The following is a 144,179-nucleotide window of genomic DNA, read 5'->3' as shown; positions in this document are numbered from 1 at the left end:
CAGGAAGACTGGGCCTGGTTAGGAATAGAAGACAGGAAAGAGAGACAGAGAGACAGAGAAAGAGAACATAAAAGAGGGAGCCAATATTGGTTTGAAGATAAAAACACAAAGAAAGGTCTAGAGAACTACAAGACTGCTGCCAACTAACAATTTGAGCTTCCGTGAAAAGGCTATCATAAATGCCTTTCCTGGAGTGTGAGATCAACAACTAAGTTATCCATGGAGCCCTCAACTAATTTCTGTTGGAAACAGGAGCCAACACCCATACATAAACACTGAGTCAAAGTAGAACTCAGATGCAGATGGGGAGGACAAGACCAGGTGGCAGAAACACATAGAGACAGCTTACCTGAACAAGGAGGAGCTAAAGGGCCACCAGACTGATAGCTGAGAAGCCAGCATGTGACTGACTCAGGCCCTCCTGAATATGGGTCTCAGCCAGAAGGACTGAGCAGTCTAAGGGACCTCAGACAGTGGAGCCATGATGCATCCCTGGTGCACAAAAGGACTTTGTGAACACATCCCCCATGGAGGGATAACTGTAGTGAGATAGTCCTTCTGAAGCACTGACTATGCCCATTTGGGGGTGGAGCCATGGGCAGAAGTGACCTGTGGAAGGAGATTGAAGAGAGTGCTGGGAAAAACTCTTGCTGGGGTGACTCGGACAGGAGAGCATCGGGTTGAATTTCCTGGTGTTCATCTGTCTAGGCTGTAAGTTATTTCTCCCTGAATAAACATCTATTCGGCCTATTTGTTTATCCTGATCCTTATTTAACCGCAATATCTGGTGTCAGATGTAGGATACAAACCCATGCCTCATGGAACCATAAACGACCTCATGATTGTGGAAAAATATTATAAAGTACTATACAAGACAGATACCAAATATCCAGGCTGTACAAAAACAGAAAACAAGTGCTGAACAAACAGAGGAACCAAAAGCCATACCTTTAAAATGGGTAACAGAGGAACCTGTCTGGGTAGGACAATGGCCTATGACCTCTGAGAAGTTAGAAGCTTTAGAAAGCCTGGTTCAGGAACAACTAAATGCTGAACATATCGAGGAATCAACCAGCCCTTGGAATTCTCCTGTATTTGTGATCAAAAAGAAATCTGGTAAATGGAGAATGCTTACAGACCTGAGAGACATCAATAAAGTTATCCAGCCAATGGGCTCTCTACAGCCTGGAATGCCCTTGGCTTCTTTGATACCCAAAGAATGGCCTATTATAGTTATTGATTTAAAGGATTGCTTCTTCACTATACCTTTACAAGAACAAGGTAAAGAGAAATTTGCCTTCATGGTACCTAATTACAATAATTATCAACCAGTTAAGAGATATCAATGGAAGGTTTTGCCACAGGGAATGTTAAATAGCCCCACCCTGTGCCAATATTTCATACATAAACTGTTAGAAATAATTCGTAAACAGTTTCCACAATCCATAATCTATCATTACATGGATGATATATTGTTAGCTGACCCTAAAGGAGAAATATTAGAAAAAATGTTTGAGAAAGTAAAGGAAGTTTTACCTCACTGGGGAGTACAAATTGCGCCTGAAAAAATACAAAAAGGAGAGTCTATCAACTACTTAGGATATAAAATAGGTCTCCAGAAAATTAGACCACAAAAAGTACAGATCAGAAGAGATCGCTACCAGACTCTTAATGATCTTCAAAAATTACTAGGAAAGATTTCTCAACTACAAACCATTAGTAGAGTAGAAGGGCATGATTTGAAAAACCGGAAAATGGCCCCAAAATGAGATAAGGACTTGAATAGTCCATGAATACTATCAGCTGAAGCTGAGAAGGAATTAGAATGGGTAGAAAAGAGGATACTAGAAGCACATGTGGACTGTGTGGATCCAAACCTAGACTGCATTCTGTTTATATTAACATCTAGAGAATATCCTTCAGGGATTTTGAAGCAGAGAGAAGATATCATATTAGAATGGATATTCCTACCATATAAACAGAATAAAAAAACTAAAGACATATATAGAAAAGATCTCTGACTTGATTATAAAAGGTAAATTAAGACTTCGTCAGCTAATAGGAAGGGACCCAGCAGAAATTATTGTACCTTTAACTAATGAGGAAATTTCCTCCTTATGGAAAGATAATGAATATTGGCAAAGAGCTTGCAGTAATTTTTTGGGAATGATTAGCAACAACTATCCCAAAACTGAGAGAATCAAATTCATAAAGAAAATGATTTGGATCCTTCCACACATTGTAAGAAAAACACCTATTTCTGGAGTTCATACATTTTACACTGATGCAAACAAATAAGGTAAGGCAGGATATAAATCAGGAAAAATTAGCAAAGTGGTTCCAAGCCCTTACAAATCTGTACAAAAGGCAGAATTGTATGCCATTCTCATGGTACTTATGGATTTTAAAGAACCCCTCAATATAGTTACTGACTCTCAATACGCAGAGAGAGTCGTTTTACACATTGAGACTGCAGAATTTTTTCCTGACAATACAGAATTAACTTCATTGTTTATACAGTTACAAGATACTATCAGAAAGAGGATTCATCCTATATATATATAACACACATCAGATCCCATACCGGTCTGCCAGGTCCTCTAGCACAAGGCAAAGATGAAATTGATCGTTTATTGATAGGAAGTATGCTAGAAGCCTCAGAGTTTCATAAGAAACACCACGTGAACAGCAAAGGTTTAAAAAAGGATTTTTCTATCACTTGGGAACAAGCCAAGGAAATAGTAAGGAAATGTCCTACTTGCTCATTGTATAGCCAAATTCTTTTACCATCAGGCAGTAACCCTAAAGGTATAAATAAGAATGAAATATGGCAAATGGATGTGTTTCATTTTGCAGAATTTGGAAAATTAAAATATGTACATCACACTATAGATACATTTTCAGGGTTCCAATGGACTACTGCTCTGAGCTCTGAAAAGGCTGATTTATATTTATATTTATATTATATTTATATTATATTTATATTTTGTTATATTGTGTGAAATCTTTCCACTTACGATGTTTTATGCACATTATTTTTACCATATTCTATGTATGTATACTTTTCTTGTATTCAAGACATTTGTATATGGATATAATTTGGGATATTTATCATGCTGCCCTTTATAGTTCTACCTCTTGCCTTGACATTTCTATTCTACCTCTATTTTAGGGATTTATATGTATGTATATGTATATAGTTATATTGTCTAAGTATTTGTTCCTGCTTTACTCAGGGAAGTTTTAATCATTTTTTTAGCTAAGTTCCTGAGTATTACAGATTATTTTAACTCATGTTTCCTGCACCTATGAAATTAGTCAGATATAGATGCTTAATCTTCAATCACTTCATAGACATGCAGAACATGGCATTTAAATGTTTTAATATTACTACTCCATTGACATGAGACACTGTTGCTCCTGACAGCACCGTGCACTTTCCCGAAAATATGTTGGACACTGTTGTTGCTCCTGCTGGAGTTCATTCTCGCCTCAGCTAATGGCCTGTTGGGCAAAGAATTGCCCCCACCTTGACCACTGATTTGGACATGCAGTCCTATGTGCTTGCAGGAGACAAATATAGTAGACTGCTGGACCATGACAAGTCAGGGTCATTCTACCTCCCTGCTGTTGTTGTGGTCTGTCAAGTTCGTTTGGCCTTAGCCAAAACTGGGTGTACCAACATTGCTGTGAGACCTAGGGTGACTGTCCAGGTGGCTTGCTGTTTCTGTCCTTGCTGCACCTTTTGGAAGTTGTCCATCCGCACTTCCTGTCTACTCTAGTATCGTTATTTTCCTTCTCAGGTCTTGATGAGGTTGAAGATTAAGCTATCACAACTATTAGTCTCTCTTCCTAGTTAGATATATTAGGTACTAGACTTATGTTTTCCAGCTTAGGACAACTCTATTGTAAACTCCATTATGCCTTCACTCTAGGACTAGATATGTAGGTCATTTTGTTCTCAATTTTCCTTTTCTTAGAGCACACTTCTTATTCACTGTTTTGTATATAGTTTGTTATTAAGCCTAAATCTTTTCTTTAGACTGAAAGGGGAATTGTAGTGAGATAGTCCTTCTGTGGCACTGACCACGCCCATTGGGGGTGGAGCCATGGGGGAAGTGACCTGTGGAAGGAGGTCCTCTTGCTTGAGTGACTTGGACAGGAGAGCATCAGGTGGAATTTCCTGGTGTTCATCTGTCTAGGCTGTAAGTTATTTCTCCCTGAATAAACATCTATTCGGCCTATTTGTTTATCCTGATCCTTATTTAATTGCGATAGATAACTGCCTTAATCTAGAAACAGGAGAGAAGCCCCAGTCCCTACTTCACATGACCTGTCATATCTAAATGACCCCAACTGGATGGCATTTCCTACATATGGAATTGGGGTGGGGGGATGGGAGGGGAGGGTGGTTAGAGTGCATGTGAGAGGGCAGAGAGGGTAAAAAGGGAGGAAAGAAGGGAGGGAGGAACAGACAGAGGGAGGGAGGAAGGGACTGGGATTAACATGTAAAATATTATATTAAATTAAAAAAATGCTTTGACTCCAAAATTTAAGTTCAAGGACAAGTTACTGGGGAAAAGGATTTCTATTTTTGTTTCCACAGAAAACAAAAAGATGTGGATTCCTTCCAGACAAATGTGGTTTGATCAAGCCAGACCACCTGAAACAGAGTACCAGGTGATCCTACATTCAAAATAGCTGGACAAAGCAGCCTTACATATTACAGGCAGAATTTCTGAATCTTCTTAGACTCCCCCATGACAGCGCCCCTTACCAGCAGGAAGGAGTTTGGAAAGAACAATGGCCAAATTCCCAAATGTTGTCTATAAATGTTTGTTTTCATTTAAATGGACTTGGTTATATAAAATAAAAAAATAAAAATATAAAGGGTAGATATCAAACAACTAGAGTAATTTCAATCCTAAAAAGTTTGCAAACTATTGACAATGATTGTCTCACTTACTCTTCTATTGCTGTGAATATACACCATGATCAACAAGGCAATTCACAGAAGAAAGCATTTAAATGGAGACATGTTTGCAGTTTCAGAGGGTTAGTTCATGACCACAGTGATGATGAACATGGCAGCAGGCAAGCAGGCAGGCAGTGCTCTGAAGTAATAACTGAAAATTTAAATCTGATGCCTTAGCCAGTGATATAATGAGAAAGAGATTCTAGGCCTGGAATGTGGTTTTGAAACTTCAAAGTCCATCCCCAGTGACACACATCCTCCAACAAAGCATTACCTTCTAATTCCAACAACTGACAACTAATCATTCAAATATATGAGCCATTTTGAATTTTCATTCAAGCCACCAAAATGCCATTACATATTATGAATGTTTTAGTATAGTAGTAACAATGCTTGTGCATTCTTTCCCTGACACAATTTTTTTTTTCTGACAAGAATTTTGTTAGTGTGATGCAAAGTCTCTCTAACACAGAAATAAAGGCAACATAATCATAAATACACACAAACATAGAGAAGAACCACCCATATATATGAAGCAGATCTTTACTGAACTGAAGTGATAAATTAATCATGCAATAAATAGAATTAGAGATTTTGATGCCTCTAACTGAGTATTCATGAGACAACCTAGACAGAATATATTAAGTGTAGAAAAAGAACTTTTAAAATAATTACCTAACAAAATCTAACAAGCTTATAGAGAATGTACTCACCAACAAAGCACCCCATGCCTTTGCAAATTCACAGGAGACATTTTCCCATGCTGATAACACAGGCCTTACTCTCAGTCTCCAGGGACTCATGAAGATCAGTAATACAGACTGTGTTATCTAATCAAAAGGCATCTAGGGGGAAATCAACTCAAGTACACTTTACAAAGCTGTAGAAATTATTTAGCACAATTGTCAGAAACTAATAGATCAGGAAGAAATGACAGTAACTATCATGGGTTTAGAGAAGACATTCTAAAGCACCAAAATTGTGTGATATAATGCAGCAAGGTTAAGAGAAGAATTTATAGTGATTGCCCCATTTTCACAAGGTAAATATGTTCATAAGGACTTTGACACTCAAACTAACAATATAGCATAAGGAACATATGATAGACAGGCAAATGAAACTTAATACAACCAGAGCAATAAAAATAATGACAATTAATATAGGAATAAGCGAGATAGGTGACAGAAAAACTTGAAAACTCAGTGATATCAAAACTTAGGCCTTTGTACAGACCAATGGAATTAACAAACCTTTATCCGGGCTTCCACTAACAAAAGAGGAGACAGTAATGTAATTACTAAAGGGTGAATAGGCCATTTATATTATTATAAATATTTATATATTTTAACACCAAATTTTGACAATATATGGTATGAAAAAAATTCTTAAAGCAGTATTACTGTCTGCATCATGAAGATATTAAAATAATAAGTTGTATGGAGATTAAATTACTATTCAGTCTTCTGACAAAATAAAAACAAACATAGGACAACAAGGCCCTGTGGTAAATCCAGTGATAATGAACTAATATCTATTTTTTCAATTATGTTCCTTAAATGTCAAGAATAATAACTCACATATGATTTCAAATACACCCAAGATTAAATGTTGAGATCTGGGTTAGTCTGAAGTAGAGAGTTAGACAAAGCCTTAAAAAAAAAAAAAGAAGGAAAAGGAAAGATAGTTCCCTAAATATAATCAATAGGTAAGGATCTCCAAAAACATTATAAAGCCAAAAGCAAAAGAAAGCCATAGTCTATTTTCACCTTTGTGATAAATGAAAAATTTCAAAAAATTATTAGAAAATGAGTGCAGAACCATAGGAAAAAATTATACACCCTGACAAATCCACATGTATGTCTTTCATGCAAGATTGTTCAGAGTACAAATACTACTCACTGCTACACACCAGACCGACAAAAGAAAAACATCAAAACACTATCTCAATTAAGACAGAAACACATTTAACAGAATTTAATACACATTCCTGATTTTACAAACCTCAAAAACAAACACTGAATTGAAACTACTTCAATCTATGAATACTAATATCCACTTATTGAAAGACCAGAATAAGTGTCAAAAGGGCTGAAAGCATTTTTGCTAAGGTTAGACATATGGCAAAGATGCCTACATTTTCTAATTCTAATCAGTTTGTATTTGAGTAGAAGTCCGAGATTTTACAAAAATAATGTGTTTCTGCCTTGTGAAGGACAATTACAGACTCATGTAATATGATCTTATGTATATAACATTCTTTAGCATAAAAATTCAATAAATATTATTTTAAAACTTATAAATTACACTATCAAAATAAAAGCCTACAATGTCAGTGTGAAAATGTTAAAATATATATGCTAAATATAGTCATTAAAATATTATGTAAATTATTATTTTTGCAATAGCATTGATATAAATAAAATTCTCATAACTAAAATACATTGAGTCAAAGAAGTTACTATGAAGTTGTATTAACTATTTGGTGTGCTCATAACTTAAAGACAGACATAGTTGAGTACAATAAAGAGCAAAGAGGAAATGCACATGTTTGGTTGAAAGTTTATTTACTGAAGAAGGTCTTAGGAGTATACAGTAGGTGACAACTAGTGATCAGCAGATGTACTATTCCCTGTTTAGTGAGTCCTACTTGATGAATCCCTGGGGTTACTGACTGGATGGTGAATGACTGGTTGTTCCTGTCTGCATGTTTCTCAAGTATCACTGCTTGCCTTTCTAATAACAACAGCTGTGTGGTTCTTTGCATTTTGGTGGTGTGTTTTATACTTGTTTGTCTCACCTATAGCTGTGGATGGGCAGGAAGATGATTTCTGTTTAAGCTTTATAATTTTGATGAAGAGAAATAATACTAAGATATTTTACATTACTCAGACAGGCATAGGATTCTTAGTCACACAAACATATAGCTTGAGACTTCAGAGCACATTCAAAGCAGTCTGTTTGCCCCTAGACACAAATATCTGGTTGTCCCTATAGACTAAGAAAGGAGGTCATTTTCCAGGGTGCTTACTGTTGATTCAAGGTCAGAGCAGGAAGCAACTTTAGTCTGAACATAGTCCCTATCACTCAAAATCCAGCTATTTGTCTTGATTTCCAAAGTCATTTGGAGCTATGTGCATAGCTCAATATGATAAACTGTGTGACTAATCTTGTGTTATCAAAATGGATAGAGCCCTGTAAATAGAACTTATAATTGCCCAGAGTTCAGCTGTATGAAGAGGCAATGGAGATGCAAAGAGAAAGAGAGGAGCAATGGGAAAGCAGAGAATGAAAAAGCAGCAGAGAAGGTGTGGAAAGAGACAGCTGTGTGGAGCTATGTGAGAACTGCTGCAGAATGTAGTGTGTGTGCGTGTGTGTGTGTGTGTGTGTGTGTGTGTGCACGCACATGTGTGTAGTAAGAAATGAAGAGGAAGAATCATGAGAGAAGAGTGAGCAAGTGAAAGAGGGAGTAAATGATGTAGATGTAGTATGTGTGAGAGTGAATGAGTGTGAAAATGAAAGGTGTGCCAATGTAAAGAGATATGTAACAGTAAAGTAAAGAGGTGTTGTAACTAAATATAGAACTATGTAACTGTGCAGGAGATAGATGTATGTATATAAAGAGATATATGTATGTAAAGAATGTAGTTGTGTGAAGATGAGAGATTATCAAGAGTGATTATTTAAGATAATGTAAAGGAGAAGGCTACCATCAGGAAAAGTGCATGCTTCTTGCCTTTTTCTTAGGCTACCAACAGAAAAAAACGTGTTTCCTTATTTTTTCCCATCAGACAAAATAGTCTAGATCCTGTTAAATTCTCTGACTTTTTTGCACACCCTGATGCTGACTGAGGGCTGGTGCCCCCAACTCAGTAACAATTGACAAGGATAGCAAGACCAACACTTTGTAAGAAAATGGATATTGATGAGCAGAAGATGGTGACCCAAAGCTTCATCTGCCACTGTACATGAAAAATTAACCAAAAAAAATCAAAGACTTAAATATCAGTCTTTTAGCTTGACTAGAAACACACTTCAGTGTAGGACAATTGCCTAACTTAACCAAGATACCAAATTCACTGTGTAACACCAAAAATATAACACTTAAAAATATATGAAAACCAAGTATATGAGTTAGAAAATGTTACAGTATACTGCTGTTAGCCTTTGACACTGTACTAAGTACATCCTCATTGCTGGGAAAAAATGTGTGACAACACAACTGAAGAAAGAGTTTATTTGGACACACAAGTAGAAGCTACAGACTACCCTGGTAAGGAAGTTATAGTGGCAAAAGTAAGATGACTGCATCATCTTACATCTGAACCCAGTGATTAGTGTTGCTTACATGTAGGGTGAATCTCTCCAACTTGGTTAGAATATAGACATTCTATTACATCAAATCCCAGAAGTCTGTCTTCTAAGTCACTCTAGATACTGTCATGTTGGCAATCAATATTAGTCACCATAGTTGCCAATCTTAATCACTGTTCTATTGCTACACAGAGATACCATGACCAAGGTAATTCTTAAAAAAGAAAACATTTATTTAATGACTTGCTAACAGTTTTGGAGAGTTAGTCCATTATTATCGGTATGGAGCAGTAAATGACATGCATGGCTCTGGAGTAGTAGCTAAGTGCATCATATTTTGATCAGTAGTCAGCAGGTAGAGCAGGGAATGGAAGGGAGTGGTGGAGACTAGGCTTGGTGTATGCTTTTGAAACTTTGAATCCCATGCCCATTGATACAACTTCTGTAATCAGGCTATACCTCTTCCAACACAGCCATACCTTGTTAAACATCTATTCCCATTTAAACAATTTACCAACCAGAGACTAAGCATGAAAATACATGAGCTTTTGGTGGTTTGGTCATTCACATTAAACTGCCACACCACCTAAACAGGAACCTGCTCTATTTGTACAGATTATTTTGAAGAACTTTATGTTGCAACATCAACAGGGAGCATAATGCATGACGGAGTCCTCTCATCTGACATGAGAGCATAGTGAATGGCTTGACTCTACAGGCAGGTGAAGTGTAACTTGAAAATGTAGTCACATCACTTCTAATTTAAGAAAATCAATGACAGCCACTTCACAGACCTGATCAAAAGTCTTCTGCTGAGTGATCAGGGGAAGAAGCCTAGTGCTTTATGTCAATGTTGAGCCTTCTCTTCTAAACTGAGTGAAAATAGCTGTACTTTGATTAGGGTCATAAAAATACAACAAAGCATATGTTGCCCAGAGAAAAGTCTTTCAAAGGCATTGCAGTTGATATGGTACAAGTGTGGCAAGGCCTTCAGAATCAGAAGTTGTGACAATCAGCCAAAACTGGAATAATCTTTGCAGCTGAAATGTAGTTTTCTCAAGGTGCAGGTTACCATAGTGACAGTCTGGATAGTCATCAAAACTTTCTGGTCTGTTCCATTGACATCTCTCTGCTCACAACTAGACATAAAGGATTGACAGCTTTCAATCAAAGGATCAGATCAGGCCAGTCCCTAACAGCTTAGCTGGCATATCATCAACACCATCACACTGTCTACTAACTTGCCAGTGCTGAACTCTTAACAAAATGTCAATTGGAAGGATAGGACCCTCAAACATGTCTCATTTTCATTTATATGAAAGACTGGAAATCATCACAATCTTAAAATCCAGAAAGTACATGGTAATTCCCAGAGGCATGGAGGAAGAAGAATGAGGCTTGTTGTTTAATGCATGTAGAACTTTGGTTCCTTAGGATGAAAGATGATATGGAAATGGTGGATAATATTGTTGTTTTCAGGAGCATAAATGTATTTGACACCCCCATCCTCCAAACTTAAAATTGTTAGGCATAACACTTAATATTGTGAATATTATATCACATTAAAAAATTGTGAGAGCATATAAGTTGCTTCCAGGTGCTGGCTATTACAAATAATGCTGCTATGAACATAGTTGAACAGATGCCCTTGTTGTATGAATGTGCATCTTTTGGGTATATGCCTAAGAGTGGAATTGCTGGATCTTGAGGTAAACTGATTCTCATTTTCCTGAGTAACTGTCATACTGGTTTCCAAAGCTGCTGTACAATTTTGCACTACCACTACGTGTGAAGGAGTATACCCTTTTCTCCACATCCTCTCCAGCATAAGATTTTATTGGTGTTTTTTTTATTTTAGCCATTCTGACAGGAGTAAGATGTATCTCAGAGTTGTTTTGATTTGCATTTCCTTGATGGCTAAGGATGTTGAGCAGTTTCTTAAGTGTCTTTCAGCCATTTTGGATTCCTCTATTGAGAATTCTCTATTTAGTTCTGTACCCCACTTTTTATTTAGTATTTTGGTAACTAGCTCATTGAGTTCTTTGTATATTTTGGAAATCAGCCTTCTGTCAGATGTGGGGTTGGTGAATTTCTTTTCCCAGTCTGTGGGCTGCCATTTTGTTCTGTAGACTGTGTCTTTTGCCTTATAGAAGCTTTTCAATTCAAGGAGGTCCCATTTATTAATTGTTGATCTCAGTGTCTGTACTACTGGTGTTATATTCAGGAAGCAGTCTCCTATACCAATTCATTCAAGGGTACCTCCATTTTCTATTATAAAGAGGTTCATTGTGCTGGGATTAATGTTGAGGTCTTTGATCCATTTGGACTTGAGTTTTTTTTTTGTGGCAATAGATAAGGATCTATCTTCAGTTTTGTACAGGTTAGTGAGATCAACAACTAACTTATCCACCATCATGGAGCCCTCATCTAGTACCGGTTGGAAACAGAAGCAAACACCCATTACTAAACACTTAGTCAAACTAGAATCCAGATGCAGAGGGAGAGGACAAGACCAGGTTGCAGAAACACATAGAGACAGCTGACCTGAACAAGGAGGAGCTAACAGGCCCCCAGTCTGATAGTTGGGAATCCAGCATGGGACTGACTCAGATGCCCTGAATATGGGTCTCAGCTAGAAGGACTGAGCAGTCTAAGGGACCTCAGAAAGGATGTATTCCTGTTTCACAAAGGACCTTGTGGACACATCCCCCATGGAGAGATACTACCTTAACTTAGAGACAGGAGAGAAGTCCTAGTCCCTACTTCAAATTACTTGACAGATTTACATGTCCCCACCTGGATGGCATTGAACTACTTGTGGAATTGGAGTGGGGGAATGGAAGGGGAGGGTGGTCATGGTGCATGTGAGCAGGAAGAGGGTGAGAGGGAGGGTGGGAGGGAGTGATGGAGGGAGGGAGAGAAAACTAGGATTGACATGTAGAATAATAATAATAATAATAATAATAATATAATAATAATAATAATAATAATAATAAAGAATATTTTATCTCGTTTCCACAGAGGCTAGACAAGAGTGTCATATCCTCTGAAACTAGATTCACAGGTATTTATAAGACACTAGGTGAAACTGAACATGGATCCTCCAAAAGAACAGCCAATGCTCTTAACTACTTAGCCATCTCTTCAACCCCCTCTAAGTACCCTTTAGAACAATGGAAGCATAGGAAGGCCTCCTACAGTAAGAAAAATCATCTAAAAAAAAAAGTTGGGAAAAGATTTCCAATCAAATGTACCTAACAAGAAATATCTAACAAACTAGACTTCTAACCAAAGTTAATTTTAAAAAATGGGGAATTTAATTTCATATTCTTCAAAAGAAAAAATCTACCAAGATGATGTCTCAATTCTGAATATCTATGTCCTAAATATAAAGGGACCCATGTTTGTAAAAGAAACAATACTGAAGTTTTACTCACATGTAAAACCTCACATAATAGTAGTAGGGGGCTTTAATACCTTACTCTCACCAATGGACAGGCCATCCAGACAGAAATTAAACCAATTTTAAGACAAAATGGATAATGGATAACACACACACACACACACACACACACACACACACACACACACACACATATATATAATTTCATCCAAACTCAAAAGAATGTATCTTTTTCTCATTGCATTGGACCTTTTCCAAAATTGACCATATACTTTGTCACAAAGCAAGACTCATCATATTAAAAAAAAATTTAACTAATTCCCTGTATCTTACCAGAGCGTCATGCATTAAAGTTGGATTTCAATAGCAACAGAAACTACAGGACATCTAAAAACTCAGGGATACTGAACAAATCTCAACTGAGCTACCACTGGGTCAAGGAAGAAATAAAGAAAGATGTTCTAGAATTCAAAAAAAGGAAAAAATAGCAGACTTGTGTGATAGGAAATAATCAAACTGAGGACTGAGATCAACAAACAAGACACAAATAGAACAATACAAAGAGTCAATGAAACAGAATTGGTTCTTTGAGGTAATCAACAAATAGATAAGCCTTTATCCAAACCAACTAAAACACAGAGAAAAACAAAACCAGTAAGAAAAGGGATGACATAGCTGACTACAATAAAATCCAGAAAATCCTTAAGTTGTACTACAAAAGCCTGAAAAATTTAAAAGGAATGGAAAAGTTTCTTCATAGAAAGCTCTTACCTATGTTGAATCAAGGTCATATGAGTAATTTATGTAACATCTCAGAAAATAGAAACAGTCATTAAAATCTCCAACCAGATCTCCTGAGTAAACATGGGAGGCAGGGGGAGGTGGAGGGGCAGATGAGAGGAGGGAAGAGGAATGGGGAAATTGTGTAGCTCAATGATTTTTTTTTTTTAATTTAAAACAAAAATTCTCCAACCAAAAATAACCCTGGGCCACACTTTCAAAGAAGAGCTAATACCAAAAGCTGTTCAAATTAATACACAAAATAGAATCAGAAGGAACTTTGTCAAATTAATTCTATAAGGCCACAGTCACCCTGATACACAAACCACACAAAGACTTGACAAGGAAAGTGAACCACAATGAATATCCTTCATGAACATTGATTTAAAAAGACTCAATAATCCAGAACACATCAAAAAGATCAGCCACCATGACCAAGTAGGATTTATCCCAGAGATTCGGAGATGAAGGACAGCTAACACCCAGTTTAGCTAAAACAACCCTGTTCAACAAAAGAACTTTGAGACGTATTACTATCCCTGATTTTAAGCTCCACTATAAAGATATAGCAATAAAAACCACATGGTATTAGCATAAAAATAAGCAATTTTCTGGAAGCCTGCATGGTCCTAGGGACCACAAGGATGGCATTGCCCCCTGCCCACTAAACCCCTTTAAGCCTATCCAATTACTCCTAACTGCACGCTGACTCCATGGGCTCCATACCTCTGACCACTATTTTGGAAAAAGTCTTGGGCTTTACCAGAGGCTAGGCAGAATCTTGGCATCCCAGTCCTACAACTCCAGAAACAGACTTCTTCAGCTTTACTGCAGAACCATGACATATATCCCCCCTCCTAGGAACACCTGATTTTGAACAAGAAGACAAAATTGAACTACTTAAAAAGAAAGCATCTTTTACCAATGGCACTGATCTAACTGGATGTTAGCAGATAGAAGAATACACATAGATCCATATCTGTCATCCTGTACAAAATTCAAGTCCAAATGGACTAAATACTTCAACATAAATCCGGCTATAGTGAACCTGATAGAAGAGAAAGTGAGGGATGATTTTGAATGCATTGACACAGGAGACAACTTCCTGAACATAACACTAATAACACAGGCAATAAGACTGACAATTTTAATAAATGGGACCTCATGAAACTGGAAGCTTTCTGTTAGGCAAAGAACACCATCAACTAGAATAAAACAGCACCCACAGAATGGGAAATTATCCTCATCAACCCACATCTGACAGAGGACTGGTTTCTAAACCATATGAAGAACTCAAGAAACTAGATATCAACAAACCAAATAATCCCATTAAAAGTGGAGTATAAAGCTGAATAGAAATCTCAAATGGCAAAGAAACACTTTAGGAGATATTCAAAATCCATTGCCATGAGGAAAAGGCAAGTAAAGATTCCATCTCACACTTGTCAGAATGGCTAAGATCAAAGTACAAGTGACAGCTCATGGCAAAGAAGATGTGGAGAAGACATACACTCCTCTTTTGCAGGTGGGAGTGCAAATATGTACAGCCACTTTGGAAATCCATGTGGCTGTTACTCAGAAAACTGGGAACCAATCTACCGCAAGACCCAATTATACCAATCTTGGCCATATACCCAAAGGATTCTCTATCATATCACAAGGACTTTTGCTCAACAATATTCACACAGCATTAGTCATAAGAGCCAGAACCTAGATACAACCTAGATGCCCTTCAACTGAAGAATGGAAAAGGAACTGTGGTACATTTACACAATGGAGTATTTTACTCAGCTGTTAAAATCATGGACACCAGGAAATTTGAAAGGAAATAGATGGAACTGGGAAAAAAGACATCCTGAGTAAATTAATCCAAATCAAGAAAGAAAAGAATGGTATGCACTCACTCACATGTGGATATTATCTGTAAAATGAAGGATAGCTATGCTATAATCCACAAACCCAGAGAGAATAGATTACAAGGAAGGCTCATGGGGGACACCGAGATTTCCCTGGTAAAGGGAAATAAAGGAGATTTTGTGAGTGGACTGAGGGCAGATGAGGATAGGAACATGAGTGATCAGGTTGGAGAGGGCTACGGGGAAGAGTACTGAAAAAAATTCAGAGATTCCTGGAAAAAAAGGAGGGAGCATTTCAGGGACAGGTAAAAACCTGGCCAAAGGAATCTCTCAGGAATCTACAAAGATGACCCCAGCTAAGACTCCTAGTAATAATGGATATATAGCCTGAACCGCCCATCCTCTGTGACCACATTGGTGCGTAGCCCAATTGTCACTAAAGAGGCATGATCCAGGAATTAATAGAAACAGATGCAGTCCCACAACAAGCATTAGGTGGAGTTTGAGGAAATCTGCAGAAGAGGACGAGAAAGGATTGTACGGGAGAGAGTGGTCAAAGACACCACAAGAAAACTAACAAAACAACTAACAAGAACTCATAGCAGCTCCCACAGATTTAATTGACAATCAGAGAGCCTGCATGGGACTGACCTATGCACTCTGCATATATGTTATAATTGTATAGCTTGGTCATATTGTGGGAATCCTAAAAGAGGGAACAGGGGCTATCTCCAACTCTTATACTGGCTTTTGGGACTCTACTCCCCATACAGAGTTGCCTTGCCCAACCTTAGTAGATAAGGAGGTCCTTAGTCTTACAGCAGTTATGTATGGCATGTTTTGAATATAGACATGAAACACCTGTCCTTTCCTAAACAGAAACGAAAGAGTGGATTGTGGGGTGAGAATAGAGCAGATTGGAGAATGAATGAGAGAAGAGGGAACAGAAACTGCAGCTGGGAGGTAAAATAAATAAACAAGAATTTATTTATTTTAAAAAGAAAGTAAAAAATGAAAATAGGATGAAGTGAAAGAAGAGCAAAAGGAAGACGAATATGAAGAGGAGGGGGAATGGGTGAAGGTGGAAGATGGAGGGTTATTATACTTCAGTGGCATCATCAAGTAATCAGCTGGAATTCCAGTAGCATTTTCCTTAATATAATCTATGCTACTGGAACTCATATATCTTTTAGGTAGGAAAGACTCCTTTCAAAAGTGAAGCTCTAGTCAATGGCAGGAACTAGGCAGAGCACGAAAGAGTTAACTGGTAATTATTTAACTGAAAAACAAACCATGCCCTCCCATCCTCCCCCACTCCACTTATGTATTGAAAGATGAATATGTGCTATCTCACATAAAGTTGTAATAAGACAGAGGTAAACCTACTTCCTGAAGGAGAGGGGGACACAGTCCTGATTCTCCTGCAATTCAGTAAAGAAAGACATCAGGAGAGTTTTCTGTTTGATGTTTTTATCTATTCATTAGTACCTAATAATGTTTTTCTTTCCCCTCTCCCCTTATTTTATGAAATGTCATTTTGAGTCATATGAAGGTTTGAAAAATTAGAAAACAAAATGATGGGGTTTGCGGTAAAATTGAAAAGAGTCTAAAAGTTGTTAAAGATTGGCTCTGGAAGTTTTCTGCATGCAAATAGTTGACACTTTTACACAATGTGGATGTGTAAAGTTCAATTGGGTTTAATTTTTAATTATGCACATATCTGCAAACATTTCCCTCCACTCAAAATTATAAATATATTTTTCATCTTTCATAATGGTTCCTTTCTAATCATCCCTGGGAATCCAGTGATCTGTTCCTTTCTAAATGAGCTAACATTTTAGAAGCATATTCAAAATGCCATGTAATTTGACCTTTGCTCATGTATGCAACTACAGCTCCTTGCATTTGATCAATGGATTTTTAATGCATAATTTATTCTGTCCATATAATTTTATTTACTATTGATTTGTTTGTACATTTTCTCCAAATTTTCTCATTTACCAGATTTTGTCTGTTATAAATAGAGATACTTGACCAACACAGTTCTCTGTGGAAACAGGTGATTCTACTGTCTAAATATAAATAAGTGAATGAACAATTAGGGAGTATGGTTCAGTTGCCAGTACCCATGTCAGGTAGATGGAAAATGGCAATAACTTTAGCTTAAGGTGATCCAAAACCCCATAATTGTACAAGCAGATATAAATACCTAATTAAAAACATAACTAATTTCTTAAAGAAATCTTTGCTAATACCCAGATACCACAATGGACTTCACCTTCCTCCCCACCTTGTTGCCCATGATATGAGACTCCTGTATGTTTGATTTATATATATATATATATATACATATATATATATATATATATATAAAGTATATTCCTACTTTCTTTATCCATTCCCAGTTTTATGTAACTGCCACCAGTATTTAATATACATATATGCTGTGATTTCCATGGTTCAAGGGCTTATGTTTACTTGAATAGCAACTATCCTTTTAAAAAAACTTGTACTGAAGTGCCATTCTCTCTCTCTGTCTCTCTCTCTCTGTCTTTCTGTGTGTCTCTGTGTATATTCCTATTTTTCTATGACTTCAAGGTACTTTTTGTAGATTCATCTTTCTGTCTGCTATTATTTTTGGATTATGTGAAGAACGTTCTAAAGTGCTTTTAGTGTAGAGTATTTAGACTGATAAATTCCATGAGCTTTCTCTTGTTTTGGAAAATTTTCATGCTTCTTGTTGAGTTTTGAAATATGCATTCTGTTTACAGCCTCTGGCCACTTTCAAGTTTTCAACACTAGGTTTGAACAATTTGATTACAAAGTGCCTCAGTGGTATCCTTCAGAACTTTCTTTTTCTTCTTGAGGCTCACAGAGGCTGTGAGTTTCTGGCATTATGGAATTTGTCAAGTTTAGAACAACATTGGCCATAACTTCTTGATAATTTATTCTCATCTTTTATATTTCATTGGAAAAACTGGTAGAGATAAGTATTTTAATTGTGGGAGTTTCCCAAGACATTTACCAGAAGTTCTCTGGTCAGAAACTCCCAGAATTCTAAAGAAGTTAAAAAAAAAAATCCCATCTTCTCCCTAAAATGTAAGTGGAAAAATCTATTGTGCTATTAAGTGTCTGACAAATTGTACATTTTAGAATAAAGCTTGTCATCTTTTAATTTGTAGCTTCTGATAGGTGCATAAGTATAGGCATTGTCCTATGTCTGGGACAGAAACTGAAGTCTAAAACAAATATTAGAGGAATTTCCTTGAAAACAGTTTGGGTAAAAGGATGAAAACCTGGCTGAAACTACAGAAGAAAAGTAAGCTAACCTGTTAATAAAATCACTGTTTGAGTAACAAAGGAAATTAAGCTCATAGAACATGGGGATATCTTCATGCAACACTTATGTATGCCCTGACCTATAGCCTATGAACCAAGTTCTAAACATTTACAACTTCCTCCTACATTCCAAATATTGATATTTCATTGTGGAGTTACAACATGCACATCAAGGCTATGTTGAAACAGGTAGATTTGCTGTGATAATCAGTGTGTATTTTTTTCTATCAAACTTCTAATAAATTATTGAAATCGTTGAAAGGAAGTGATAAAAATTAGGAAGCACAGCTTGAGGTAAGCCTTTAGATATTCAGATATGTATCATTAAGTACATAGTGTATCTTTCTATTTTATCATTTTGACACTTTCTCAGTTTTTTAAGCAAAGTCAACATACAGTTGTTACTTCATTCATATAAATATTGCTATTTTCTTACTCATAGAATTTCTTGGGTTGAAAATCTGATCACCAAATTATCAGTATTAAGAGATAGAGCCTTTTGAGAGATGTAGCATAGGATAGAATTAATGCACTTAAAGAGGTTATAGGGCTGTGGACACATGAATGGAGCTAGTGTCTTAAAGATAAAACATTTTACTTACTTCTCTGTTTCTTTTTTTAATAGAAAGTTCAAAAGAAACATAAGAAATAAAGACATTATTTGGTTTATGTTTTGAGAGTGACAAAGAAAGATGTCATGAAGGATAAGCAGAAGCAAGAAGCTGAGAGAACATATTTCAACCCCATGTGGACAGCAGAGACACAGAGTAGAAAGTAAGGCAAGTACATAGCCCCCAAATCCACCCCAGTGGCGTATTTCTTCCAACAGAAATGCAACTTATTAAGGTTCAATATCCTTCCCAACAACACCAATTGCTGGGGGAGGGGACAAATGTTAATATGCATATGTTGGGGGCCCATTTTTTTCTCACTCAAATTACCACAGAAAGGTTCTTCTACAATAGAAGACTACTATGCAGTATATGACTATTCTGTTCAGAAGTCTAATTTCCTGCCACTTAGATCTTCAACTTCTCAATTCCCAAACCTTAAAATAAGAAGTATCTTAGTTTACATCTTTTCAACATCTGATATTTTATCTCAGCAGCCTCCAGTGATGGAGGCTTACCCATTCATTTTTATTAGGAGAGTGGTCTATAAACACAGAGAAAATTCTGTAAGTAAATGAATGTCATTGAATAGATGGCTAGATAATTATGAATGCTTGCTGCCCTTAAAGATGAGTTGAATTTGGTTCCCAGCACTCATGTCAGGTGGCTCACAAGTTTTTACTTTAGTTCTGGGAATCTCATGCCCTCTTCTGTTTTCTGTGAGCCCCTGCATTAATTTGTACATACTCCCATACAGACAATAATAAACATAATTTTTAAAAATCATTAAAAAGTACAACAGTGCTAAAATAAGTACATTTCTCGGGTAATAATTATTGCAGCCATAGTATGGCAGAGTGGGACAATGTACATAGAGTTCCATTATGTTCACATATATGTGAATCAATTACCATTGTTCCTGTACATGTTCCTGCATTGTTACAGTTGTATCATATTATAATATGAACCCATTACCATTGTTCATGTGCATGGCCCTGCATGGTTATGTTTGTATCAAATAACATGGGTCTGGCTAGCCTTCAAGTCTCAACTGTACAGCTGCCTTCATCAAGTTTTTTATGCTAGACTGGAGCATAAAACATTTTCCATTCAGTGGATCCAGTTAAGCTTAGGATCATATGTAGTCAAAAAGAAACACCTCCTTTGGCTGTGTGTTTTGTAAAAAGTGCAAAGCTATTGAAAATATACCCTGCTTTTTACTTCTTTTGTAGAATGGCTCTGGGCTTCTGTTGGAGCAAATTCGATTCACTTTCTGAATGGAGTATATGCCTGTGCAGAGTTATAAAACCTGATTCTCATTTCAATTCTTCTACTAAATAACTGTGTGATCTTGGGTAACTTCTATTCAGACCTTTCTACAAAATGAGCTCATTAAATCAGATTATTTCCAAGGCCTCTTTTAGCTTTGCAATGGTATACATTTTACTGTAAATATTAGGTAGTAACAGAAAGCTAGAATAATACAATGCTCTCCGTATACAAAATGCCTCTTTTTCTGAAATCCTCAAAGATTATCCATCAATGTATTCAAAGCTGGAAACCCAGCGTTTTTTGTTTTTTCATGTTGAATATTTAAAAGTTTATTATAGATAAATAGCCCCAAACTTGTAAGCTTATTTGAAGCTCTGGAAAGACTAGCAGCTAAACCTCATGGGTTAGGAAAATTGGGCAGTAAATTGTATGACACAAAGTTCTCCCCTGAGATTTGCTGTTTGCTGCTTATGGCAGGCTGTGTAAGAAAAGTCAGATTTGCAGTTGCATTGCTGCTACAGATCCCACGTGAGTTCAGGAGTGTAGGAACAATGACGAAGGTGATTAGAGCAGCTGGACACCAAAGGAAGAACGCAACCACATTCCGTGGGCTCTCTAGCAGCCAGAAGGTTTCTTATATTTATTTGAGTACTGCATTCATGAAATGAAGGTTTTCCTTTGGGAGGAGGAGAGATTACACAATTACACATTGGAAATGACCGCATTTGTACTCAGAAAGCAAGATATGAACTTAGGTTTTAAGTCTGTTCAGAATATGATATTAAGAGGGGCATATCCTCAATCACTTTTTAAATTGGAAGTCTGAATATGTAATGCCCAAATTACCTACAATCCTTACTTATCACTTAGCCATGCTCACTGTCAATTTCACTGGTTTCCCCTGGTTCGGTTTTTTTCAGGTACTTCAGCTCTTTCCAAATGGTTATCTGGCCATAGAAAATATGAATTAAAAAGGTTCTCATGTGCCTGTTTTTATAGCAGGCCTTTAACAACTCTGATTTCCTAGATGTTGCTAGATCTGTATTAATGCCAGCAAAGATCAGCAATGAATATTGTACTATGTCTATTATTTCATATAAATATGATCAAAACATAAAAGACAAAACTATAGAAAGTCCAGTGACAGATCTATTGATCATCAAGCATGAGTCTCTTTATTTGTTCATAGGCATTGGATAAATGTCCAACAAGTCTTCTCAATCTTGCTTTCAGCTCATTACCTTAAAGTTCACTGTCCTTTTGTAATGCACTGTGCCTTCCTAGGATACTTAGCTTTTTACACATATACAGCTCCTTCTAACTTGAACCCTCTTCTGTCATGTCCTAGCTCATGTCTAATTTTCCTGAGTAAAGTGTTTGGGGCTAGCACTTAACACGCACACTCCATCCCTTTGTGGATCAGGGTTCTCATGTCCTAGGTGGTTTTGATCCAGAAAAAAATGGGATTATTCACATTTTCATCTATAGTGCCCATATTATGGCCTGTGGTCATGGAGAATTAATTTCCTGTGATTATAATCACCTCAGTTACCATATTTTTTGAGTATTCAGTTTAGCTCTTTTTATTACTATATATTCAATACTCTGGCACATGTACAAATTTAGAGTTTTTTTTTTTTCAATCAAATTCACAACCTCTTCAAAGTTCAGATTTTATCTCCACCCTCACTGTCATCTAATGCATCTAACATGTCATTACAGCTTTATGAAAAGCCCCAATGTGACTTTTGGACATGAAACATGAGAATGATTTAATGTGAGTTATAGGTTTGTATTTATAATATATAGTGCAATGTATTTATATTCAGTTCAGTTCAACAAATATTTATTGAGCAACAGTGTAGTGTTTTACTCATAGTACACTTTCAAAAAACATTTAGACACAGAATGTTAGCAATTCATCTAAACAGTGCAAGGAACCCAGCAGAAAAGGAGGGATAAATACTTCCTAAACCATTTTCTGGTTTATTAACCCCAGTTGCCCATATTTCACTTTTAAAGTAGATTATATCAGAATAGTACAGACCTCATTTAAGGAGCTGGTTCTCAACTCTATTGCCAGAATTGGCACTCCATTGAACTTGAAATCATCAGAGACGCTAGGGAGTAAGGCACAAGGCTCTTGATTCATGCTTCATTATTATTATTATTTAAATCTGCTTTACCCAAGGATGGGACATTTCTTCTTCTTCTTCTTCTTCTTCTTCTTCTTCTTCTTCTTCTTCTTCTTCTTCTTCTTCTTCTTCTTCTTCTTCTTCTTCTTCTTCTTCAATTTTCTCTTCCTCTTCCTCCTTCCCCCTTCTTCTTCTTGTTTTTCTTCTTCTCCTCTTCCTCCTCCTTCTCGTTCTCTCGTTCTTCTTCCTCTTCTTCTTTAATTATAAACTTTTTAGCTGATGGCTTAGGCTTATTAATGCCTAGCTCTCTCTTAATTACTAACCCACAACTATTAATGTATATATTTCTACATGGCTTTACCTTATTGGAGAATTCCTGGAATCCTATTTTCCCAGTAGCTACATGGCGTCTTACTGGTGGCTTCTCTCTGAGTCCTCTCCCCAGAATTCTCCTTGTCTGGTAGCCCTGCCTATACATCCTATCTGGCTATTGGCCAATCAGTGTTTTATTCATCAATCAAGAAGAGAAACATATATTAACAGCGTACAAAATGTCATCCTTTTTTCTATATGAGTTATTTCTTAAGTTCAACTTCAGAGACATGTTGTGCAAACTACTGGTGTACTGGGCATTAAGAATAAACTAGCTATTTCATTGTGAATAAAACAAGGGTGTACACATCATAAAGCAAACTATAAAAACTAAAGACAATCCCCTGAGTACCACATACAGAGCCTGGCTAAGAAAGAATTCATTCACTGAGAATACACACAGAACCAGGGAGTTTCTTTGCTGGCTACAAAACTGGCATGGGATTAATATCCAAAATATATAAAGAATTTTAAAAAGAAAATATTAAAAAAAATCAATTAACAACCCACTTTGAAAAATGGACCAAGAATCTGAACAGAGCTCTCAAAAGAGGAAATAAAAGGAGACAAGAAATATGTAAAGGAATGTATGTGCCAAGATCTTTGAGGTTTCATTTTACTTCCATCAAACTGGTGAAGTTCAAAGAAATTAAATAATAATAAATTTGGATATGAATGTGATGAAGCAGAAACCTCATTCATTGTTAGAGGGATTGAAAATTTCCAGAACTATTGGAATCAATGTAGTAAATCCCCAAGAATCTAAAAATGAATCTGCTATATGACTTACTATTTCATTCCTTGGCATATACCCAAAGAACTGAATATACTATTGAACAGATATTTTCTCAGCCATGTTCATTGATCATCTATTCACAGTAGTTAAGAGGTGGCAACATTCTTAATGCTCTTAAACTGATGAATGGATAATTCAAAAACTGTACATATGTACTACATCATACCCTTCAACTGTAAAGGAAAATGAAATCATGAACTCTGTAAGTAAATGGATGAAACTTAAAAAGACCATATTGTGTGAGGTAACATAGATTCAAAAAGGCAAAACGTGCATAGTATATCTCATTGGTAACCAACAATTCCAAATCTGCAGATGTTAGCATGAAACCAAGAATAACCACTGAAATAAGGAAAATAAAATCATGGCATGGGAAGTGGGACAGCAATAAGAAGAGGGATGACAGAACACACATAATTTGATGGTATAAATGGAAAAAGTGGTGTGGGTGCACTCAGAGAAAAGGAGGGAGGAGAATAATCTAACAGTGAGGATGTCTTAAAAAAAACATAAAGAATCTTGTTAGTTATTTACTTAAAATTCTATAGACTACAGGTAAATCCATGTCCATACAAGTACATATGTAGTTTAAGTGAAATTTTCCTACCTAGGTTAACAATGTTCCCTATAAAATCCATAGACTATCTGAGGAAAATTCTAATACCCTATATGAGAAGCCCTGTTTTCAGTTGTTGGTTGGGGTATCCAAAAGAGTCCCAAAATATTATAGGATATTGTGTTGTACTTGATTATATCTTATAGATGCTAAACTCATATCTTTATAATTGTAAACACAGTGCACTTTGGACGTGAGACCCAGCGTGTCCCAGATGGATCTGGCATGAAATCCTCCACTTTAGGAATCACTATCATGATACCAGATTGTGATATGCAAACTTCCAAGGACGAGAAGCACACAATAGTTATAGCCAATTTTGACACCTGTGAACTGAAAACAAAAACAAAAACAAAAACAGCATGACATGATAACCCTGAAGGTGCGATAATGACACTAATAGGTTGGCAATAACCAATAGCATTCTATTCATTCTATTTGAATTTAAGGACTGCTCAGCAAGAGGAAATCATGCCTGGTACCAGAAACATTGCCAACTACCCAAGGCTAGTGAGGTCATAGATCTGTGACCATTTTACTAAATCATCATAACTCCTAACTGCATTCAAAATGTTTATCTTTATAGACATAGATAAATGTAGCTCTCACCCCCTCATTAAAGAAACATCTTTTTGAAACAGATAGAGAGCATTATAAAGAACCCAAACCACCAAAATGTAGAGAACAAATGACCTTGTGCTGCTCAACTCCAACTTAAACATCTACAATAAAGCATCTTTACCTAAGTAAGGATCAGTGAGCATCATGGAAGAGCAGGAAGATTGTAAAACCCAGGGGAACAGAAAGTTTGCTGAGAAATTAGGTCTTCTAAATTTGAAAGGAAGTTAAACCTAGGAATCTTATTCCTAGGTAGCTGCTTACAAGAAATAATCTGAATAAAGATGATACCCACAGGCATTCTAATAGGAAAGAGGATAATCTTAGTCCCCCCCCCACGAAGACTAAGAACTACAGTAAATTACGGAGTGAATGTTCACAGTGGGAGAAATAAACTTGCTTAAGAGGGACTCTCCTAGCTTGTTATCCATTTCCAAGTGGCCAGCCTAAAAAGTCTATTTATTTATTTTTATTTATTTATGTGTCATAGCACAGATGATAGAGTTGTGGTAAAATATTTAAGAATACGGAGGTCCCATCTGCATGACTGGGAGAACAGATGAATGATTTGCTGGCTGGGCAGCCATACTCTTTAGGTCTTAACGCCCAGGGGCATATCCTGTTCTGCTCCCAGATCATTACAGCCCCACTGGGAAGGAACATTCTTCCACTGCCAGTTATCCCCCACTGCATTAGTGACCACCTGGGCCCAAGGCCACACCTGCACCAACTGGAGGAAGAGTCCCTGAAATAAGGCAGGTACACCCTGACCCATTCTAAAAAACTGCCTTTTTAATCTGCTTAGGGTGTTAAGCAGAATCGGGTAGAAGGAGTCGTAGATGTGTTTGTTGCATGTTATAGAACCTATAGCTTTGATGGGATTATGCAATCTTCTGGTTCACTGAAGTAAGTGGCTGTTTGCTTGGGAGTCTGGTGAGTACAAAGTTTTAGAGTTTGGTTTTGCTTAGAAATCTGTAGAAAGATAAGCCTCCAACCTGTTTTGTAAGTGTGCATATAAAAGAGATCGACCTCAACCTGCATTTTGGAGATTGAATCTGGTATCCCATTTTCAGAACCAGGCAGATTTGGAAGAGGTTTCCTGTTTTGTTGGATCTCTAAAGTATGGGTTTGATGCCCAGTAATCTGTGTTGACACCTGTATGTTTTGAGGTTGTTGGAGGCTGAACATTGGATGGGGTGGGGTATATTTCTCAGTGGTATAGTGGGGTTGCACTTGGGAAAATTTTAAAAAGTTACAGAGTTACTATGCAATTGTTAAGAAGCTTCTAGCCACATAGCAAGGATGATTGTGAATTTAAAGATCAATCCTAGGCTGGTCAATTCATCTTGGGGGTAAAAAGTTGGCAGTATGACTTTTTTGTTTACAGTCTTGTTTAGTACCTGGGGTTATTTTTCCCCTGGTAAATTAGTGGAAGTTGTTGATATTTCACAAAGACATGCTACCACATTGTTCTTGTTTGTGAGTGTGTCTGTGGTCTTGGACTATAGTTTCCCACGGTATGCTTGACTATTGGAGAAATAGACAGTATTGCCCTTATCACAAACCTGAGCTTGTAGGCCTGATAAGAAAAATCTAATTGAAGCTTTTGAACTGAATTTTTCCTCTCTTCAGATTTTACACTGGACTCAATCTTGAGATTTAGAATTCTTTTCTATTTGGCCAAAGAAATCAATGTGGATAGAAATTGTTCAACTAAAGTAATAAATGTCTATTAAACAAAAATAAAAAATATTAAGAGCTGCGAAGAAAAAGGGCCAAGTAACATATAAAAGCAGACTTACCTACCAGAATTACACCTGAGCATATAAAGACAGACCTACCTACCAGAATTACACCTGACTCATCAATGGAAACTCTGAGAGCCAGAAGGTCCTACATACACATTCTATAGACAACTGGAGACGAAAGATGCCAGGCCAGAGAACTATACCAGCAAAGCTTTAAATCACCATAGGTGGAGAAAACAATGTATTCCATGACAATATCAGATTTAAACAATGCCTATCCACAAATATACCCCTACAAAAAAGTACTAAAAGGAAAACTCAAACCTAAGGATGCACCCATGAAAACACAGGCAATATGTAACTTTATACCAGCAAACTACAAAGAATGGAAACACACACACTACCAACAACAACAACAAAAATAGCAGGAATTAACAATCACTGGTTATTAATACCACTTAATCTCAATGGAATCAAATTACCTCTCAACAGACTTGGGCTAAGAGAATGGATACAAAAACAGGACCTATCTTTCTGCTGCATACAAGAAACGTGCTCCAACCTCAAAGACAGACATTACATCAGATTAAATGATTGGGAAAAGACTTTTCAAGCAAATGGACCTAAAAAACAAGATGGCATAAGCTATCCTAATATCTAACTAAATAAACTTCAAATTAAAATTAATCAAAAAGAGTTGCAGAAGGACATGTTGTGTTCATCACAGGAAAAATTCATCAAGATGAAGTCTCAATTCTGAACTTCTATGCCCCAAATACAAGGGCATCCTCCTTTTTTTTTAAAAAAAAAAAAAATGTTACTAAAGCTTAAATCACACTAATAGGACAATACTTAAACTCCCTACTCTTAACAATGGACAGGTCTGCCAGACAGAAACTGAACAGAGAAATAAAGGAACTAACAGTTTTATGACTTAAAAATACTTAAAAGACATCTACAGATCATTCCTCCCAAACAAATAAAAGAATGTACCTTCTCAGCACCTCAAGGTACCTTCACTGAAATTGAACACATACTCAGTAACAAAGCAAACCTCAACAGACCCAAATTTATGGAACACTATGAAAGCAGTGCTAAAAGGAAAGTTCATAGCAATAAACACATATACAAATAATTTGGAGAAATCTCATGCTTTTGACTTAACAACACATCTGAATGCTCTAGAACAGCAATAAACAAATTCACCCAGGAGGAGTAGAGGACAGGAAATAATCAAATTGAGGACTAAACTTAATAAAATAGAAACAAAGAGAACAATACCAAAAAATCAATGAAGCAGAGTTTGTTCTTTGAGAAAATCAACAAGATAGACAAACACCTATTCAAAATAACAAAAAGGGCATAAAGATAATATCCAAATTGAAACAATCAGCAGCCATCAATTATCAATAGCTCTTCAATGAGGAGTAGATGCTTGTGAATTGTTCGCCTATCTAGGCTGGAATTTTGTCTGGGTTGATCTTGTGGGTCTTGTGCATGTAGTTACATAATCTATGAGTTCATGGGTGTGGCAGCCCTGTCACATCTGTTTCACAGTACTCTTCCATGGCCTCTGATTCCTAGGATATTTCTGCCTCCTCTTCTGTGTTGAGCACTACACCTTGAATCTAAGGGTTGTGGTATACATGCTAATTTTGGCCATACACACTACAGTTTCTTATTCTTTGAATAGTAATTGGTTGTGGTTTTCTTTTAGTGACGTCCATATACTTCCAAAGAAGCATCTCTGATGAGGAGTGGTCACAAAATCATTTAAATTAATTTTTCTCAAATACATCTTCCTTCCAAAAATATTTATAAGCTCCAGGACATAGTAGATGCATATCCTCTCTGATTCATACTTATTAGAAGGTTGGTTTCACAATAGTAACAAAATTTTAGGGAAGTTAATACTACCCTGTATTTTGAAGAGAAGAAATTAATTCTTAGATAAATTTAGTGACTTTTTTAAATGATATATTTATAAAAATGATAAATTAAAAAAACTAAGCAATAATTTTCTCATTTTAAATTTCTGAATCCAATGAATTAGATCAAATTATTGAACTTATCACTTCTCATATTAAATCATTGATACAGTATAAGTATATTGCCATGATGTTATTTTCTTTGTATAATTTGATTTCTATTCTCCTAATTAATTTATTAAAATATTTTCCATATTGTAAAACATATTTATTTAGGTTTTGTTATACATAAAGTATTAAAATATTTTCATATTGCTATAGTTTAGTATTAATAGCCTGCAATACAATAAAAGTCAATAGTACAGAGATAAAAGGCAGAGTTCTTTTTTATTTATTTCTATTTTTATTGTTTCTTTTTATGAATTTTTATTTAAATTAAAAACAATCTTATTTTACATACCAAATCCTCCCATCCTCCCATGACCCACAACAATCCCTATCCTACCACCTATCAACTCCCCACGGAGTGTGAGGCCTCCCATGGGGGATCATCAAACTCTATTACATCATTTGGGGTAGGACCTAACCCCCACCCCTATTGTATCTAGGCTAAGAGATTATCTCTCCATATGGAATGGGTTCCTAAACCCCATTCATTGACTAGGGATAAATACTGGTTCCATTGCCAGAGGCAGCATAGCGTACCCAGGCCTCCCAGCTGACACCTATCTTCAGGGGGTCTGGTTTGGTCCTACACTGGTTTCCCAGCTGTCAGACTTGGGGCCATGAGCTCTCACTTGCTCAGGTCAGCTGTTTCTGTGGGTTTTCCCAGCATGGTTTTAACTCTTGCTCATCACTCCTCCCTCTCTACAACTGGATTCCAAGAGTTTGGCTCAGTGCTTAGCTGTCAATCTCTGCTTCTGCTTCCATCAGCTAGTGGATGAAGGTTCTGGGATGACATTTAAGGTAGTCATCTATCTCATTATAAGTGCAAGGCACTTAAGATAACCTCTCCACTACTGCTTAGTTGGGGCCATCCCTGTGGCACCCTGGACATTTCCCTAGTGCCATATTTTTTTTTAAACCTATAAAGGCTCCCTCCACTAAGGTATCTCTTTTCTTGCTCTCCTTCTCTATTTTCCAACACCTCTATATTTATGATCCCTCATGTTCTCCTCCCCAGCTTCTCCCCTATTTATCCTACCTCCCTCCCCACTAACCTCTCAACACCAATTTGCTCTGGATATCTTGTCCATTTCCCCTTCTCCCAAGGACCATGTATTTCCCTCTTAGGGTCCTTGTTTTCTAGTTTCTCTGGGGTGGAAAAAACAAACTTCTTATGATCTAGTGAGGGAAATCCTGAAGTTGCATACATGATATAATGGGAAGTTCATCATGATGGATGGATTTTGGGTATATTATGATACATTTTTTGAACAATGAATACATACATTCAGCAGTGTTTATATTTGGGCTTCCAAAATAAGCACTTTGAAAAGAATACTGAAAAAGTGATTGTAAAAGTAGAATAATAGAACTCTAGTCTTAAATGTTTTATACAATTTAATCCCTCTGATAGTCCTTTTATTAGAAGTAACTTATAACCAATTTTAATCGCTATAAATAATGTTGCAATAAGTATTTCTGTCCATATAGTTTTTATTTTACTGCAACTTATCTCCTTAGAATATATTCCCAAGTGTAGCATTACTGGGAGCACTATGTATATATTTATTTCATGCTTTTCTTATATAATCCCAAATTGCTTTTTAAAATGCTTATACCTATTTATAGTGTCAGTAGCAATATATGAGTGTACTAGTTTGGCTAATATCCTTTCATTATATTTAATTACTTTAATATTTGGAAATCTAATCATTCTAAAGGAATGAAAACAATTTCTTAGAAGTTGAAATATTTAGCCAAAATGAACCAAGAAAGGAACACAGCACAACTGGATCACACTGATGACCACTGAAAGGAAAAATTGATAAAAAAAAAATGAAGCCTTTTAATCATAAGGATCATAAAATTATTGAGTATCATTTTGTGATTTGAATGAAGTACACTGATACAAATTAATGTTGTCTAATGGTATTTCTGAAAAGATACTTTGGTTTGTGACAAGATCCAACCTTCAGGAGAAATTCACCCCCATTCTGTTTTATTTTCTGAGATATTTATAAAATTATACAGCAACCTTAGACAGACCCAACTGTCTGTTGTTCTACTTTCATTCATCTCTTGGAAATATGGGCAGGTCTTTCTGATGAGTCATAGACCTAATGGGAGAACTTGGAATGAGATTTTTGTTTTCTTAAAGTGAGTTCCACCAAGTCTTCAGTCACTTATAAGTGTCAAGAAGAAGGGATGCTGACAGGCAGCTCTGTCAATGTGAGCAGAGAGTTTTAGATCAAACCCAGGAACATTACTGTCAAAAATTACAACCTCGGTGTTGACATAAATGTTGACAGCACCATTTTCACTGATAGTGGTATCACAGAGGATTATGATTCACAAAGGACTGTCCAACAAGGGATGATTCAGATGAAACACCCCTAAATAAGTAAAGAGAGAGGAAAGAAGAATAGAAACGTGAACAGTGCAGACTGAAGAATTCTATCAAGATGATGTCACACACATTTCTTCTTCCAGATAATGAGCTTATCTGCAAGCACCTGTGAAGAGAATATGAAGAGAAACATAAAGGTAGATCCAAGCCCTTTTTCAGCCTTGTATACCTCCTGTTTAACCTTGTGACACTCAAGATTTTGTAATAATCTTCAACCGGAAAGAGTATATCAATGGGTTATCTAATCCCAAATGGTAAGCCCTGAAAACATGCATAAAAGTAACATATAACACACTGAGTATGTTGTATTTATGATATATATGAACATATATTCACACATACATGTAGCATTATAATAAAAATTACTCAAAAAAGAGGCCATAGGCATTTCACACTCTGTGACCAACTAGAAGAGTACGGAATTGTTAACAGTCTGTCTTACTTTATCTCTCAAATTTTGGCATAATAACTATTTAGTGAGTAAATAAAAAAGCAGTTTATTAATATCTTTGCACAAATGACAGTCAATTATTTTGAGCAGGGTGTGTTTTAGTGATCAAATTCTAACCACAAAATCTGAATTACTTCTTGGAATTTATCTACAAGGAACATTTATTAATCTTTCACCAAAAGAAACTAGCTCAACTGTATTACAACACCATGCTATATGTTATGCTTGTTCTCTTTAACAAAATTACCTCTTTTCTAAGCAAACACTATTTGAAATAAAGGAAAATAGAGTATGACAAATTAAAAGGTATCAAAGAACTCTTCAAAAATATGAGTACTCCCAAAACATTGCCACATGTAAAGTCATTCCACCATTTGTGCAATGAAGATAAAAATGAAATATTTGAGAATTTACAGTAAGACAAGAGAAACATACAAGTACTTATTCTATCAACTTTTCCCTCTATATTGATATTTCTTTGGCAATTTAATTATCTTATATTTGTCTCTATAGAGAATTCTCTAGATAATGATATTTCAATAATCAGATTGTGTGAGTTCCCTTGGAGAAAATCACAGGAAGAAAGATTTGGGGAAAAAGAGTGTACACAGAAATGGTCATGGTTAACAAAGAATGTAGCACAGAATTATGAAGTATACAATTACTACAACATGAACACTTTCTATTGTTACAATATGTATGCTAGTGTTTGAAAGTGAATATATGTGTGCACTTATATATATGCATGTGTACATATTCTTGTGTGTTTGTGTTTATTTTTTTCTGAAAACACTGATTCCCACAAATTCTATCTGCTAGATAAAAATTGCAAGCCAAATATTACAGCTGAAAAAGACACAGTTGAAGCTTTCAGGAATTTTGGGCAAAGTCAAAAGTACTAATTCAGAAATTCAAGAAGTTGGTTTAGATGCAAAAGTATCTATGCATATAACATATGAATACCATGTTATAGCAGTGTCATTTGGGTGTTTTGATGAGAATTAATGCACATCAGAGCAAATCAGCATGACAGATTAAATTTGGAATTTCTGATCACCTAAAAGTAATTTCTAAGGCTATGACACTGAATTATAAATGAAGACCAGGGTAGGCTCACATTGCTTTTATGAATTCACTTTACAAAAGTTAAAAACAGTAAGGTGTCTTCATCTGTGATTAAGATGGGTGGTTGTACTGGGCATCCTTCAATTTTCTTGAAAAGGGAGACATTTGAATTTCTGGGATACAGAAAGACCTACATGGGCTGAGCTCACGAAGTAATAAGATGTAATAACCTTCTGCTCTAGACTTTAAAAGGAGGCAATGTGGGACTGGTAGTTTTATTAAGCAGCATCTTTAATAATCCATGCTATTCTATAGTACTATTTTATAGTGTACACACACACACACACACACACACACACACACACACACACACACACACACAAAATGGCTCCTCCTCCCTTCATGCTACCATAAACAATCACGTTCTTTACACAGAATTCCCACTTCCACTCCGAACTTAGTACTCTGTCCCTGTCCTGAGCAAAGTTCTTTTACTTGGTGACATATTGCTAGAGATCTTCATCCAAAGATCTCAAGAACACCAGATAGCTCTTAAAATTGAGATACTTAGTGGAACTGCTGTGTTCCCTCTCTGGTCACAGAAGGCGCTCTCAGCTATGGAGAGGGTTAAAGGCAGAAACTGAGCAGGATGGAAATTTAGCCTCTGCAGGTTAAAGCTTAATTGGGGGATCAGGTGCTCATGAAGAATGTGCACAGAGGGTGAGTAAGTCAACTGGCTTCAAGAATAGAGCCACAGGGAGACCATATGACCATACTCAGAAACCCAATAAACTTACTTTAGTAGTTTTGTTCTGGCCCAAATATACATAATGAGGTGCTGCATAATTCTGTTCTGTGCATTCCAAAATGTACTAGCAGTTTCCATCATCTGAAATTGTTTTCTTTGACATATATTACTATTAACACTGTAGACAGTATTGATATCTCTTATACAGAATAATTGCTGTCAGTATTTTTGGAAGCTCACTGGATTACAATGTGATGGCAAGAAAGCAGATGTCTGAAGATGTTAGATATTCTTGAGGAATTCCATAATACTTTTGTCTTTGAACATTTTTATGAAGAGAAGTTTTGATGAGAGAGAACAAGGAGAGAAGCGAGAGTAAGTTCAAAGACCGTACCCATATGGCTGGTCTCCTTTTGTAAAAATGTATTTTTGTCTAGTTCTCTTAAAATACCATTGCCAGCGCATGGGAGTTTGGCTTCTTTTGATTCAAGATAAAAAGGAAAGTTGGACAAACAAATTATCAATGAAATAATTAGTAAATTCTTACTTCCACCTTCTATTTGGGTATTTATTATGAGTATTATTACCCTGTATTTCCCTTTTGTGTTTTAAACTTGTCAAAATAAAATTAAAAATAGAATAGCAGAATATAGAACAGAGAAGGGAGGAATATTTAAATCAATTTTTTCCTGTACGTTATATCTACACATTTCTCTGATACTTGTTGTTCATCAGTTTAATCTTCAGTATGACCATGAAGATAACTATATTGTACTTATCCTGGTAATCACATACTATGTGCATCTCTCAGTAAGCAGGAATGTTCTTGATCACTGACACTATGGGATTTGTGATCCAAAATGACATGTTTAAACTACGATTTAGTATGTGTCCCTCTATTTCTCACTGACTTTTCTGTTTCCTTTTTTTTTTTTTTTTTGCTTTTTTTATCCCCCACCCTCATGTTGAAAGAAATCTAGCTTGGGGCAATTACATGTAAATCTGTATTATTCCTTTCAACATTCTAAACGGAAACTGGTTTTCACATTCACAAATAGACAAGTACTCTAATGAAACACTCTCACTGGGTTTCCTCATTGTGACTATCATTTGAATAACTCCTGTTACTAGTGTAATTGAGTATCTTTGGCTGATTGGCTACACTTTTGTAAAATATATGTGTAGTGAGGTAGTCCTTCTGGCCCATTGGGGGGTGGAGCGATGGGCGGAGTGACCTGAGGAAGGAGGTCGGAGGGGGCCAGGAAGGCGCTCCTTTCTGGCGTGACTCGGACAGGAGAGGATCGGGTTGAATTTCCTGGTGTTCATCTGTCCAGGTTGTAAGTTATTTCTCCCTGAATAAACATCTATTCGGCCTATTTGTTTATCCTGATCCTTATTTACCGCAATATATATGTTTAATCATTTTGCCTATTTTTCCTTTGCTTGATCTGTCTCTATTAACATGTGGGAGAACATTTTATGTTCACATACAAGTCTTTTTGTATTTAGTTGAAGTAAATCTGTGAGTCAGCCTTGCCCATTGTCCCATTCCTTTTTGGATTTCTTATTGTGTCTCTCTTCTCTGTAAGTGTGAGTGCTTTATATCAATTTGATGGTATGGCGGGTGTTTGGGGCAGGCTAGAACTTCTTGTTTCTGTTTATGATGAATTTCCTACCATGGTTTGTGCACTCTGTCTTTGTATGCTCTTCCCTGGACGCTTGTGTCTGGTTTCTTTGTTTGTTAAAAACAGTGTCTAGTTATAATACAAAATAAGGAGCTACAATATGGTGATTTATGCATGTAAGACATTATGCTTTGTTCACATTTATCCCCATTACCTTCACTTGTCTCCCACTTTCCTCTCCTTTTTCTAACACCTCTTCTACTTCACAGTTTTTTTTTAAACTTCAATATCAATATAGATATATGTTCTGTATATACATGTTTAAATTTAGATTGAAAATATGAGAGAAGTGACTTGAGGGGTGGCTCAGCAGGGAAGACTCAGCTTTGTGCATTACACATGTTGATTTCCACATGGACCCACCAGTTTTCACTCCCACTGTGAGTGAATAAGCATTTGCTTTGCCCTGAATCCTTGCCAGCATTTGTTTTCTTGGATAAGTTGCTCTTGCTGAGATAGACGTGTGCTGATAGTTAACAGTGTTGGGTATTTTCCCATGTGTTTATTTGCCACTTGTACTTCTTTTGAGTACTGGCTTCCTATTATTTCCATACTGATGAATTAGATGATTTATAAAATGTGAATCCATTTGCATGAGTCCTGACTCTGGCTATCCCACTCAGCACTGACACCTGGACAGCAGGGGCACTGGCAATGAGGTCTTCTTTGCATTAAATGAGATGAGGAATTACAGTAAGTCTAGGTATGGATGACAGTAATGACTTCCTCAATACATAAAGGCATTTGTCACTTATGTGTTGGAATGTGACTCTAAATGAAATTATTAATTTTTTGGATTTTGGAAAATAGGAAAACCTTAAAGGTGCTTTATACAATTCAAATAACCTTTCTTGATTTTTTTTCTTATCATGGTAGCACTATCTGCTTTCAAATATAGCACGTTTCAGCAATGGTGTCAGTACACATCCCAGAATTTTCACAACATCAGTGAATCCCCTACAGTTTTCCAGACCCTACTCTGGCTGACAAGTGTCCTTTATGACTGATGACTATCTCGAGTTTTGTCTTCCTCCATTTGTGTCTTGCAATAAAATGTTATATGTCCAGTTCCTAGAAACATCTTGGTGATTTTTTGTAGTGCTGTTTCCTAAGACACTTTCCACAGTTTTCACTTAATTTTAGAAATTGATCAAACTGTGTTTTAATGTGATAAAAGTTACCATCATAAATTAACAAATATCATACAATTTCCAACTACTGCCAATTGTTGGTTTTGTCCTTCATCAGATGTGAGCTAATCAAGTTTAATTGTGAAGTTTTAGTCCTATGCCTTTACTATGGATTCAGAGCCAATGTCTGTCAGATAAGTTACTCATCAATCTCATTATGAGGAAAGGGCATTTAAGGTGGCCTTTCCATTGTTGCTCAGATTCTTAGTTGGGGTCATCCTTGTAGGTCTCTGTAGTCAGTTTTCTCTTCAAATCTATAATGGCTCCCTCTATTATGAGGTATCTCTCTCTCACTCACTCTCTCTTTCTCCCTCACTCTCTCTTTCTCTCTGGTTCTTGTCTATTCCTTCCCTGACTCAATATTCCAAGTCCCACAAGATCTCCTCTTTCTGTTTCTCCTACCTCCCTCTCCACTTACTGCCCACCCCCTACCGCCAGAGAAACTAGGATGCAAGGAGGAACCTAAGAGATTCATACAAGGTCAGACACACAATTGGGAAAGGAACAAGATCTTTTAAGTTATTTCTAATTTAAGATTATACTGTTTTTTTCCTCTAGAAAAAAAATCTTTTATTCTGGCATTTATGTTATACAAGCAGCTTCCAGCTAAGCTAATTCAATCTCATAAATTGAGGGAATTAACAAATGTCAGTGATATACTACTGTTTAGGAGAATATTTATTTATTCATGAATTATTTGCTTTATTTTCTTCCTAATATTAACATGTGATTTATGTATTGTTTTACTTTCATGTGGTTTCCTACTAGATCTCTTTTTCCTCTGGAAAAGTTATAATGGGGCATGGAGTGAGGCACTAACTGTGGTTAATTAGCTGAAAACCAGCCTTCCTCAACCTCCAGGTGCAAGTTGGTTTTCTGTTAGCATCCTCCATTACTGAACACATCCCATGCCTTGACAGCAAGAACAACAAATGAGATTGATGACTAACTTATATGCCATCATAGAACCCTCATCTAGTAGCAGATGGAAACAGAAACAGACAGCCACAACTAAACACTGAGCCAAACTCCTGGAATCCAGTAGCAGAGAGGGAGGAGTGATAAGAAAAGGTGTCAAAGCAAGGCTACAGAAACCCACAGAGACAGCTGACCTGAACAAGGGGGAGCTCATGGACCCCAGACTGATAGCTGGGAAACTAGCATTATATTGACTCAGACCCCCTGTGGTGGGTCTCAGTCATAAGGCCTGAGCAGTCTAAGGGACCTCTGACAGTGGAACCAGGATGTATCCCTTGTGTACAAAAGGAGGGATACTCCCTTAGCCTAGAATCAGGAGGGAGGGTGTAGTCCCTACCTCAAATGACTTGACAGATTTTGATTATCCCTCCTGGAAGGTATCACCCTCCCTTTGGAGAATAATGGGATGGGGCAGGGGAGTCATAGGCATGAACTGGGATAGATATGTAAAATTATATATATATATATGTATATATATATATATATCTTGACAAATCACCTTTTAATATGTTTTCATATCTACTTTATTTTGATATATTTATATTGTTTCATTATGTACCTAAATGTGCAATTATAAGAAAAGTATTGTAAATTTAAAGAGTAAAAATAAAATGGAATGTTATGGGAGGGTGGACAAGGGAATGGGAAAGTGGGAGAGAGGGAGAAGGAACTGGAATAGATATGTAAAATAAGAAAATAAATAAATAAAATGAATCAACTACTAGAAGTTGACAAAAAGTCGTACTATATAGTAATAACCATAGGACAGTGCTAGAGTCTGAATTACTATAAGACATGATGTAATTTGTGTCATATAATGCAGAGAAGTATGGATGTATCATAGAATGGTAGAGTGTTTGCTGAGCATGTATGAGTCCTAGCATTGGGAAATCAATATTTACATTTTAATGATACCTAGCCCTAGCCAATATTGGATGCTTGTTTCTAATGTCTACTTGATGACAAAGCATGAACAGTTGTCAGGAACTTCTGGAACACTCTTGACATTTTTAGATGAGATTCTGCCACTAATCAAACCTCAGAAAATGTAAGAAGATTGCAATCATACAACAACAAAACATTTCATTTTTAAAAAATCAGAGATAAGAGATACGGGGAAATTCTAAATATTTGATATTAAAAAACATAAATAATCCAAGAGTCAAAGAAAAAATTATAAATAACATATCAATTTTGCTGCTTTAAACAAGTATAAAAATTGATTGAAACTCAAGCCAAGTAAAGACACATGGAAATAAGTTTAACTGCAGTGAAACACATGTACAGTATAAACCATAAGCCGTACCAAAAAGAATGAAACAGAACCTATGAATCTTCCTTGAAATGGAAGGCACAGCATTATAAGAATATTTATTCTCAAATTATTCAGTGATTTTTTATTACAAGGAACACAAAGCTTTTCTTATAGAAAAAATCAGTCATTAAAGATAGTATATAAAAACAAAGAACACAGAATATGCAAAAATATTTTGAGCTGTACATCATGACATATTCATGCTTCCCAGCACTTGGATTACTGAAGCAGGAAGATCCCAAAGTTGAGGCCATCTAGATAGTTAGATACTCTCCCAATGCATATGTATGCCTACATACACACACACACACACACACACAGAGAGAGAGAGAGAGAGAAAGAGAGAGAGACACACACACACAAAACAAAACATACACACATGAGCACAAACATATATATATATATATATATATATATATATATATATGTTCACAAACACATACACATGCACATATGCAAACACATCCATACACACCCACACAAGCAAGGTAATAAAATGTGCACTCTAATCAGAGAACTTACTATAAAGCATAACTAAGGACACAGTGCTACTGACTTGAGGACAGATGCCATGAACAAAAATGAGATAGGAGACTAAAAATAAAGTATGAATTAAAATTGATTTTTTTAAAACATGTACATATAACCTTTTTTTTTTTTAAAGATTGGACATGTAAAGTGATTACTGTAGGCTCGTCTCCCATTGATAAAAATAATTCAAGTTGAGCAGCACACCTAAGTGAATGAATTAAGCAATATGTTTGCAGAAAAGCAAAGCAAAATTGTTGAGGAATGTAAAATTTGCAAGACTTTTTTGTTATAGTTTCAAGAGTTAAATCCAAACATGAAAAACGTAATAAAATTCATTTTGTATAAAGGTACATCATTAAATATTACAAGATACAAATCAGGAAAAATATTTACAAATTTTGTAACTGCTAACAGAGTCACTTAAAAATACATAAAGATATTTTATTTAACATTAGAATATAACTATGCATAAAATGGTCAAGCACTTACATAGACATTTCACCATTGAAATTATGGGAATGACAATCACTAAATCATATTAAAATATGCTCCTATCCCTAGGAAAAGCAAACTAAAAACACAGCAAGCTGTACAGTTCTTTTCACAAGAATGGCTATACTACAATGACAGAGCCTACCAACAAACACTGAGTATAGCTGTATTCACTGTTATATAATATTCATATAAACGAAAGAAACATATTTCTTTTTCATTTGTATTTATAAAAACAGTGTGATATATAATATGTATATATGAGAGAGAGAGAGAGAGTAGTTGAGAGAGAGGAATGGAGGGAGAGAATATTTTCTGTTATTAAGAAAGGAGTCAGAGATTAACTGCAAATAAATTCTAGGAGGCTAGTATTTTATAAGCCACGTTCATTTGAGTTGAGAAGTGACAGAATATGCTTTGGCTTTGTCCCACTTTTTTCCTACAGATAGTGTGAATCAATTGAAATACATGTCTTTTTGTTTTTAATTTCAAGAATTGAGTACTCTGTTTGTAGAACAGGGTTTTTATATTTTTCAGGTCAGGAATCATAGGAACGTTTTTGTGTGTGACTTATTGTTATTCTATTACCTTTGAGATCTCTCTTATCATGCTGAAATTATTATAAAAGATGCAAAGGTACATTCCTGACAACACATAACAGTATGAGGTCATTTGCATTTTTTCAAAAGCATCTTACTCCTGGAGTGGATTTCTTTGAACATATCAAAATTGTATCCTCTCACTGGGACCATCTCAACCCATTCAGAACTGTCCTTCTAAGTGAAATACTTTCATTAAAAACCCAAACATTTTCATACCCAAGTTAACTTTTCTGTTGTGGCAAAGCCTTAGAAGATACAAACTCAAGTGGGAAATATAGTGAGAATAGTGAGGGAAAGTCAGGAAGATGAAATGAGAGCACTTTCTCTCAGATATGGAGTCTGACATTTGATGTTCCTGCCCATAGCTGAGGGGAGATGCTAATGCTTTTGTAAAAGAAAAAATAGTGAAGGATTTCATTTATTATAAATTATAAATTTTTCTTATAAACATTTGTTTTTTAATTGATCTAAAATAAACACATTTGATTATATTTCTAGGAGGAAAATTGCAGTTTTTCTCACATTCTCTCTCTCCTGTTTTAATCTTGGCCCTGTTTATAGCATGTTATTAAGAATGTCCCACCCTCTAATGTTTATATCATCTGTGTTGTTAGATTTCATTTTTAAACTCTGCAAACATTCCTTCAAGTATTTCATGCAGAGACAAAGAAAATCAGTCATGTCAGAGGTGACATTACCTTTTAAAATAAGACTGGCTAAAGTTAAATGCTAAGAATAAACAAGGTTGAAGGAATAGATCTCAGGGCTGAGGTAGTATGGTGGTGAAGTTCACAACATATATATATATATATATATATATATATATATATATATATATATATATATATATATATATATATATATATGCCAATCAGAACCAAGTATGTTCAGAGTTTATATACTTTTCACAACTATTGAGATTTATCCTCTCTGTGATGGACTTCGAATGTAGAATCCTTATTCTCTCATATCCACAAAGCGTGGCAACTTCCAGAGCCCAAGAAAATTGTGTAGATCACAATCACCTAAAATGGGATGTGGACACATAGAACAATGTTCTCCCTTCTTGGAGCCTTATCACTCAGCTTGGCATTAATGATAGTATGAAACTTTTGAGTCATACCAATCTGGTTGTATCTTGGTGAATAAGAATATAGCCAAACTTTTCATTTTTTCTATGTCAGTTTTAAATCCTGTCATGTCCTGATACAATTTTAGATGTTGATTCTTCTTGGAGGCAATAAAAAAAATCTCATTTATTGTGCTAACAATATTCTTCAGCCCTTCACATTGTAGATACACCATAAAATCTCTCCAAAAATGTAGACCAGAGGATATGGACATAGTTCTGGGGGTCTAATGTAGAAAATTAGTGATAGCTCTAGGGTTTGAGCTAATTCATAGTGAATATAAGATCTTGGGAAAAAACTCACCATTTTTGTTCAGTTTTATTTTTAGGTTTGACAGATTTGTAAAAATGTGCAACTCTGTATCATATAACAATAGCACAGCTCATAGCATAGTAAAACCCTCAACATGAAGAATAGTACAGGACTCTTAACCATCATAGTCTTTATTTGTATGTCATCATTGTCTTGTTTTTGTTCCAGCATCAAAACTAGGACACTGTGCACTATCTAGTTGGTGTGATTTCAATGTGTTCTTCAAGATGTTACAACTTCTCCATCTTTTGTCATCCTTCATAATCATGATATGGGTGTTGGCTGATTTTTGTATTCAGTGGTTTCTTGGCATGCCTCATAAAAAAGACAGAGACATATAGAGGGTAGTAGAAACAAGGGCAGTGGTTTGTTTGTATGTTTTGTTTGTTTATTTTTGTTTTGTTGTTATTTTTACATCAGCGAGTAGAAAGATAAGGAGAAGACAACAAATGCTGACATGATCATATATTAACTTGTGTTTTTGGTAACAATCTACCTCATTTTCTTATATGTGAATGGGTATGAGAAATATTTTTCAATGGATCTTTCACTTTCAAAAATATTCCATTGTTTAATATCACATACACATTCCATTGAAATTCTCAAGAGAGTATTTGATAGAAGATGGTCTTACTTTACCTTTAGATCACAGATCATTCCTGTGTTCTACCATAAATATAGAATGGTATGGGACTTCTGAGAACATTACCTTATTTCAGAATCCAAAGCCAGGAACAGAAATCAAGAGAACATGTCCAGCTGAGCAAGTTTGTATGTCAAGGCTTCTTTTGCTCATAGTGGGGACATCACTGACTTCTGAGATATCCCCAGTTGAAAACACAGTTCCATTACTCTGATTATGAGTATCGTAAAATCTTGTTGTGAAGTCTTAAGACAGAAGTCATAGCTGTATTTTGTGCTACTTCTATCTAAACTATAAAAAACAAAACAAAACAAAAAACATATAGCTGAATGATGTAGGAACATCCTGTGTCTGTGAAATATGTTTTAACATGCTATTTGCTTCTTTGGGGCATTCTTTGCCTGTTGGAGATATGAACTGTTTATATTATTTTGAAAAACTAATTTCAAATGGGTGCTGAGAGAAAACCTAGATTGAAGCAGCACTGGAGATACTGAAATGAAACTATGTGTTTGGAGGCCTACAGTAAATAGTGTAATTCAAAGCAGAGAGGATATGTGTAGTGCTTTAGCAACATCAAGGGGAATACTGACCCTACTGAGTCTATCAGTAGTTCAGTCACATCCCTTAGATGATAACTGAATTGTTCATAGCTTATCTCTAGAAATGTGATTTCATCCCATTCATTGCCCGACCACCCTTTGCATCACTTTAGTTTCATCTCCCTAGACAACATGGGAAAAAAGGAGAGAAGGTAGGATGGGAACAAACAGAGCAGAACATGAATCAACATGATGGATTTCATTAATTAGAAATTGAAATTAAAAACACCAACTTGTGAAAAATTGTGCCTCAAGGTAATTCTAGGACAATGTCTATGTTCTAATTTTGGTAGTCAATTTGACATAAATGTTTAAAGTATGAAACACTATGTAAGAGAAATATGGTGACCCAAAATAAAAACCACAGTGGGAGGGAAAGAGGCTTTGCATCATTTCTCTTTCTTGGGGATGCTTTGATTAGACAGAATGCAGAAAGCCATTTTTGGGGTGGGACTGTATTTCTTTATATAAAAAGTTTTTTTTTTTAAAGAAGGCTTTGTCCATTGTTCAACCTAACACGTATCTGGATTGATGTTGAACCAATTTTTAATGATTGGAATCGCCTTTTGAAGTAGATTATCTGCCTTCCAAACCATAGGTAAGAATGATGGATTAAAGGGATGGAAAAATGGAGAACCAAGAGAAATTTGGTGTTCACTAGATTCTGAATGCTTTAAAATAATACGTGTTTTGATTCTGCTAGAACATCCTCCATAAACCAAAGTTCCTTTTTGTAGTAGCTCAAACTGAAAATATTGTTTCTTTTGTAAAAGGAGCAAATGAGGAGATAAATGATGAAAATATGCATGAAAGTAGTAATCCAACTGAACAGCAATAACTGATAATAATAAACTCTTCCAATGCCCTCCTCTGCACTTCCCATTCCTTTCTACAGTTTCTTCTCTAAGATGTGGATCAGAAGGCTGTCATCCTTGTAGGTCTCTGGACATTTCTCTAGAGGCAGTTTTCTACTCAAACCTATAATGGCTCCCTCTATTATGGTATCTCTTTTTTGCACTTGTCTATTTATCCCCCGACTTTATCTTCCTGGACCCACATGTTCTTTTCTCCTCCCTTTCTCTTTCTCCAAACTCTTACTCCACTCCCTGTCCCCACTCCCAATATGCTCAGGAGATCTTGTACATTTTGCCTTCTGCGAGGAACCTTGACTGAATCTCTTAGGTTCCTCCTTGCATCTGCAAATAGTGAAAGTTTGACTACTTCCTTTCCAGTGTGTATTCCCTTGATCTCCTTTTGTTGTCTTATTGCTTTAGCTAGAAATACAAGTACAATATGAAGAGATATGGACAGAGAGGGCAGCCTTGTCTTGTTCCTGATTTCAGAGGAATCTCCCTAAGCTTCTCTCCATTCAGTTTGATGTTGGCTGTTGGTTTACTATATATATTGGTTTTATTATGTTTAGGTATGTTCGTGTTATCCCTGATCTCTCCAAGACCTTTACCATGAAAGGGTGTTGAACTTTTTCCAAAGCTTTTTCAGACACTAGGGAGATGATCATGTGGTTTTTCTTTTTAAGTTTGTTTATATGGTGGATCACATTAATATATTTTCATATATTGAACCATCCCTTCAACCGTCTCTGTCTCTCTGTCTCTCTCTGTCTCTATCTCTGTCTCTCTCTCTTTCCTGTCTTCTATTCCTAACCAGGCTAAATCTTCCTGGTCGCACATGTTTTCCTTTCCTCCCCCTTGTTTTTTCCTACTTCTCTCTCCATTTGCTGCCCCCACCACTTCCCCTGAGCTCTGGGGGACTTGTCCATTACCAGTTCTGTGAGGGACTTTATATGAATCTCTTAGAATACACCTTGTATCCTAGTTACTCTAGTGGTGTGAATTATAGGCTGGTGATCCTTTGATCTAGGTCTAAAATCCATATATGAGTGAGTACATACTGTGTTCCTATTTTTGTGACTGGGTTACCTCATTCAGGATGTTTTCTACAAGTGCAATCCACTTGCCTGCAAATTTCAAGGTACCATTATTTTTTTCTGCAGAGTAGTATTCCATTGTGTAGATGTGCAACATCTTCATTAACTATTTTTTCAATTGAGGGGCATCTAGGTTTCTTCCAGGATCTTGCTATTACAAATAGTGCTGCTATGAACATAGTTGAACAGATGTCTTTGTTGCATGGATGTGAATCCTTTGGGTATATGCCTAAGAGGGGGATTGCCGTGTCCTGTGGTAAACTAATTCCCATTTTCCTGAGGAACTGCCATACTGATCTCCAAAATGGCTGTATGAGTTTGCACTCCCACCAACAGTGGAGAGTGTTCCCCTTTCTCCACATCCTCTCCAACATGAGTCATTATTGGTGTTTCTAATTTTAGCCATCCTGGCAGGAGTAAGATGGTATCTCAAAGATGTTTTGATTTGCATTTCCCTGATAGCTAAGGATGTGGAACATTTTCTTAAGTGTCTTTCAGCCTTTTTGATTTCCTCTATTGAGAATTCTTTCTTCAGTTCTGTACCCCATTTTTTAATAGGGTTATTGAGTGTTGTGTTGAGTAGTTTCTTGAGTTCTTTGTATATTTTGGAGATCAGTACTTTGTTGGATATAGGATTGGTGAAAATCTTTTCCCAGTCTATGGGCTGCCATTTGGTCTTGTGTGTCCTTTGCCTTACAGAAGCTTCTAATTTTGAAGAGGCCCCATTTATTAATTGTTTCTCTCAGTGTCTGTGCCCCTGGAGTTATGTTCAAGAAGCAGTCTCCTATACCAATTTGTTCAAGGGTACATCCTACTTTCTCTTCTAAGAGGTTCAGTGTGGCTGGATTGATGTTGAGGTCTTTGATCCATTTGGACTTGAGTTTTGTGCATGGCGACAGACATGGGTCTATCTGCAGTCTTCTACACACCCTTATGCAATTGTGCCAGCACCATTTGTTGAAGATGCTGTCCTCCCCCCATTTTATAATTTTACCTGTTTTGTCGAAAATCAGGTGTTCATAGGTATGTGGGTTAATATCAGGATTTTCAATTCGAATCCCTTGGTCTACCTGTCTATTTTTATGCCAATACCAGGCTGTTTTCAGAACTATAGCTCTGTAGTAGAGCTTAAAGTCAGGAATGGTGATGCATCCAGAAGTTATTTTATTGTATAGGGTTGTTTTGGCTATCCTGGGTCTTTTGTTTTTCCATATAAAGTTGATTATTATCCTTTCACGGTCGCTGAAGAATTGTGGTGGGATTTTAATGTGAATTGCACTGAATCTGTAGATTGTTTTTGGCAAGATTGACATTGTTACTATGTTTATCCTACCTATCCAAGAGCATGGGAGATCTTTCCATTTTCTGGTATCTTCTTTAATTTCTTTCTTTAGAGCCACAAAGTTCTTATTATATAGGTCTTTTACTTGTTTGGTAAGCGTTACACCAAGATACTTTATGTTGCTTCTGGCTATTGTAAAGGGTAATGTTTCTCTGATTTCTTTCTCAGTCTCTTTGTCGTCTGAAAAAAGGTAGGGCTACTGATTTTCTTGGGTTTATCTTGTATCCTGCTAGTTTGCTGAAGGTGTTTATCAGCTATAGGAGTTCCCTGGTAGAGTCTATTGGGTCGCTTATGTAAACTATCATATCATCTGCAAATAGAGACAGTTTGACTTCTTCCTTCCCAATTTGGATCCCCTAGATCTCATTTTGTTGTCTTATATCATTAGCTAGAACTTCTAGTATGATATTGAAGACATATGGAGAGAGAGGGCAGACTTGTCTTGTTCTTGATTTTAGAGGAATTGGCTTAAGTTTCTCTCCATTCAGTTTGATGTTGGCAGTCTATATTGCTCTAATTATGTTTAGGTACTTTCCTGTAATCCCTGACCTCTCCAAACCCTTTATCATGAAAGGTTGTTGAATTTTGTTATGTTACCTAGTATGTGGTCAATTTTAGGGAAGGTTCCATGTGGAGCAGATAAGAAGATATATTTTTTTGTGTTTGGATGGAATGTTCTATAGGTGTCTGTTAACCCTAGTCAAGACATAACTTCTGTTAGTTCTTTTGTTTCTTTGTTGCGTTTCTGATTTGTGGTTCTGTCTAGTGTTGAGAGTGGTGTTTTGAAGTCTCCCACTATATGTGTGTGAGGTTTTATATGAGCTTTGAGTTTTAGTAGTGTTTCTTTTACAAATGTGGGTGACTTTGTATTAGAGGCATAGATGTTCAGAACTGAGACTTTGTGTTGATTGATGTCTCCTGCAATGAATATGAAATGACCATCTTCATCTCTTTTGACTAATTTTGGTTTGTAGTCTAACTTGTTAGATATTAGGATAGCTATGCCTGCTTGCTTCTTATTTCCATTTGATTGGAAAATCTTTTCCCAACCCTTTACCCTGAGGTAAAGTCTATCTTTGAAGCTTAGATGTGATTCTTGTATGTAGCAGAAGGATGGATTCTGTCTTCGTATCCATCCTGTTAGCCTGTGTCTTTTTATAGGTGAGTTAAGACCATTAATGTTGAGAGTGAGTAAGGACAATTGATTGTTGATGCTTGTTTGATTTAGGTTTGTTATTGGCAGTGGTATTGTGAATATATTAGTTCTCCTTTGCCCTTGGTTTCTGGTGTAGTTAGATTATCTGTTGCCTACCTTTTTGTGGGCATAGATACTTTCCTTGGGTTCGAGTTTTCCTTTCAATACTTTCTGTAGTGCTGGATTTGTAGATACGTATTGGGAAAATCTGGTTTTGTCATTAAATATCTTGTTTTCTCCATCTATAGTGTTTGAGAGTTTTGCTGGATATAGTAGCCTAGGCTAGCATCCGTGTTCTCTTAATACTTGTCGAACATCTATCCAGGACCTTCTGGCCTTGAGGGTTTTCATGGAGAAGTCAGGTGTAATTTTGATATGTCTGCCTTTATATGTTTCCTGTCCTTTTTCTTTCGCTGCTCTTAATATTCTTTCTTTATTCTGTATGCTAGATGTTTTGATTATTATATGTCGAGGGGTCTTTTTTCTTTGGTCCAGCCTATTTGGGGTTCGGTTTGCTTCTTGTACTTTCATGGGCATATCCTTCTTCAGATTTGGAAAGTTTTCTCCAATGATTTTGTTGAATATGTTTTCAGCACCTTTGAGCTGGGCTTCCTCACCTTCCTCTATGCCTATTATTCTTAGCTTTGGCCTTTTCATGGTGTCCCTCATTTCCTGGATGTTTTGTGTTAAGGATTTGTTGGATTTATGATTTTCTTTGGTCGATGAATCTATTTCTTCTATTTTATCTTCTGTGCCTGAGATTCTCTCTTCCATCTCTTGAATTCTTTTGGTTATGCTTGTGTCTGTAGTTCCCGATTTTTTGCCCAGTTTTTCTATTTCCAGCATTCCTTCGGTTTCTGTTGCCTTTGTTTTCTCTATTTCAGTTTTGAAGTCTTGAACTGTTTCCTTCACCTGCTTAACTGTTTTTTCTTGGCTTTCTGTACTTTCCTTAAGGAATTTGTTCATTTCTTCCACTTTTTTGTTTGTTTTTTCCTCCATTTCTTTAAGGTATTTTCTCACATCTTCTTTGAGGGCCTCTATCATTTTTATGATGGTAATTTTCAAGTCATTCCCTTCTGCTTCCTCTGCTTTGTTGTTGTGTTCTGTTCTAGTTTTTGTAGATTCCCTAGTTTCTGGTGGTGTCATGCTTGTCTTTCTGTTGTTTTCTTGTATTGCCTTCTTCCCATAGCTTTTTCCAGTAGGTGTTGGTTGGGTCTCCCCCTCTCTCTATGGTACTTCCCCGGTGGGCTTATGTGGGTCTGAGATTCAATATCTGTAGCTCTGTGTGGTCCAAGCTCTCTAGGAGGTTTCTCCCCAGACAGGGACTCAGGGATGGGGTCAAGGATGAGGATCCAGTAGAAGATGTCAGCAGGTACTCACAGTGGTCCTGCAGAGATAGGCACATCTCTGGGAGGGCCCCGGGACTCCAGCAGAGGACTGGAGGTGGGGTCAGAGACCAAGCAGGTGGAAAATGCGGGTGGTCCCGTGTGGATAGGCAGGTCTCCTTTGTTCAGAATTGCTCTGAGAAGTCTCTGAAGTAGGGTGGACTGTTGGCTCCACCCTCTGTCCCAGTGCTCAACCAGAGTGGCAGGACCGTGGGTAGGGTAATGCACAGGGTTGGGGGGGCAGGCTCACGGTGGGGATGGGTGGGGGTTCTCCAAGCTTGCTCTTGATGGGGACAGGCGACAGGAGCAGCAGGATCAGGGGCCAACCCAGGGAGTTTGGGCAGGGGGAGGGCCAGGTTGTAGGGGACAGGCATCCCTGATTGGCCCCAGACTCACCTCTGGCCAATAGCTGGTGGAAGAGGACAAGGGCTGAGCTGAAACTTGGGAAGGTTTTGCAGGACAGTCAGATCTCACTGGAAACTGGAACTCTCTAGCTGAGGCCTCTTTCTTTAGCAGAGGCCCGGATTTGAGGCGAGTACAGGTTTTCAAAGTATGACCTGAAAATGGTCTGGATTTCCTCAGTGTCCATTGTTATGTCCCCTTTTTCAGTTCTGATATTGTTAATTTGTATGTTCTCCCTCTGCTTTTTGGTTAGTTTGGATAAAGGTTTGTTTATCTTGTTTATTTTCTCATAAAACGAACTATTTGCTGCAATGATGTTTTGTATTGTTTTCCTTGTTTCTACTTTATTGATTTCAGCCCTCAAATTGACTATTTCCTGGCATCTACTCCTCTGGAGTGAGTTTGCTTCTTTTTGTTCTAAGGCTTTCATTTGTGCTGTTAATTCTCTTATGTGACTACCTCCATTTTCTTCATATGGGCATTAGTTTCAATCAACTTCCCTAGTAGCACTGCTTTCAAGATGTCCCATAAGTTTGGGTATTTTGTGTCCTCATTCTCATTGAATTTAAGAAGTCCTTAAGTTCTTTATTTATTTCTTCTTTGACTCAGGTATGGTGCAATTGTGCATTGTTCAGTCTCCATGAGTTTGTAGGGTTTCTGTAGTTTGTGTTGTTGAATTCCAACTTTAAAGCAAGGTAGTCTGATAAGATACAGGGGACTATTTCAACTTTTTTGTATCAATTGAATTTTTTATGCCGCCCAGTATGTGGTTGATTTTAGAGAAGGAAACCATATGGAGCAGAGAAGCAATTATATTCTTTTGTGTTTGGGTGGAATGTTCTATAGATGTCTATTAATCCCAATTGAGACATAACTTTTGTTAGTTCTTTTGTTTCTTTGTGAAGTTTCTGTTTTGTGGTCCTGTCTAATGGTAGGAGTGGAGTGTTGATGCCTCCCACTATGAATGTGTGAGGTTTTATGTGAGCTTTGAGTTTTAGTAGCGTTTCTTTTACAAATGTGGGTGCATTTGTATTTGGGGCACAGATATTCAGAACTGAGTCTTTGTGTTGATGGACTTTTCCTGTAATGAATACGAAATGACCATCTTCATCTCTTTTGATTGATTTTGGTTTGAAGTCTAACTTGTTTGATATTAGGATAGCTACACCTGCTTGCTTCTTGGGGCATTTGACTGTAAGATCTTTTCCCAAACCTTTACCCTGAGGTAATGTCTGTCTTGAAAGCTTGGATGTGTTTCTTGTATTCAGCAGAAGGATGGGTTCTGTCTTTGTACCCATTCTGGTAGCCTGAAGCACGGAAATTTTTGATAATGTATTTTTATTTTATTCAAATTTAAATTGATTTTATGTATTGAAATTTTAGATTAAATTCATCTGTTTGTGTGTGAAATAAACTTAATTAAAATTACAATCCAGCTATATAAATATTTTATTATCATTATGCAGAGTTTATTTTTATTTGGAATTGCATGTTTGAAATAGTTATAAGAAGACCATAATTATATAGCTGAAAGTTGAGAAATTTGAAAACACTATTATCCTTATGTAACAAATAATATTTGCAAGAAGTTTGTCTTAGTGACTGTATCATTAGTACATAGGGACTTTTAAACTATCTATGAAGTCAACATTAAATGTGTTGTTTCTTGTTGACAAAAACTTCACATAGATTTCAAAACTATAGGAATGTCACAAAGCCATAACTATACAGTTTGCCTTCTGTCTCCATATTCCCTCTCTACATCTTTCTACAAGAAAAACTGCCTTTTGTATTTGTAAGCAATTTAAAATATGGTCCATGTGCTGCACAAATTCACTCAGTTTAATGTTCTTCACAACCTAGTTGTGAAGTTCTACCCTATGCTTATGTTTTTATCATTGATATTTCACTGTTTATTCAGTGTTCTTAGAGACTCCTGAGTTTTAATCAGCGTCTAAATATTAACTCATTCACTTTTCTACCAGTCTAAAACTGTGGTTTTAATAAAGACTAGTCTCTGTAACTTGATATAATCAAAATAAGAATCTATGGAGAAGATACTTGGGGATTTTCCCATACCTGTTACTTACTTTCATACTCAGAGTTCAGAAAATAACTTAGAAAATTCAAGCCTTTTGTACCTACTAGATAGGTTGGGTCAACTATTACACATTTTCTTTTTCATTTAAAATTGAAGGTTTTATTGGCCTTGATAATTTCATATGTAAGTTTTAAGCTTTTAATTTGGAAATTTCTTAAAAGAAATTTTTAAATAATTTATTGAAATCATTCATATTACCTATTGTGTGCTAAATGCATGTGTGCTTGTGTAAGATAAAAAGCATTTCAAAACCATCAGGACAGCTACTATAAGAAATTAATAATGAATGGGCCCATCATCCTGTTTCTGGTGTGATGTTACTCTCATCAGATACTTTCTCCTGGTTCCTCCTTGCTTTATAATTTGAAACTCAACTTTTTTTTCTTCCTGTTATTGAGCAACATTCCACCACATCAAGTCCTTTCTATCTCAGCCACCACAGGGGCCTTAGGACATGTCATACAACCTAGGAGTAGAGGCCAGGAGATTGCCAGAACTAGTCTTAGTTTCTAACTCAAATCAAAAGGTTTGTAACTTACAAGGAGTTGTATGGTGGTTATTTCAAAAATTAAGCAGTGTTACTCACTGATAAAACATCCTTTATCTTCAAATAATGGCAGATGGTTTAATACAAAGACAAATGGATACTCAGGTAGATGAGTGGATTAACCCACAAATAACTTCTCTGAAATGCAAAGTTAACACTTCTGAATCAAAAATATCCTTGACTTTTTATCATGTTCCACATCCCCTGCTTCTAAGCAACCATTCTTTACAGTGTGTTTGTCATTATGACTGGCAGGTGACAATAATTTCAGGTTAAAGGGCAAACACAATTGATTTCCTGTCACTGAGCCTGAGAAACTGACCATACTCTGACCTGACACATACAATTTCTTGATACTTTATGAAGTCTCATAATTGACTGAAAATGAGGAAAGTAATAGATGATGAGTGGTCCTGGAAGAAAGTATGAGGAGACGTTATCCCATGGGGTAAGAAGGGAAAGAGTGCTGGTACAGATGTATTCTAAGAGTCCCTCCCAAAATTATAAATAGTGTGTGTGTGTGTGTGTGTGTGTGTGTGTGTGTGTGTGTGTGTGTGATCTGTATTTTCCTTAGGATATTTTGATAACTTTTTGAGAACAGAAAACATGTGTGGCTAGGGGAAGACAGGAATAGACAAATTGCACAGTTTGACAGGGGATCCTAATCCTTTTGGCTCAAATATGGTAGTATACACTACAGATGTGATTGAGTACCCTTTTTTATGTTCTCATTCCACTCAAGTTGGATGAAATCTGACATAATCAGGATCATGGCATTATAATACTAGGACAAACACCAGAAGATGAGGTAGGTTTTATTGGAGTGATATATGTATGGAGATATTTGATATGACCTAATTGAGGTGTTTATTCCACAAAGTTTGACTAAACATTCTCTTTGTATAACATGCCACCATGATCATCACAGTCACAGAATTTTTGAAGGGGTGGTATTTTTATTTTTTTTCAAGATTCTCATTCTGAATGCTTGCACCCAACTTCAGGAGGAGCAGAAGATACATTGACAACCTCCTGAAGGTATTCCAAAAGAAAAGAAATATTTGGGTTTTCTACAACTTGTCTCTCCTCTTCTAGTGCCTAAACTCTTCTTTAGTCTAAATAAATGCACAGAAAGACTTTTTTTTTCAACAGAAAGAATTGCCTTGCACTGAAGAGCAATCAACATACAAATTTCTAGAAGAGCCTATGAACCCCATATCTATGAACTAAATCTACTTTTAAAATCATCTTCTCTACGATATTGTTTCTGATTCCAATGAACTAAAAATAAAGCCTGTTTTGAATATGACGCATTTGGAGCCAATATTCTAAAGACATGTGAATTGCATGCTGTTGAGTGATCTAATGGGAATATGCAGAACAAGCATTTCCCACCCTCATTGCAGACCGAGCACACAATGCTCCCTCTGCCCAAGTAAACTGTCCTAATCAAACACGTACAGAATGCATCAGACCATTAGCCACGGGCTGCTTTTTATATATCGCAAACAAACCCAATTACATGGGGAGGAATATTCAAGCGCGGCATGAAAAGTTATCAGAGGGCCTGCAGAGACTCCCCTGGAGCTGCCAAGCACAGACACAGTCGCCAGTGATTTTCACTTTCTTAGATAATGTGCAAGGACCATGGTGCTGATTAGCCTTTAAATCACACTAGCTCAGGCAAAGTCAAGCCTTTAATTCCCTTAATGGGCAAAGACATGTCTTGGCTTTCCTCCTTTTTCACCTTCAGCACTTCCCCCGGGCTGTGGGAAGACATAGTGTTTACACCTAAATATGAAGATATGTGTGTCCATCTAGGCAAGGAAACAGCCCTGAAGTGTCTGGTCTTGATCTGCATTGAGAAGCCTTATATAGACTTGCTTATTTTTTGTTTTGTTTTATCTTCATCCAAAACTAATCTCCCAAGCCCTATTTGAATTTGAATTCTCTGCTGCCTAAATGGCCAAGAACACAAGAGAGAAATGGTTGGTGAGGTATCTGTGACCTATTTTTACTGAAATAACTACAACCTCTTTTAAAAGTCACCTGACTTAGTCATCCTTTTGTAACCAAGATTTCTTGGTGGCCTGGGCTGGCAAGAGACTGAGAACTGCATCTTCATTGTTCTCTGTTTGGAAGCAAAGGGAAGTGTATAGATCATAAAAGTGAATGAAGAAATAAAAATGAAGACAAGAGATAGTTTAACTACCTAACATTGACAAATTATGTATGTGAGACTTGTATATCAAAATCAAAGATAACAGAAAGCTAGAGAAATAATGACATCAAGAAACATATAATTTGATCCTCTCGATATATAATGAGCTCACATAACTTACTGAGACATCAATGACATGAGCAAATAGTCCATGCGGGTTGTTTTTTTCAAAACTATGAAAGCATCATCTTTATTACCAATAAAATGTCATTTTCCCTTGTCTGCTTACATTGGCCATCTGCTAGGATAGCACCTAGAGTGACAATGGTCAAGTGACAATTAAACAAGTGACAAATAAACAAGTAAGGATGAATATGAGAAAAAGAATATGATACTTATCTATAACTAGCCAATAAAAGCAAGTACCATAGATACGTAACAATGATTGTTAACAGCCACACATTAATGCAGGGAATATTTTTCTTTTCTCTTAGTACAACCCCCTGATGAATTAAAAAATTAATACATCCATTTATTCTACTGTGGATGAAAGCAGTTCTCATGGGCAGAGAGACTCCCTCTGCCTTCTCTCTCATGCTCATATTTATCATATTGTACATACATATGATATATGCTTAACAGAGGCATCTACTTTTCTTCCTTCACAGTGAACATGGTCCAGTTACCTGCATTTACACAAAGCATTAGTGAATACTCAGCTCAGGGAAAATGATAGAAGCAAAAACATCTATCAAGCCAGCCCTCTGGAGCTTTCATGGTCTACTTCTTTGCTAGAAGCAAAGATGGATAAAAGTATTTACCTCTTAAATGTTTACCTAATACTGTATGAAGCAGTGACCTTAAGTGGTCTTTACAGCTCATAGACCACACACACAAAATTATGAATGAGCCATTTTTATTCTACTGAAACTAATGGCTCCAGCACACTCTCGTCCTCTTCTGGAGAATTACAGGCAATATGTTTTGGTGAAATTACTATTATTCATAGATGGCAGTGACCAGTTTTCTGAATCTTGACTTAGGGCTGTAGGAGTAAGGAGAGGGAGAAAAAAATTGTAAGAATAGAAGGGCATGGATAACTCCAAGGAAACACATATATGAACTCACAGAGACTGTGGAAGCATATACAGGGTCTGTACATGTTTAAATGGCATGCAGTTTTAGCAATAGGAGGGCAAAGTGGACACAAGCTTTTACCCCAACCAAGAAACTATCTGCCATTAACATCTGGTAACATTGGCTTACAACGAAAAAAATAGTTTTCACCAATGTAGTTTACTAGATATATTAACCAGACGTAAGGGTAGGCTCCATGCCTAGCAGTACAAGGCCAGTACAAAATTAACTCAATGATATTTTTGGAGTCTTTTGTCTCATATTGCTTTGTTGGGACACTTTTTGTCTTACTAGTCATTTGCTTTTTATTTTATAGTATGGATTCCATTTTCGTGGTTTATCTGATTTGTTTGTTTTTTGTTTGTCTGTTTGTTTTCTAGGGCCAACGTAATGGAGCTGGGTGGGTTGGGAGGTAGGTAAGACTGTGGAGATGAAACCACAATACACTGTATGTGAAATAAATAAGATCCACTCAAGGTAATACGTTGAGAAAAATTTGGAAGAATGATTGAAGCAAGATGATGAAATAAAGTGTTTATCAATCCCCATCTAGCAAACTTAACTATCATAAAGATGAAGGAAAATGGGAAGGGACAGGAAGAGAACAGAATCAAAGGAAAACAGAACATGGAATGCTTTATGGCAGAAAACTGATTGATAACTGATAAAAACAATTTTGTAAGCATTATACTTAAATTGCCATGTAAAATTTTATTTAAAATATTATATTTCCACCATCTCAGGGTATCTTGTTATAGCAACAAAGCAAAACTGCATAATATATTAACCCATCTTTATTATATAAGAAATGTTTATGTCTGGAGGGGGTATAACATATGGAAGAGCCCTTTCTTAACATGAGAAAAGATCTAGGTTTAATACCCAGCATTGTAGTGATAATAATAATAATAATAATAATAATAATAATAATAATAATAATATAAAATTTAGCTCAGTCATAGAGGCCTTACCTAGTCTGTGCAAGGCAGTGGGTTAATGAAAAATGTAACATTTGGGAAATATGACATGGCATTGCCAAATAAAGAGATTGATTACATAAGTCAAATCAAAAAGAAATATTGCATTGATGCTTTAGGAACGTGGAGTAATGTCAACAGTCATTATTTGTTATTCTTCAGTTTGAGTAAGCATGTGAGTGTTTTTGGTTGCTATTCTCTTCAAACATTTCAGGTTCTGGATTAATGGTCATTTTCATGACGTTTATTTCCACATCAGATTCACTACTGATAGATTCCGTCAAATGTCTTACTTCATACAAGGTCCCTTTTCCAGGTCAGGTAATCACAGGTAGGAATTGATCTCATTTCCTGTCCAAAGTGATAGATGTCCTTCATCCTTTCCTGCCTACTCTTACCCACATGTGCTTAGTGGCCATGATTTCCTTTACCCTGACTCCTGTGTAGGTGGGGTACTGTTCTCTTTCACACAACTCCAGAGTTTTCTCTTTGTTTACACTTTTTCCACACTGACATGTTTTCTTCATTTCCCTCAGGTACCTATCTGAGAAATGCAAAGTTCAAGCTAGCAGCTACTGCTGAAAGCTTCATTGATACATACCCATGGTTCCTGCACACTCTGGTAGCTAAATCTGTCTCAGAAATGTTTTACACACTCATTTCTGGCACTTTTAACTTCTCTTTTCCAACTTCAGAATCGTTTTTTTTTTCTTTTTCTCTTCTCTCTCCCTCTGTCTTTTTCTCTCACTGTGTGTGTGTGTGTGTGTGTGTGTGTGTGTGTGTGTGTGTGTGTGTGTGTTTGTATACAGTGCAGTTGACAGTGCCAGTACGTGTGTGTGAGCTATATGGGAAAGAGTATTAGAGATTGGCCTGAGGATATCCTCCAGTGTCCCCCTTCACCCTTTCCACTGTATTTACTGAGATCAATTATTTCACTGAACCAGAAACTTATCTATTTTGAAATATACTGGAAAACTAGCCAGTCCCAGTGACCTTTGTGTCTTTACCATCAGGGACAGAATTATAGACACCTGTATTTTTTGAGGGCAGTTACCATATGTATATTTGTATGTGGGTGACTTTCCTGGGTCCTAAGGATCTAAGAACTTTATGCTTGAGCACCAAGAAATTTATCCACTGAGCCATATCCCTACCCCTATCCCATGTCATTTCCAAAAGACCTTCTTCTGCAATACCCATAGACTAAATGGTAGTCTCTGATGTACAATTCAATAAAACTTCCCTCAATTTTTGTTGTACTTTCTTCTCTCCCTCCTGAAACTGCTTTTTTAAAGCTTTTTCGTGAAGCTTTTTTGTGTTTCTTCTTTCTTTTAATTCACTTTTGAGATAGGTTCTTCATGTAGTACAGGCTAGCCTCAAGTTTTGTTTGAAGTTGAGGATTACTTTGAACTTCTGATCATTGTGTCCACTTCTCAAGTTTTGGAATTATAGGAAAATCCATATATGCTTTGATGGAGTACTGGACAAGAACCCCAGGGCCTGTACACAATGGGTATATGATCTACTAACTGATCTACATTCCCAGCCCTGACTATATCAAGGATAAAGGTTATATTGCAATGGTTAATATACACTATAATTTTCCATTATTTTCAGGATAGACCTGGCTGTAGGCTGGGTATCAGTTACAAGGACCAATGAGTAGGTTGGAGCAGAGCTCATCACCTGGATAGAGGATGCTCAGAAAGCAAACTGCTCCCTCTGTACAGCAGTGTTCTCTGGACAGCCTGCATAGTGCTTAAGTAGCAATTTTCAAGAAAGCCATTTTCTCTTCTCTATGAATGTCTTTTATGCATCTTTAGAGTCTGAGAATTCCCTCAACTCTCTAATAAAAATGAAAAATGTTCCCATTCTGAGCAAACACAAAACACATATGATATGGCAAAATCTTTAAGTTCCATAAAAGGCTGCATTCTCCAAGGGGATACACCAGCCCCCTGCAAAGCTTCTTCATGAGTCTTAGCCCAGAGCCAATAGCATCTTAGCATGCAGGTTTAATTACAGATTGTCCCACATAGCTATTTCACATATTTTTCAGTAGACCTTTGCTCCTATGCTATTCCTAGTCAACCTGAAAAGGACAAGCCAAACTCTATCCTTTTCCCTTGTCAAAAAATATTATCTTTTTTTCTGTGGTTCCCTCTAACTTTACTCTCCTTCTAGCTGACTCTAATTTCAAATTTATTCTTGTACCCATGACTGACCAGTAATTCCATAACATAAATACTGCATTGCAAAAGCATTCATGAAATTGATTCATGAGATGTAAAATTTTTATCAAGAATAATATCATGTAAATAAAATTTAACATTTTGATGTATTCCTTTGACTCATTAACTTTTAATAGAATGAACTATTCAGTGGTCACTGTTATCTGCTTTTAGCGAAATCCAGATACTAAAATAAATCTCTAAGATTTTAATAGCTTCATTCCACTTCTGTATTTCCTAACCTAGGAAGCTACTGTTGGCTTTTTGTATCAATATTTGTTTTCATTCTTAACTTTTTGTACAAAGGAAAGAGCATAACACATGGCACTGTTATCTAGTGTCTTCTCCTAATCATATTTTTTGGGTTCATTTGTGAAATAGGTTGTATCAGTACTTCTTTTGTTCTTTAAATGGTCACATATTGGCCCATTTTATATATAGCATTTTGCTTATTCACTAATCATTTGACTTCTTTTCATATCATGAACATTCCCATGAACAATTTTATGTTCACAACCATTTAAATGTCTTTACTGAGTCCTCGATATCTTTTTATCTAGTATTCTATAGTGTACTGGCTACACCGATATTTCCATTGGTTCCTACGATTCGGTTTCCTGAGCATTTTCCAAAACACCTATCACATTTTTTTTTCAGTACAAAGGAGAAACTGAACTTTGTAGTAGTTTAAAAATAGCCTCCAAAGGAAATGGCACTATTAGGAGGTATGGCTTTTTTGGAGTAGATATGGCCTTATTGGAAGATGTGTGTCACTGTGAAAGAGGGCTTTGAGATCTCTTATATGCTCAAGCCATGCAGTGTCTCAGACCTCTCATTTTTGCCTGTGAGTCAACATATAGGACTCTCAGCCCCTCCAGCAAATGTCTGCATGCATGTTACCATGGCATAACATAATGATAATGAATGAAAGCTCTGAAAATGTTAGCTACCCCAAATAATTTCTTTTTCCTTTATAAGAGTCACCCAGGTCATAGTGCCTCTTTGCAGCAATAGGAACCCCAACTAAGACAAGCTTGTAATGAAAAGTTTGTAAGCACTCTTCCTTATCTGAACTTTTGTAAGCTCAAAGTACTCATCTGACTACACTACTCCAAAAGGCTTGCTTGAACTAGGTCAGAGCCCTGTGGTGTTGGAAAAAGTGGCCGTCAAAGGCCTCAACCCTTTGTCTCTCTTGGTGTCTTATATTACTTTTTTCAATTTAATATTTTGTTAGGTAAATTGCTCTTTGACAATTCCATATATGCAGGTAATACACTATATTTACTCTCATTCTCTACCCTCTCCCTCCCACTCTTATCAGTGTGCCAATCACTCCTACTGCCCAACCAGGCCATTTTCCAGATTACAGTCATTTTGTTTCTTTTGTGACTCTGAGTTCTATCTACTGCAGCTGTCTGTGGAACCATGGGTTTAAAACTTGGTTGGCTTACCATGGGTTTACAACTGAAGATATCGTTCTCTCTGCCAGAATCTATCACTGACAATGAATCAGCAGGAGGGGTAGGACTATGTGCGTTTTTCCACAGTTTGTGGCTGCTGAATGATGAAACCACAAACCACTCTGATGCAATTGATTGTGATTTTTTTTTTAATTATGTTTTTGAGTTAAGGTTTCTCTCTCTGTAGCTCAGTATAAACTGGGACCTGTGATATCTTCCTGTCTCTCCCTACCAAGTGTTGGGATTACAGGCATTCACCACCATGCCCATCTACTGTGATTTTTCAATTGATATTTGTTAAGTGTATCCAAGAAATTTAATGGGAAAAAAAATGGTTTTTGGTTGTTTTTTTTTTTTTGTCAAAAAATTACACTGGAATGAGTGATACAACAAAAAATTATTAGTGTACAACAAAAAATACTAAAGTAAAACCTTTAACCCATTTATACCTTATGTAATGCAATTCATTAATTGTATCATAAATTGTATTGTAGCCTTGGAACTGGAATAGGAAGGCATCAAACATGTAGATAAAAACAAACATAAATATTCTTGATGTTGACACCAAAAAATTTAATTTTTGACTAAATATACTTGATGTTACTTCTAAATTTCACATAGAAGAATATCAGATTGCAATCCCAGAACACTAAAACATACTTTTTTCCTACCAAATTATGATCTATTTTCATTCTCATGAAGTCCTGAAATTAAAAAAAAGGTATCAATCTGCATGCATTTATTTTTCTCTTGAAATATCTCTCTTCATTTTCCCATGGATGTAACATCGTTATATCGTTGTGCCTCATAAGTATATGCCTTCTTAAGGTTCCACTTATGTTTTCCCTCTGCTTGTAATAGAACCTCCTATTTCCCTGTGTAGATGGAAATTTATAACAAGCCAGTAATGGGCCACTGACTGCAAAACATGTCAGGGGAATATTGTTCCTTAGTTATTATATTTCCTTTACTCATTATTTATGAGAAAACTAATCTTTTACAATCATAAAAAGTTCACTTTTGTTTCATTTTCTGTTGTTCAGCCATTTTTATTTCATTTATTATTTATTATTTTTGTTACTTTAACTAAATTTTCAATGTATAATTTTTATTTTAAGATAATAATTGACTTTTTACATTCCATTAGGGCCAAATAAATGTTATCTTACTAGTATTGACATATGTATTATTTTGAATTATTTTTCAACGTTCATTTTATTCTTATCACTTCTATTATAAACATAATTCATTTCTTGTATATATTGCAATTTTATTTCAATAGCAGAAAGGAAGTTAGCATATAAGAAATGTAAATGAAACAGCTACAGTACAAATAGCAGAGAAAAAAAAAACACAAACAGGAAACTTACTTGAAAAACCATGCTTCAGCATTCATTGGTGTTCATCATTAATTTTGATTAATATTCATTATTGGATGTTTCAGCAATGGTTAAGTATTATTGTTTACCACTCTTAAAATTTTAGGAATAAAGCCTCCCAACAGCAAATTTTTAAAGTATTTCAGAAGAAGACTGTCCCATAAGGATGGTATTGTGTAATTCTGGAGACTTTCAGATCTCCATTGCTAGGCTTCCTCTCTGTGGGAATGTCCTGATCTGGTCAGAGTTTACTGCTCCTGTTATTAACTTAGGCACTGTGGAAGTAATTTATCCAAAACTCAGTATGAAATATCTGTGAGATGTGAAGCCCACCATTAGCCATCTGATCACAGCCATCCTTGTCACCCAGAAGCCACTTTATATGAAGGCATGACAATAGTCTTTAATAGTGGAACCTATAACTTTCTTTGAAGATGTGACTCCCTCTGTTTTTTGTTGTTGTTGTTGTCTTGTTTTGTTTTGGGTTTTTGTTTGTTTGTTTTTCTGCTCTTTGACCTTTGTTCCTTTTGTTTCTCTATTTTTTCTTTTCTTTAAACCTATTCAAACAGTCTTGACTATTTGTGAGAAAGAACTTAGGCTAGCTAAGTCAAGCTAGGGGCTCCATTTTCAGGTAACTGATGAAAATTATTTAACTCCAGTGATTTCTGAGGTGATCCATGTTGAAAATTTTGGAATTTTGATCAGAGACTAATTCCCTCCATCCCTGCATGCCAATGCCTAAGAAACACAAGCTGATCACAACTTGTATACTACTTTGGCTAATAGGGTAACCTTATATTCCTAATGGTCACAAATAATTCAGAAGGCCAATACTTAGATCATAATAAAGGAGATAACCCCATGTCTTTTAAAAATGGAAACATGAAAGAGTATTTACAAACTGAGAAACAATATACTAAATAAATACATAAAGATAAGTATATGCACTAAAGAGCTATTAAATTAAAATTAAAGTCATGTGCCTGGTTGTATAGATAAAAATGTTTTAGGAACTGAGAGGCTGATAAATAAATCATGGACATCATTCCAGGCTTGTTCTATTTTGCAATGCCTCATATTTAGGGAACATTTGATTTATGACAAGTATTATTATATGTAACATATAAATACATTTAGTACTTAATCCTTTGTGATTAAAATTATTATGTTGATTATACATAGGCAAGGAAACTGACTCCTTGATTTAATAACTTGTTTAATACTATGATCCATACATTTAGGAGCCTCAAAAGGCAGGACTCAATACAACCTCATTCTTCTTCTACATCCACGGGTATAAAGGACTCATTTTCATTGAATTTTATAAAACATGCAGATGTGATAATGTCCAATTTAGATAAGATGTTTATTTATCATTCCCCAGAGTCTGAAACTATAGCACATCTTGTAAGATTGTCTTGCTGGAAATAGAGTCAGAGCTACAAGCAGGAAATATGGGCAAGATACCCCATTGTGTTTTCTGTAGGAATGAGTTAGGGAAGGGAAGCTAATTTAGAATGAGATAATTTGAAAATAGCTGGCTTTTGTGGCACAGAGGATAGATACACCAGTCTTGTCCTCAACCCAGAGCATTGAGACAGGGATAGCATTTTCCATTTTATAGTAGCCTTACATAGGATGAAGTGATGTGGATGCTTCTAAGGATTGGTTTCTTTTCATTTAAAAGCCCTGCTACTTGGCATATTCCTAGGAGCACCTACCTAATCCTGGGGTGGGTGTAGGAATGCCAGGGTCAGTTGGAACACCTGAGACAAAATGCTGAAACATTAAAAGCAAAAATCAAAACAAACCAAAAAATGCTGAATACATTTCCATGCCCAGCTTTCACCCTGACATCAGCACACCAAAACCAGCTGCTTTTGTCATGCTCAGTTGGGACTTTAAAACAGTTTCTTCATGTAAGTGGAAAACTTGGGACATGATTTTACATTAAAAAAAAAGTATTGCGTATATAACATATTGCATGAGTGTATCAAAAGGTAAAAATGTGCCATGGGAGTGTTATAAGTAGGTTTTCCCTGGCAGCCTTGGTCCCACCACCACACCAGCCCCAAATAACACACAGAGAGTACTAGATAGAAAGCTGTTGGCCAGTTACTAGTTTTTTATCAGCTAGCTCTGTCTTAAATATTAACCCATTTCTAATAATCTAAGTATTTCCATGTGGTCTCATCTTACCGGAGAGAGGGCCGGCATTCTGCTCTTTCAAGTCTCTACATGCTGACTCTTCCTTCCTTCTTCCTCTCTCCCCTAGTCTCCTAGTTCTGCCTCTCTTGTTTCCTATTGGCCAACATTGCTTTATTCATTAACCAATACGAGAAACATAATTACAGAATGACATTTCCCATTAAGGGAGCACACACATTTTTAATGTAAATAAACTTGTATGACTTCTATTTTGTTTGTATCAAAAATGGGAAAGTCATAGGTACCTTTTAACTCATCATATCTAGTGTCATGAAAAAGTAACCAATTTGATTCATAGAGACAGTTAACACTCACCGTACTCTCTTCCTAGCAGTCATAAAAACTCAAAATAGCAGTCTTAAACTAGTCAGACTATTGAATAAACTAGGTTTTCCAAACAATATTCAGGTATGTTATCCCATAGTTTATTATAGAAAACATGTAAAAGGAGAGTTATCTTTTACATGGTTTTGAAGACTAAAGGGTAATTTAGCTCTTATCTTCTAAAGTTTTCTGATTATTCTTATGTAAATGTAGAAGATAGTACCCAGAAGCAGATCAGAGGAAACATATCTTCTGAGGACCCTAAATTGTAAAAATATAATAAATCTTTACTCTCAACCAGCTCAAAACACTAGTGTATACTTGAACCTAACTTTGTATAACTGCAGTCCAGTTCCCATGCTATAAGAGTGCAAAAAAGTTTGAGACTATACTAACTTTAGTATGCTTATTTTGTATTAACCTTTATGAGGCACTAAATTTCCTAGAAGCTAAAATTTAAAAACAACTAGTTCATTGACCATTGATATCTAAAGAGATTTGATTAAATCTCTATATTTATCATCCCTTTTTATTGACAAGACAATAGAGAAGACTTACTGATAGTTAAAATTATAATAGATCCATATGCTCAATGTAAATGAATCAGTTATTAACATCACACAATGATAATTAATGTCCAGCATATTAAAGTAGATGTCATGCACACTATGTTGCTAATTTGGATAGGACATTTTGGACAGTTCTTATGGGCATAGTCTTATGATTATCTGCCCAAATCCACCAGGGATATATATATATATATATATATATATATATATATATATATATATATATATATGAAACTGTGACCGTTCCTTCTCTCATCATTTTATCTATGAACACTGGTATTTGTGTGCTGACATGAGTAAAGTGGAAAAGATGTATGCAAAAGGATTTTTAGTATTTGTTTAAGGAAAAACATAGTAGGCCATATTGGACAGAGCTTAGTACAAGTATCTTAAATAAATATTCCCTTACCAGACAGCTAAGGAAAGTATTTAGCACACTGTCCTGAGTCAAATAGAAATTCCCTATTTTCTGTGTGGCCCTTCAGAGGGTAGAATACCTGAGTTCACATAGTGAACATAGAACTATAATGACCACATAGTAAATATACTATACATGATGTAAACACATGTAGTAACAATGGGCTCTGGTCATAGTATTTGCCACAGCAACAGAAACCTAAGTTGAATGTGGGTCCTTCTGTCTATTACTCTTTTTTGTAGAGCTAAAAGTCAATTTTGGACAAATACCTATTTTCTAAGAGCTTGAACTGGTCTTCTTCAAGCATTGTCAATTTGTTAGCACTTTGTGTGTGATAACAATAGAATTAAACATGGCTGGATTGAACAATCCCTAGACAGGTGATAAAGTCATATCTAAGTGCTACCAATGGAGCCTAGTTTATGGATCAGTAATCTCAGGAAGGAATATCCCCTTCCATGTAAAAAGTTACCACTAATGGATGAGGGCCTGGATTGAATGGTTACAACGAGAATTTGGAAGGGTGATTTCCATTCTTCCTATAGGAAATCTGAACTCTAGGTTCTCTAGCCTTGGAAGCACAGAGAGAGAATCACACTTTTAGATTTCCTGAAATTTTGTCCAAATCAGACTATCAATATCCTATACCCTCTAGCTGACATGTTTACCAAGGGACTTTGTGACCTCTAACTATATGAATCAGTCTCTCTAACAAAACACCATTTCATATAATAACATCTGTCTTTGTTTGTATAGGCCCTAATATGTACTGGACCTCTGAAAAAAAAAACTACTAATACACTACTGAACACTGAAATATTAGAACTTTATACAGATTTCAGTTGTAAAATACATTTAACCAACCTAACATATGTATGTATACATATATATGTATACATATATACATACATACATATGTTAGGTTGGTTAAATAACAGCAATATTAAGCAGAAAAGTAAGTGCTTCAATAGGTGAGGGAAAAAAAGCATGTGTGCCTGAAAGGCAAGAGAGAAGAAAAGGGCAAACAAAAGAGTTGTAACAAAGGGGCAAGAAGAATAAGACATGATGAACATAAAAGCTATACTTTGCTTGACAGGGCTTTAGCATGGAACATTTCTGAGCCAAGGAGGACCAAAGTTAAAACTGTGACTTTCCCACTGGACATCTGCGCAAAGTTCTGATATTAGCTATGAGGCCACTGACATCACATGGATATAGAAGGTTCTATGGATATTGCAACATGGCCTTATGCATACATATGTTTGGAGGATAATTTTGCCAAGGGGTCAAGCAAAGGGTTTAAGAGACAACAGTTATATTCCTGCCATTGAAGACTTAAATGGACCCTTGTTATAAGCTTTGCTGTTGAAATAAACCAGATAGAATTGTATCTAACTCATACTATTCACAAAACACACAGGGAGGGAATAAGCCCATTCCAAAAAGCTGGCTGTGTTTTTCCTGCCTCCATGTTTAGCAGAACGTGGGACTGCTCTCTTCTTTGCAGGTTTGAGTGGTGCCTTCAGATGTGCACGAGGCTCGTGTTTTATGTGTGCGGCACTTCAGGACTCCTTCTCCTGGCACAGTTAACTTTGTACCCTCACTACAGGAAAAACTGCTGCCCAGGAGCACTCCTTTCTTCATAACTCACTTGAAATGTCTCACATATCATTTTATGATAACTTCACAAGGATTTTTTTAGGTGACCGGAGTTATCCCCTGAAGATATAACTAATGATATTGCTTTCTAATCCTCAAATTTCTGTGGATTCACATTATAATGAAACCCATAAAATCCATAAGGTTTGTAATGAAAGTAACCCTGGTGTTCTAGTGAAAAAGAAATTCAAATGTCAAGTAAGCTAGTTGATAAGGTATTGCAGTGCAGCTATGTTAAACCTACTGAGTACTTGCAGGAAACCAATGAAGCAGAATTCATGACATCATGAGTTTTTAGTAGGTTAAGATGGTAGAGGTACAGTGTGGACAGTGCCTGAGGAATGGACAGTGAATCTGAGGAATGGGCCAAATCTCCATTGCTATGGAGGCACTTCAAGATCTCACTGATCATCTGAAATGCCATGCACAAGTAACTAATTTTCTCAAAGAAAATTCCATATACAATTTACATATCTGTGTGCTAGAATTCATGAAGGATGCAAAGGTAATATAACCTCAGTAGAATCACTTAACACTCATGCACAGGAAACAGATATGAAATGAAGAAAATATATCATGATATATTAAATTGTAGATGACTGACAGAAAAAAGTGTAGGTATTAAGCAAGGTAATTTTGAATTTAGGTAGAAGATGAGCTAAAAAATATTTATTGTATTTGGCACATAACTTAAATTTATTTATTAAAATGACAATTAAAGTTGTGTCTATATAGAAAAAGTCTAAAGCAATCATTTTATTATCGTCTACATCTTTTTGAAAGGATTAGTAGCAAGGATATATAAACAAATGCCTTTTATCAACAGCATGGTAGAATGCTGATGAGCATGCTGTACATGCTAACTATATTAGAAGAGCAAAGGCTACAGAACTACACAAAACCTAAGTAATCATGCAGGCCAATTTCATGATAGACACTATTTCATGTATCTTGGTGCAATTTGTTGAATATATGAATGAGACTTCAGCTCTTTTAAGATACAGTTGCATTAATGATACCTAAAAAGTGAATGTTGCTTTATGCCACCTAGCAGTATTTAGCTGCTCTACAGTGAAGGGAAACCTATGAATCAACTCCAAAGTAACCAGCTTGGGACATAAGAGATTGTTCTGAAAAGTTCAATGAGATGATTCACAGACTTTTGGTAGTGTAAGAGGTGTAAGAGTATTTATTGGAAGAGGACAACAGATGCCCTGACAATAGTGATTTGATTAATTTTTTTTAATGTAAGAGTAAAATCATGTACACATCATTTCTCAGCAATGGTGATTCCAAACATCTCTGTGAAGATATAAAGATGTCTCTACCAACTTCTCCAGGAAAAACCCAAAGAAGTGCAGTGTCCCCTTAAAGCACTTCCCAGATCTCAAACTCAAAAAACAGAAATTTCTCTCAATAACAGCATTATTACTGAATTCCTCACCACCACTTTTCTACAAAGAAAGAAGCACTCCAAAAGTCGTTACTCTAAAAAAATGGAGAGATCTAAGTCAATTATTTTTATATCCTTTTATTATAGCGACTGGATGTCTTTGTTTACTTTTCCTATTGCCATGTTAAATTCCTCTGGGAAAAGGGACAATGAGAAAAAGGGTTCCTTTCAGGTTACAGCCCATCATTGGAGTGAATCAAAACAGCTGGAGCTTGAAGCACCTGGTCTCATTACATCTGCTGACAGAGCCAAGAGCAATGAGGGCACATGTGATAGTGCCCAGCTCACTGTCTTTATCGTGTACAGTCCAGGAACCCCTGCCTAAGGAATGGTGCCACCCACAGTAGGTCTGTCAGTCCACCATAATTAACTTGCTCAATATGATTCCCACAAACATGTCAGAGGCCTATATTCCCTGCGATTCTAGATTATGTTAAACCATTATCACAGTAAAGGTCTTCATTTAGAGAATTGTTTTGCGTATCAGATTTATGATAAAGATACCAATAACATGTTTTACCCACAGTTTATAATCTATGAAACGTTTGAGTTAATTGAAGTGAATTATGATATGCATTCAGCATTTGCATTCAGCTTACTCAGAACAGCAAATTACTACAAGTCTTAAATAGAGTCTTATGGTCAATCATCTCCACCTAAGTGGTCAGCATTATTTTTTCTTTTTCTTTTTCTGGTCAGCATTCTTATGACAAAAATATATTAAAAATACAAACACATTCTAACATTTTTGTGAACAATTTCAGAAAATATGTATCTGTATAATTGTAGCACTTTTACAGTTATAGCATTATAGTCAATGGGAAAATGGGGAATTAGTGATAAATTCCATCCAGTCACAGAGATGTTCACTTGGCTTTATATGATTTGCTTTCCTAGTATATTTGCTGACTTCTGGTAAGTTGCTTATAGAAGACAGAACTGTGATATATGAATACTGAAGGTGTGGTCAACTTCATGTGTTATTTGGGACTCAGGCTCACTATCTCATCCTACATCTCTTAAACCAGGTGATCTTTTGCCTTGGTATTTAAGACACAAATCCACCATAAATAATGTTAATGTAATGTAATGAATTTTAATATGAAGCTATTTGTATTTTATCACTTTGATATTATCCTGCAGTGATAGTTCTGCATATGTACAAATTATCAGTATAAAGATTTAGTATACCTAAGTATGCATAGATATAAAATATTGCCTAACAATTGTACTATTTATTCAATCCTAATTTATCAAATATAAAAATCAATCAAAGTGAATATCATGAACATATATTAAGAAATTTCCAATAGATACAAATAAAGATACAGTGTGTTATTAGATTTCTGGAGAAGAAGTTTTAAGTCTATAGAGCTAGATTCACTAGAATATTTAAATCATCATGGGCAAGACACATTGATGATCATAAGTTTTGGTGACCATGGAGTAACTAAGTTGTCATAAGTTGTCATTGAACTTAATAATTAATCAACTACTTTGAGAAGAGTTTCACAGTTTCTCAAAACATTAATATTTACTTTTGTATAATAGAGGAATTAAACTGTGAGAAGGAAGAGACACAACAAAAAATAATTCCAAGGGAAGATTTTCACAGGCTTTTTAAGAGACACTTCATAAATATCTCAAATAAGAAATTATCTTGATGATGTCTTCCAATGAATGAATTGAAGAATGAACTGGGGTATACTGACAGTGAAATATACCTCATTGGCAGACACAGTCACAGGAACAATAGAAAAACAGCATGTGAACTGACAGAACTTGGGCAAAATGAGCAACTTCGTTTCATCTCATCAGTGTAAAACACATAAAAGACAGATTCAATCCTCAATGATAGAGAACAGAGAGAAGTTGCCTGGGGCCAGAGGTTGGTGCTGATTGACTGAGATGTGTATTGAAGAATTCTTTTGAGTGTAAAAGGTTTTCTATCTTTCGCGTGCATGTAGTTACATGGAATAAACTCACTGAAAACTAAAATTTAAAATTTAGAAATAAATAAAATAACTTAAGTATCAAATTTTAAGGCTGATGAGAATACATATATTGCAAAACAAACGTGCAGAGACAGTAAATCCTATAAGATACAAGACAATTCACACTCAACGTTAAGTGTTGGTGTTTGAACCCAATATGAGTGAGGAGAAAGAGGAATTTTTGTAAATAATCGAATAAACATGAACATCTTAAAATTACCAATGTCCAGATCCAATTTCAGAATTAGTTTTGGATAGTCCATAGTTTGTTCAGGATAAAACAAATTAAAAGCTTTCTTATCTTCTACCTCTAAATGATTCTGTAACCAAGACATACCTCCACATCCATAGTGCATGAATGCTTGCTGAGAGATAGATCCACATGAATAATGAATTATTTGCATAAACAATTTGCAATTTGCACAGTAGTCAAAAAGTATAAATTTTGTAAGATCTCTTTGATGCATTAAAAGTAAGTCTTTTTTTTTTATGTTTGCCCTTTTTAAACCAATTTCTTAGTGATGGACTACATACAATGTAGTGATAAATACTCTATGGACAAAGAACAGACCACAGTCTTTCTGTGTAAAGCCCATGCTCAATTTATGGAGGCAGACATGTAACTCCTTTTACATGTCTGTAACAAACAGCATTTGTCAGCTGGTTTCATCAAAGTTAGTTTAAATTATATCAATTTTAAGGAGGATTTCTACTATTAAACATTGGGTTGGAGTAGGGAGAGGTGAATGGCTAAATATATTCAACTTCTGGCAGAAAAGAAGTACATTAAATTCCAAATACTCAGAATGTGCTCAAAATTTGAATAGCTCCTTTTCGTCTTGTTTTGTTTTGTTTTTTTGTTTGTTTTTGTTTTTGTTTTTTTTAACTGAAGAGTCATGATGGGCAGAACTTGGAAAATGGTGAGGAATGAACTTCGAGAATGACTGTCCATGCTAGATGTGCACAGAAGTACAGAAGTATCGAACACTTCACACTGTAATTATTCCTGGTATTTGCAAACTTTGGGTTCATCTCAACCTTGAGAATTTTATGTTTTCTGGTCACTCTATATATAAAGCTTTTTGGTGTTATTTATTATTTAAATTTGGAACAAACTTTTTTACATGTCAATCCCAGTTCCTGCACCCTCCTGTCCTCCCCTGTTTCCCCCACTATCCCCCATCCCATCTCCTTTCTGCTCTCCAGGGAGCAGACTTCCATGGGGAATCTTCAAAGTCTGTTATATCATGTGGAGTAGGTCCTAGGCCCTTCCCCATGTTTCTAGGCCCATTCTATGTGGAATGGGCTCCCAAAGTTCATGTATATATTCGTGATAAATACTGATCCATTACCAGAGGCCCCATAGACTGTCCAGTCCTCCTAACAGCCATGTTCAGGGAGTCTGGGTTGTTCCTATGCTGGTTTCCCAACTGTCAGACTGGAATCCATGAGCTCCCCCTTGTTCAGGTCAGCAGTTTCTGTGGGTTTCTCCAGCCTGGTCTTGACCCCTGTGCTCATCACTCCTCCCTCTCTGTAACTGGATTCCAGGAGTTGGACTCAGTGTTTAGCTGTGGGTGTCAACTTCTGCTGTATAGTCTTCAGATTGCTCACTCAGTTGCTTTGTGAGTTCACTCAAGTATCCCATTACTCAGAAAGGCTCTCTTATGTTCCATTCAGTAGACATTCTGTCTGCAACTACTACTCCCACATATAACACATTTGAACTTCCTATTATACCACGATGGCTGTATTTTCATATTAGCATTTTAAATGTACAATGGCGTAGAAACATAAATGGGTTGATAAAAGACAGAGAGCTTATTGAAGATGAAGGTAATTGATGCATAGATGATACATAGATATATATTGGTGGATAATGGAAAGTATTTATCTGATATTATACACATATATAGATGATGATGGATATATAGATGATTGATAGATGATAAATACATGGATGATAGTTAGATGATAGACAGACAGATAGACAATTTTACCATCTATAAATATCTGTATTGTGTTCTGGTTATTGTTTTATTCCTTCTTAAGTGTCTCCTGGGAACAGGAACATTTGTATGTTTGTAGATGTCCTTTGCTAAGCACCAACCAGGCATGCTATGCAGTATTATTCAACAAGCACTCAATTGACATTATTTGTTATTTTAGCCTAATAAATTGAAGACATAAGTAAAATTAAGTGAATGGGTCTGATCTTATATATTACCTTGATTTGGTCCCCAAGATTTTTTTTTCTGTTCTTTTAAGGTATAGAAGTCTGTATATAGAAGACATTATGAAGCTTAATATGTCTGGTTCATGACAACCCACAATTGTCTAAAACTCATTAAACATGTCTTAAAGTGATACATAGGAATGAGCATAAAATATATTAAAGAATGGCTAATATAACCAGACATATTGAAGGACACTTTTTATCTCATCATTTTAGAGTCAGAGCTGGGTGAAATTTGAGGTGAGCTTGGTCTGCTTAGTTTCAGCCCAGTCACGGGTGGTATGATCTTATATTTTTAAAAAGGAAGGAAAGAATAATTTTTTTTGACATAGCAGCCAATGGCTACTGATGGAGGAATATCCAGTTTTCTATAGGAATAAGAATCCAATCCAAAGTGGCCATCCCTCAATACATGCACACATGGGAAACAATTACTGTACTCAGTAGGATCTATACATATACAAAACAAAAATAACTATAGGGAAGTTATGAATTTCATAACAAGAATATGGCCTAATATAGTGGATGAAAGAGTGGAGTCTAAATGAGGCAAATACAATGAATTCTTATGTGAAAATCTTAAATTTTAAGAAAAAATGCTCAAAATCATAGTCATAAAAGATATTATAAAATTATATTCAAGCATTAGACCCACCAATAAATGTTATTAGAAAAAAAGACAAAAGAAGTAGGAGAAGGAGGAAAAGGAGAAGGAGAAGTGTTGATGAAAAGAGAGAATTTGTAGCTGAACAATGCCAGTGATGATGTGATCTCATGAAACCATTTTGGAAATCAGCTAAAGAGTTCTTCAAAAACTTCAGAATATGACTCACTAATCTTTCTTCTTGGTGTACATGTGAACAAAATTAATCCTTTTAGATATATACCCAAATAAAGTTAATCCAGGAATTTTACTTCCAGCTTCATATACAAAGAGAATGAGCTGACCCATTTGTACATTGGGCAAAGTAGCCCAGAGATATAAATATGCATAGTGTTCAGGCAAATTAATGTATAAAGGAAGTGTGATGTATATGATTATATATAGGGCAGAGGGGGCGTATTTATGACCTTCAACATTCATTATTCATCTACTCATTTGATCATAATTTTGCCCCAAATCCTAATAGTTAAAGATCTGAATTAGATATTTTTCTCTATTGCTCTATATATCATACCTTGAGATAGGGTTTCTCACTGAACCCAGAGCTTATCTATTGCCCAGCCTGGCCAGAGAGTTAATCTTAGTCACCAAAAATAGAGTTACAGATTCACACCACTAAGACTGATCCAATCCCCAGGCTCCTAATGCATTCCACTTTTATTTGACAGTTACACCACACAATGGAAACAATCAAATAAAACAGATCTCAAACATGAAAAGAGTTTGTAAGAGTTGTGCAGGAAAGCTTTATGTAATGCACTGTTAATAATTTTTTATGTAAAGATTTTTTGTAATTATAAATGAGTGGAAAAGAAAGTAAACACAAGTAGGTTATACTCTTTTTGTACAGTACATGGTGATTTTAGTTCATAAAACTATGAAATAATTTTGACATTTTAAGATTCCTAAGACTTCATGAACCACATTTATGTTGTAAGCATATTCTACCTGTCACACAGTAGTCTTTCCATCTGTATTTATTTTCACACATAATCTCTTCCCACATGTAAGTAAGGACATGTAAGTATTTGTCACGTGGAAGAAGCAAACTATAATTATTTTAGAATTAAAAAGGGGAAAATGGTAAATCATATAGAGGACAGAATCTCATCTGATGGTATATGGGCATTTCTAATTCTGTCATTGGTGGATTATGATGATTAAAAATCATAATAAATACCAAAAAGTTGATGGAATCAGGAGTCTATAACAAACAACACCCAAGGAAAATATTGGAATGTAAATCCAGGGATGTAAAGCAGAAACCCAAAGAGGTAAAGCAGAACATTCATGAAGATAAAAAAATAAATAAATAAAACCTTACTTGAAGTTACCTGTCACACTAAAGATTGGCATCATAAAAGTGCAAAGTATTTTTGGTACAGTTTCAACTTAAACTGAGTCTTCAATGGTTGAGATCACCTTAGAAAGTGTAGGAAAATAATCAATTGTTATTGTTATGTTTAGAGAGGTTTTTAGATATATAATATGATATTATATGTTATATATAATACATTATTTATCAGTCATTACTATGAACGATCTAATCACTAATTGTGCTTATATTCACTTCATTAACTTCTCCCCATTATAAATGCTATCATTAATTTGACTCCTACATGTTCTTTCTCAGTGACAGACATACAAAACCAAGACATGTACCATTAAATGTAAGTGTTTACCATTATGTCAGAAATAATTCTTCTGCCATTGTCCTTTCCCATTTTAATTAATAACACACATTACAGCAGTTGGATCATTAGAGTATATGTTAAAAAACCTAATATTTCCTGTAAAAAAATTTTTATATTTTATTATAAATCTTCTTGTTTTACATATCAGTCCCAGGTCCCTCTTCCTCCCATTCTCCCATGTCCCCCACAGACTCTCCCATTCCATCCCCCATCCACTGCCCAGGGAAGGTGAGGATTTCTATGAGGGATCATCAAAATCTGCCAAGTTATCTGTGGTAGGGACTCCAGTGTATCTAGGCTGAAAGTGTATCCCTCTATAGGGAATAGTTTCCTGAAGTCCATTCATGCACTAGGGATACATCCTGGTTCCACTGTCAGAGGCCCCATAGACTCCCCAGTCCTCCTTGCTGACACCCACGTTCATGGAGTCTATGTTGGTTTCTCAGCTGTCAGACAGGTCTGTGCATTCCTCCTTGCTCAGGTCAGCTGTTTCTGTTGGTTTTCCCAGCATAGTTTTCTTTGTTAGTCATCTCTCCCTCTCTGAAACTGGCTCCCAGGAGTTTGCTCAGTGCTTAGCTGTGGATCTCTGCTTCTGTTTTCATCAGCTACTGGATGAAGGTTCTATATTAATATACTAAATTCATTTGTTTGCTCAGTATGAGATATTAGCAAACACATTATATGTTGACCATCAGCTGCATGAGAAATACATGAGTTTCTAGTGTCTTGAGATTTTTATTAAATGTCTCTTCATATCAGTAACAAGCATTTGTCCTTTTATGTCTTCTGTCCATCCATTTTTGAGTTGTCTTTTTCTCACTAATTTGTTAAGTTCTTCATATGTTCCAGAGAATAGTCTTGCCATTTAGGACAATTTAAGTATTTTCTGGCTATTCATTATCCATTAACTTTGTTTATTATGCCTTCCTCAAGACAAGTTTAGATTTCATTTTATTCTAATTGAATATATTGAAACTGTTTTAAGGTAATCACATCAAATTAATTTTGTCTATAGGTCAATTTATATTAGAACCCATATTACAACATTACTGCACAATGGCCATTATGTATATTTATCCTAGTGTCATCATCGATTTTGCTATTTTGTTGCAAATGTTAGAGTAAGAAGTTGTGTGCTCCTGTGCAGTTCCCTGCTGTTCATCTCATCCTGAACTAAGTCTGCTTCCTTATAGATTTGGTTGTATCCATGTGCAGCCACTGTGGCATCCATAACCCTTTTGCTCACATGACCTTGTCCTCATGTAAGCTTCCTTATACTAAATCCATAGGCATATTTTTCTGCCCTACATGCCAGCTCCTAAATAGTCACATGGAGGCTTATTATTAATTATGAATGCTCAGCCTATAGCTTAGGCTTGTCCCACTAGCTCTTGTAACTTAATCAATTTCTATTAATTTACTTTTGTATCATGGCTTTATGAATGTTACTCTTTATTGCCCATGCTGCTTCCTCTGAGTCCTGGTATCTCCTCCTTATTCTACCCTTCTTCCCAGCAATCTTTCTGCCACAAACATCCTTCCTAGCAATTTAAATTAAAAATAATCTTATTTTACATACCAATCCAAGTTTCCTCTCCTTCCTTTCCTCCCATCCTCCCCCCAACAATCCCTGTATCTCACCCCCATTCAATCCTCAGTTAGGCTGAGGCCTTCCATGTGGGAATCATCAAAGTCTGTCACATCATATAGGGCAGGACCTAGGCCATACCCCATGTATCTAGGCTGAGAGCGTATCCCTCCTTGGGGAATGGGCCCCCAAAGCCCATTATGCACTAGGGATAAATCTCACCTACATTCAGGGGGCCTGATTTGGTCCTATGCTGTTTTCCCAGCTGTCTGGCTAGGGCCCATGAGCTCCCACTTGCTCAGGTAAGCTATTTCTGTGGGTTTTCCCAGCATGGTCTTGATTCCTTTGTTCATCACTCCTCCCTCTCTACAACTGGATTCCAAGAGTTTAGCTCAGTGCTTAGCTGTGGATCTCTGTTTCTACTTCCATCACCTACTGAATGAAAGCTCTAGGATGACACATAAGGTACTCATCAATCTCATTATAGGGTAAGGACATTAAAGGTAGCCTCCCTACTATTGCTTAGATTCTTAGTTGGGGTCATTCTTGTGGATCCCTGGAAATTTCCCTAGTGCCAGATTTCTGATTACGCCCATAATGGATCCCTCTATTAGGGTATCTCTTACCTTTCTGTCTTCTGTTCTTCCCCCAACTCAAACTTCCTAATCCCTCATGTCCTCCTTACCCCTCTCCTCTCCTCTTCTCTTTCCCCTACCTCCCTCCCCCTCCCCGTGTGCCCCCAATGTACTCAGGAGCTCTTGTCTCTTTCCTTTTCTCTGGGGGACCATGTATGTCTCTCTTAGTTCTAACTTCTCTGAAGGCTGGTTTTCCTTTCATTTATGTCTAATATCCACTTTTGAGTGAGGACATACCATGTTTTTCTTCCTGTGTCTGAGTTATCTCACTAAGGATGGTTCCTTCTAGATCCATCCATTTGCCTTTGTCTTGCCAGCATTCTCCCTGCGCCCAAAATCCTGCCTAGCAATTGGCCATTCAGTTTTGTATTAAACCTATCAGTGACACATATTCAGAGTGTACAAAAGGATTATTCCACAACATAAATCTTTCATTTTTAAAGCCAGCTTCAAAGAACATTCTGACCAGCTCTATGAGCTCAACAAATGGAATGCCACTGTTATTATCACCTCAATTCAGCATCGAGGCTGAGGTAACAGCAGGGCTGGCCTCACTCCTCTTTTGCTTGCATGTCTTGGTGCATGAAAATACATATGCTTGCTTGTTTGGTTATTTTCATTGCTGTTATTGTTTTCTTTTGGTTGGCTTTGTTGTTCTAAACAAAGTGACAGAAATTCTTAATGTTTATTGTCCTCAGGTTTTGCTGTGATTACCATATATTGGTGTTGTATGTGTGTGTTGCCAATTTACAATATTCTTAATGGCATGGAAGACTTATTTTGAGAGGAAGGAGATAGACTGCGGTTGTTTCAGGTGCCATGCGTTTAGCACACTGATCCTACCTGTAAACAAGAAGCATCTCTCCATAAGGTGGAGAAGGCACATTCAGGGCTGACTCAGTATCACTCTACACTCTTCCTGGAGAGCGATAGCAATTTCTTAACAACAACCTTGGGTTATCTGTAGATGCAACTGCCATAGAGGCAAGAGCACAGTTGAGATGGTAGTGTTTGTGTGCTCTTATCTTACCTGTTTATTTAATTTGTAAGTATAGGTTAAAAGTGATAACAGTGTAGTTCATATTGGCCTCTTCCATTTTTTAAAATTCCATGTTTCACAATGCTGTCAATATAAAAAGACAGAGGTGGCCAAGATTATAGAATGTAAAAATAAATAAATATCCTACAAGTAATGAGTACTCTTATCTACCAACAAGTTCTCTCTGTTGAAAGTGAACTTAATTGCAATGCATTTCCTTAATGGCTCTGTTAATTGGTTAGTCTGATATGATATCTTTGGACGGCTGAAATAAGGCATTAGTGCTTGCTTTTTCCTAAAAGCTTGTAATGATGCAAACATGTGGAAATAATGTTTTTTCAATATTAGGCAATTTAATGAAAACAGTTATAGTCCAATTTCTTTTGAGTTGAGTTCATTTTTTTTCAACCATATGAAGGCTTAACACAGAAAATGATACTGACAAGCAAGTTCTATTTACATAAATCCTCACAACAAACAGGAAATGGTCCTTAAAATTTCAGCTTCCTTTATTTTTTTTCCAAGAAGGAGGCTTTAAAAAACACAAAATCCTAGTGTGGTTGGTTTATACCTGTAGTCCCAATGCTTGGGATTTTAAAACAGGAGGATGCCATAAACTGAGGCCACCATAGGCTAAGTGGTGAGCTCCCAGCCTGGGCTACAGAATGGAAAATGTCCTCAAGAAATTCACAGAAGGAAAGAAGAAGTGGAGGGAGGAAGAGAGAGATGAAGGGAGGGAAGAAAGGAGGGAGAGAGGGGGGAGAAAGGAAGAGAGGACAAGGTGAGAAAGGGAGAGGAGAAAAATGACAGGAGGAAAGAAAAGGGAAAAGAGGGGAGGAGAAAGGAAAGGTAGGCAGATTTTGCAAACATTTTTATGTTCATTTTTAGGGTCCTATCTTTTTCATCACAATATCTGTTCAGTCAGGAACTATGTACAGAAGGAACAAGCAATGCATGAGCACACCAACATTCATTCCTCCTTCCTTTCTTTTCTATAGTACTAAAGACTACACCCAGGACCTGGCATGTGCTAAGCAAATTCTTTACCTCTGAGCTACTCCTCAGCCCTAGTACTTTTATGCTTTTCTTTGAGGCTGAATTATGTGCTGTACTTTACTTAAAGACCTAATGGACTTCAGAAAAAAAATCAATGCTCTGTATTTCCTTGTCTAATCAGACTGTACAGATGTTGTTAGAATGTCCTCCTCCCTTGACAACCCCTGCACTGTCTGAAGGGGCCATACTCAGAGACTATCCATAATCACACACAGCCTTCTGTCATCTTCCACACATTCATTCTGTTTTAAAGCTTTCTCTTTCACTTAACACTAAAATTTTAAATATACATCACATCTGTATAGGCGATTTCCTTCGTTCCTTAATCAAATCTCTTTATTTCCTCATTGTTAGAGAAAATCATGAATTCTCCTTTCATTAGATATTTCCAAATTTGGGGCATTATAAAGACATGTATTCTTCTAAAACAGGAAATTTAACACCAAGGATGAATGGCAGTTCCAATTTTTTAAACCCATCCATTATTTATCTGATTTATTTTTTTAAGAGAGTACCTGTGCTGGTATCAGAATTCTCAAGACTCAAATCTATTATGGTCTGTCTCATGTGTGTCTTTTGTTCTAGAAACAGGATAAGGATCACCAGTGTTACTTTGTGGGGTCTGAAATGAAAAGCTATTTTGACAACGGATTACTAAAACAAACAACAACAACAACAAAACCAAAAAACAAACAAACAACAACAACAAAAAATAATCTGCAATAGATTTAAAGAATGTTATCACTGTAACACCACAGGAACACCCAAGAGCACCCAAAGCAAGGGCCATAAGCCCACAGCATAATAGCCCACTGGATAAACTTTATCCACTAGTTCCTTTGGATATGGCTGTGAAGGAGAATTCCTAGAAAGAACCCTTGATGGAAAAGAATGAGTGACTGACTACAGCTTCAATGATGTGTAGAAGCAGGGATATTCCCAATCCAGAAACAAATTCCTTAGGGACATCTTCAGCATTTTAGTAGCTATTTGTGTATAAACAAACATTTTGTGACCATAAAGTAATTCCTTTGAAATGTATGAACAGTCCCCTAATTCCTGCCCAGCAAAAAACTAAAAATACTGTCAGGGCAGGGCAGAGGTGGCTCATGTCTTTAATCCTGTCACTCAGGAGGCAGAGGCAGGCACAGCTCTGTGAGTTCAAGACAAGCCTGGTCTACAAGACCTAGTTCCAGGACAGCTTCCAAAGCAACAGAGAGACCCTGTGTTCAGAAACCAAAAAATAAAAATAAATAAATAAATAAATAAATAAATAAAATGCTGTCAGATAGTACATGAGGCCAGTAGTAGAGTTTTGCACACTTTATACTTTAAAATGTCTACCCAGTAAACCCACCAATGTACTGGTAAATTTTCATGGTTTTCTGTGTTCTAGTACTATTTAAAGCTAATGAAATTTCTGTCTTGTTGAAAGTTGGTATTTGGAAAAAGAAAAATCTATATTTCCAGCCCATAGTCACTCTCAGTGAGGGATGTCTCTTCCATCTACAAAGTAATGTTTGTATGCCTCATAGGAGCTTTATCAGTTATGGTGATACAAGCAGAAGTTTTTAGGATCACATGTACAGTGTCATCATCTTTCAGCCATTGCATTGCACAACACTGGGCAACTTCCCTGGAGTATCATATTCAGTAGTGTGTCAGGAGGGTGGGCATGGAGATTAACACATGAAATAAGCGATTGGCTGAGGAAGGCTGAAATCCTCCCAACCAGGGCTATGCTTACCAAAGAAGATTATGTGTGAGAACAAGACCAGGATACAGCTGGAAAGCACCTACTGTGTAAACTACTCATGACTCACTACTGTCCTGGCTACACAATTAAATTTTGTGCCTTTTTCTATATTATTAGCCCTTCCATACTCAAGCATGCATTACTTTTTCCTAACAAACTATTTATACTACTCTTCTTGTGTTCCTTGATCCAATTATTTGTTCTAGCACACAAGAACCTGGAAATCTTAGCAGTTGCTTTCTGAACTCTCATCCATGTCTATAACTGCAGGTTTGAACCTGACACACAGCGTGACTGATTTAATGAACCCTGGCAAAGCTTTCCAGAGGTGCTGGTGATAGAAACAAACCTGAAGACATTCAGGAATCATTGGTTCTCTGACCTTCATTGCAGGTGACTATCACATGGAAGATTACTTGGAACTTCTTAAAACCTGGCTTTTAGAACCTTTCCAAGTATGTTATGCTATCTGAGCATAATTATTGCAGGTATGTCTCCAATGTTGCATATAAAGAATGGATTCCATGTGATCCTGATATATATTCAAGGTTAAGAGTGTGCTGTGAGAAAATAAGTCATATTGAGAGTAACGATTTCCCCTGCAGGAAGGGGATTATTTTCTTCAAAAGCACTAGGAATGGGAAGCAGAACTCATCTGAAGTTGTTTCTACCTATCATGTCCCTTCAAGCAACAGTGCAACAAGAAAAATCAATGAGTTACATTATCCAGCATTATCTAGGTCAAAATCATATATCAAAACCCCAGGTACTCTGTAGAATACAACTTAATAAGCAACTTTCAACTATATGGAAACTTTTCCAGCTGGGACTCAGGTACAAATATAACACCATGTTCAGTTTTGCAAAAGACATGAATATGAGTCATGACATAAACCTTAATTCTATGTTTGCATCTTGCAACTGATGTGGGTTAGGAATGCAGACATACTCAATGCATCGGTATCAGTATTCTGAATGAAATGGTAAAACGTGCCTGGCATTGGGATGTTATTATTTTTAACGTTAAGAGAAGTCAGAGCCTGGTATTGGGGTGCAGAAAAATGATGATTTATCTGAAAGAGTTATTCTTGTAGTTTTGGGAGGTTGGCTGCCTTTCCTCTTCTCTGTCTTCCAGTCTGCAAGGAGCCTGTGATCTTTGGGAATCTCTTTGCTTATGATCTTTAGCTGTTTCCCATAAGAATGAGCATCAGGTCTTTAAGTCCCTTTGTTCCACCCACTAGCCCTTACAGTTTTAAAGCTCCTCAAATGCCACAAGTTCCCCATAAGCTCCTCAAATCCCTTCTCTCAGATTCCCCTCAGAATGTGTAAGTGACAAGAAGCTGAGAAATACAGATGGCATAATTATATATTTTGTAGTTGATTAATCAGTACAAAACATTAATCACATTTTGTATAACAATACATAATCAAATTCTTTATAGTTGAAATTAAGTTTCCTTTTGATTGGGAATGCATTCCTCTGGGGTATTGATGGGGTTTTCAGCATCTGTTTGGCTCCCATTCCACATCTGTATTTGACTTTCATCTGCTGTAGGGCTTAATAAAATGTAGCTTAAAGGTTGCTTTATGACTATACATGTACTTGATAATAGAGAAATTGTTGAGAGGGAAATTTTCGCACAAGTTAGATGTTCCATGTCTGTATTTCCCAGGCCATAACTTGTTTATTTAATGAAAACTATTAGATTTTATTTTCCTAAAGTGTAAACCCACTGAAATCAAATAAAAATTAGACGTTCACTTTTTCCTTTGAGCTATTAAAATAAATACTTCATCGTGCAATTAGATTTATATAATAATGGAGCAAAACTCTAATGTATAATATATAAACGTTTCATAGTAAAATGCCTATTTTTTTCAATATTTTAAAATACTATGCATAGATACATATTAGTTTGAGTATATATAATTATATTTACAGCTTTTAAAAATAATAATTAAAATGTGTAAGAAAGAATATGGAATCTCTATGTTACCGTATTTTGTTACTATGGATCAGAAGCATTGTGATTCTTAGTTTACAAATCACATAATTGTTAGTTAGGCTTTAATTAGTTCTATTATAATGCTTCTACATAGAATTAAAGAACAGATATGTATACACCATTTCCAAGTTTGTAATGGTACCTCAACACCACACAAGAGCAGAAATGTGAGTGAGGAAATTTTTCAAAACAACATGTGAATAATAATATTGATGTTTAATATCTTCTTGTGTGATTTGAAAAAATTGCACCATGGTTAACTAGCTGGTCATTTGAACTCAAAAAGAAATTCACATGATGCCATGCCTTTGATCCAAAACTAGTGCTCATACATGAATATAGTTTCCGTAAAATGGAACATGCTCACATAATTGTGTATTACATATGGCACTGGTAGATAGATGCAAATATCCCAGATACTGTAATTGAGAATGCATCATCATTTGATGATGAAGAGGAAGTATGTAAATATCATGTGACTACTGGATAGATGAGGTAAGTTTTGGGAGAAAAGTCATAGAAACCATGAGTTGTTTACATGGAAAATGAGAAGACCTGAGCAGTTTTATCTCTCCAGGGCTCCTGTGTGCAGGTGGGGGAATGATTTTTCTATGGGGTGTTTGTATATTTTGCAATTGGGGTATTTGCATGTAAGTTTCTTAAAGAACCTAACTTGTGTGAGTCTTCTTTGCCTTATGCTACCTCTTAGGTTGTTTGGCCTAAATAATAATTTTCATCCTGAAGATCTGGGTGTTGTGGAACTGAACTACTTACAAAAGGCTGCTGGAAAACCTGACACACCTACTTACTACCTGTTTCATGAATAGTCTTTCTGAACCTTGCAGCCTACAATTGCAAGAGGTCATTCATCTTGCCCCAGTACCTATGCTGCCTAATGATGTTGGAACCAGATTCCACCCTATTTCACATACAGTTAGAAGCAGTCTGCATAGGAAAGGTAAGCTGTGAAAACTTTTGATAAGCCTGCCTTTGAATGAAGAATGTGTTCTTCTGTGTTAGGCACTAGGATGTGACTGGCTTCATGAAACATATTAAGTCTGTGAAAAGTGGTATACAAATAACATGACTGACACCTTGTCAATAGAAACTCCAGGGAGAGGATCAAACAGAGCTGTTTCTTTTGAAGTATGGATGGAGGTATGGGCAAAGGTGCTATATTTTACTTTTCCATCTATGGTAAACTCCAAAGCCTTATTCCAATAAGAATGGAACCTGGTATCTGAACACAGCAGAACACTATTTCTTAGCAGTAGACATATTCCAAGGACAAACACAAAAGCTGGATTTGTAGAAATCCATTCATGAGGTCTTTATTGTAAATTTTTCCATCACTGGAACTGTGTTGGCTGGAGGGCTTACAGATCTTCAAGCTTGTTCCTTTTGCCTTTCTTTTTCAAAGGCTTTTGAACTTTCCTTTTAAATGGTCAGATTATCCATCCTAAGGACATTTGGGTTGAAAAATATTATGATAATTTAACAAATCACTAGATATAACTGAGTATTAGCAATAAATTCATTTCTTTAGAGTATATATAATTGGAAATGTAAAAAAAATAATATATTATGCAGCTTCAAAATTGAACATTAATCTTTTGAAATATAGAATCTGCAAGCATCTTATGCAAAAAATTATAAATCATAAGTGGAAAATATATTTCATGAAATGAAATCACATTTCCTATAGACAGGAGAAGGCGATACTGAAATTGGCAACTTCCACCAAACACCTGTATGTTCAACACAGTTCTAACAAAAGTCCATAACTTCCTCTTTTTCTTTTTGATGTTATAATTAAATTTTAAATTCTATGTGCAAAATCACAGTTCAATAGCAAATAAGGTGTTTTAAGTGAAAATGTATTCACAACATTACCAGATATCCATCCCCTTTTAAATCAAAGGAGGAAACATTAAAGAGCCAGACATAGAATCAGGTCTTCAGAGACACATGTTAGTTACCAGCCAAGCTACTGGATAGTAGAGGAGAAGAGAAACAGTGTAAAAGTTTTTGCAAGAACAATCAGTTATCAATATTATAAAAGCTTACTTGTATCTCTACTTCATATTGTTACCTGTCTAAATTTTGCTTAACAGCTCACATATCTAAATTATTTAAAACAGGACAAAAATAATCTAGAAAAGTTTGAAAGAGCTTGAGAACCTTCTATTAGTTAAAAAAATTAATTTCCCTAACATAGCTAGATGGATGCGAACCAAAGTGATAGAGCAATCACTCAGTAGATGACTGCTTGCTTAGCATGCACATGTCTAGGAGATAATCTTAAGGAAGACATAAACACACTAAGTTAAACTGTAAAGCTCCATCACATGAGAATATATTGAAATGGAAAAAAAAATCTTCATTCTAAAATGTTATTGAGCAAATCAAAGGATGCCCCCCAATTGGAAGAAGATACCACAAATTTCTGAAATAAGGTCTGGAATAAAGAAACACAAGTAAATGTTTGTGTAGCCCTGTTAAGCATGATATAATCTCTTTGGAAAACAATGTTTCATTATGAAGACATTCTCATACTTAACACCAAGTCCTTTCATCTTCAGCTGTGTGTTTCAAAGAAATCCTCACATGTGCACATATTCATGTGAAGACATTCAAAAATGTCCATGCAGGTACTACTGTTATCAACAACAGCAACATGTAATCATTTAAGACACATTTCTACCATGCTTTTCTTTTGGGACACCAACCAGCTTCCAAATCAAGACATATACTTCTTATTAGTTAAGAATATTGGGCCTTAGCTCTGTCTGTCTACATTTTGCTTACTTTCTGCTGTCTCTATAACTGGCTAGCTGGCATCTACTAGCTTCTCTTGCTGGACATGTCCCACTTTTTCTCCTCCATTCTCTTGTCTCTTCTTTTTTCTCTCTCTAGATTCCTCCTCCTATTTATTCTCTCTGCCCACCAGCCCCACCTATGTCTCTCCTGCCAGGCTATCGGCCATTCATCTTTTTATTAGATCAGTCAGGTGCCTTAGGCAGGCAAGGCTGGATAAATGCAACACTCCTTTACAGAATTAACCACACATCTTTATATCATTACACAAATGAAGCACAAACAATTGTAACACACCTTTACACAGTTAAAGTAATATTCTGCAGCAAAGACAAATGTAACACACCTTTTATATAGTTAATGTAATGTCCACAACAACATTGCATTTGTCTTTCCACAAAAATGATAAAAATCATATCTTCTGTGTACAGAATTTAATGTTCTAGAGCAATTAAATTAAATGAGCCAAATCAATGCAGCTATTTCGCCAAGATAGAACATTCCTAGCCATGTCTCTGCCTATTAGTATTAATGTGAAGATCCACATGCTCATTTGTCTATTTGAAATTTATGTGTTTATCTCTTTGTGCACATAGATTATTGTATCTTGTGTAAAGGAACTTCCCTTTCAGAGCATGCTACAACATGACAAAATTACAGCAGTTCTATCCTCTGTGTCACCTGAGGATCTCCACACAATCCTGGACTCAACCTCCTTTTATTTCTGTTGATTCCTCCAGGATCTCAGAGGACACATTGTCATAATTGAGAATAAGTCCTGTTGCTAATAAGAAGCCCCATATCCAACATGGCTTTTGTTTTGCTGTGCTAATCATGTCTCCAATAAATGTTTTATGTATGGCTGATAGACTACTTGACCCTCACAAACAAACAAACAAACAAACAAACCCGCAACATGCTGGAAATCCTTTACTCTTCTTTCTTAAAGAGTCCAAAGTGAAATTTTACAAATTCAAAAGAGATATACAATGAGAATATTTGACAGTCCTTCCAACTGATGCTTCCTTCATTTACTATTACTTTACACAGTCAGATGTTCACTCAGTAGGTGACACAACAGCGATCTGAATTCAAATACAGTAAGTGTGGATCAAAAGCCTTAAGTGAAGACTGGCAGAAGCTTGTCATGACTTGAGGATGAAAGCCCAAACCATATTAGTACAGCAGCAAATGGATCGTTCGTATTTATGAACTAGGAGTTGACATACTGTTTGCTTCCTTAGTCCACTGTAGGTAGCAAGAACGACCCTATCCATCTGTTACACTGACAAATATCCTCCAAACTAGAAATTTATTCACATAATTTTATTAAAGTGTATCATTAGGAATTATGACTTCAAGGGCATAAAGAGAACAGAATTTGGCTAAAGAAGAAGTTAAATTTGGAACACTTTCAACAGGGTCCATATCAATCTCTTGAATAATTTTATAACAAAAATGCATGTAGAATATTTACCTTCCTTTAAATACAAAGATGAGACTTTGTCTTTGCCATGCAAGAATCATTGGGATTTGTGTGGTTTTGCCAAGGACATTGACATCAAAGGATAGACACCATCACAAGACAGTTTCCAACGTTAAATATTCTCCAGGCATATGAAAATTGAAGGGTCATGATAAACAAGGAGTATCTGGGCACATTACTTCATTTACCTGGGGAGTTTAAAATGCTATATGTTTAGAAAAATCACAAAGCTAAAATGCATGATCAAAATAGTTTGTATAAATATGTTTCTATTCTTGACATGTATGAATATCTCTTCATATGTTTAGACATGGAATTGCCATTACATCCATTTTTCCTTTGTTTCACACTATTTCAAAAAAAGTTGATAACGATAATGAGTTTATGTGAATGTCTGATGGCACTAAGAAAGAATATATGGGCTTAGCTTCCATCTCTTCTACTGACAAAAAAAAAAAAAAGATTACAGTTATGTTTACACGTCTAAGTGAACATTATACCATAGCAGTCTTTAATTATAATGACAGAAAGACAGAGAGGCATTATATTGACCTCCTTTAAGGAAAGAAGAAGAGGAAGAGAAATAAAGAGAAAGTCAATTAGTCTTTGGTTAGTACCTATAGAGATTTAACTTCAGATCTTGCAAGGATAACAAGTATGAATGGATGCTCTAACACCTTATTTATACCAGTGACTGTCTACTCATAATCCCTATTAGTTCTCTATGTGTGTTCAGTAATCTGAATTTACTACACTAGTGCAATGCATGAGTCTTATCCTATGTGGCTTAGGAAACACTAACAAGAAAATTGTGTGTACCTGTAGAGACCTTTTTTTTTGTTTTGTTTTTGTTTTTATTTTTCTTCTAAAGTGATATCAACCAATGGTTAACCAATTCTATAGATGCTGAATCTATAACTGGGGTGGGAGAGGAAGTGACTGACTAAACACTGGCACAAAAACAAACAAACAAAAAAACTATATTAATCACCAGTTTATATAGATTCAAACATTTGCCAAATCTGTCAAGCACTGTTAATATTGTCTTCTTCAAATCTCAGAAAAAAAGCTTTTTAAACAGTGTCCCATAACAAGAGATACCCTAAATCCTACAGTTGATTTCACTAACTGTGACACATCTTTCATGTATGAGCCAAAAAAAAAAAAAAAAAAAAAAAAATCAACCCAGCCATAATTCTTTCTCTACTAACACTAAGCAAAAGCAGAGAGTTTGTTTTCCACAACTCCAACATGTTATTGTTCTGTGCTCATCAAGAAAAACTTCATCCCAAAAGGGGGACATAAGAGACACTTTCTGACAAAATGGGAAATGAACCTGAGAAAGTTTAAAATTGAGAAGTTAAGACCTTGTCTGCCTGACTCCATGCCTCCCCAAAGAGCCCATAGAATCAGACCTGTCTGAAATAGACCATAACATAGCAAGTTATCCCACCGTTCTTCTCTGCTCTCTCCCTAAGTTGGTAGTCCTGCCTTATTCCCAAAGGGAAGAAATGTTATCCAGAGATGTAGAGAGTAGTGTGAATAAGCAATCTTCTGCCAAAATCTTTGCTTCCATATCAAAATTATCACCAATCCAGAAAGCTGACTGTCTACAGAACACACAAATTCTGACTTCAGATTTCTCCCTTGCTTATAAGCAATCTTATGTCAAAAAGAACCAAAGTTAAGAAATATTTGAATTAGTAAAGATAGATGGTGACTTGGCTGTAATACTGCCCCTCAAGAGACAAAGGGAAGGATATTTCTGTACCATGAAATTTTCTCCAGATAAACAAAGTAATATCCTTTTCTTTAATTAAGTTCCTTTGTTATATTTGTTTCAGCCATGAAACTATCACTGCGATAGGTAAAGAGCCAGGAAAACATTTCTCCCCTCTATCACCAGTTTGGGGGAAAATAAATTAATTTTTCCCTTATATTGAAAATTCCTAAATGGCAGAGCTGTGACTTTAGAACATGTATCATATTTTTCTGAGGTAATATATGTAGTCAATAAATATTTATTAAGATGGATGGATACATTTCAATTTCTATATGTTGTACATAAGTGACACTTGTGCTCAGGTGTTTCATAGGCATTTTGAATTCTTCTTATTCCAACTGATTTATCAGTCACTCTACATACAATAAATTTTCCATTGGCTTCATCAGTAGAAATGATAACCTATCCTTCAAAGATGTGAGGTGTCAAATCAGGAGCTGTCCTCAAACTCACACCTACCTCATTCTCTTTCTCTCTATTGAGCTTGTTCGCTACAAGTTCAAAAGAGATCAGTATTCCGACCACCTCTCCCAACACTGATTCATATTGTTCAGTCCCAGAGAAATGTCCACAGTTTATATGTGCTTACTTATTTATGTGTACAAATGCTGTATATGATACATGCATTTCAGCATGCAGATGCATATGGCCAGATCCACATATGCAAATCCTGGGGCAAGACTTCCCTTCCTCTGTTAATTTCCACTGTATTGCTGTGTGACATTCTATCTGAACCTGAACCTTACCATTTCCACATAGGGACACACTTGTCTTCTATATCTTGGGGCTAATATGGGGACAAGATGTGTGGCATTATATAAGGTGCTAGTGATTTAAAATCAAGTTCTTGCAACTCTAGTACTATTACTCATGGGGCCATCTCCCATGCCCAGTGTCAGTTCTGCTGCATCCCATGTATTTTATATATTGGTCTTCTCATTCCTCCAAATAAAATATGCTCAGACATGAGATGAGTGTACAGCTTAGTTGTTATAGTGTCATACTAGCATGAAGAAGGCTCTGAGTTCTACCCCCGGTCTTGTATAATCTAGATGCAGTGGCCCTGAGTTGGATAGAGAAGTTTCAAAAGTACAAGATCACACACTCAGTTACACAGAGATAATAAGGGCTATCAGTGATGGTCTATATAGTCGGTGTAGTTTCTATTATGCTTCTAAATAATGACTGCTTAAAATATTGAAAAATTTCCTGTTGAAGTCTCAGTTGATGTAACTTTAGTCCTTTCAGAATTTTAAGTAGACAAGTTCTCCTTCCAACCACCCTTCAACATACAGCGCAGAACAGCCTTCAGCACCAACATTACTGTACTATATTCCAACATTACTTCTCCACATAGCAACCGTGACTATATTATGTTGTTGCTTGCATATGTTTCCATTTGTCCTGCATTGCTGGATCACAATATCCATGAATGTAGAGCTCTGGCATTTTATGTACTGACATTTTCCACCTTAAAAGGAAAGAAAGGAAGGAAGGAAGGAAGGAAGGAAGGAAGGAAGGAAGGAACAGAGGAACAAAGAAAGGAAGGATTGCCAACATGGAATAAGTACTCAGTAAATATTTGTTGAATGAAGAGAGAAATGAAAAGGCATACAAACATGTTGACCAGGAAAGCTTATGTACAATAGAAATGCATTTTATATTATGTCATAAGATAAAATCCCAGTTTGTATATGCAAATGTCTAAAATATAGTTTGAAATTGCTCAAATCTTAATGACTTAAAGTCCCAATGTCTCTGATAGATGATGTTCAGCTCATGTGGATAGTAATGAGGGAATAACCATAGTGCTATAACAAATCCTCAGTAGATTGGGATCTAATTAATTTAGGGGATATCACTGAGGAAGATCTCTATACAGTGCCATGGTTAGTTTTATACCTGAAACATAACACAAAGTTGCATCCCAAAGAAACAAAAGGGTATGGAGTGGTCCAAATATACAAAGGAAGAAGAGAGGCAGAGTAGTCAAGTATCCAGCGTGTCTGTGTAAGAACAAGGAACTGTTGTCCATGTGTTAGTGATTGCCACATAGGAAAGACAGGCGGTGAGACTGTTGGACATAAATGACAGTATTCTTTCTTCACTGTAACTGTGATACTTTGTCAACAATGTGATTAGATGTAGAAGATACCTTCTAAAATATTCTAGTTTGTTATCATGTTCTTTCTGTCCTTCATCCCCAGTTACAAATCACCTGTCTCTCTAATAACAACTGCAAAGGAGAATACACACACACACACACACACAAACACACAGTCCATTAATGATAGCATTAAATATCTAAGCCAGATGAGAAAATTTTGCACACAAGGGCAAGTCACTTTACATAGAGACCAACTCCATGATCCATGTAGGAAGCACATTTGAGAAGAAAAGGTGATTTAGTTGAGAATAAAGAGGAAAAAGGGTGGGGAGATTTTAATCGAAGGACATTATACAGAATGGTGAAATTGGTGAAGAATAAATAAAATTTTAAAAATTGTCAATGTGATCCTGCTATCTTTATGGGTAAGAAAGGGGCTGAACAAATCTTGGGTCCTCTTGGGCCCTTCTGCTGCAGCTGCTCTTTCTCATTTTGTTGTTTGGGGCTTGGCCATTTGGTAGTAAATTTAGTTTGACAGATGTTGAGAACTGGGAAATTAGGAAATAAAGTAATCCAGCAGAGAATCCATCAAACCAGCATGCAAGGTGCTGATGATTTTAATCATCGTTCCAAAAATTTTGTAAAAATTCCAATTTAGATTAATGATGATAAAATTCAGTTGCAGTGAATACCAAAGAAATTTAGGTTAAACAGCTTTAAGAAATAAAAAATAAACCCTCAAAACCAATGAATCTTAATTAAAAAACCTAAAATGCAGTAATAAAGTACATAACATCTTTTCTTAATTAAGGCTTTAGCTTTTCACATGGGTTATTTGAGATAATTATTATTGCATTCTGAGCTTTTGAATTATTTTCAAAATATTTAAAGAGTAAACAGTTTTCTTTATATTTTCATTCTCCCCCTATTCAAATAGACAATTATCTTAACAACTATTTTCCAAATTATTAAAATCTACATTAAGTTATGCTTTAATAGTGAATTAATATAGAATAAAAATTATATACATTACATTTATACTTAACTATTCTTTAATTGAAGGTATTAGAAAATTAAAATTTTAAAAAGTAAGAATGATTATGAAATATATTATTCAAAATTAAAGATTTAAGGTAACTGAATAATACTGAATTTAAAATTGTCTTTCTTAAACATTAACTCTTGCTCACTTGGAATATTTCTTAAGGAAACTGCATGATAAGAATATTCTCACATTAGTAGCTTATTATTTCTGTAAAGGAAACCAGACAGTCCTATCTGCTAAGATCTGATTGAAGCTCCAGCACAAAGAAGTTTAATGACAGTCCTGAGAAGAAGAAGTTGGTAAGCTATCCTCATATCAATTGTTCTATCACTTTTGTTCATGACCCCCAATCAGAACACACAGAGGTTTACATTATGATTAATAACAGAAGGAAAATTGCAGTTATGAAGCAGCAACAAAAGTAAGTTTGTGGTTGGGAGTTGCCACAACATGAGTAAGTGTATTAAAGGGACACAGCATTAGGAAGATAGAGAACCACCTCTGTACAATGGAAGTCACTAGTTTGGAGCACACTATACATAACCTCAACAATTCAATGGGAGGAATAAGTAGCTGAAAAATTCTCAGTATTTGCAATAGTGCAAAGATGTTAAGAAGCAAGACAGCAAATAAATAAGAAAGGAGTCTAGTACAGATACATAAAAACATGAAATTAAAAATTACAATGGCAGAAATGTCAACAGGTTGGTGTCGTGTGTGTGTGTGTGTGTGTGTGTGTGTGTGTGTGTGTGTGTGTGTGTAAACCCACTGCTAGAGAAGACAAAAGAGTAAGTCATTGAGTGAACTTGGATTTTAGAAAGTGAACTTCAGGCTAACTTACCATGGAAAACTTTCTTCTTTACTCATTTTAGTCATAAATGTCATATCTACACTACAGGAACAGACAGGTGGGTAAGAGGAAAGCACAATGTGTATACATAATCACAACTTCATATGAGAGCTGATGGGATGATTTAGTATGTAAAGACATCTGTTATCAAGCCTGACAACCTGAGTTTAATGCTCAAGATGGACCTGGTAGAGGAGAGCTCTGATCATCACTTTCACACATTGGCATACATGTGCATGCACACATACAATAAATTTTTTTTAAGTGTTATAAAAGATGTATGTTATAAAGAGCTTCAGACTAATGGAGAACCCTGGATTTTTAGCATCAATGAGAAAGGGACAAGCAGATAGGGATGTGGCTATATCCTGATAATGGCCTATGTGTGTAAGGCCAGCAAGACTTCCTGTTCAGATGTTCTCAGTCTCTGTGTGGCAGTCTTTCTTTTAGGTGCATATCTGTATCCCTTAGGCTGCACGAGACCAAACACAATCTATGCTAACAAATGTCTTTATAAGCAGCCTTTGTATGGCAGGGCAGGAGAAGGTAGATATCATGCTGCTAGTTTTATGACTGGCTCTGGGCAGAGTTCAGCTTTGGTGTCTGAAGCCATCTTGGATATGGGTGATTCTAGTTTCATTGTCATGACTTTAGGTCGGGTTGGGAAGCAGAGGATGCCAGAATACTTTGCTTAGGAAACACTTTCAGTTTCACTGAATTACAAACACTCAGCATTGTTGATGCAAGTATTTGACTTCAAAAGGAGAGGAAGACAGAGGTGAGTGAGCACGCTCGTGCACACACACACACACACACACACACACACACACACACACACACACACAAAGAGAGAGAGAGAGAGAGAGAGACAGAGAGACAGAGAGTTTATTCTTGAGCCAAATAAAAGCAACTGTGGTCCTGTAACACAAAACATGTTCTAACATGGAAAAAGTTTCAAAAAGTTTTGTATTCACTGAACAAAATAGTATCATATAATCGTGCATTTCCCAAATGCAGTATAAGAATATTAGGAAAGAATTTTACAACAAAGAATGAAAATTTTTGTTGTAGATCTTAGATGACATACTTAGCTTTGAAGATGATGGAAGCTACAGGTCTATTAAGTTAACACATCCAAAAATGTTTTACTAGAAAATCACAAGGTCATTATGTCAGACACTGAGGATGTGAATGAGATGGAAGAAACTAGTCAGTTGTAGAGGAATGTACCTGTAGGATGTGCTGCAGAGGCAGAGGCAACAACAGGGGCAGGGCCAAAGGCAAAGGCAGATGCTGGAATAGGGGCATGGACAGAGGCAGGAAGATCAGAAGATTAAGGGGAACAGTCACAGATAACTTGGCTCTGTATTTGTAGCACCCAACTCTCCATAATCAGGAAGTTCTAATCAATCTAGGGGTGACTCTTTCTGGAACTTCAATTAAATGTGGCATGTATAAGAATTCTGGCTTTTGTGCTCACATGCCAGAAAAGTTACATAGTCAGCTTCACAGGCAAAACAGGTAAAATATGGAAATAGTCTTTTGGTATTCCAAATAAGCATACTCTTTGTCTTTCTGTCTGTCTCCATCTCTTTCCTTTTGTCTTCCTCTTCCTCCCTACCCACCTGCTTTCCTCCTTTCCTTTCCACTCTCTTTTTTCTATAAGATGAGTCCACCTCATGTACCATCTTGGAAAAATATCACTTGCCTATCCTTTCCACCTTTTAATCCAAGTTTACCCTTCAAGTTAAAAAACAAATTAAGAAGGACAATCCTTTGCCATCTATCAAACTTTGAGGAATAGGTAAGGACAAATAAGAGATAATGTATGGAAAGCACTTTGGCTAGCTCAGCAGGAAGGAGCCATTTACAGGGAAGGAACTTTTTAAAACTTGCTGATGAAACAGCCTATGGAAGTAGATTCAAAAGAAAATGTACATTTATTGCACTCCCCCTTCTTAGAGCTTTCCAATAACCATATATATATATATATATATATATATATATATATATATATAGACAGACAGATAGATAAAAATAATTCACTCATGTCCTTACAGGGTGACCCACTTCCAGTGGAGTGGATGCCTCCACTCAGCCCAATATTCTGAGAATATTTAGCATGGCTCTCTCTGGAAATCCTTAGAACATTAACAAGGATATCAACTGTTCTGCAATGTTTGAAGTCATTTTGATTAGCATATCTTGCATCTAATCAATGTCCACTCTGATGTAGATGGACTCAATTTACATATGAAATGTGTTTCTCACAAATAGCAAATAGCCAGATTCTTTCCAAGTATTTGTTGAAAATTAACTGTTGGATAGTGGAAACTAATCCCTAATCTGTTGATGGGATATTGTGTATGTGGAGGAATGATGAGACTCTTACAGCTGATAATGTCTTGCTTTGGAATCCTATAGTACAAGAGCAACAGTAGAGAGGTTCTATACAACAAGTGCCACATACTCCGTGCAAATAATCCTAAAACCATATGTAGGATTCATAATGTTGGGTCATATTTTTTTCACCTTTTCAAAATATTGTGAAAGAAATTTTTATTGTTTAGACAATTACCCAGTTTCTTTAGGGTGTGCTTTTAAAATCTCCAGCTTAAAGTATGCTGAGGTCCATTTAGTTGGAGGGAGAAAAGGAACGCTGCCAAGTGGTTAGGAGCTCACACTACATAGAAGAAATTATAGAAGGAACTCAAGGGAGATGCCCATGATAAAAAGGAGATTACCCAAATCTGTTTGGGTCCAACAAGGCTGTCCAAGGTAAATCCCTAACTGTCTTCTGTAGTTGATTTTTTTTACCCACCACCCAGCTCTCAAATAAATACACAGAGACTTTTTCTTACATATGAATGCCTGGACTTAGCTTGGCTTATTTCTAGCCAGCTTTTCTATATACAATTATCCCATCTCTCTTTAACTATGATTGACTCTGGACTTTTTACCTTTCTTTATTCTTCTTCTTATTATGGCTGGCCATGAGGCTGTTTGCCTGGCCCCTGGCATACTCCTCTCCTCCTTTTCACACTCACTCTTTGTCAAGCCTAGAATTCTCCTCCTATTACTCTCCAATTAAGCTGCCTGCCTGCCATGCCTATTTCTTTCTCCTGCCTAGCTATTGACTATTCAACTCTTTATTAGACCAATTAGATATTTTAGACAGGCAAAGTAACACAGCTCTACACAGTTAAACAAATGTAAAGTAAGAGACTGAAACACATCTTTGAATCATTTAGCAAATACTCCACAGCATAAACAAATGCAACACATCTTAAACTAATATTCCACAACTGTCCTTTGCTTGACTATAGGGCACTCTGTGGAAATGCCTGTTCAGTCCATGTGTTTGACAGCATGAGATACTGGATGATTCCATGCAAGAACAAATAAAGGAAGTAAATATTTTTCTGAGAGCTTAGCATTGGAATTTTTGAGACATGGCATACAGACCCCTAGACTACACAGAGCTGTCAAAAATGGTTGTAATGGAAAAAAAAAAACAAACAAAAAACAAAAACTAGTCATGCCCTGTTTAATGCATGAGGCAAAAATATTGTTCTCTTTGAAAGAAAACTAAGGAACATGTGTTTCACCTCCCCTCCGGCCTCCCCTTGCTTCTGATCACCTCACATGTCAGTCTCTAAAGGACAGAAAGACTTTGGCTAAGTGAGATCAGATTGTCCAAAATTCACACCATGCTTTCTGTTCTGTTTTGTGATCATGTCAAATCTTATCACACGAGAATGCCCATCAAGGAAATGTCAATTGACAGTAGTATACTGTTTAATGGAAAAAGAAGTGTGAGCTTCCTGAGGACTGTGGGTATATACTTAGTTCACACCCTGGTGGCAGGATCACAATGCTCAAAATCACCTTTAACGAGTTATCATAATTCTGGAAAATCTGTAAATTAGTGAGATAAAGGTATTGTCTCACCAACCTCAAATGTGTCAGTGTGTATCCTATATCTCATTTTATGCACTGTAGTCCTTTTTCCCCCTTTAGTCATAAAATATACAATAAGAGAGGCAAGAAAATGTGTCTTGCCCCTAGCTAGCACTGTAACCATGGTGAAGCCACTTTTTCACAGAGATTAAAGAAATGAGAAAGTACATCACCTGATCTCAGAGTGGGGATGTACTCTTATACATAGACGTGCTATTCATGCTATTCATATTCACCTTTCTTTCTTTTACAAGACAGATTGGCTTGTGAGACATATTTCTAAATGATGGGCAAATGGTGGTAATGAAAATAAAATATCAGAGTCAAACCAAACAACAATCAAATAATCAACAGATTCCTTATGCCACTCTCAAACACAGGGTCTTCATGTTTCTTTCAGTCCCCCTTTCTGTAACCTTATTTTCCTAAAATTCATTATTTTTATTATCATTATTATGCTTTTCCTTCTCTCTTAATTTCACAGCTTAGTTTTCCTCAATTGAACAGATTGACTTTAATTATATTTGGGAGCTCAGCGCTGGGTTTGATAATGAGAAAAGATAGCAAGTAGTCAGAGTGGCATTTTGCTTTGTGGAGGTATACATAAAAATTGTCTTAGCCATGTCTTAATTTAATTTGTTTTCTTCCTTCCTTCCTCCCTTCCTTCCTTCCTTCATTCTTTCTAAAGGAAATTGGCTTTCTCATTTGACATATAGTTGCCTTGGGCATTTTGTTCATAAGTATTTTATTAATTAAGAAACAATGTCATCTTAGGACCATATGCTCCACACCCTAGCAAAAAGACAGACATGTACTGACAATAAAGGTCATGAAGCCATCATACTCATGGGCACACCTGTACAGAATGAACCAAGAACTGCCGATAATCCAGTATTTGTACCTGGCGATGGAACTTCACATTGGTTGTGTCTGGTGGGTTCTGCAGGCCTTCCTTCCTTTTCACAAGTTTCTGTAGCTCTTGAAACACATACTTTTCTGTAAATGCTGAGAAATCACTCAGAACTCTTTAACAAGTGCTCTTGGGAATAACTCTTTTTTGCAATACTGTGTCCTTAAATATTCAGTCATTTTTAACATCATTCTCTTCATGCTATGTTTAAAAGATCTGATGAAATGAAGAATTTTAAGATAGTTACTATTTAGAATAAAATGTTTTATGAAATGACAGAAAAACTAAGAATTTTTTTTTAGAACTTAAAAGAACCTCAGGCCTGGTACTCTACTCTAGTCTGAGGACTGGGCTCTGCAAGCTTTCACAGAACACAGCTGGAGTGGCAGGAGCCAGCCTCTGTGATCTTTTCTGTTCTGACCCAAGCAGCAGGACTAGGCTCAACCTGCTCCAGGCTTGAGAGCCTGGGAAAGAAGAGCTTTTGAAAAGTAAAATCTTATTCCTAAAAGCATAAGTTGTACGTGCATGTGGTTACAATCTCTGAACTTCAAAGTTAAGAAAGCAAAACTCCAGTGATGTCGTATAAGAAGTAAAAGTCAAAACCAACTGATAATAAGTGATGTTTCCTGGCTGGATCCCAGTTTCTGTTTCCTCTTTGTTTGTCTGCTTATTAATTTGTTGCTTCAGAATACACTTCCATTGTCACCCTTCACAAAGCTAAGAAACACCAGGCTGATGGGACAAATGGTTCTGTGAACCAGTTAGTACAACCTAGCAATGAGAAGTCATGAATATGTCAATGTATCTAGAGTCAGAAAGGCAGGGCCAATGACATATGAGTTAGACTTTGGATTCAGGTAGATGAGAAAATTGAACAGATTCAGAACTTCAATTAGAGAGCACATGTAATATCTGCTTGGCTCAATAGACACTATTGACTGCAAAATAGCCAATAGTGGTCAGAGAACGGTGGTGTTTCTACTCAGCAGATGACTTTGAAATTGAGGTATCCCTTTGGTGTTTTCTTGGGAAATTATCTAGGAGCCATCCACCTGCTTGGTTTAGTTTAATTCACACATCTCAGGTTTTCAATTCCTGATACCCAGTGAGTATCAAAACATGCAAACTTATGTTAAGCTCATTAAGAAGAGACAGGGTTTTGACAGTTTTTTTTTTTTATTGAAAAGTAACAGTTTTCAATATGATATGAGAAACAAGTACAACACAGTAGCTATGAAGATAATCACTAAGATAGACAATACATGGAAGTTAATGAAACTGAAAATCTTCTATAAGGCAAAGAATACTGCCAACAGTACAAAACAGCAACCTAAAAAGTGGGAAAAGATTTTTGCAAATCCACATCGAAAGAACTCAAGAAATTAGAAACCTGGAAACCAAATAATCCAGTTGAAAAATGGGATATAGATATAAACAGAGTATTGTCAGCAGAGGAATCTCAAATGGAAAAAGAAAACCTTAAGTACATGTTCAGCATCCTTAGTCAAAAGGAAAATGCAACTCAAAAAGCTTTGGGATTCCATCATTACACCGGTAAGAATGCTGAGGATTTAAAAAATGACAGCTCATGCTGCTGATGATATGGAGTAGTGAAACACTCCTTCATTACTGATGGGAGTGCAAATTTTTTAGTCACTTTGGAAGTCAACATAGCATTTTCTTGGAAAATTGAAAATTGATCTATCTCAAGACTCAGCTGTAGTACTCCTTGGCATGTACACAAAGGATACTCTACCACTGCAAGGACAATGCTTAACTATGTTTAGAGCAGCTTTCTTCATTACATCCAGAAACTGGAAACAATCTAGACGTCCCCCAATTAAAGAATAGATAAAGAAAATTTGTACATTTACACAATGGAATATTACTCAGGTAGTAAAAAACAATGATATAAAATTTGCCAGCCAATGGATGAAACTAGAAAACATTCACTCAAAGTGAGGTAACCCAGACCCAGAAAGAACTAATATGCACTTAGAGTAGATGTTAGCTGTAAGAAATAAAGCACTGGTTTTCATAGGATATCTTAAAAGTTAAACTAAATCTTGACAAAAGTCACTGCCCACTTGCCCCGACTCCTCCTATTCATCCTCTCTCCCTACCCCTAACTTTAGTTTTTTAAGCTGTTGCATAATCATTTATAGAGTCTAGTTGGTGAAGCCTGTATACTCCTGTGTAAAAGATGATAGACATACTAGAGGACACACTGTTGAAGAAAACTGACTCTCTCTGAACCCTAGAAGCTATAAGTTGTCATGCAAACTCTTATAAGACTTATTTATCCTGTGTGTTGACTGAAGCTGATGTTATTTCTTCAGTGAAGCAAGTTTATCACTTGAAAATGGACCTGAAGAAGGAGACATGGTTTGCATGAATACTCTCAGGTATGTTCACTGTTATAATCATGGCACAGTTGCTTAAAGAATGCAGGGGAATCTTTTGTTGAATTAACTTTACTGTTGGTAAAATTAAAGGTCAGTGATTTAATCAAGGATATACATGTTCAGAGTGTGAAACTAGACATGTAGACTCCTCAGAGTTAGTGGCAGAGAAAGCCAGCTATATCTGTGACAACAGGAGCCAGTTGTCATCAGAGGAAGCGACCTATCTTTCATTTTGCCAGCTGACTGGTCCTGTTGGCTTCCTCTGTACTAGTGAGCACTTTAGATTTCAGCAGGCCTTGTAACATTACATGCATAACAACCTGCCATATTTATGTCTTTTCTCCAGTCTCTAGATTTTGACATTGCCATTAAAGAGATTCAGTGTGCTGAGGAGCTCTTTAAAAGATAAATAATTGAAAGCTAAATTATATTAAACTGGGCCAGTACTGACCCCTTCACCCCAGTCCATTGTTATCTTCTTAAACATATTCTGTCTTAAATCATATAGTAATTTGAAGATGCTGAAGTCTAAGTTTTTTGACTCAAAAGCAGTCACTTCTGATGTATAATTCATTTTCGCTTTGTTACTGGTCTTGCACATGCAATCGCTTTTCTGGCAGCTAAGTGCAAGATGAAATCAACAGCCCCATAAAGGGTGAGGAATCAGAGTGGACATCTTGGCGGAAGAAATATTAAGCATGTCACAATGTTTTGTACTCTGTCTGGTAAAATGGAGACAAACTCCCCCCCAACGACCCTCAAGTTAATGGGAAAGAATGGCATTTTATGGCTGGAAATTGTCTACGACTGATGTCATGCAGATGCTGCATTTAATTAATCTCCCCATCACAGGAAACAATGCATTCTGGATGATTCCAGGCCTCTCCATTCTCTGATGAGCATCCTTTTGAAGTGGCACTGTTTATTTAAAAAAAGCTAGTTTTTCTAGTTTCTCAGGCTTATACTCCCCAAGGGAACAGAATTCTTGGTGAAAACAGGATCATAAGATGAAGAAAATCTAGACAGGAATTCTCCAGAGTAGTGGGATTGTCAAGATAAACAAGAGCCTACAGGTTGGAAAACTAAGTGAATCTAGACTTGTAACTGAACATTAGGTGATCTAATACAGTTCATATTCAGAGATGTGCCATTGTATTGCACTTTTGGAAGACTGTATTTTTCTATGTTCTCAAAACGGCAATGAAAACAGAAATATTACTTTTGATACCAGTCAGGCAAGATGTTAGATACAAAATAGCTGGAGAACACTGTAGCTGTGTGGCCTGGCAGGCAGAATGACTCTTTTTGTTTAAGTACCTTGAAGCTGCAGTTGAGTCCTTCCTGCTATATCAGAAATTAAGGCATTGAGGCTTTTTTCCTATACAGTGATCCAAGAAAGGTCTATTTGCCCACAAGTTCTGATATGATGGTAACATCACACATCATGGTTTTGACACCCCTTCTTTCATGGTGGTCATGGAGAAAAATACACTAAAATGGAGAGAATTTAATAAAGAGTGAGTACTCCAAGAATCTGCCAACCACCTCATACATTCAAGAAAAAGAAAAGTCTTTGGAAGTTTAAGACACAGAATACAGTAAGCCTCCTCCCCACACTTGAAGTCATCCAATTTCTCTTTTCGGAATGTTTACTTTGCATACTTTTGTTAAATCTGTTTCTAATTAATGAACTGTGTCTTTTCACTGAATTCTTTCCCTCAAGAAAATAAGATCCTAAAATGACGGAGTACCTGAAACATCCAATGGCTTTGTGTTGCATTTCTTCAAAATCGTATGGCATTTACAATTTAACAACAGTTTTGCTAAATGAATACCCAAAATATATGATATTTAATAGCTGAAATTTTATAGTTAAAATAAATTATATTAGTTTAGCACACATTTAACTAAAAAGCAGGGGAGATGAGAATATTCTACAGCCTTCTCAATCTCCTGTATTCACCCCATAACCAAGTCCCATGTTTACTCTGTCTTTAGTTCTTATTTCTCTGACAAACACTTCTGTAGTGATGAGTTGAGTAGGACCTGGATTATGCACACTAGAGGATGAATTTACAGTTCTAGTTATAATTTGGAAGGCACAGATGTAGGCTGTACAGATGCTGTTAAAGGGGGTGAGCATGCTGTTTCCTTCTGTTCCTAACCATGGACTAATTTTTGCACTAGAATTTCCTTCATTGTGCTATCAGCTGCCCAGAAAAATGGGGTAGAATATAGAGGAAAACTAATTTCTTTTTCCAAAATTAAGGAAAATAACAACCTGAAAATTTAATTGGTTAGAGAAACTGTATAATTTGGTGCTTAAACAATGAGTGGCCAACAAGACATATGACTACACACAGCCACACCTGTTCATGTATTCAGAATGATGGATTTGACTCATGGAAAAGACTCAGGTAGCTCAAGGCAGCTTTGAGATAAAATGTCATCATATGGTCAACTTGTTTTCTCTCAGTTTTCTATAATCCTGTGTTTGGCACCAATGGAATACTGAAGAACTCACTGGTGCATAGTGAGTGAGTCTTCATAGTGATTGCAAATCTGTCCCAGTTCGGAATGAGATCCTGGAGGTCCAGGATCAGAATCCTAGTGTGAGTTCTGCCTTTATGTGACCCATTTAACACAGGAACTGGATTCTGAGTGTGTTGCATATTTGTGTTCTATTCCTGGCTTGTTTCTTCGGTAAATGAGGAAGGTAAAAATGTTCCTAGGAGACCATTTCCTGTGTTTTATGTGTGTACTTGTTTGTGCACATGTCCCCATGCATGTGGAGGTCAGACATCTGTGTCAGGTGTCTTTGCTACTCAGTCTATACCTTATTTATTTGAGGTAGTCTTTCTCTGAACCTGGAGCTTACCGTTTGACTCACTGGCCAGGAAGCCCCATAGATCCTTCTATTTCAGCCTCCTTAGTATTGAGATCACAGGTGCACACCACAATTTTAGCTGGGATCTGAATTCAAGGCTTCTGGCTTGTAGAGCAAGAATTGACTAATTAAGGCACCTCTCAAGGCCCCATTCCCCATATCCCCATTTTTTTTCAGTCTCTGATTTTTCCTGCTGAACAGAAGGAGTCTCATGGCTATGCCAGTCACTACCAAAGCAGAAATTGCCTCTCAAGTATTTCAGTTTCTGCTGAACTTGCCCTCTCTACACTCAGGAAACAATTGTAAATAATACCTTTCTGTAGGAAATCTCCTCAATTTAACACAAGAAAGATCTTACTTTGTTGTTGATAATGTTCATTAAGCCTAGTTTGGCATCCTTGATACCCCTGCTTGCTTTCTCTTCCCTTTCCTGTTCCTCCTCCTTCTTTTTTTATTTTTTATGGTCTCTGCTCCTGGAATCCTCTCTATAACATCTTTCCACTAAGCCAAGTAAGTACATGCCATGGATGTGGTGTTGTTCTCTTTCTTTAAATATGAATTTGTGAGTTCAAAAGAAAATCCTCCAGGAGTCATATGAGTGTCATAGGGCAACAATGTGGGAAGTCATTTAAAAGTTCATGTCATCACTTGATTTGCTAGTTTAGATTACTTAAACATTATCTACTTAGGAAGCCACACCCAATCCTGTTATTGCAACTGGTTTATTCTTGGTAGATAAGTAAAACCACACTCCTAATATACATTAAAAAAAAAACAGACATTAGGAAGGGGTATTTAAATTATTTATAGAAAGTGTAGATATACATGGTATTTCATTCAAGTCATAAAATAAGTAACAATTGTAAAACAGACTACTTTTGAAGTGATGGTATGTACTCAGAAAAGTATTAGTCTAGTGAAATTGAAAAGTTCCTAGATCAATAGCTCTTGGAGGGTGGGGAACTGGCTCAGAAGTTAAAACACTGGCTGCTCTTACAGAGGACCTGGGTTCAGTTCTGAGTGCCCAGACATACATGTACACAAACAATCATACACATTAATTTAAAAAGGAAGCAGAAAATGACTTTTTCAAAAAATGCATGCATGCTTCTCTTCCTCTTTCCCTTTCTCCCTCTTCCCTTGTGTGTGTGTGTGTGTGTGTGTGTGTGTGTAAGCACATATGCATGCAAGTGTCCCCAAAGGTGAAGAGGATGTCAGCTCCCCTGACAACATGTGAATGGTTGTGATCACCCAATACAGGTGTGGTTAATAGAACCTGAGTACATTGCACAAGCAGCACGCTCAGCAGTAGTCCATTGCTCCAGCCCGACAACCCAAATTCATCTGATCTTAGCAGAGGGATTCCTGATGTCCCCTCCATCCTAATATCTTTACAGAATATGATTAAATTCCCATGCTACCATTTATGACAATGGTGAGCAAAATGTTTACAAAACCTGAGCTAAGTATTACTTTCAGCTTTTCAAAAGATACAATCATAAAGAATTAAATAATAAAGGATAGGAAAAGAAAGCCCCTATAACCTTCATAAACTAAATATTTATTATCTGGAAATTTCTAGCCAATATTGGCCAATACTCATACTAATATGTGTTGTTATTTATGTGAACATGGACTTCTGAAGGGTAAAACAATTCTCAAAGCTCCAGAGACTCGTGAATCCTACTTGGAAGGATCTGACATTCAGTCAAACACTTAACTCAGGGAAGGCAGAGAGGGAAATGTGGGAAAACTGAAACTCAAAGTCATTTAGTATGAAGAAGTTTTGGGATGACTGTGATGTTTCTCTGAAGGTTCAGCATGAGCAATGGAAAGAGGACAGTAAATGAAATAAATAATGTGGGATGTCAGTGAAGTAGTGTAAAAAGGTTGGTATGTCTGGGAGGAAAAGTCACCCAAACAGCAATCATGGCACAGGATAATTATGCACACAATGTATCCCTCTGATCAAACCAATGGGTACTGATAAGTAATCTAGCTGTTTCATAGACCTCACAGTTCCCTCTTCTTGCATGAGATGTTGTGCCTCAACTGAGTCATTCAATCACCTTTATCCTTCAACTCATCAAACTCTAGATGATTTTTTTTTCCTTAAAGGTGTGGTGGATGCTGGCTCGAAGTGGGGATATTTATCTTCAAAGCACTGCAGTATAAGTATAATGTTCAGAGATCTGCTTTATCCAGCCATGTTTATTTATAAGCACAGAATTGTACATGAATGTAAAATCTGGTATTTATTTTGGCCACACTCAGTCCTTGAAAGTGTCTGTCACGATATGTGCACTCTGGCTTCTGCCATGACAAGACACCGCCTTGTGCTTTGTCATGCCCTTTCCACTGGCTATCCTTGCTCAAATTCAAGTATCTCAGTCCTTTTTACAAATATAGTGTGTGTGACTTACGAAGAATGTTTTCACTAGATTGTGTCCTCTCTTTAGTGAAGAAATGTTTGGCCTGAGAATTCTCTTTAATTTGTAACTGAGGAAAGATGGGTCACGGAAAAAGAGGACACCAATTTCGAACAGACTTTAGTATACTCCTGATGTTAGAATGGTCTTCTTTTTATTTTTTATTTTGTTCTTTTTCTCCTGCTTCCCTGAGGTTAGGCCTGACTAATTTTCTTCCTCTTTTAAGATATCATTCAGAAAACATCACACATGGGTTGAGTTTAAAAAGAAAAGAATGTTATTTGCTCTCAAAGGAGTGGTGGAAATTATAGGTAGCAAAATGTAATTATCCACTTGGAGTTTTTCCAGGCCGGATCCACCTGATCAGAGACATTAGAGCCAATGCATTACACTTTTTAAAAGTCTCCTGCTGGGCTCGCTGAATGAGAGTAATATCATATCGCCTATGGTTCTGGTAAATAAAAGGCATCATTAACGACAACACAATGTGAAGAGCCCGCTGAAATGATGGACTGTGTTTAGCCATGATGGTGCATCAAAATCACCAGCCTGGCTTTGGAGATGCATAGATGCACTAGAGAGACACACAGCAATGATTAAAAGATGAAGTCAGAATTCGCTCAAAGCTCTCCAGGCTTCCTATTACAGACCTTTCTCTTTAGCAGCAATCATAATTGAGAACATCTCACACTTCAGAACAGCAAAGACTGTCACGCTGCATGTTACATTACAATCTCTGTGCCATTCTACTCAGGGTGAACGCTAAGTCTAAGACAGAGATGTGAAAAATCAGTTCTTGCCTTCCATCATGAGGATTTCAGAGCTTCAGCTCAGGTCATCAGGCTTGGCAGCAAGTGCCTTTACCCAGCGAGTCACCTTCCTCACCTCCTTCGTAATTTACAAAGCTTAAGGCTATCCTTATTTTAAAAAAAAAAAAAAAAATGCTGTGCTTGGAAACACTGCACAGCAGCCAACAACTATCACAGAATTTTAGAAGTCTCCAGTTAAAAACAACTAACTTATTAGTAATGCATTTAGTATGTGAAAATCTGAATGCATCATAAAATAGATGAGAGGACTAGTAGTATTCCAGTACTGTGGGAAGGGGGGGAAAAACAGGGAGGAAGTGGGCTCTGCACTGACTGATCTGGCAGGGGGAACAGACACAGTCTAGCATTCATGGTTTAACCCCTTCTTTCTGGTATGAGTATTAAAAGATCATTTCCTACATGGAAAAGGACAAAGTGCTAATACATAAAATGAATGCATGAGTTTTGTGATTTAGAGGCAAATACTGCAGGAATCGTGTCTCTACAGAATATGCTTCTTTCTCAGGAACCAAAAGCTGAAGTGATGCTGGTAAATCAGGTTCCAAATCAGGTGAAGTTCTACTAAGGGAAAGACAATGGCTTAGAAGAATAAAAGCTGTACATGTAGTTGAAAGTGAGCAGAAAACTGTTGGTCATACAGAGTCCAGCCCATGTGACAGAAATCTGGCTGTTGGAAGGAACTATTAAGCACTGTGACATTTTTAATTGCCTTCAAAGAGAACTAATTTGCTGGGTTTTTTTTATTTAAATATGAGGCTTCCTATTGCTTTTGTTCATATATATCTCATGTAGTGATATTTACCATGTAGTAAGTTGAATTTCTGATGAAATTCAAATATTTATTAATTCATTTAAAAATAAATAAGTATGGCATATTTAATATTTTATTTATTTCTCTAAGTGATCAACTGCATTGAGAATTGCATTATTTACATTTTTTGAAAATCTCCTTGATTCCTGAATAAACACAAGTCTGCTGAATCCTATCATGAGCTTCTGCCCTCACTCTGCTGTAATATTACCAATCACTCTGCCTTGAAGAATTGTAAATCACACTTGCAAAATGATGAGAACAAAGCAAAAGCATATGAGTTCCTTTTTACACAAAAACAGTTCTGATATGACAGTGTTTTTCAGATGCTCTTGCAAACCCCACGAGCCCCCAGGTCACAGTGGGAACTCCTTAGAATGAAGTATTCATGGTTCTGAAAGGAATCCCTGTTTTCACAATGAGTTTCTGTCCAAATGTAACTTCTGCTTATCAAAATTTCCCTTCAAGGAAAACCCAAGGCTATTGTACCTACAGGAAATACAAGGCTTAAAGCAGGATTTACCCCAAGGCTAAAGAATAGAGTCAAAGCTCATTTGCAGTGTCCCAGTGATGGGACAAACAAAAAGGTTTCCAGGTGTGGATCAAGTAAAGAGTGTATCTGCATAGCAGAGCAACCTGCAGACAATAAATGACAGACTGGGGGCTTGGGTCAGAGGGGTGAGTTGGAAATGCAGAATGACCTCCCTACTAATTGTCTAACAAGAGAAAGAAGGAAACCTCCAGAGATGGTGACTCACAGAGGCAGGCACATTTTAAACATTTGCAGTACGGATATGTTTGACAAGCGAGGTATTTTATAACCCATCACATGCCACAATACAATAAATTTAAGAGGGAAAATACCAAAATCTCAAATACCATTACCACCACAACCGCCAAAAATGTAACAAAAACAACAACAGAACCTAAGAACAAAAAGAACAAAGCATGGGTGAGCAAACTAATGTAAAAACAAAAACATGCTTGCCACTTCACTGGGAAACACACTGAGAGATGACATACCAGTGGCTTTTCTCATGTCACGCATCATGCTGACAAATCTCTAATACTTGAAAAGGCAGAAAAACGAAGACTGAACATTTTAACACAATGACAACAGAGTCCCAAGTTTTGTGTTTAGCAAAACAGCACAGCTGAATTTCACCAATTCCTTTCATTCTATTCCCACCCCCAAAAAATACATCTAAAGGAGGCCAAAACACATTGTCCAGAAAAACTATCTGATAAAAACCCTGCTCCTCCTTATGGGATAGGAAACTGGTAAATAAACCAGTAAATATATACATGGAATGAAACAGAAATATTTTATTTACAATGCAATGATTTCTAGCCTCCAAATATCTGATTATAAAAGAAAAAATGTGCATCCATCAGCCATGGCCAGGAACTTTGAGCTTGGCACCTGAACTGACTTCTTCAAAAGCTTTACACAAAGTGATGCCTCCTCATGACTTTAAAAAACAAAAATAGGTATATGTTGATATATATCAACCAAATGATCAAAATTATTATCATCAGTATGGCGATCTACTGTCAGCCCAGAGAGATAAGCTGAACAAGGACAGGATAAAAGCTTCTGAGATATATTGAGAAGTACAAATGTTGCATAGCTGACTGCGTTTTGCAAAGCTTGATGTGTCATAAAAAACAGGAAGTGAATGAGTAGGTTAAGTGAACATCTTCCAGGTTAAGTGAGCTGATGGGGATGCCATGACTACAAAGCCCAACACATGTGGTGAACTGGATCCTGGGTTGGAGAGGATCCTGACATAAAGAACAATATGGAGGTACGACTGACAAGTGAATGTAGTCTGTAGATCATATCACATTATTTTATACTACAAAATTATCGGATGTGTTTGCTGTTGTCAAATCTTTCCACTATGTGAATGAAAAGCACTCTGGATCACTTAGGCTTAAGATGTTCAATTTTTTTTTCTTTGAAATACTACAGGAAAAAAATAAGTGTATATTCCTAACTATGGAAAATGTTAAAGTTAGAAAAACATTTAAAGTCTTGACTAAATTTTGTGGACAATTAAAGCCCACAAAATTTCCCCCAAGTTCTTTCTGCTTCTTCTGGCTTCCTTATTTTTGACATCAAATCCTTTCATGCTATATAAATAACTGAAATTTCCATTTTTGTTGAATCTTTCTGAGATCATTAATTAGTTTTTAAAGACATGGAATAGATATGGCTTTTACTGAGATGACAGTTATTTCTTAAAATTGTCCTTTATTTTTAAAATTAAATACTTGCTCACATTCTTAATTTCCTTCCCATTATCATCTCCTTCCTTTCTTTCCTTTTTATGTTAATTTTCATGGTGATTTCTAATTTAATACACTGTTATCATTTGAATCATTTATAGATACCTGTGTACTATTAATTACAAATTATCAATGGACACTTCATGATGAGCTGGGATGTAATTTATCAATTTAAAATCTTCAGTGTAAGGCTGAGGGGGAAGTTGACTGCATATGACTCTGAGTTATAAACAAACAACAAATGTATCCCATATATATTGAAGCATGTGAAAATAATGTATACAATAAAAGTCTGGGTAGAGTCCATAACCAAATTACACATAAATCCACAGCTTGCAAAACCTTTATTTGAAATCCAAACACCTATCTACATAACTGATTATTTTGTGACTATTCCTGGAGAAATTGAACGCACCTTGTTCATTACCTGTCACGGCACTAATGGGCAGCTGAAGTCCCTCACAGGGAACCAATAAATTTAGTGGGGTTGTTTTCAAGAGGAGGAGTCACTCAAGACAGCTCCATTACTCAAAAGAACCCCTAGCAGGTGATGACATAAGAATCCAACATTACTAGAGCTGCTGGAGAACTTGCCATTGGTGTCACTTAGGAACACCCACTCCTCCCTCAGCAGTTGTTGCTGTTTAACCCCAAGAAGGGTTAAAAGACCCATGAGCTTCCAGGGAGCTTGGTAGCTATCTGATGAGTCTATAATTAATTTGAAATGGTCAGGATTCATTTAATTACAGAAAACTTTGATACCTTTAAATCACCATTTTCAACAGAGAATGCCAAATGGCCCAAGGTAGACTTCCAAGCAACTAACTTAGGAGGGCGGTCACTTCTGGCTTAGAAGCCTCCAGTCCAACGTATGCATTTATCAAGTGCTTCAATCAAGGACTATTTTATAAGGGTCCCATGTTGTCACATTCTTGGGATTTCCAATCAGTCGCTGGAAAACAGGAGTGGCTTGGGAGCACAGCCAGCTCTAAATATTCAAATGAAAGCCATGTCAGTGGTGGTGCTCACTTTTAATCCTAGCACTCAGGAGGTAGAGGCAAACAGATCTCTGAATTCTAGGCCAGCCTGGTCTAGAGAGCAAGTTCCAGGACAGGATCCGAAGCTACACAGAGAAATCCTGTCTTGAAAAACAAACAAACAAATAGATATTCAAATGAGAAAAACCAGAATTTTCTCAAAGTGCATTCCATTTATCTCCACAGTATCTTCCTTGGACCTTCACTTAGCTGCCTATTAAGTGGAAGAATATTTGTATGTGAGCACACACACACATACACACACACACACACACACACACACACACACACACACACTCTCACATGTATATGCATATGAACACACATAAATTTACACAGTAAAAACCAGAAATAAACACATTTTCAGAAAAGGGCAAAATAGCTTCATAAGCTATAAAAGCTACAGAATGAAATTAATAGCCAAATATGTATGTGTGTATGGGTCTATGATCATCTGTGCACTTGAGGACATACATCATCAGGGGCTAACGGAGCACATCAGTTCCTTGGAGCTGGAGTCAGAGGTGTAAGGTGTACGGTTTTTCCGCCCGCCGCCTGGTCTTGTCCCGCAGCCGCGCCAGCCCCAAGTAATGCACAGAGACTCTGTATTTGATACAGTGCTGTTGGCCCGGTTACTTGTTTCTTATCGGCTAGCTCTGTCTTAATTATTAACCCATTTCTGCTGATCTATATATTTCTCTTACCGGGGAGCCTGCGGCATACTGCTTTCTCCAGACTCTCCATCTTGACTCCTCCTTCCTACTTCCTATTTCCTCCTTGTCTCCTAGTCCCTCCTATCTTCCTTTCCTAGTGGCCAACAGTGCTTTATTATTAACCAGTATGAGAAACATATATACAGAATGGCATCTCCCATCACAGAGGTGGTTGTGAGCCACCTGATGTAGGTGCTGGGACCCAAACCCAGGTTCTCTGCCAAAACAGCAAACACTTTGAACTATTGGGATGTCTCCCCACCATTGTATTTTTTTTAAAGCATGAATATATGAACTTAAGACATAGAACACCAAATTACAAAGTATAAAACCATACTTTACAAAACCAGAAATAATAAATTGTCTTATGACATGAAAGACTAAAGAAATTAAAAATATAACCAAGATGGACCTTTTGGCAGTGATAAAACTATAGCTATTATTTTCACTTTTTTAAAGCTAAATTGTTCTATATTTTCCTACTTAGATATGAAATTTTGTATAAAGAGGGTACTTTTGTGTCATGTTCATTAGAAAGTGTTTAATGAAATCTCAGCCATGTATTCCTGTAGATGAAGAGGACAAAAAGTAAGGCTAGCTAACAGGGATTCACTTATGTGGGGATATTCCTATCACCTGTATAAGCATGCTAAATGTTTCCAGCTCATGGCTTAATTCTCTAAAACCATGAAAACAGGAGGCATCCAGGGTGATAAGAAGCACAGGGTGAAAGGTTGAATCCAGTCAGATGACACAAAGTGCCAGATTACAAATGTATACTGGGTAGTCAGCATCTCACTGTGGTGAATGTGTGGTCAATGCAGGCTGCAGTAGCAAATGTCAGTGTGTGTGTGTGTGTGTGTGTGTTTCTATGTATACATAGAAATAGATGTATATTCCACATCTATTCTGCTAGCAAAAACAGTAATACAACTTTGAAAATCCTATTTGAATCTCCCACTATCTCAAAGCTCAAGGCTGAAGTTTCCTATGGTGAATTCCTTGTCATTTGTTTACTGTGTTCTTAAATAACAATGCAAGCAATAATCCTCCCCTGGGATGCCCCTGCCTACAGCCTCCACCAAGGACAAATCCTGGGATTATAATGGAGAACATTTAAACACTGTGGAACACCAAACAGCAAGATGTCAGCATCAAAATCAGGAAGGTGCAAGGCAAATGTTAACTCTCTCTGCTCTGAGTAATTTACAGAGTTTCTCATCTTTCTCTTCCAACCCTCATGCTTATATTATCACTGCACCTCAGCTCAGAGCAAATGACCCCAGAGGAAAGAATGAGCCTCTAAGTGCCCACTTCCTAAATGGTCAGCATTCTGATTTCAGGTTAATACAAAACTGAAGTGGATTTTTAGGTTTTTAAAATAATTCTTCCATTTTCTTTTTCTTGATATATATGTATACACATACATATATTTATTTATTTTTCTTATTTTACATACTGATTCCAGTTCCCCCTACCTCCCTCCCTCCCATACCCCCACCACGACTACCCTCCCATCCCATCCCTCCCACTCCACAGGGAGGGTGATGCCTTCCAGGAGGAGATCAACAAAATCTGTCAAGTCATTTTGAGTAGGAACTAGGCCCTCCCTCCTGTCTCTAGGTTAAGGGAGTATCCCTCCATGGGGAATGTGCACCCAAAGTCCTTTTGTGCACCAGGGATACATCCTGGTTCCACTGTCGGAGGTCTCTTAGACTGCCCAGGCCTTCTAACTAAGACCCACGGGCAGGGGGTCTGAGTGGATCCAATGCTGGTTTCCCAGCTATCAGTCTGAGGGGCCATTAGCTCCTCCTAGTTCAGGTCAGCTGTCTCTGTGGGTTTCTGTAGCCTGTTCTTGTCCTCCCTCTCTGCATCTGAATTCCAGGAGTTCGGCTCAGTGTTTAGCCTTGAGTGAGTAAGACATCAATCTCATTATTCGGGAAGTGCTTTTATGGTAGCCTTTCCACTGTTGCTCAAATTGTTAGTTGGGGTCAGTCTTGTAGGTCTCTGGACATTTCTCTAGAGTCATTTTCTCTTCAAACCTATAATGGCTTCCTCTTTTATGGTCTCTCTGTCTCTCTCTGTCTCTGTCTCTCTCTCTTTTCTTTCCTCTATTCCTCCCCTGACTCAATCTTCCTAGTCTCACATGCTTTCCTCTCCTTCCCTTCTTTTTCTCCTAGCTCCCTCTTCACTCACTGCCCACCCCTCCCCCCCAATATGCTCAGGAGATCTTGTTCATTTCCCCTTCTGTGAGGGACCTTGATCCAGTGGCGCAATTGATTAGCATGCGGTACTTATACATACAAACATTTATATATGAGTACTCCATACAGTTCATATTACTGAATCAAGAGATATTAGTGACAGGCATATTTCACTTTGCCCAGTCTACTCTGTGTCTAAGTTTAGGACACGCCAAACTTTTCTTCTATTTTAAGACTGGGTAATGTTGTCCATTTGAATTTGTATTGGTAGAGTCTTCATAGTACCAAGGTTCTATGGACACATCTAGAATCCAGTAATCACCAGCCTTGCCCAGCTAACTGTGAACTCTGCAAGCTAAGGACAAACCTGGCATGATGTATAACCTGATGAAATAATGATTAAAGTGTAATAGAAGTACCACTTTATGATTAAATTCAAGTTCCAGTCCAGAAAAAATGTCGGTAGGTGCATCATTTGCTGTTGGGTGACCCCACAGCCAAGTGTATAAGAGCAGAATGAACTGGACATAATGTGGAAGAAAAGAGGAGAGAGTGCTAAGTGTCAGGAAAGGAAAAGAATCTGAGAGGAAGGAGAGAAAGGACCTTGAATATGATCAGCAAAGTATGAAATTCTCAAAGAATTAAAAACATTTTAAAGATACTGTGGTTAATATGGCTATCAAGATTGGTAATATCTCTTTAAGACCCCATTTTTTTTTCCTTAGGATATATCCAGAAAATTTATACGCTCCTAAGCAATTCAATTTTAAGTTCTTTGGGGGAAGACATCAAATATTTTTCATATGCACTGTTTCTTTATGGTGAAATGTCATTTATGTATCTGGTAATCATAGTTGCTTTATTATGTAGTTTTGTTCTCTAATCCTCTCCTCATTATTAAAGTGAAATGTTGAATTCATCACTTATGTAGCACTATTGATCCCTTTATTTCCATCAGATTCAGGCTCTATGTTTTTTCAGTGTCTTAGAGTGGATTTTTATCATTGTGTGTTCTTCCAACAGGGAATGGTTCATTAATATAGAACTTTCTGTCTCCTGTAAATTTTTGAACTGTTGCCTGATAGTAGGATAGCTTGTAGCTTACTTTCTGCATATACTATCTGTTCCACCATTTTGGTTGCTTACTCTTTGGGTTTTTGGGTGTCAGGTATCAGTGAGTTCTTGTTCACAGCATTTGAGTACTGTTTTTTCTTCATAAATCTATTCTAGTAATTCTTCTGATCTGAAAACAATGCATTTACCAGAATAGGATTTATTTACCTTTATATATTTGTTTCTGTGTGTCCTACAGCCTTCATTCTTCTTTTCTTGTATTATATTTGTTTCCTCTTTTATATTCATTTTTATTCATTATTATTACTACTTACTTATTTTTTTAAAACTGTATTTATTAAGACAAGGTCTCATTATATATCCCTGGCTGACCTGAACCTCATGGAGATGTGCCTGTCTTTTCCCCTCCCTGCCCCCACAATGCTTGGATTACATATGTGCACCACTACAACCATCCTTATTCCTTTTTTGTCCTTCCTCCCTCCATCCTTCCCTCCCTCTCTCCCTTCCTTTTTCTCTCTCTTTCTTGTTTTGTTTGTTTTCTTTAGTGAAAATTTTTACTATATTTTCTGGTTTCTTTTTATGAAAATCTACATTTTGGTTTTTGGTTGTTCAGGTGTGCCTTGGAACTAAAGTCCCATGATTTAGACACCAGGTCATGGTGAGCCGGGTATCTCATGTCCTAGCTCTTCAAGTCACAGAGGGAGCTTCCAGCACGATTTCATAGAGCCTTAAAAATAACACTAGTTTTTGGAGTTGCTTATGTATTTGCAGTACTGAAATATTGTATACACCCAGCAGCCATAAGCTACTATCAAGTGACCTTTCCTTTCTCCCAATGGGACATCCTTTGATGTTTACAACAAAGGTTTGGTGGTAATGAACTTTACTTTTATCTTACTGAGCTAGTCTTAATGTTACTTTATGACTAAAGGATACTGTCACATAGTGTTGAGTTCTTGATTGATAGTCTTGCTTTGTTCTGAAATTTTGAATAAGCTTTTGAATAAAACAGCCTTTTGGAATTCAGATATCTGATGGAAGTCTCTTATGACCCACTAAAAGTCTCTTATAAGGGACCGTTTTTTTTCCCCTAAGCATCTCACATTCTCTCTTTGGCATTGGCCTTACAAAACCTGCCTATAACAGACCCATGTGGTTTTCCTAATCTACCATACTTTAAGTTTGCTGATCTCTTTATCATATTTAGGCAAATCCATCCTTCATTCTTTTCCATATCCAGTCTGCATATCTGTCTCTTCCTTTGGGATTCTGTGATGCTCATGCTGGTCTCCTTGAAGGCAACATGTCCTTTAAACAGCTCAGGTCTCTTCAATTGTTTCTCTTTCTGTTTTGAAGACTTGGTAGAAATCCCCTAGCTGGTCCTTTTTCATCTGCTCAAATCTGCATCTGAATTCACACAAAGCACTCATTATCTCCATGACAAAACTCTGCAAGTCCAGGACACTTTTTTATTTTTCTCTCTGTTTGATGTATTTGATGTATTACATTTATTTGCATGTGATCTCTATTACTTTCTCTATATTCTTCACATTGTCCTTGATTTATTTGAGTAAGTTATGCCCAAACTTCTTTGAAGTTTTTGTCTGATAGACCCAACATGGAGTGTGTTGCAATGATGAGAAGAGGTGCTTCTACAATGACATCACATCTTTGTGAATTTATAACCATGATGGAGACTTGATAATTTTTAGAACACAAATCTCCAATATTTCACATTGCTGTAGATCCTGTAGGCTGCAGCAGGATAATGGGGAACAGGGGATGAATAATTGTTGCTGTAAGGGTCCTGACTGTTTTTCTTTTGTTGTGATGAATACCAATGCCAAAAGCAACTTGAGAAGGAAGGAGTTTCTTTGGATTAGACTTTAATTTCACTGTCAATCACAGAGGGATATCAGGACAGAAATCTAGGGCGGCAACCTCAAAGCAAAGAAATGAAGCAGAAACCATGCAACCTCAAAGCAAAGAAATGAAGCAGAAACCATGAATAAACATGGCTTGCTGGTATTTCTTCAATGGATTGTTCAGCCTCCATTTTGTTGTTGTTGTTTTGTTTTTGTTTTCCAAGACAGAATTTTTCTATGTAGTCTTATTTGTCCCGGAACTCACTCTGTAGAGTAGGCTGCCCTAGAACTCATAGAGATCTGCCTTGCTGTACCTCAAAAAAGACAGATTCTGACCCCCCTTCCATCCCCCCCAACTCCACAGGGAGGGTGATATCTTCCAGATGGGATCATCAAAATCTGTCAAGTCACTTAAAGTAGAACCTCCTGCCTCTAGGTTAAGGAAGCATTCCTCCATGAGGAATGTGCTCCCAAAGTCCTTTTGTGTACCAGGGATACATCCTGGTTCCACCTTCAGAGGGCCTTAGACTTCCCAGGCCTTCTAACTGAGACCCATGGTCATGGGGGTCTGAGTGGGTCCAATGCAGGTTTCCTAGCTATCAGTCTGTGGGTCCATGAGTTCCCCCTTGTTCAGGTCAGCTATTTCTGTGGGTTTCTGTAGCCTGGTCTTGACCCCATTTTTTTTTTTAACACTCTTCACTCTCTGCAACTGGATTCCAGGATTCTTCCCAGTGTTTAGCTGTGGGTGTCCGCTTCTGTTTCCAGCAGCTACTAGATGAGGGCTCTATTGACATATAAGTTAGTTACCATCTCATTGGATGGCTCAGCTTTTAAAGTGTAGACTAACAACTAGACTTTGTTCCTACATCACCTTGCTCAGCTATAAGAACACCTACTGTGGGCTGTGCCATTTCACATCAATTACTAATCAAGGCCAGTCTGGTGAAGGCAAATCATCAGCTGAGATTCTTCTCTAATGTCCCCACTTGTGTCTAAGTGACAAAACATAACCAACACCTGTACCAATATCTAAGATTTTCAGAAAGTAATGGCAAATTATAGTGCAAGAATACTGGTGGAGCTTCAAATTTCTACCATTTCAGATAGTCAAGGTAGGTACTGTAGGTAGACAAGTGTGGTGCATTATTAAGGGGTCCCTAGAGTCATAGAACTTATGAAATGAATCTCTTTCTTAATCTCTAGATAGAAAGATAGATAGACAGACAGACAGATAGAGGGATTTATTGAAATGACATATAGGCTGCAGTCCAACAATGACTAGTTATGAATGGCATGTACAAGAATCTGGTAGCTGCTTAGTCCCATGAGGCAGGTTGTGTCAACTGGAATGGATATCCTGACAAGGTGAGAGCAATCAGGATAAGAACAAGCAAACCCTATCTTCTTCCATTGTTCTTATATAGACATATACTTTCAGCATAAAGTTTGGCCCACATTCAAGGTGTGCCTTCCACCCTCAAGATCCAGATTTAAGGCATGTGTCTCCTTGCCTGAAGATGGAGATCAGTAGTGTGTCCTCCATTAATGGATTGTAGTCCATTCCAGATGTAGTCAAATTGGCAACCAAGAATAACCATCACAGGTAGTAACAGTATAAATGGGGGAATTTTTTCTCATATTTCCCTTCCTTGACAATACATGTTTTACATCATAAGTAGATACACATATTGGAAATTTTAAAAAATTGAATACATTTATTTGTGCTATTCAAAGAGTTTTTCCCTATGAAAATGACATGTTATTACATATAGAGAACAAACTAGAACAAGAAATTTTACTATATAAAATTTCACCTTTATAGGAACATACACTACTAGAAATTAGATGTTTCCCCCTCATTTTCTGGATTTTATTATTCTTTTGTTTGGTTTATGTGGCACTGGATTTTGAACCATTGCTTTGCATTATGGAAAAGTACTCTATCATTAACCTACATCCCAGCCATAAGACTAAAGCATGCATACCAAAAATGTGGTTAAATATTATAGATATTTGAATGAATATAAACAAAAATAGTCAAAAGTATTTGAAATGTCCAGTACCTAAGATTTCTGTTTCATCCTACAGATAAAATGTTTATGTTTCCTCCTAAGACAATACTTCAATCTATTAGAGATATAACCTAAGAATACAAGATTAAGATATTAAATGACTTCCAAAGATATGTCAATAACATGTCTGCTAAAGAAAGCATTAGGAAATGAAAGGCAGAGGGTAATATTGAAAGAGCAGAACAGGATACATACAAAGGTTCATGTTTTGGGGGGGTGTCTAGACTAAGCACATTGTAACTCCAGCCTGAAAGAACTCACAGATGTGAGGGAACCAGGACTTCTGAGGGTCACGGAAAGCAGAAATTCAGCTACCATCCCTCTGCAGCCAGCAGCCAGCAGCCAGCAGCCAGCCTTGCATCTCCCCTCTAAGGACCACAAGAAATCAAGGTCTTGATGAGAGACATTGAATACCATCAAAGCTGAGAATTAGCGTTATGACATCCTTATTTCAGCTCTAGTGTGTATTATAAAACCTGCCACCTTTGAAATTATACTGGATATATGTCAAAAATTAAAATAAATTGAAAGTTTAATTGACTTGACATTTAAAATGTCTGCAAGGGAAAAAAAGTGCTTCTTTTTAGAAAACAATATAGGCAAAGGCATATTCAAAATATGAGCACTGAGTTTGTATTTTTGCTTGTACAAAGTGCAATAAAAAAGATAAAAAGTGACTTGATTGAGATGCCAGGCTCACTCAATATTGAATTTGAGTGCGATGATGATAACACCCATAGATCAAGGCAGGAGGAATTGGAGAAACCATTCCTGCTTAATAACTGCTCATCTCTGGTGGTTATAGAATAGTAATTCAGAGGAAAGCATTCAGCCAGAGTCATGTGCTCAGGAGAAAATGTCTCTATTCTACAACCCCATCGATTTAGATGAGAAAACTAGAAGGAACCTTAGATATCACTTAGGCAAGTATCTTACCAAATGGAGAAGCTGTTTGTAAAATATTCCCGACAGCTTACCTTCTAGGGTATACTTGGTCATTTTGAGTATCTGCTATATTAAACGTCAAGTCTGATTTCTTGTGCTGTTGGATGTGTGTGTGTGTGTGTGTGTGTGTGTGTGTGTGTATGTGTGTGCATGTTTATTGTGTGAATGAGAGCGAAAGAGAAGAGAGATGCATGTATTTACATGTATAAATAATGTATATCCTTATTAGCAACTACACTGTCATTTCTGTTTAGTAATCTTGGTTCCATATTAAGAACCTATTTGAAACAATTATATCAGTCTTGCAGTTAAGATACAGTACTTTTTTCAAATTTCAAATTAAATATTCAAATGATTTGACAAGCTCTCACATAACAGAATATCTAGAGTTAGGTTTACTACCGTTATTCAACATCTCTGAATTAATTCTTACCTGTTGTTTTTCTTCAAAAAACTTGTAGATCCCCAAAGAAAATTTTAAAAAAATTCCTTACAAAATTATTCAACTAATATTGTCAGCCTCTCCAAAATTTGGATACTAAAATTAAGTTGTTTGTTTATACAATTTAAATTCAGTTTCATTATTTTGAAAGTCAAATCACATCACTTTTGTGATCTTGGAGTCATAGACCATTTCATATTTTTAAAAAATACCCCTTAACAAACAGTCAATGTTTAAGATAACATTTTTCCCTCATTGGCTAACGTTGTCACTGTGCTGCATCATTCTAGACCTTTTCCTTTCCAGAACTCTCTCACACAAAGTTGTCATCTAACTGTAAAAACTCTAAAGAATCAATAGTAATTTTCATCCATTTTAGCATTAATATCTGTGAATCAGGAAGATTCTATGCTAATGGTGATTTGCTTTTAGTCTCTGTCACCAACTAAGAATGGTACAGGTGGCATCTGATAGCTTTGTAAAAATACAAGACAGCCTTGTGCTCCGTTCAGGCTCTTGTGCTCATTCTTTAGTGAGCATACACCCATTCAAATGGTCACCATGTGTTTTCTTTCCCTTCAAAGTAATCATTGAAGATCTTGACTGGAGTGTCGTAATATTGTTAATAAAAGTTACTTGGTTTTTAGTCACCTATTAGAATCCTTTAATATGAGGTTAACATTAGTATTGTTTTCTTCTCTATCACATTTTCTTTCTTTGACTATATTCAAGGAGAATAGTAGTTGACAATTTTAATGGTGACTTTTGTTTAAACACTGAACTTATAATTTTCAGTATCTACTATTCTCCCCTCACTAGGAATGTGAGTTTCAGTTGTCACCTTGAAACACTATGAAGTAACTTCAACAGAGGAATTGCCTACATCTGATTGGCCACTGTCAACATCAGTGGGAACTTTCTTTTTAACGTTTTTTTTAAAGTTTTCTTTGAGATTATAGTGTGATTATATCATTAGCCCTTTCCCTTTCATCTCCCAAAACCCTTCCATGACCCACCCCCTCAACTTCCTTCAAGTTCATGGCATTTTCTTTCTTTGATTTTGATACATTAATCCCAATACTTGTAGATGAGTGCAGTTCACAGCCTTCATCACATGAATTTCTCTTTGCAATGTATAGAGAGAATTAAACAAAATCACAACCAATCACAATGCAGAGTTGTGCAGTTCATTTCCACTAAACTCAGCTACAACAGAACTTCTATACCTTAGGCTAAGGGATCATTATAGAAAAGGGGCAGAAAGATAATAAGAGCCAATGGGGTATATTGTATTAGTTTCTAATTGAACTAGGAGGGCTCATCCTACTGTGAGTGTTACCACCTGTGCGCAGACGGTTCTGGGTTGCCTGAGGAAGAAAGCTGACAAATCCAGAGGAACCAAGTCAATAATCACCATCCATCCAGAATCTCTGTTTCAGTACTTGTCTTCAGAATCCTAACTTGGCTTTTCCTGATGATACACTCTAATTCTTTAATCAAATAGACCCTTCCCTCCCAAAGTTATTTTATTCAGTCTTTTGTTACAGCAACAGAAACCAAGTAAAAACAACATAGTCTTCTATCCTCCTATCTTGATCTTTCTCTGCTAAAGTTTGCCTGAATATTTGTAATTGATTCATGATGTTGAAAGTATATTTGCAAGAATTTCAAAAACTTAAAAGAAAAAACAAAGAAACAGAAGCTTTTCTTCCTACAGTACCCTGGTCTTTATTATGCTGTAAGGTTTTTGTTTTCTTTTTGATAATTTTTTAATTTAAATTTAAAACAAGCTTGTTTTACTTGTCAATCCCAGCACCCTCCTGTTCTCCCCTGTTTCCCCCACCAATCCTGATCCCATCCCCTTTCTGTTCCCCAGGGAGGATGAGTCCATCCATGAAAAGTCTCCAAGGTCTGTCATATCATTTGGAGAAGGGCTCATGTGTTTAGGCTGAGGGAGTATCCCTCTATTAGGGATAGATACTGATCCATTACCACAGGCCCCATAGAATACCCAGTCCTCTCAAAAAAAACGCCCATGTTCAGGGGATCTGGGTCAGTTTCTATGCTGGTTTCTCAGCATAGGGTCCATGAGCTCTCCCATGCTCAGGTCAGCTGTTTCTGTGGGTTTCTCCAGCCTGGTCTTGACACATTTGCTCATCACTCCTCCCTCTCTGCAACTGGATTCCAGGAGTTCAGCTCAGTGTTTAGCTTCTGCTTCTGCTTCCATCAGCTACTAGATGAAAGCTCTAGGATGGCATATAAGGTAGTCATCAATCTCATTATCAGGAAAAGGCATTTAAGGTAGCCTCTCCACTATTGCTTAGATTGTTAGTTGGGGTCATCCTTATAGATCTCTGGACATTTCCCTAGTGCCAGATTTCTCTTAAAACATATACTGGATCCCTCTATTATGGTATCTCTTTTCTTGCTCTCCTATATTCTTCCCCTGATTCAATCTTCCTGCTCCCTCATGACCACCTCTCTGATCCTCTTCCTCCTAACTCCCCCAACCCCATGCTCCCAAATTTGCACAGGAGGTCTTGTCCCTTTCACCCTTTCCAGAGGACCATGTATGTCTCTCTTAAGGTTCTCCTTGTTTCCTAGCTTTTTTGGATGTGTGGATTGTAGGCTGGTAATCCTTTGCTCTATGTCTAAAAACCATATATGAGTGAGTACATACCATGTTTGTCATTTTGTGGCTTGGTTACCTAACTCAGGATAGTTTCTTCTAGTTCCATCCTTTTACCTGTGAATTTCAAGACCCCCCCTTTTTTCATGTGAGTAGTACTCCATTGTTTAATAAATGTACCACATTTTCTTCATCCATTCTTCAGTTGAAGGGCATTTTGGTTGCTTCCGGGTACTGACTATTACAAATAATGCTGCTATGAACATAGTTGAACAGATATTCTTATTGTATGAATGTGCATCTTTTGGGTATATGTGTAAGAGTGGAATTACTGGGTCTTGAGGTAGAGTGATTCCCATTTTCCTGAGGAACTACCATACTGATTTCCAAAGCTGCTGTTTTGTGCTCCCACTAGGAGTGGAGGAATATACCCTTTTCTCCACATCCTCTTTAACATAAACTCTCATTGGTGTTTTTGATTTTAGCCATTCTGAGAGGAATAAGATGGTATCTCAAAGTTTCCTTAAATTGCATTTCCCTGATGGCTAAGGATGTTGAGCACTTTCTTAAGTGACTTTCAGCCATTTTAGATTCCTCCATTGAGAATCCTCTCTTCAGTTCTGTACCCCATTTTTAATTTGAATATTTGGTGTTTTACTGACTAGTTTCTTGAGTTCTTTGTATATTTTGGAAATCAGCCCTCTGCCAGATGAATATCTTTTCCCATTCTGTGGGATGCTGTTTTGACTTGTTGACTGTGTCCTTTGCCTTACAGAAGCTTTTCATTTTCAGGAGGTCCCATGTATTAATTATTGATCATGGTGTCTGTTTAGGAACTGTTCTCCTGTACCAATTTGTTCAAGGGTACATCCCACTTGCTCTTCTAAGAGGGTCAGAGTTTTAAAGCTAACTCCTTTCTCCTTTTTAGTTGCAATGAAGACCAGTTATTGCTTTTTAGTAACATAGATGGTAAGATAGCTGTTTCTTGCTGCCCAGGTGACAGTGTGTCATGCAAATAACTTATCTAATGCCTTTTAAAAAATCATTTAAAGAAGTGGAAAAGGATAGCCCTCACATGTCATGTTCTGATTCCAAGGATGCAATTCTGCCAGAGAGCAGCAGTGAGTGTATGGTCAATTTGTTCTCTTTGAAGGTTGTGTCTTCCTTTTCACCTCACTCCTTCCTTCCTTCTTTCCTTCCTTCCTTCTTTCCTTCCTTCCTTCCTTCTTTCCTTCCTTCCTTATTTCCTTTCTCTCTTTCTTTCATTCTTTTCTTTGTTCTGCGATAACATGATAACATTTTTTTCTTAAAAAATATTTTTGCATAAAACAGATTGTGATTATGTTTTCCTCTCTTCAACTTCTCCCAGTTTCTTTCCACCTCTCCTAATACCCAGCTCAATGACCTCTATTTTTAGAAAACAAACTGTCAAACAAACAAACACACAAAATACAAAATTTAAAAAAGGAAATCTCAAGGAACACCCCCCCCACACACACACATACCGCACACAGTTCATAGAGACACAAAATTAGAAGAAATAATACACAGATAAAAGACCAATTGGAAGATGTCCAAACAGACAAAAATATCAGGCAAAACAAGTGTTCAAAAGTACTCCTGAGCTCATTTTCTGTTGACCATTTACTGCTTGGCATGGCACACACACACACACAAGTAGAGAATCCATTGCAGAAAACTAATTTGTCCTTTACAATTGAGTGCCAGTTTCAGATCGCCTTTTGGTTAGGAATAGGCAGCTATGCTCATTTCTCCTTCCCAGCACTGATTGTCATCTGCTGTGAATCTGTGCATGCTTCCGTCGTTTCTGGGAGTTGATGTGTATCAGATCTGCTTTGTCTGGGTGGCACTATTTGTTTGGAATCATACATTATTTCTGTCTCTTTTAGTCTTTCCTTCACTTCTTCCTCATAGATGTCTGAGCCCTGAGGGGAAAGATTTGATGAAGATAACCCACTTATGACTAATGCTCCAAAGTCTCTCACTCTCTGTACATTGTCCAGTTGTGTATCTAAATATGACCAATGGGTTATTTTTTAGGTATAAATTTCATAATCTAAATTCAGGTCAAAAATTTCAGTTGTATTTGCCCTCTGCATTAAGATACAACATGAATGATAAAATATTATAAAAATACAAACTAAACCAATAAAAATTTTATAATGACACAAATTTATGTTATAGTATTTAGATTTTCCTCTTTGCTTTGTTTTTCAAGACGGTTTCTCTATGTAGCTTTGGAACCTGTCCTTGAACTTGCACTGTAGACCATACTGCCATCAAACTCACAGAGATCTGCTTGCCTTTGCCCCCTGAGTCCTGGGAGTAAAGGCATGCTCCACTACTGCCTGGTTGTTTGAATTATTTTGAAGTTAACAAAAATTTATTTACCCAGTTTCATATTGCTTTCTTAAAAGTTGAAATTACAAATGTAGCTAATATTATATTTCTGTCAGACATTTACTTCAAAATAAAAGTTTTCACTAAATTGATTAGACCCTACAAAACTTTTTAGGTCTGGCCAGGCTCATTCTCTCACACACACTATCATTGTTATACTTTTTTTCTCCAATACCTCAGGCACTTCACAGGTGCCAGGAGTCCCAGAGAAATAAAGATGCTCAAACATACCCACTACTTCTCTTCAGCACATCCATTCTTATTATTCTTTGTAGCTCCCTATATGTTCATTCAGACCACATAGGAATCTGAAAATATCGACTGATATATACAGAAAGTTGTCTACTAAACATCAGAAAGCTCACATTCTTCCTAGTGTGTCTTATTAGAAAGAAATATGGAATTCTACATCAGCAGGTAAAGGCAATTTAAATATCACCAGAATCACCATATTTTATTCCCTTTACATTAGTAAAAATGAAACATTAAATTTGTTATATACTTATTAACAAAAAATAATGAATGAATAACAAAGTAGTATCATATACTATAGTTGTTTCTTTTTTACTCTTTACTCTCTGTAGGCCTTTTTCCTGGCTCCCAAATAAAACAAACAGAGACTTATTCTTACTTATGAATGACTGTTTCTAGACAGCTTTTCTTAACTTAAATAATCCCATTTACCTATTTTCCTCTGGGTTTTTATCTTTCTCTATTCTATATGCCTTTCCCTACTTCGTATTCCATGGCTTGCTATGTAGCTAGATGGCTGACACCCGATGTCCTCTCTCTTTCTCCTTTTCTCACTCTCTGATTCCCTCTTTCAAGATTTCTCCTATTTATTATCTCAGCCTATCAGCCTACCTACCCTTTCTCCTGTTGTCCATTCAGCTCTTTATTAGACCAATCACATGTTTTAGACAGGCAAGTAACACAGCTTCACAGAATTAAACAAATGCAATATAAAAGAATGTAATGCATCTTTTAATTAATAAACAAAAGTTTCAGAGCATAAACAAATGTAACACATCTTCAACTAATATTCAACAACTTACTTTTGTCAATACTATCATAGTTAATTTACCTAAGAACAAACTTCCAAGGAAAAATGATGCTAGAAGTGCCTAAAAAAGAAGAAGAAGAAGCAATATTTAAGAAATTAAATTCTTACTAGTATAAGCCCTTGGGCTGAGCATTATTCTCATTTAATTTTATTGATGTGAGAATGGCAATAATTTTGTAGATATGGAAACTGTGCCTTATATGGTCAAATATTATCTCTAAAGTCATATAGAAATAATTAGACCTGAGATAGGACTTCAGGTCTCTTCAACATATTTCCTAATATTTCAGCTATATTCAACAAAATCTCCAAATATACCTCAATCATTGCTATCCTAACCTTACATCCAAATGGTCTTTGAATATGTAAGTATATTAGCTTTATTCTGTCCATGCAGAATACAGGATGATATTATATTGTTATAATACTTTTTTAGCATTTTGGTTAACACCAAATGTATCATATTCTTATGTTATTGTCTTAGTTTGCATTTCTATTACTGTGATAAACTACCATGGCCAAATGCAACCTGGGGAGGTGGGAAGGGCTTATTTCACCTCACAGATTTCAGGTCACATTCCAAGCCTGAACTGAGTCACGGTAGAACATTTAGGCAGAGACCTAGAGGCAGGAACTAAAGTAGAGGCCATGGAAGAATGCATTGACTGACTTGCTCTCCATGGCTTGTTCATCCTGCTTTCTTATACCATCTAGAATCCCAAAGGTATCACTGTTTTCAGTGGCCTGGGCCCTCCCACATCATCATTAAATGAAACACATGTTTTCACAGACTTGCCTATAAGCAATATGATGGAGGTTATTTTCCCAAGATTTCCCTTGCTAGGGAAATCTAGTTTGTGTGTTTCACCTAAAATCTAGCCAAAGCAGTTACTAAAACTATGTTGAGTTGTGGGCTGTTTATAGTGAACTCCTTCAAAACATCACATTTCCCAAAAGACATTCCTATCTCCACCATGAGCAGAAATAGAGAAGACAAAGTAGTTCAAATCCTACCTGATAACTAGACTTAAAACTTAGTTCCTTTACTTTGGGAGTTCACTCCCCAAGGAGATACTCTGTTAACCTAGAGGCAGGAGGGAGGGCCTAGTCTCTACTCCAAATGACTTGACAGATTTTGTTGATCCCTCCTGGAAGGCATCACCCTCCCTGTGGAGTGGGGGCAGGATGGGAGGGTGGTGGGGGAGCATGGGAGGGAAGGAGGGAGGGAAGGAGGCAGAGGGAACTGGGATTGATATGTAAAATAAGAAATAAAACTTAGTTCCTTCTAAAACTTAGTTCATGCACAACTCCTCTAATAGCACCAAACATATAATTTTCACACAAAATTTCAGGTCACTCATTGTTTCGCAAATCAAAATAAAAGACATAAGTATGAGGAAAAGCTTTGTAGGAAAGAGAGGGACTATCCCTCACATACTTCTGTCCTATTCTAACTTCTCTAACTGTGAGAATGGGCAGTGGTAAGACTGTCTTCACTATCACACATCAGCCCCGTGTTCTTGGTTCTTCATTTTCCATTGGGCATAGAGGGTGTAGACATCCAGGGGCCTGGAAAGGTTTGATAAGACTGCTGCTTTCCCATCATCCCTTAGTCCAAACCCTCTGGATATAATGTGCAGCTTTCTGGGTGCTACCATGTGGATATCACAGGCAGAGAAGTTTGATCTATCCCTGGTTTTGTAGTCATATTATGAGATGTCCCTGTAAGCTAATTATTACTTTGGTAATTAGGGGCCCCAGCAATTCTGTCAGGCATCTGTAAAGGTACCTTAATAGTGTTTTAACCATGTATACAGAAGGGGTTAAAAGCTGCACAGAGAGGAGCAAAGCATGGGGGGGGGTGGAACACTGCAGGTGTGTAGTTAACAAGGAGCTAATTGGGAAAGTGGGCAGAAGGAAAGCACAAAGCTGGTCAGCAGGTTCCTGTGGAATTCCAGCAGTTAGTTGGTGCCGGCCCTGGAGGAGCTGAAATAAAGACAAGTTGATCTGGAGTCTGTTTTTGCTGTGATCTTTGCTAGAAACTGCAAATTGGGACTTGACAGCTTTCCTCACCGCCTGTTGCTTGATTTCAGGTGGTATTGTTTTGAAGGAGCTTGGAGCTGACATTCTGGATGCTGAGCTTTGCAGCCTCTCATCCAGACAGCAGTGCATGTCAACTTTTCAAGGCCTGTTGCTTTCTTGTCCTACTAATGATCTACTTGTGACTGAGGCAGTAGAAGGTAAAATGAATGTTGGCCCACTCTACTGGAGACAGAATTTTCATTCCAAATGTCTGAGACTATCTCTGCAGTTCTTCCAATCAGAGTCACTTGACCCAGTAGAGTAGTTGTTTACTGTTTCTACACAACACCTGGGAGGGATTTTCAAGATTGTTGCAAGTTTCAGCTTTCCTGGACATGTAATTTTTGTTTGCAACTGAGTGGTTGAGCCTCCCTCTCCCTCCTGAGGTGAATGTTTGAATTGGAGGAAACAACTGTGCAGCTCCTCTCTTGAGTTCCTCAGGTAACAGTCTGCCCCTGTGATGGTCTTTGGGGAGATGGATGGGTCCCAAGTAGAACTCTCATCAGGAAATCTGAGTCAAGAGAGGCCCACCCAGGTGTTATCTATGGCCAGAAAGCAGGCCCCTCCTAGATACCCAACCTGCCTTGCTTTTTAGGTTTCCCAAGTCTTCAAAAGTGCCAGAGGTTGGCTCATACTCTTCATCAGATACTCAACTGAGGGTGTGTTATTGTACTGGCCTGAAGAGACCAAGGGAGTATTCATGAGAAGTTGGCAGTGAGGTGATAGCTTGGACAAGTATCTAAGCTTATGGCTCAGAATTAGCTATGCACCTGTTGAGGAGAGAATGTATGCAAGAGGCAGGTTGAAATAAAGTGTAGATCAGAGAAAGGGAAATAAAACCAGTCTTACATCCAGTCCTGTTTCCCACATTTCTCCTTCGTTCCCTTTCCTTTCTCTTTTTTTTCTTCATAGTGTATGGTGATGGTGACCTTGAACTTCTGATTCCTCTGCACCCAATTCTCAAGTCCTAGGACTGCAAGTGTGTGCCTCCATTGTAGTGAGATAGTCCTTCTGTGGCACAGGCCACGCCCATTTGGGGGTGGAGCCATGGGCGGAAGTGACCTGTGGAAGAAGGTCAGAGAGAGAACCTAGAAAAGCTCTCTTGTTGGCAAGACTCGGACAGGAGAGCATCGGGTGGAATTCCCTGGTGTTCATCTGTCTAGGTTGTAAGTTATTTCTCCCTGAATAAACATCTATTTGGCCTATTTGTTTATCCTGATCCTTATTTAATTGCAATACTCCATGGTTGGTTTCTGTAGTGCTGGAGACTGACATTGAAGCCTGAACTTCATATGTGTTAAGCAAGCACTGTACTAGATCCCTGAACAGGACCCTCCCTTTTAGAGCCAATTTGTAGTTATCCTGGGTATCCATTTTCAATTTTATTGAATATGAAGAATTATTTTTAAAACTGTATTTTTAAAGTATGTCCTGGCTGTTGTCTAACATACACTATCATGGATTATATGCAATCCCAAATGGTCATGTTTTAAATCTAGGGTCTCTCACAGGAGAGCCCTTCATTTGAGGGTTGCTTTTGTCTGGAGCACCTTGACCCAATCTAACCCACTGAAGCATTTAAAGTTTGCAGGGACTACTGAGAAGCTGTGGGACTGCAAACGGTGGCCCTGTAGAGAAAGCAGATGTCCAAGGACAGGCCTTTGTTGAGGGTTTCCTGAGCCATGCCTTTCCTGTGCTCATCTCCCCAATGTCCTCTCTGCCATGAAGCCTAGCCTGACCTCAGTCCCCATGTAATAGGACCGAGTCACCACAGACCCAGTCCTCTGAAACTCTGAACCAAATTCATCATTCCAGTAATTTGTTTCTCTCAGGTATTTGTCACAACGTTGGAAGAAAAAAACAAAACAAAACAAAACAAAACAAAACAAAAAAACATGACCACTGCCTATTTGACCACTTTACCTGCAATTGTCTCTGCTTTTAAATGATAATAAAGTAGACAATCAAAAGGAGAGAAAGCCTTGAAAAAACAAAAAGCAAAAACCAAATTTCCACACAAAAGGGAAATGTGTTCGCTCTGAGGTCCTTACTTTAGCCTAGGATACAGTATTTTCTCTGAGCTAAAAGGAATTGGCTTTAAAGGAAAATCTGAATCAACACTTTGATATTGGAGCAATGTGCTTTCTCTTCAGGTTACTTTTCAACATAAATGCCAAAAGATCTGCCCCATGCCTGATGAAAAACACATGATGTGAGGTGCCCATTCACTTTCAGGTTTCATTTGTGTTTTCTTTCCTTTCCTTTCTTTCTTTCTTCCTTTCTTTCTTTCTTTCTTTTTTCCTTCCTTCCTTCCTTTCTTTCTTTCTTTCTTTCTTTCTTTCTTTCTTTCTTCTTTCTTTCTTTTTTCCCAAATGGTCAACTTACCTGTGTGAGCATATGATCATCATAGGCTGTGGCACTGGAGACACCTAGTACAAATGCCACAGGAGGGGTTAGTGCTGCCTTTGTGGCCCATGATTCATTTCCAGAGAAATAGTAAGAGACACTGCTGTCATGCGATCAAGATCTGACAACCACGGAACCTCCTTGTACTGTACATTAATGTGGAGGAAGTAAGTGAAGAGCTGTAATTTCCCTTCCATTACTAGAGTTCTGCAGTACTTAATAAGAAATGGCGTTTTTCTAACATGGTGAAATGATATGACAGTTTGGAAAGAGGGGGGAAAGTAACTTTTAAAGCTGGATTAATGGAATGCAAATTGCAGCCATATGACTTTTATTTTAAAGACCTCGACTCACTTGTACTGATTTCTCTGAAGAACCAAATCACAATTCTTCAAGAATTGGCTAAATCAGAATCTTAATGCCTGGTGTGTCTTTTTCCACCCACCTCCATTCAAATGTTAAGCCAGGAGGAGGAAAGGACAATTTAATGAAGCTTAAAATGAGACTCAAACATCAAGTTCTATAGTTTGAAGATGTTTTACCCATTTTGACAACAGCTGTAGCAGTACTTAAGTAATTCATTGAGATCCGTGTCTTCTTTAAATTAAGCTTTGAAATGTTCAGTGTCTGAGGGAATGCTGTGGGTTTCTTAACTCTCAAATCTCACCTCCAGCAACTATTTCCGACAGCAAAGCCATATCTCCTTCAACAAGGCCACACTTCCTAATCATGCCCAAGCAGTTCCACCAACTGGAAATCAGGCATTCAAATATATGAGCCTATGGAACAATTTTTGTTCAAGTAATCACAAATACATACATACATACATACATACATATTTGCAGGGGAGAGAGAATGAGTCTGCCTGTGAGAGAATGATAGCTTTTACTCATATGAAATTTATAAAATCTTTCATTTGATTAATTAAGCCAGTTGTTGAAATACAAAAGCAAGGAGCAGCAGATATGTGCACTGGAAGAAAAGGAAGAGTAAATAAACAGAAAAGGCCACTCAGAACTTGGAGATCCTGGAACAGACAGACACCCCAGAATACTGTGATCATGTGTAACATCAGAAGGGTGGAAGTATAGGCAGCTGTCTGCATACACAGGACTTTGTTGTTGTTATTATTATTATTATTTCTTTTTGCAGACAGGCTTGGCACTACAGTGGGAGCTGAGAGCTTACATGTTGACACAATAGCCACAAGGAATAGAGAAAGAGAGGGGGTGTAACAGCCCAAGCTGTCCTGGACCAGGCTCTGTAGACCAGGCTGACCTAGAACTCATGGAGATCTGCCTGCCTCTGCCTCCTGAGTGCTAGGATTAAAGGCATGCTCCACTACTACCTGGCTGTATGGATTATTTTTAAGTAAGCAACGACTTTCTTCTTTTTGTACTGAATTCATGACTGCCTTCGGTCTGCTCTTTCTCTCTCCCTTCCTCTACCCCCTCTCTTTCTCTATTCCTTGTGGCTATTGTGTCAACATGTAAGCTCTCAGCTCCCACTGTAGTGCCAAGCCTGTCTGCCTGCTAACATGCTACCTGCTATGATATGCTTGGGCATACTCTCTAAAACTTTTAAGCTTAAATACTTTCTTTTACAAGTTCTTTGTATATAGTGTCACTTTGCAGCAATAAAAAAGTAAGATACTAGTAAAACATATACGGGAATAGGACCTTTCATGTTAGAGCAGGTTTTAGGCATAAATATAAGTTGTGAGCTATTGGTAGTGATATATTGGTGACATTTCATGATTTAACAGCCTCTCACTTCATCCTATGTGTCTACTTCTCAGGCTCACTCTTATACCTGAGTAGAAAAGAAGTCTAAACAGCAAAAATCCCATGCAAAGTGGGAAGACCATAGGAGCTCAAGAAGGATCATTCTATCACTTTGCACTGAAAAAAAAAATAAGATGTGAGTCCTGAAATGTACTGTTACAATGTGCTGCTAGGTGATGTGACAGGAGAGGAGAGGGAGGCCAGTGCAGGCTGATTCAAGAAGGCAGATATTCCGAGAACATCAAGGCTTTTACACACAGTTCATTTCCAATCAATCCCTGCTGCACTCTTCCAAATAAAGAGTGTACTAAAACAGCACTTGATATAATTTAGTTCAGACCCTGAAGCAGAGTTTTCTAAACCTTTAAGCTCTATGTGAGTGGCTTGCTTTCCTCCTCCTTCTCCTCCTCTTCTGTCTTCTTCTTTTTGAAGGCTGCATATCCTACTCACATGCTTTCTGTTTCCAACTTTCTCTTTCTGATGAAGCCCTGCCACTATGAAGAAAACATGCTTTCTATGAGATGAGCCTGCATAATTTCCTTTCTTGTGGCGGGCTCTGGTCTGGTTCTCCCTCTCTCTTTCACCACTGTTGTCTGTATCTTGGCATTAGGTCTCCCAACTCCAACTATTTCAGAAGCTTTTCCTATAATTTTCTAGTTGTTCATGACACTAGATGTGAAGAAAGATGCTATGCATTCCTTTATCTGTGGTACTTTGACTAAAGGTAACACAGAACAGAAATGTAGAGTCTAAATATTGTTGCCATATGGATGTTATATTGGTCCATCCTTCCTTCTCCCCAGTGTATACACCCTTTAATTTCCCTTTAAGCTTGGCAGAATGTTTGGGAACTTGATTCCAGCTCCTTTCTCCTGATGTTCACACTGGCTCAGACAACTCACTATCAAATCTCCATTCAGAGTCCAGACAGTCTTTGGATACTACCTCAAAATTCTTTCCTTCCTGAATATTTGTTGTTCTAGAAATCATATAACATGTCAGAGTAAAGAATTGGGAAAGAATCTTCAGTTATTAGCCAGTCAAACCTCAGTTAAATCTCAGCTGTTTCCCATCACAGGCACATAGAACAAGATGGACTTCCTATCTAAAATCACAAGTTCCCCAAGTTTCCACTCACACACTGTTTTCCAGGTCACTTCACTATTTAAAAATTGTTTATTATTTGAAATTCTAATATAATAACACTATTTCTCCCTTTCCTCCCCCAAAACCACATTCTTGCACCCATTCAAATTCATGGCTTCTTTTTCATGAATTATTGTGTCATAGTGTGTGTGTGTGTGTGTGTGTGTGTGTGTGTGTGTGTGTGAGAGAGAGAGAGAGAGAGAGAGAGAGAGAATGATCAGCCCTTAAGACAAATTAAGACAAAGTATGTGGTTGAACATTATTTTAAGATATATTACATTTGTTTATGCTGTGGAGTATTTGTTTAATGATGAAAAGGTGTGTTGCATTGTTTTATGTTGCATTTGTTTAACTATGGGAACCTGTGTAATTTTTCCCTTCTAAAACACCTGATTGGTCTAATAAAGATCTGCATGGCCAATAGCTAGGCAGGAAAGGATTAGGCAAGGTTGGCAGACACAGAGAATAAATACAAGAAGAAAGAGAGGGTGGAGCAGGATAAAGGTAAATGAGAGGAGGACATGAAGATTCAGCCACCCAGCAACAGGGTCAGCCATGGATTAAGAAGGAAAGACAGAGATATAGAGAAGGGTAAAAGCCCAGAGGCAAAAGTAGATGGGATAATATAAGAAAAGTTGGCTACAAACAAGCTAAGCTAAGGCTGGGCATTCATAAGTAAGAATAAGTCTCTCTGTATTTATTTGGGAGCAGTGTGGCAGGCTAACAAATAGTAAAGAAGAAAAACAACAACAACAACAACAAAAAACAACAAAAACTACAAAGGTCACTAGACTTTTAACCAGCGTAAGCTGGGTTTCATTGAGACCATGTATTTGGACTGTTATAATGAATGTTGCATAGAGTAGGCATCATAAACATAGCAAATTCTCACAGGCTGAACGTCTGAGGTGTCCAAGGTTATGGTAGACACCTTCCTGGTGAGTGTCTTCTTTGTGTTGCACAAACAGTTCACTGGTAAAGAGTACATACTACCCTTGTTCAGGACCCAAGTTTAGTTTATAGACCTGCCATATAGTTCATAACCAATTGTATTTCCAGTCCAGGGTATCAGATGTCTTCTGAATTCTGGAGTTATCTGTAATTATGGGTACATAACACCACCCTCATGTACATACATATAAGTATTATTAAAATATCATTTGAAAATTGTCAGTCATTTCATTGTGTTTACACAGCAAAAGTGACAAGAACCTTTTTTTGGTTCTCTGGTATAGAGCATATATTTCATTCAGGAGGTTACTTAATCATCTCACAAAGTTGTCACCTTCTAATGGAGTTCTACTAAGGTCATGATCTCAACAGAATAATTTGAATAGCCATATTCAGTTTGCAACCCACATAGTAATCACCTTCAGTTTGCTATGAACACAACAACCATACAAGTCAGGTGCTTCATCAGTTCTGAGTCTTTAACCAAGAACCCAGGATTATAGAATTAGCTCTTGTCAAGACTAAGTAGCAACCAGTATGAAACAAGAACTAATTTGCTCCAGCTGGAACTGAGATCTAGTCAGATAACCACTGACATTATCTTGAATATAACGTGCAAGTTGTAAAGATGTGATTTGCTCATGTCTTTAAACTATTGCTTACAAGTGCGTAACTCAGAGGAAACTGGGAATTTACAGATTATATTCACAAAATAAGTGTCAAGTCACAACATAAAGAAGCTAGTCAAAGCTAGCAAATGAGGACACTCACCAAGCTCAAGTTTCAAGGAAGATGGTGGAAGGATTGAATACAGTTTGGCCAGAAGTGGCTTGGATATCTGATAATCTTCTACATCCTGGGAAGATGCCTATGAAGGAAGAAGACAGTCAGAAAATAGCAACAAGGAAACATCTCCATGCTTACATTTGAGTCTGTGTTCTTGCCCTTAGATACATTTATGTTTATAATTGGAAGATGATAAACACAGAAAGTAGGTTTATATAGTGTTATGAGCAGTTTTTCCACTGGCCTGGCCCCAAATAACACACAGAGACACTGTATTAGATATAATGCTGTTGGCCTGTTACTAGCATTACTTGTTGGCTAGCCCTGTCTTAAATATTAACCCATTTCTATTAATCTAAGTATTTCCACATGATCTCATCTTACCGGAGATAGGGCCTGGACCTCTGTTTTCCTGGTCTTACATGTTGACTCCTCCCTACTACTTCCACGAATCCTCGTCTCCTAGTCCTGTCTATATTGCTTTCCTATTGGCCAACAGTGCTTTATTCATTAACCAATATGAGAAACATATTTACAGAATGGCATTTTTTTTTATCATGGCTTGAATATCTGAATAATCTCCTACATCCTGGGAGGAAGCCCATGAAGGAAGAAGAGAAGATGGTCAGAAAATAGCCATGAGGAAACATCTCCATACTTATATTTGAGTCTGTTTTCTTACTTTAAATATATTTATGTTTATAATTGGAAGATGATAAACACAAAAAGTACGTTTATATAGTAATTCTTCCAAAATTCCAAAATATAAAATAGAATCTCTGAAAAATTAAGAGTAAGCTTAAGCATCCATTTTTGAGTGAGTGTGTGCGTGTGTGTGTGTGTGTGTGTGTGTGTGTTTGTGTGCTTGTGTGTGTGTGTTTTGCATAGCACCAATTTCTGTTAGCTGAGTGTTATAATGTTAAACTTACAAAAGATTTTGTGTCTTTTTTTCATCAAATTGAATATTGTTCTTTTCTTGTTGACATATTACATGTAAAATTTAAGGGTTTTGAATTTTAATCAATTATACTCAATTTTAAAATTTTATACTTTTAGAAGTTTTTTCCTGTTTTCTTAAATACAGTTGATTGATGATACTGCCTTGAAAGATATTGAGAATAAGCCTCCAAAATTAATAGTGTAAGCTAATTTTACAAACTGTCAAGATTTGAAGTAGAAATTAGTGTGTCTTTCTAAGAGAGAGAGAGAGAGAGAGCAGACATACATTTGACTGCCATATTATATAAGTCTCTCAAGGAAAATACACTTTTGATGTATAATGATAAAAAGAAAACATACACTATCTTCTCATTTACTAAGTTTAAACAAATATCTATGCATACTCACCCACACAGAATTGGAAGAATATTCTACAAACAAACAATATAGTACTGTAAGAAATCAATGGTCATGGGGATTATAATCTGGTAAAACTTTACATTCTACCTGGAAAAAACAATGAACAGAACCCTAAGCACAAAGAAAGATGGAGATCCATGATCTCCCTTAGTTATCAAAGTCAGCAGTTGCTCAAATTTTTATGAAAAATGATAAAGAAATGAGATGAAAAACATTCCTTTACCTATAGTTATTATAATCACTGACTTGAAAAAAATAGAATATAATCACATTGTCATTCCTGTATTGCCTGAAAGATTTCATTGGGTTATATAAGTTATAGAGAAAAAATAGAGAAGAAAGAATACAGAAGAATAAAGAAGGAAACCATCAAGAGATGGTGTGTCTCTTAAATGCTTCAGCCAAAAAATGTCATAGTATTCACCCACTCTGTGGATTCCTTTCCAGCCCTGCACTGCAGGAGGCTGCCCCCACCCCCAGGCAGTGGCATCTTTTCCTTTCCAGGAAAGCACCACCCCTCTCAATCATGGTATGTGTCACTTAAATCTGTTTAAATAGATAACAAGAGAACTTGTTGGCAGTAAATCAGTGTTTTACAGTAATGATGAGGTTAATTCTTGAATCTATAGCTAACAAAGGGAGAATGCTCTGTGTCATGAAGAGGCATACAAACATTTTTAATTTTATAGGTGATGTATGTTACTTAACGAAAGACTTCAGGTGGTCCTACATTTCCTCTCCCCTAAGAAACAGTCTCTTAAAAATCACATCTGATTTTGATATGTAGCCAAGTGTGATCTTGAACTTTCATCTTGGTACCTCCACCTCCTAAACTCTGAGACTGCAGAAGAATACTACAATCCCCAGAAGATATGCTTCTGGGGATTGAACTGAGATGAGAGCTTTGTACCTAGTAATCAAACACTCTGCCATCTGAGTCACATTCCCAGCCTTATTTGTATAATTTGAATTACTGTTGACAATTATAATATTTACAGTGGGGGAATTTGATTATATGGGATAATCTTTATTAACTCTTTGAAAAATTCATACATATATCCATGGTGGGTTTAGTTTACATTCCTCCTCGTAAATTCTTCCAGATATCCCAATCCACCCAACTCTTCTTCCAGTGTCGTATCTATGAGAAAGTTGTAATATTTTGTTTCATAGTAAGAGCAATCAATATTAACTTACACTTTACATGATGTTTATACAGAAACATGAGCATCTAATCAATGAGTCATAAACATACATAAAAGGATAAAATTCCATGGCAATGTAGAATGTTAACAAAAAGGAAATTCATGTTATCTTTTCCAATAATGATGGCAGTTTACAAATCAAACCATTTACATGGACTCGATGTACTTAATACAGTGAGTCAAAGTTTTACTTAAATATCAACATTTACAATGCATTGCCTTTGTGTCATTGTACCATTAGTACAAATTTATGACAGAAATTTTAGATGTCAACTTAAAAGTATGTCAGAGTAACAGCTTTTCAAAAGCCTTTTGGTGGTAATTGGGGGAAAATGATTACAGATACTAACTAAAAATTGCTTCTTGTGATTCTAAAATATCCATCAAGATGAAGTCACAATTCTGAACATCTATGCCCCAAATACAAAGATATACACATGTATAAAAGAAACATTAATAGACTCAAATCATACATTAAACCCCACACCCTTATAGTGGGAGACTTCAACACCCACTCTTACCACTGGACAGGACTACCAGACAGAAACTTAACAAGGAAACCAAAGAACTAACAGAAGTTATGACCCAATTGGGTTTAACAGACATCTATAGAACATTCCATCCAAACACAAAAGCATATACCTTCTCAGTGCCACTTGGAACCTTCTCTAAAATCAACCACATACTCACCAATAAAGCAAACCTCAACAGATAAAAAAAAAAAAAAACAAAAAAAAAAACAAAAAACAAAACAAAAAAATTGGAATAACCCTCAGTGTCTCATTGGATCACCATGGCTTAAACTTAGAATTCAGCAACAACACAAATTGCAGAAACCTTACAAACTCACATAAATTGAACAATGCTCAACTGTGTCACTCTGGGGTAAAGGAAGAAATAAAGAAAGACTCATAGACTTCCTAGAATTCAATGAAAAGGAAGGCACAACATACCCAAATCTATGGGACGCTGAAAATAGTGCTAAGAGGGAAGTTGATAGCATTAAGTGCTCACATGAAGAAACTGGAGCATAGCCACACTAGAGAATTAGTATCACACCTGAAAGCTCTAAAACAAAAAGAATCAAACTCAACTAGGAGGAGGAGACTCCAAGAAATAATCAAAATGAGAGCTGAAGTCAATAAAGTAGAAATGAAGCAAACAATACAAAGAGTCAATGAAACAAAGCATTGTTTGTTTGAGAAAAATCAACAAGATACCATCTTAAGCCCATCAGAATGACTAAAGTTAAAAACACCAATGACAGTTTATGCTGGAGAGGATGTGGAGAAAGGGGTACACTCCTCCTCCACTGTTGGTGGGAGTGCAAACTTGTACAGCCATTTTGGAAATCATTTGCCTTAGGAAAATGGGAATCAGTCTACCTCAAGATTCAGTAATTCCACTCTTAGTCATATACCCAAAGGATGCACAATCATACAACAAGGACATCTGTTCAGCTATGTTCCTAACAGCATTATTTGTAATAGCCAGAAACTGGAAGCAGCCTAGATACCCCTTGAATGAAGAATGGATTGAGAAAAAAAAATGTGATACTCCTGGACCTCAGTCTGACAGCTGGGGAATAAACATAGGACCAAACCAGGTCCCCTGAACATGGGTGTCAGCTAGGAGGACTGGGCAGTCTATGGAACCTCTGGCAGTCAAACCAGTTCACAATGGACTTCTTAGACTAGATACATTGGGGAGGGCCTAAGCCCTGCCCCAAATGATTTGACAAATTTTGATGATCCCTCTTGGAAGGACTCACCTTCTCTTGGGAGTGGATTGGGAATGGGATGGGGAGGGCTTGTAAGGGGCATGGGAGAATGGGAGGGAAGGGGTACTGGGATTGATATGTAAAATAAGATTGTTTCTAATTTAAATAAAATTTACTATAAAAAATGAAACAATTTTCAAAAATAATTTCTCTCTACCACCCATTGAAAGGCCGTTTTACAGAAAGGCACTTTAAGTAATGTGCAGAAAATTGCTTTGATTTAAAAGTGACATTGTGCAAAATGCAGTTGAAGAACTTGTTTTATAAACAAATGCAAGGCTCTCCCCAAGATCACATGGCAAGTTGGTTAGGTGAGAGATTGAGGACTCCTGCTTATGAAAAGGGATATTGGCATATATAGGAACATCTGATGCAAGAGTAGCTTCCTTTTTACTAGGATGCTGTGAGATATTCACCTTTGTTATAACTTATCCCTTGCTTATTGTAGTTTATTTTTAGGTGATGGAAAGGAGATAATGGGTTGAAGGTTAAAAACATCATTATAATGCATTTATTAATAATAAACATGCAGAGCTTCTATGTGCTGTGCCCCCCCAAGAGAAAGTCCACTTTTCTTTTGATAAGCGCAAATGGATACTATACCCTTGCATCATAAATGATAGTCACTTTTCTTGTCCATATCTCAATATTTTAGACTTAAATGTCACCTAAGCAAGGTGGACAATAAGTTGTTTTAATTATTATAGAATTAATAATTCTATATATTATTATATAATATCTCTATTATATTATCTATTATATAAAGAATATATTATCTATTATATTATCTATTATATAAAGAATATATTATCTATTATATTATCTATTATATAAAGAATATAATAGAATTAATAATTATAGGAGTAGATTTTATTGTTGAAGAAAATATTCAGAGTGAGAAAAATAAGAATAAGCACAGTAAATACAGGACAATGCAGAGCAATCACAGCAGGACAAGACTGATAAGTATCTACAGAAAAACAGTAATATGCATCAGAGAGAGCTTGAGACAAATGTTTGACTCAAGACAAAGTAATCCTGCTGAATGCTATATTATTATTATTATTTTATTTTACATGCCGATCCCATTCCCTCTCCCTCGCTCCCTTCCTCCCTCCCTTCCTCCTTCCCTCCCTCTTCTCCTCTCTCCCACCTCACATGCACCCTAACCACCCTCCCCTCCCATCCCCCACCCCAAATCCATATGTAGGGCAATGCCATCTAGGTGGGGTCATGTAAATTTGTCAAGTCATTTGAAGTAGGGACTAGGACTTCTCTCCTCTCACTAGGTTAAGGGAGTATCCCTCCATGGGGGATGTGTCCACAAGATCCTTTTGTGAAACAGGAATACATCCTGTGTTAGGTCCCTTAGACTGCCCAGTCCTTCTAGCTGAGACACCATGTTCAGGGGGTCTGAGTCAGTCCCATGCTGGATTCCCAGCTATCAGTCTCGGGGCCTGTTAGCTCCTCCTTGTTCAGGTCAGGTGTCTCTAGGTGTTTCTGCAAGCTGGTCTTGTCCTCTCCCTCTGCATCTGGATTCTAGTTCGACTCAGTGTTTAGTTATGAGTGTTTGCTTCTGTTTCCAACAGGTACTAGATGAGGGCTCCATGATAGTGGATAAGTTAGTTGTTGAACTCACTATCCGGGAAGGGAATTTATGGTAGCCTTTCCATGGTTGCTCAAATTGTTAGTTGGCGGCAGTCTTGTAGGTCTCTAGACCTTTCTTAAGGTTCAGTTTTCTCTTCAAACCAATAATGGCTCCCTCTTTTATGTTCATTCTTTCTCTCTCTCTCTCATACACACACACACACACACACACACACACACAGCTGATAAACACCTTCAGCAAAATAGCAGGATACAAGACAAACTCAAAAAAAATCAGTAGCGCTACTTTATTCAGACAACAAAGAGGCTGAGAAAGAAATCAGAGAAACATCATCCTTTACAATAGCCACAAACAACATAAAATATGTTGGGGTAACAGTTACCAAACAAGGGAAAGACCTATGTAATAAGAACTTTGTGGCTCTAAAGAAAGAAATTAAAAAGATACCAGAAAAAAGAAAGATCTCGCATGTTCTTGGATAGGTAGGATAAATATAGTAAAAATGGCAAACTTCCCAAAAGAAATGTACAGAGTCAATGCAATCTCCATTAAAATCCAAGAACAATTCTCCACTTTCCTTGAAAGGATAATAATCAACTTTATATGGAAAAACAAAAGACCCAGGATAGCCAAAACAACCCTGTACAATAAAAGAACTTCAGGAGGCATCACCATCCCTGACTTTAAGCTCTACTACAGAGCTATATTTCTGAAAACAGCCTGGTACTGGCACAAAAATCAACAGGTAGACTAATGGAATTGAATTGAAAAAATCCTGATATAAACCTACACACCTATGAACAACTGATTTTCGACAAAACAGCTAAAAGAATACAATGGGGTGAGGAAAGCATCATCAATAAATGGTGCTGGCACAATTGGATGATGGTGTGTAGAAGACTGCAGATAGACCCATGTCTGTTGCCATGCAAAAAACTCAAGTCCAAATGGATCAAAGACCTCAATATCAATCCAGCCACACTGAACTTCTTAGAAGAGAAAGTGGGAGGTACCCTTGAACAAATTGGTATAAGAGACCACTTCCTGAACATAACTCCAGTAGCACAGACACTGAGATCAACAATTAATACATGTGACCTCTTCAAACTTAGATGCTTCTGTAAGGCAAAGGACACAATGGACAAGACCAAACAGCAGGCCATAGACTGGGAAAAGATTTTCACCAATCCTACATCTGACAAAGGGCTGATCACCAAAGTATACAAAGAACTCAAGAAAATACTCAACAAAACACCAAATATCCCTATTTTAAAAATGGGGTACAGAACTGAAGAAAGAATTCTCAATAGAGGAAATCAAAAAGGCCAAAAGACACTTAAGAAAGTGCTCAACATCCTTAGCTATCAGGGAAATGCAAATCAAAACAGCTTTGAGATAAGGTCTTACTCCTGCCAGAATGGCTAAAATTAGAAACACCATTGACAACTTATCCTGGAGCTGATGTGGCAAAAGGGGAACACTCCTACACTGCTGGTGGGAGTGCAAACTCATACAGCCATTTTGGAGGTCAGTATGGCGGTTCCTCGGGAAAATGGGAATTAGTTTACCTCAGGACCCAGCAATCCCCCTCTTAGGCATATACCCAAAGGATTCACATCCATGCAACAAAGACATCTGTTCAACTATGTTCATAGCAGCACTATTTGTAATAGCAAGAACCTGGAAGCAACCTAGATACCCCTCAATTGAAGAATGGATAAAGAAGAGGTGGCACATCTACACAATGGTATACTACTCTACAGAAAAAAAATAATAGAATCTTGAAATTCACAGGCAAGTGGATGGCACTTGAAGAAACCATCCTGAATGAGGTAACCCAGTCACAAAACAAGGAACATGGTATGTACTCGCTCAAATATGGATTTTAAACCTAGAGCAAAGGATCACCAGCCTACAATTCACACCACCAGAGGAACTGGGATACAAGGTATATTCTAAGAGATTCATATAAAGTCCCCCACAGAAGGGGGAAGGGACAGATCCTCCCAGAGAACATGGGAAGTGTGGGGGCAGGGAATGGAGAGAGAAGTAGAAGAAAGAGAAGGGGAGGAGAGGAAAGCATGTGTGATTAGGAAGATTGAGTCAGGTAGGAACAGAAGACAGAACTGAGTGCTCTTTTCTAAGCTTGGCTCTCTCTCTCTCCCTCCCTCAGTCCTTCATTCCTTCCTTCCTTTCTTCCTTCCTTCCTTCCTCTTTGTTTTAGACTGGGTCTCACTGTGCACTCCAGCCTGGTGTTCAGATGAGTCAGTCCTGGCACTTTGGTCTTGGGAGTGTTGCTCTTGAATCTAGGAGTAGCATTCATTGTACTTGCTGAAATCAATGTCATGCTTCATTTTCACTCTCCACTTCCCAGAAGCCTCAGATCAAATTTGGGTGGGAAACAGCAGTTCTCATCTAGGTGTTGGTCCAAAAACAGGATAAAATGACAGGTACAGAAAGCTATCCCTGGGTATGCCTTCTTCATAAAAACCAGAGTACTATATTAACATGGTGTTTTTTTTTTTTTTTTTTTTTTTTTTTTTTTTTTGCTATGAGAGTTCTAAGAAAAACAAAAAGAAAAGATTGAGACAGCCCCAATAGGAAGATAAATAGAACACAGCACATTCTTCTTCCTCTTGCCCCTGTCAAATGATAACACAGGCCATGTGTCTGCATTTTTCCTTTTCTCCTGTCCTTTGAAAATGTTGGAATTCAGCCATCTAACTATGCCACCCGAGAAGAAAGCCAGACCAGCTTCTAAGTCAGCCTCTCCATCTCAGTGTTCTATGTGGCATTGCTATCCTCTTCCCGGATACTTGGCACTCCCCAGAGAAAGAAGAAAAGAAGAAAGTGTTCTTAGCCATTTACCAGTTCCACTAGAGCAAATGAGTGGAAAGTGAAGAGAGAAATAGAGACAGAAAATAAAGAAAAGGTTACTCAGACCCAGAGCAAAGAAGCACAAAGCATAGTTTTTATATGGAGAACAATCTTTCCCATGCATGCTGCCAACGCAGCGGTTTAATGTCAGAGGAAGAAATACATGCTTTGGTGGCTTCTCTTAAATGTAACTTGTCACTTGTTTTATTTTTCATTTCTTCAAGGGGTCTCCCTTCAGCATCATCTTTAGCATCAATAGTGTTGATGCTTAAAATAGAGGTCAGGGAATGAAACACTTTCTTTGACAACATATATTCTTTTAAGAATCCTGGAATTTATGAAGACTACGGTTAAGAAAAAAAAAATCCAAACCTAGGTTCAGAGGCAAAGATTTACAGAGAAAAAGCACATTTTGTACACAGGAACTAATTTAATAAACAGGCTTTCCTTGTTAGCTTGTGATTAAACCAAATTGCC

Source organism: Phodopus roborovskii, unplaced genomic scaffold, assembly GCF_943737965.1.
Source record: "Phodopus roborovskii unplaced genomic scaffold, PHOROB, whole genome shotgun sequence".
NCBI classification, from domain to species: Eukaryota; Metazoa; Chordata; class Mammalia; order Rodentia; family Cricetidae; genus Phodopus; species Phodopus roborovskii.
Note: the sequence above shows the minus strand (reverse complement) of the source record.